Below are 144,179 nucleotides of genomic sequence, written 5' to 3' on the forward strand. Positions count from 1 at the left end.
AGTCAGGAGCTCTCCTCAGCGTGTGCAGGTAGGCGTCCTGTCACAGTGTGACACGCTCACTCCTCCTTCGGACGATGTCATTATCCCTGTCTCACTTTCTTCTACCCGTTCCCTCCTGCCACCTATACCCCACTCACACCACCTCCTTCTAACCCTGTCACACCCATCTCTTTCTTGCCCCCTCACACCCTCCGCTTGCTGTCAGTCATGCCTCCCTCTCTCTACTTCCTCACATGCCCTCCTCTTATTCTGGGATCTCCTGTCTGGGCTCCTTAGGTCTTCTGTTATGGGGGTCTCTCCCTAGGGCTCACATTATTCAAATGTTTGCATCCTGTCTATCCTACCTGGACTTGGAGCACTCATTTTCACCTATCTTATTAGGGGCTGCGTCCCATCACATGGTAATCGCACGTGGTCATCACGCATGGCGGGGAAATACTTCCCACATAGGATAAAGAACAAAGACAAAACCCTTCCAACCACATCCCATACATGGCTTAGGGCCAGATGTAGGTAGCCCTTTACCGATCGGAATCGGCCGAAAATACCGATTTTCGGCCGTTTCCGATCGGTAAAGGGCTAGGGAGATGTTGGTGCACATATTCGGTAATTTTACCAAATCGTTATTATTACCAAATCGGTAATAAGTACCGAATCGGTAATAATTACAGAATCGGTAATATTTACCGATTCGGTAATATTTACCGATTCGGTAAAATTACCGAATATGCTATGTGGGTAGCCAATTTTCTATTGGCACATGGCTTACAGAATCGGTATTTTACCATGGAATACAAATCCATGGTAAAATACCGATTCCTGTGTACATGCACATCTGTGCATGTACACATGTGCCATGTGACAGACAGACGTGCCCTTAGGGCATGTCTGTGTGCAACATTGCACACATGCCCGTTTTGGGGGTGCTAGAGGGTGTCAAAGTGAGACCCCCTGCACCCTTGTGAATTCTTTAATTACCGATTCGGTAAATACCGAATCGGTAATGCCTAACCATTCCTATGGGCTTCAAAGCCCATAGGAATGAATGGGCATTACCGATTCGGTATTTACCGAATCGGTAATTAAAGAATTGTTAAGGATTCGGTAACGAATCCAGATGTTGGGACCTACATCCCATTTACCGATTTTGAAATACCGAATCGGTAAAATTCGGTATTTCAAAATCGGTAAATGGGATTTACCTACATTGGGCCCTAGTTTCTGCCCTTGTAAATGAGTGCTTCAGTGCCCCACATAAGGGTATTAGGCACTATATATGTGGGAGAGGATGTAGCCTTACAGCTAGAACGGTCAACCTCGAAGCTGACGAACCTGGTTCGAGTCTCAGCAACGACGCTCAACATCCTGTGATTCTAGGCAAATCATTTAATTTCCCTGTGCCTAACAAAAACACAAAGAAATGTGTCCATTTGTAACAAAACTGGTGCTCAGGTAAAGCGCTCTGATATCTGATATCCTCGGGGCTAGTTTGCGCTATATTAAACTAAAAAAAAATATATATATATATATATATATATATATATATATATATATAACTGTTAATATACAGGAACACTGGGGCTCTTCATCTGCGTTCCCTGAGGTTGTGTTTGTCGGGTCCATGGGGCTCCTCAGGTCGCTGAGTCCTGGCCTCCTTTTCTACGGTTCCTATAGGCTTCTGTTTTGGAGCCCCAGGGGCACTTCTTCTGGGTCCCTTTGGCTCCTACTGCGGGGTCTTTGAATCTCATGTTCTGTGGTGCCCTCTGTACTTCCACTCTGGGGTCCTCCGGTATGTTCCTTTTTCGAGATCCCACTGCACACCTCTTCAACAGCCTGTGTGTTCTTATTGTAGGTCCCCTGTCTGCTACACATCTTCGGTTCCCAACATATTCTCTTGTGTAATGGTTATCTGTTAAATACCCTTAGGTAGAACACTGGTTGAACCTTCATAATTCCAACATGTTTTTGGGGGGCGGTCCTTCTAGCCTGGATGACAGGGGTAGAGAGAGATGGTAGTAAAAGAGAGTGGGCAGCATTTTTCAATTCTCGCCTAGGGCGGCAAAACACATAGAAACGGCCCTGAATGCATGCAGCCTTGCACCATGGTGCAAGGGTGCCTACATTGGCAATAGGCAGACAAAAGTGTCCCAATGCAGTGAATTACTGAGTATGATGTTAAATACAGAGAATTTCTGCCCTGTCCCTTTCCTGCAGCGCAGCTCAGCAAGGTTGCTTGCTGCATAGCCTTGCATGAAAGTATGCTAACTATGCCCTAAATGTATAAATTGAGGTCCATGTTTGGTGTCGGGTTGCATTATTTTTGAGACAAAATCCAATTTGTTCAATCTCATAATTCGCTCAAATATACTCATGATAGACATGCTAAATATATGTGTGAGGTGATAAGAGCTGATGTCACTTTCAGTGATGTCACTTCCGGTGAGGTCTTGGATTGTTACAAAAAGGGGGTGGGGTCGCACACTACTCACACACCGGCGGAAGTTGCCCCTAAGGACTCTGGTCATTGTAGTAGAGTGTTCGCGATGCATCATCTTTCGATCTTGCTATCTTCGCTGTCTTCGCCATCCCTGGACACGTGTTTCGGGTTTTCAACCCTCGTCAGCAGGGATAGGCAGTGTTCTGGGGTCGCCGATGGCTGCCAATATCTGCCAGGTATAGTACCACTCCGGCGCGTAGGTGCGAGATCCCAGGCTCGTCAGCCCGCTGCTCAAGGGAGCTTTAAGTTACAAAAAAGGGGTGGGGTCGCACACTACTCACACACCGGCGGAAGTTGCCCCTAAGGACTCTGGTCATTGTAGTAGAGTGTTCGCGATGCATCATCTTTCGATCTTACTATCTTCGCTGTCTTCGCCATCCCTGGACATGTGTTTTGGGTTTTCAACCCTCGTCAGCAGGGATAGGCAGTGTTCTGGGGTCGCCGATGGCTGCCAATATCTGCCAGGTATAGTACCACTCCGGCGTGTAGGTGCGGGATCCCAGGCTCGTCAGCCCGCTGCTCAAGGGAGCTTTAAGTTACAAAAAGGAGGTGGGGTCGCACACTACTCACACACCGGCGGAAGTTGCCCCTAAGGACTCTGGTCATTGTAGTAGAGTGTTCGCGATGCATCATCTTTCGATCTTGCTATCTTCGCTGTCTTCGCCATCTATCATGATGCTTAGGGGCGACCCTGCTGGGAGGTGAAGCAGAGTGCTCCCACACCAACTTTCTACTTGAAGGCTCCCTCAAGCCGCTGTGGGCTGACAAGCTTGTGGAGAGGCGCCTGCGCGCCTGGAGAGATACTACGTTCCAAGGATACGGCAGCCTGCTCAGCAACCCCAAATAATGCCTAATCTCTGCTAATGACAGATAATAATCTAGAAACACGTGTCCAGAGAGGGCCAGCACTAATCTGCACCCACCTGGTGAAACACTCTAAAGACTTTGCAAGTGTACTCGCTTGTCGGACTACATCTATCATGATGCTTAGGGGCGACCCTGCTGGGAGGTGAAGCAGTGTGCTCCCACACCAACTTTCTAGGTCTTGGATTGTGATGCCTATTCCTGTGATGCCACGTGCGATGTCATTCGCCCTGATGTAATGCGCCCTGATGTCATGCACCATGATGCCACTTGCATACTGCCTAACTTAGTCACTCCCCCACTTCAGTTATTTAGGATCTGCGCCCTGGGAGAGAGGTTTTAATTCCACGGCTGGCAAGAATTTCTCACATCCCAGTCGTGGGGACATTTTATCGGTCTTCTCTCCTCCACTGAATTAATGGGCTTTGTCTTGCTCAATCAACAACCTGATGCGAAGCCGCTGGTGTTTGTGAGGGTTACAGTGTCATTATGACGTAGTTGTAAAACACACTCAGAAGACCCCAAAGGAATTTTCCATGATGACAGAGAAGCAGACCTGCAACGCAACTCATGTATCAGCCTCCTTATTTTGGATTCAAGAATTTTTTTTTTCTTGCTAGCTTTTAGAACTCGTATGTATGTGACTTTAAATGCATCCATCCATCGCTTACTTTTCTTGAAAGTCCTCCCTATTTAATTTTACCTTAAATAGTCTGGGTCCAAATGATTAAATGCGTTTTTGAAAAAAAAAAAGATTTTAACATGAGCATAGCCATGTGGAATGAAATTCCTGTCAGGTTTTTCGCCACTGCCAGAGCTGAGACGGAAGCGCTCCCCGCTGATTGGCTACTCGGGACAAAGGTGTCGCTTTTAATGGCAGGGCGCTCTTGTTGTGATGGCCTGTTTTGATGTTGCAGTTATTACTGTGCAAACTCTGACATCTAAATTATTCCCTTCCGGCTCCTTCGCCCCCTACCGCCAATTTCCATACTTTGCTTTGTTATCGGTTTTCTGCAGCAAAGTGACAGCGGAATCATTTTAAAAGCAGAGCGTTTCATCTTACCTGGTTTTGCATGCATGTATGTGTTTATACATTTTTTAAATTTAGAACCATGATGTGTAAAAAAAAAAAAAGGTTAGAACGACGGCCCGCAGCCCGATAAAAGGGGAAACTCGTCTGAAAATGATGCTTTCTGCTTTAGCAGTCTCCCTGCGAGGTGTAAGATTAAGAATTAATTTGCTTTGGCTGGGATGTATGTTACACGTGTATTTTTTTTAAATCTATATGTCCTGACATCAAGAAAGTACCTGTTAGGTGCAACAGATCTGCAACAATATTAGAATACCAATTTGCGGAACGAAAATAAATCAAAGCTTGTCTAAACTGTAATCTTGGATTCCATGCTTAAAGGCCATTTTCGAGTGTAGGACTGTGCGGTGTCATTTCGCTCCACACCTTCAGAAATTTCTCTAAATGTTGGTCTTCTGCATCTAACAAAGCTTGTCTCAAACGATGCTGACCCAACCTGCAGTACCTCGGAGTGAGTGACCCTTCCTATCTTCCTTTTCCTGGTGGCCTCAGGAAGTGGTGTCTAGTGTCTGAGACATCCCTCTGCTCCAGTGCCCCACTGGGAACCCAAAGCAGCCCTGGCAATTTTTTTTGGACCAGACCTTTGGGAAGCACTACCTGGCCCCGGGTGGCTGGAAACGCTTGCTTGCTACTTTTGTTACTGTGGCTGATATTGCAGCATCGCTGCAAAACTGGCCCCCAGTAACAAAACCAGCCCCCACCTCTGTAAAACCAGCCGCCTCCCTCCCAGCCTCCTGGGAAAATTCCCAATGCCCGCTACTGCCAGTTCCGCCCTGGTCTGCTCAGGGTCATAGGGGCAGATTTATGAGTTCTGGCACATCTCTGCAAATCAGCAGGGATGCGCCAGAACTGATGCGTCACGCAATTCCCTCCTTGCGGCACCACAGATGCGCCGCATTTACAATGCGGCGCACCATGGTGCAAGGAAGGGCAGATGCGTGACGCATCTTGTGGTGTACGGGCGGCGCATTGCTGGAGTAGCGTCGCAAGTGCGATGCAACTCCTGCAATGTACAGAGGCCACCCATACATAACGTGGTGCGTCACTCCTTACGCCTGCTTCAAGCAGGCGTAAGGATTTGACGCAGCAGCCTCGTAAAACTGACTCAGTGAAATCTTGTAGATTTCACTGCGTCAGTTTTACGGGGCTTTCCTACGAGGGAACGCCCACCTTGCGACAGAACGCCCACATGAAACCTGACGCAGGTTTCATGAGGCGCAGGGCTTTATAACGTGACGCATCTGCCTAGATGTGTCACGTTGTAAATAGGTCGCAGGGATGTGCCACGTTACCGCGCCGTTGCGTCACGCACCGGCGGCGTAAACGTGGGTCAAGTCCGTCATAAATCTGCCCCTAAGGGGCAGATTTATGAGTTCTGGCGCATCTCTGCAAATCAGCAGGGATGCGCCAGAATTGATGCGTCACGCAATTCCCTCCATGCGGCACCACAGATGCGCCGCATTTACAATGCGGCGCACCATGGTGCAAGGAAGGGCAGATGCGTGACGCATCTTGTGGTGTACGGGCGGCGCATTGCTGGAGTAGCGTCGCAAGTGCGACGCAACTCCTGCAATGTACAGAGGCCACCCATACATAACGTGGTGCGTCACTCCTTACGCCTGCTTTAAGCAGGCGTAAGGATTTGACGCAGCAGCCTTGTAAAACTGACTCAGTGAAATCTTGTAGATTTCACTGTGTCAGTTTTATGGGGCTTTCCTACGAGGGAACGCCCACCCTGCGACAGAACGCCCACATGAAACCTCACGCAGGTTTCATGAGGCGCAGGGCTTTACAACGTGACGCATCTGCCTAGATGTGTCACGTTGTAAATAGGTTGCAGGGATGCGCCACGTTACCGCGCCGTTGCGTCACGCAACGGCGGCGTAAACGAGGCGCAAGTCTGTCATAAATCTGCCCCTAAGTGTTTGCAGATTACAGAAGGGACCGACGAAGGCCCCTTGCTACCTGTTTACCGTTCATCAGCTACCTGGGGCGAGATGTTGCTTACCAAATTGACTATTGACACGCAAGTGTGCAAAAGGTTGCTTTATTGAGACAGGTGAGCATCACATATCTGATTACCACAAAATCCATACACAGCAATGTCAACATCACAAATACGTGCTATTCTGCCCCTCCCACATGATATCCCTGCACAAAGCCACCCACCCCACCCTACCGCCTCCCCAAAGTTTTCCCCTGTCTGTTTTGCCACAAACTGTCCCCTAGAATTACTCCATTTTAAACTTTATTTCCTCAAAACTTGTGTCCGGAGTGACCTATTCCTTGTAAAGGTCTGTATACTAAATAACCCCCCTCCCCTCAGCCTGATCCACCTGTCCTGTAGCAAAAACATCCCTCTTTTTACCTTTACCTACTGTGTTACACCTGCCAACACCTGCTCAATCACCTAACATACAACTCGCGTCAATCAATGCCATTTTTAACAATTTACAATCATAGATGGTCACAGAAACACACCTGTACTCCCAAAGCTGCACCTCTTTCACCTCAGTCTTGTAGTAACAAATGTTTCTGTGCACCCAACCGTTCTCAAAGAATGGGTGGGTGGGCTGTGCTAACTCGCCCACCCTACCTGCCGCTTGTGGCCAGTTGATCTACTCAGGAAAAGAGGACCCTACCCTACATAATAATGTTTATTTTACTTTTTGAGCCTGCCCCTTTACTCCTCAGCCTGCTCTCAAGCTCAAGCTCCTTGGGCCTGCCTCACTCGACCCTCCCCTAAGCTGTAGCAAACATAACTCCATTGGTACCTAAGACAGGTGCACTCCATCATCCCTGAAATAGGACGCAATGCTGAACCTATTCGCTCAATCCTTTCAGCCTGCAAAAATGCCACAGTCTTCCTGTTGATCTTTCTCTGGGCCTTGCCAATAGCACTCTGTTTCTGTTCCCCATGCCAGTTGCGCCTAGGGATCAATTCCAAATTCACTACTGTCGTCCCAGCCCAACAACAACAAATCCTCCGTAGGTTCCTCTTCTTGCCCTTCAGCAAGCCAAGCCCTTTTATTCTTACAAAGTCGTTTTCACCCAAGTGCAGCACAAGAACATCAGGGCAACCACCCAACTTTTGCTGGCTTGCTAATGTGGACAAAAATTCACATCATCTCATTCCCCCTGTACTAAACCATTCTATCTGGAAACTGAGGTAATCCAGCCTCAATTGGTAGCTGTATTGTCATCTCCCAGCTTGCCATGCCGCCCATTTTACAAAGGAGTGTCCAGATATCCAAATTGCAATGTCACTTCTCAGCAGACCAGCTATGTAAACTGTAAGCAACCAAAATGAAACATTACAACCTTATAATCAACACTTTTTTTAAATGCCCGAACACAATTTGGGCGGTCATACCTCATTAAGCACTCAGATTTCCACCACCAATCTTTTTTATCTGGTCCTCCCCACAACCCCTGCCTCTGCTTCTGTAGCAATGCCTGCACAAAAAGAATGCATACCAAATTCATATGCCGGCAGCCCCAACTTCGTCAACAACTTCCACAATATGGCCAAGACTTGTCCACTTGTCCTATTCTGGTGGCTGAATAGAAACTGCCCAGCACCTTCCCTACCCTTAAACTCGCACCGAGCACCCACTGGCCATATTTCAGCAATTAGGTACCTTCTCAATTTCAACATGTCTACCCAGCCCCCTCTGATCAGTTTTTCCACTTATTATAAAAACTTAAAGCCACTGTCCATGTTCCCACACATCTCCCCTCTGTAAACCTCCTCCCATACGTCCCCCTAGTAATTCAGAGATTTGAAAGGCTTTAAAAAACAACCATACCATGAAAATCCTGAATAGTAGTATCTCGTCAACTGACCACCACACTGACCCTAACAAAGGAATCATCTAAGCATGGGCGGAAAATCCGTTTCGCTCGCGGATTTTGCGGATTTTCGGTAAATTCGCAATCCGCGAGATTTGCGAATCTCCCGCAAAATCCGCAAATCCGCGAGCAGCGGATTTTGCTCGCACTGTTCGCACTGTTCGCGTGAGTTCGCGCCCCGCGAATAAGTGCAAAATTGCAGAAATACGATCTTAGCAAAACTGAAACTACTTACCAGGTTCAAAAGTTCAGGCTCATCATTAGTAGCCATTTCCTGTAGTGCTTCCTGAGGGGCCCCTCCAGAGTTCAGTTGCCAGTTGCAACTATTATGTGACCCTGCTCTGAACCTCAGAATAGTTACACATATGCCACAAAGGTCCTGAATTACAGCTAAGGGAGACAAGCAGGAGCCAGGCTGGAAGTTCAAATCCATTAATCAGCCCCTAATTCATTATTGTCAGTTGGGGCAGGGCAGGTGTTGTAACTAATTTTGCAACAATGAAAGCACTTAGCAAGTGCAAAAGATCACTAATCAGGAAGCACTAAGGAAGCAGGTGCCAGCTAAAAAAATATTCTGTGACACATTAATCAGCCCCAAATTAATTCAGGTCACTTGAGGCAGGGAAGGTGTGCTTGCATTGCCATAATAATGTACACTGACTGGACAACCAGAGGGTGCTGTGATGAAACAGAGGGTGGCATTGGTGGGCCAGAGGGTGGCATGAGTAGTCAGAGAGTGGCAGTGGTGACAGAGAGTGGCAGTGATGAAGAAGAGTGTCCCAAACAGGCTGGACACGTAGAAACAACAAGTTCGCGAAACTTGCGACCCGACAGGTAAGTTCGCAATTTGCGACATTGTACAAAACCCTCGCGAACTGGCAGAAACCCGCGCAAACACAAAAAAAAATCCGCAAATTCGCGAGAATTCGCGGATTTTGCGGATTGCGAGTTCGCAAATCCGCAAAATTCGCGAACGCGAGATTCGCAAAATTCGACCATGCTTAGAATCATCCTCTTCAGTAGATCCTACATCTTTGGTCTTCTTATTCTGTGCTCAGTCCTGTGTTCCCTAGCCCAACCTTCTAGCATCCTTTTTCCCATCTCTGCCATTGAGGGCTCATAACCCCAGAACATTTTACCGTAAAGTGCGAAGTCTGATAATTTTCCTGCAATAGAGACCGCAGAAAAGCCTCTGTCCATAAGTCCCAACATGAAGTTCACTACATCCTCTCTGCTTTCCCCTGTGTCCCTACCCCAAGAATCCCTTCTTATTGCCCCTGGCTTAATAAGCATTATTTGCAGTTGATATGCATTATTTGTAGATGAAGACAGTGATCCCTCCAACAGATTTATCAGTCTGCGTCTCCTAATGACCGGACCTCCATCGGCAGAAGTGTTTTCTGCCTATCTCCATCTAGTGTGATTCCACAGAATCTCCTTGACTGTGAACAAGATAGTGCATCCTCAATGTCATTGCTGATTTCGGGAATGTGCCTTTCCCGAAATGACACATTATGCATAATGTAGATCAAAACAAACACCCTCAACAGTAAAAAGACTCCAGTATCCCTGCTGATTGTATGTTCACTATGTCAACTATGGTTTTGTTGTCCACATTAAAGGGCACCTTCCTGTTTTTGAAAATATCTACCCCAAAGTGTTAAAGCCACCACCAATGGAAAAAGTTCCAAGAAGGCAATTTGTCACCTCCTTTGTTTCCAACTTTCGGGTAATTCTTCTACGCACCACCTTCCTTGTCAATACCAATCAAAGCCACCATTACAAGCGGCATTGAAAAATATCTGAGTGGACTGTTCCCTCTGTTTTCTGATTCCAGCTAGAGGCATGTCATTATTAACCCCTTCCGTGCTCGTGACAGAACCACTCCGTCACGAGCCACGGATGCGCTGTGCTAATGACGGAGTGGTTCCGTCACGGCGCGCGCGCCCCGCCTATGCGGCATTAATTCCCTGCCTGCGCTGTGGTTTTATTGAGTGGGCGGGGCCTTGACAGAACCACTCCGTCATTAGCACAGAGCGCCCGTGGCTCGTGACGAAGTGGTTCCGTCACGAGCATGGCGGCGCCAGGAGGTCCCCCCTTCCCCCCTAGCGCCGCAGCGAAATTACCGCCGCGGCCAAGGGGTTAAAGCTCTCTGAAAATACATGCCAAATCCGTAGGTCTGCTTTCACTACCTCTGTCACTCTTACTCTATGGTGAGGCAAATTGTGGTGTGTTCTTATCACTAGATCTCAATAAAGTTTATTAATTTCTTTAGTCTGTCACATTTTACCATGGTTCCTTCTTGTTCCATGGAATGTTTCATGTCATTGAGAATGTTATTATGTCATGGGTTGGAATGGGAGGGAGAAGGAGTTGGAGTTGGTGGTAGCTGGACGTTTATTTCTGATGCACCAGTGGGTCATTTGTTAGTTTATTAATTAAACCTTTTTCTTTACAAACTTACCGACTAATGGCAACAAGTGGTTTTTGACCCGCTGTATGTCTTTTATTAAATCAGTATGGAAAAAGAGCTGGATACTTTTGAGAAGTATTTATTGGGAATTGATGGAGTCAAGTTTTCACCTGAAAGAAAGAAGGCAATTATACTTAGTTTTTTGGGCACAGCGGCCATTGACATTTAAAAAATGTAACTCCTATAACTGGTCAAGGTGAAAGAAGGAACGTCTACAAAGAGACAGTAGCAGAGTTGCAAAAACAATTTGTAGATGAACCTAATGTTATGATAGAACGACATGTTTTTAATAAGAGGAAACAACATGTTGATGAGTCTATTGAAGACTATGTAGCCATTCTTAGAGTGTTGGCAGCTAACTGTGAATTTGGGGCCAATGTTGATTGTTGTATAAGGGATTAATTTGTTTTTAATTGCGAGTCAAAGAAAGTGCAAGAAAGATTATTAGCTTTTCGTAACCATACTTTACCTGCAGTGCTAGACCTGGCTAAAGATATCGAAAGATGTATTCAATCTGCTAGAGCTATTTCTTCTGAAGAAGTCAAAACTTTTTCTCATTTGTGTGCTATACAACCTATTCAAAAACAAGTTAGGACTGGAATTATTAATGGTAGCAAATTGGGTTGCTTTAGATGTCGTTCAAAGATGCATCTTGCTAATTTTCCTGATTGTCCTACTTTAAAAAAAAAATGTTTAAAGTGTAACAAGGTTGGACATTTTCAAACTTTATGAAAATCAACAAGAATGTCTCCTAATGTTTCTGTTAATTCACTTTCAAGTGTCCAAGAAGATTTGGACAATTTACGTTTAATGTTATATGACCCTAGTGCAAAATGGTCTATTAATAATGTTAATCTTCCTTTCAAAGCACCTTTGGGTATTGTGCACATTGGGAAAGTAAGCCTAGATGTTATGGCTGATTCAAGGTCGCCTATTACTGTCTTATCAGATATTCTTCCAAAGAGAATCGGACAGATGTCATACTTAAACACAGGGATATCAATTCCAAACCCTTTGGCAACTTTGATATCAACATTTTGGGATATTTTGAAGATATTTTAGAGTTCAAAGAAAGTACGATTTTGACTAAAGTCCATGTAGCCATTGATCGGATGAACATTGTGGGATGGTATGATCTTGGTAAGTTGGGTGTTATTTTGGGTCCGGGTACAGACTGTCCTATTAGATTGAGGGATATTTCTGTTAATTCACTTAATATTTAGCATTCGAATGTTGAGAGTATTCTTGCTAAACACAATGCTGTTTTTCAAAAAAATGTGGGGCGAGTACAAGGCTTTTCTCACAAGATTAAGCTTAAGGAAGGAGCCATTCCCATTCAACATAAAGTACGTATGGTTCCGTTGAGTGTACAACAAAATCTGAAATCCCACTTAGATTCTTTGGTTGCAGAAGGCATCAACAAACCTACTGATAGTTCAGAATGGGTTTCAGCCATTGTTATTACTCTTAAGAAAAATAATGATCTGAGGTTATGTGTTGATCTCAGGTCTTTGAATAATAATCTAGTTGTTGATACTTATCCTCTGCCAAGAATTCAAGAATTATTAGCTGCTGTCAATGATGCCAAGTACTTTTCAGTTATTGACTTGCAGTCAGCCTATCATCAGGTGCTTCTTGATGATTCATCTGAAGACCTTGCAGCTTTTGTTATGCTATTTGGGGTTTATAGGTTTTTAAGAGTGCCGTTTGGCCTGGCCTCAGCGGCCAATGTTTTTCAAAAACTTATTGAAGCTCTTGTTCAAGGTATGAAAGGTGGCAGGCGTTTCAAGGCGATATTTCAATTTTTACCAAGACATGTGAAGAACATTACAATTTTTTGGAAGCTGTTTTGAGTATTCGAGAAACTAAGGGCATGACAGTGAGTAAGGACAAATGTACATTTTTGGTTGAAGAAATAGATTATTTAGCCATAAAATTCAGGTAGAGGTATTTTTCATAAAGCTGATCTAGTAAGTGCTTTGGACAAGGCAATCAAACCATATGATAAGGATTGTCTTCGTTCATTTTTAGGGTTAGGAGAGTACTATGCTGGATTTGTCAAAGGGTATACTCTAGTGGTGGAACCATTGAGGCAACTTCTTAAAAAGGGAACAAGTTTTATTTGGACACAAATGCATGATGAAGCTTTCAGGCAGGTCAAAAAACGTATTGTGCAGCCACCAGGTCTTAATAATGGCAAGTCACCAGGTCATAATGGCAAGTCATTCATTATTTTTTATGCTAGTGCTATTGGCTTGGGAGCAGTTTTTACTCGGCTAGTTGATGGTAAGGAAAGAGTCATCTCATTCATTTCCAGATGTACCAGAGGTGCTGAAATTCACTATAGTACCATCGAGAAAGAGGCTCTTGCATGTGTGTGGGCTGTGGAAAAATTAAACTAATTTCTGTGAGGACGTCCTTTTGTGTTGGTGACAGATCACAAGCCTCTCGTATATATGATGGATGGAGTTAAGTCTGGAACTGCATCTTCCAGGTTGGTAAGACTTATAGCACGGTTACCGGAATTTAATTTTGAGATAAGGCATGTTTAGGAGGAAAGAATGTTACAGCTGACTGTTTGTCTAGCCTCCCTCCTGTGGAAGGATCTGAGGATGAAATTATTGATCATCATGAGTGTGTAGTAGCTGTTGTGGACACCCTTGGTGTTTGTGAGAAAGAAAATTCTGAGAATGAATGGTGTGAACTGCTTGATCAAGATCACATTTTAATCAAGGTTATACAGTTTGTAGCTAATGGTTGGCCGCCAAGCAAAAGTTTGGATTCTTGTTTTCAGAGCTTTGCTCAAGTGGCAAATAAACTCACCATTGAGAACAATATGTTGTTGAGGCATGAATTGTTTGTTCCTCTTGCTGGTATTAGGAACAAACTGATCAAGTTGGCTCATTCTGGGCCTCCTGGTGATTAAGGCACTAAAAAGTTACTCAAAATGCAATATTAGTGGCGAGGAATGGAGCATTTTGTGGATGATTGCAAAGTTTGTATTCATTCTGACAAACATTGGAAAGTGTCTACTGAACCTTTAAGTATTCAAGAGGTACCTCAGCAACCCTGGGAGAAAATTTCTAGAGATTTTGCTGGTCCCTATGATTGTTTGGGGAGAGAGAATAGGTTTTCAATTGTAGTCATCGACAATTTTTCAAAATGGTTGTATTATACATTTGTTGAACATCCTAATACTGATGAGGTTTTTTTTTAGACAACATTTTTCAACAGGAACGAGCACCCAAGATTATCATGTCTGATAACAGAGTGCAATTTGTTTCTGCTAAGATCCAAAGTTTTCTGTAAAAATGTAGGGTGTGTTCGGAGAAAGCACCTTTGTATTGGCCGAAGGCTAATGGTCAAGTGGAAAGGGCTAATATATTTTTCAAAGAAGGAATCCAGTCAACTTAGGAAAGTAATTTGGATGTTTTTGAATTTTTAAAGGAAAAAATATGGAGTTATCATATTACTTCACATTCGAGTACAGGTGTGCCTCCTTATGTTCTTATGAGGGGAAGACAAAGCAAACATTTTCTCACACCGGATTTTCTCAAGAGTGGTGTTTGTCAATCCTTTGAGAGTTGTATTGACAAAGCAAGAAACAATTTACGTCTGTCTCATGTATCTGGCCAAATTTATCATGATGCCTATCAGAAAGTCAAAGGTAAAATTGTTGATGTTGGTGATTGGGTACGTGTTGTCAATCCTCCTTCGCAACATGTCAAGGGTTCATCTAAATTTTCGTTACCCTTTTTAGTGGAAAGAGTTACTGATTCTGCTGTTTTATTGAAAAACAAAGGGTGGTGGAACAAAAGTACTATAATTGTTCTTAAGCCTGGTCAAGAAAGTTTTTTGAAAAGGACAAACCAGAGTGTGATGCTACTTTGTTTTTTGAGAGTGGTGCTAGGAGTGATACTTTGATGAGTTCTCCTGGGGAGCATGTTTCTGAATGTTCTGATGGGATGTTAACGAACTCCATGAATAGTACGCAGTCCAGTGATCGTTTGGTGGTGAGTGATAAAGAAGGGAACACTTTTGAAAAGGATTTGTCTTTGCAAAGAAGGGTTTCTAAAATTCCTAAGAAGTTTGAGGATTATGTGTTGGAGTAGTTTTTTTATTTTTTTATTTTTGTTTTTTAAAAAAAGGGCCATGTGGTGTGTTCTTATCACTAGATCGCAGTAAAACTTTATTCATTTCTTTAGTCTGTCACATGTTACCATGGTTCCTTCTTGTTCCATGGAAATTTTAATGTCATTGAGAATGTCATTATGTCATGGGTTGGAATGGGAGGGAGAAGTGTTTGGAGTTGGTGGTAGCTGGATGTTTATTTCTGATGCACTAGTGGGTCATTTGTTGGTTTATTAATTAAACCTTTTTCTTTACAAACTTACCGACTCGTTCACCTCTTTACACAATGCTTACCTGCCAAGGCCAAACCCAGTCTCTTGTAGAATGTGCATATAGCTTTCACCACTTTACAAGCAAAATTAAGGCGGTCCAACAATTACTGAATCTCTCTCACTGTCAGTTTTTTCTCATCTAAGATTTCATTGGTGAGGCCTTCATTTTTTGCATACATTTTTCAATTCCTAGATAGGCCAAAACTTATTGTGGAGCAACCATTTTTTCTGGTCCTAAGGGAATGCCTAAATCTGACATTACCACTTGCAAATCCTTTAACATCCTGTCACAAACTTCCAGGTCTTGAGTCCCCACCAGAAAGTAATCATTTAGGTAGTGTGTCACTGATGTTTTCCCCGAATAGTGCTCAAAAGCCCTCTGCAAGAAACTACGGAAGTTTTCCTAAAAACCGCACATGAAATGGAACAGCCCATATGCAAAGCTTAATCTCCCAAAAATAAATCTTGGTATTGGAGACCCGGCAACAGATAATCGTCCTGATGCAATGGCAGTAGTCGAAAGGCAGACTTATGTCCGGTTTTGCCATAAAAGCCCCTGCTCTGGTTTGTGCTGCTAAGACAAATGATATCTCTACAAAGGCATAGTGGACTTTTTTTTTACAATTCTTCTATATGATAATTGATGGAATATCCTCTGGCCACAACACGTGCTATCAAATGAAACTCACCTTTCTCCTTCTTAGGAACTACCCGGATGGGGGATATTATAGGACCCCGTATAGGCCAATCAGTAAACAGGCCTGCCATCCTTCCTTCACTCATGTCTTTCATCAACTTTGACGACACAACTTCTGGTAAATCCTTTGCTGACCGTAAATTGTCTGCCCTTCTACACTTCCACAGACCACTGTAACCCAGACGAAAACCCTCCCGGAAACCCCACCACAACGTCTGCACTTCTTTACCTCCCCAATACTGCGGCAACTATATCAATAATCGATCCAGTTTAATTGGTGTATGGGTCTTTTCTCTCAGTAGAGGGAGGCCTACCAGTCCTTCTCTGTGTGAAGGTACCTGATTATCTACCTTGACTCGTTGTTGGTGCGGTGGCTGGTACACCACAATGTGTGATTGGGAATCTACCTTTGCGATGGGAGCAGTCATGCAGGAATTTGCAATACTCTCTAATACAGAAGCCTTTATTAAAGCTCTAACAGAACCCTTGGGTCCCTTGTGATCTGCCAGCAAGATCCACCCCTGTCTGGGTGGGATGTTCTGGAGAGAAGCAATTTATCAATGGTAAACCACTCGCCATATAGACTATGGGTGCTTGCTTATTTGGTGCCATAGTGTGTAGCCATAAACCAATGTCCAGTTCAACCGATTATACTCTGCATCTGCTGATAACTGAGCTCTGAACTCCTCGTCATAGTGGACACCAGTCAAACCCATGAAAGTTATTTGAGCTTTTCTGATAACATACATGTATGTATAAAGTGCAATGGGGTACTCCTGGTACTTTCACTGTAAACACTGGCATATATTCAAAAAGCTGCAGTCCAATTTTCAAATCTTATCAGCACCCCAGGTCTCTTGGCCAGCCTATATTCCTCTTCTTTTGGCCCTTTCTTCGCACTCACCTCTATGCAATAATTTTAAAACCTCCATATACTTCTCTCTCTACATTTTTTCCTTAGTGAATAACATCAGATGTGCCCCTAATGGTTTGCTTATACTCATATATGGAAGTTTTTTCTGTCTCAACCCACGGGTACTCTCCAACTTATCCCGACCATCCCCCTTCCTTAACCTCACCCCCCTGCTTATTTTCCTACCAGCTCCCTAACTTGTTTGCCATCTTACCTTCACTTGTCTCATCGTTGCTTGCATTATTCTCCATAATAGTTCCTTGAACCATTATGCACCTCCCCTTCCGCAAATATGCAGACACATGTTCTGTGCTACAATGAAATCCAACCCCCACTGACCACATTTTTGTCCCTACTCTTTTCTCTCCTGGCCGCAACTTTGGGGCCCGCGCTTAAGCCCTCCCTATTCTTGCTGTTTGGTTCGCTGCATCCACAGAGAACTTCGTAGTCTGTGTGTTGTCCTGTAAAATTCCAATCTTTTACCTGTTGACCTCCTACTCCTTAAGTACCACCCAATCACCTGACCACCACTGCCATTCTGTTTCATCTGTGGCTTGACCTTTTGTATGCTCTACAATTTCGCATTTCTCCAACTCCTACAATTCTTCGCCATAATCCAACAAAGTGTCATCCTGCATGGGCCGTTAAGACTCCGTCACCTCCAGACTGAAGCTTGTGCCCGGCTGCTCTTCATAGTCCACTCCACCATCATCCCAGACTTCAAGCTCATGCACATCCATCAAAGAAGACATGTGAAGGGGACCATAGTGATTCAAACTGGCCGTCCAGTGTACCTGTCCATCTCTGTTTTCCAGCCGACCCCAGCAGACCGACCCTTCACTTCGGGCTAGTGTAGTGATGCCACTCTAGACCTCACCGGCTGATCCCTTGTCATCAAGAAACTGTGTCCTACTAATGCGGTCAAAGATTCCCCAGAAACCTGAGGACAAGTTTCCACTCCACTGCCCCCGGACTGTTTCTATTCAACTCACACCCACCTCCCCCTTCTGTGCTTCTGTGCTATGCTTCAAACCCTCTAAAAGCTCTATGTCATGGCTTTCCATACCTGTGCAAATGGTAGGCAGCCGGCCCATGTCCTTGTCTGCATGCTGACAATCGGCCAGCAGCTGCTGAGGACCCAAACTGGGTGGCAACATATGCTGTGATGGAAACAGGTCCACATTTGCATGTTCCACTAGCCCCAACTATATATATTTGTGCCAGTGCTAACTCCCATGCCCTCCCTGCTTCTTTTGGCCAGTTGGTCTACTTATAGAAGGATTACCCTCGCCTGCATACTCCTGCTTTTTTCTCTTTAAACACCACCCCTTTACTCCTCAGCCAGCCCCGAGCTGCAAGCCCCTTTACCCTGCTCCACTCGCCCAAAAACCACTGGGGGGCAAGGCTCCCAGCTTCATGCACGCCCCCCACCGCCCCATTCTGCAGGAGACAGGAGGTGTTATGTAGAATCCTCCATTGCAATGCATATTTCTAGAAGCAATCCACCGATTTTCAGACTGATGCAATGGCAATACCAGAAAGAGAAGTAATCATGGCATATTTTCGCAGCAGAAAAGAGAAACCCGTTTTGAAGCTTGGGCATACATATATGAATGCCCACTGTAATGCCACTAAATGTAAATGTAAATTGATACTTGTATAGTGCACTACTCACCCGGAAGGGTCTCAAGGCACTTGTACGAATACCGCTGTGGAACCATCCTGGCTTTCCCTGTGAGGCGTCAACTCCTGGGTACCCCCAAGGTGGAGGCCAGGCATCCTTAGCGTTGTGGAGATTAAGCAAGCTATTGCCCAGAGTTACAGAGTGGGACCCCATGATTGGAATAGGCACAGAGGTGAGAATTATCAGGTCTGTGAAATTTTGAGCCCAAGACCCACCGAGGCTGGGAATTGAACCCTGGTCCCAGCCAGACCTCTGCATCAGGGGCTGAACCCTGGTCCCAGCCAGACCTCTGCATCAGGGGCTGCCGCTCTAACCATTGAGACACTGGCGTTCTCAGACCCTAGTTCCATTTCTTCAGTCAAGGAGGTCAGCACTACAGTGCAGATTTGTATTTATTCAGGCATTGCCGCACAGCAACCACATTTATTGTGTTGTTTTATGAAAGGGATTGAAAACAGTGCAGAGCTGTATCTGCTGTAATTAGCCTGCTGGAGCCCTGCACCATTGAGCAGATCTGAGTGTATGTTGTCTGGCCTAGGATTTTCACTGGGACTATACACTTCCCGTACAAATTCCTATGTCTAGCAAATTCACAAAGAACCCACAAATTGGATGTGTGTTGTGCACTTCAGCGTGTATGCAGTGCATGCCTTTTTTAGAAAAATGAATACATTTCCCCTGGTTATTGCCTTCTTATCTTTTGATGTAATGATGTAAAGGTTGGTCTAGGTATCTTAGTAGAGACAGCTTTGCATCAACACTTTGGGTGTTTGTGCTGAAATGCCCAAGAAATTCCCCATTAACGCCCCCTCAATGCGGAGCAACACAAATAAGTGTAAACTGCTTTTTGCACTCATAAAAGGCCGGCTTACCAGTGCAAAATACCCTTTGTGCTGAAAAGTAAATATCAATTATTTGCATCACTTTTTGCAACAGTGCAAAGAATAGTAAATTGTGGTCCCTTTGTACGCAGACATCTATGACTGTGTCACATGCTTTTGTTCTTCACTGTGATTTCCTGGCTTTTGTTCATGCACTCACTTGCTACAAGTTACCAGTTTCAAAATATGCCTTTGATTTGGTTCACGTTCCTCAAACCTGAGTCCCACCATTTGTGGTTGCAGACCTGAGTCAGAAGTGATTAGCTTTCGTTGGAATTGAAGAATCAGTAACATTTGTGGACGGGCATATTTGACACTAGTGCACCTAGGGAGTTCATGAACCTTGCCGCTAAGAAACAAATGGGTAAGCGAGCCTCTATATACACAGGCCTTTACTAACAGTGACCTGTATGTTCTGAACAGGCTGTTAGAGACAGATAATGACTTGAGCAGTAGTTGTCTATAGGTTAAAGTCCACAGTTCTACAATACCATCTTATCTAAGCACTGAGACTTTAACAGAAGTGAGTCTGCAGTCGTGTACTGGGCAGGGTCAGATTGGTAAGGCGGGCACTCGGGCAATGAGCTGGAATCTGAGTTGCATCTGTGGGCCGATTTTTTGGGCAGCGTGAAGGCCAATTTGGGTAGGGTCTGTGCTGTTACTGGTGCCGCCATTAGCCCAGTGGGGGTCTGAGCAGCCTTTCTGGAGGCAGATGGGCCTTTAGTACCTCTCTTTGACCACCAAGGCGGAGGAGTCATTCCGAGGCTCTTGCTGGGCCGGCCCATTAAGGTATACAGACTGAGCAGGGGTAGAGGACATGAGTAGAAGTGGCTTCACATATATTCAGGTGTGGTTCACCATGGTGAGCTAATCTGTGCACAAAGAGTCCTGGGAACATATGCATTTTTTTTATCACAGTGAAGTTAAGAAAATATGACTTTTTTAGAGAACCCCCCCCTCCCCCCTCCCCCTTTTCATAATACTTAAAACACTGAAGCGGCATTTTGAGAAAAGTAGCATTCCGCAAACATGGGCCACGTTTTCTAGGGTGCGCAGCCCTATTTTCCATCCCAATCCAACCCTAGTACTGGGGCACCCACTGATATTGTGCCATGACATAAAACTAGGCATCATTTTGAGGGTTTTTTTCTGAAGCCCAAATAGAACAAGGCTGACAACACTTTAATGGATACTGAGCTATTTGTGCTCCACTGATAGCAAGTTTATCCACAGCATACAGTCCTCCTACTTGATCTTTCCTGGTGACTGTCTCAAGTCCTCATTACCGAAAATACAGAGCAACACCACTAGAGGAGCAAACCCTATAATGTTATCTTGTACTATTAACATGCTGGCTCATTAAAGGATGTTGAGCATAAGAATAGAAGATAAATATACACCAAACGGTGCAGAGATCCTGGAAGGTATCCCTTTAGAGAACAGGATATTAGCTGAACTGCTGGTGACAAGCTGGTCTGGTCAACATAGAAATATGCTTCAGCGGCTGCTACCAAAATAAAATGGTGGAACAGCGCGGGGTGGTTCAAAAGGGGGTGGTGATGGACGGAGCATCTGAATCAATCAAACACTCACACCCAGTCAAAAGATCTGGGTTTAATCCATCACCGTTCTTTAGCCCACTCTGTCACCCCAGTTCAGACATGGCTATATGCAAATCAGTCTGACCCTGTGCCTCATGGGAACAGTCCAGCCCGAACTACCAAGCCATGTCTTCCTTGGACCGGAAACAAGCTTCCGAGGACCGGTTTCTGGCATTCCAGCCGTCTACAGCCCGGCTTGCTTGAATCCAGTGGCAAAGTGAGCAAGGGACTCACGTCTGAGCATACCCTGCCACACTTACGGCGGCCAAAAGCGGTGCAGCGATCCTGGAAGGTATCCCTTTAGAGAACAGGATATTAGCTGAACTGCTGGTGACAAGCTGGTCTGGTCAACATAGAAATATGCTTCAGCGGCTGCTGCCAAAATAAAATAGTGGAACAGCGCGGGGTCAAATAATTAAAAAATACCACTTACCTGCTTCCCCCGCTGCTGGCCAACTCAGTGCTCCTCTCTTCCAGAAGTCCCTGGGCCAGCATAGGCTCTCAGACTCCCGAACCAATCCAGACCCTGCTCTCTTGCTGTGAGAGCAGTGCCTGGATTGGTCTGTACGGCCTGGTTAGGTGCATTTCTCCACCCAGCTGTATAAGACACCATGCCAAACTGACATGTGCACTTACAAGTGTCCTCCACTCCTCTCAGTTCCTGGCTAGTGTCAAGAGAGGATTACCTGGCCCGCCCTAGACTAAGCAGCATCGGCTGTCAGTTAAAAAATAAAACAATAATAAAATAGTTTTATTATCGGTTTATTTTTCATTCGGCAGTGGGGTGACATTCCTCCGCCATTGCGGAGGAGTCGCCGCTTCAAAAATGCTTCATAATATCACACCAAATGATCCTGATCTTTTAAAATGTAGGTAGGTTATTTGCCAGAAATTTAACTTTTTTATATTAAGCTACAGAAATATTGTATGCGGAATATTGACCACCAATGCAGAGTGAAGATACTCGTAAGTGATGACAAAGAGGGTCTAGTAAATATACAGAACGTTTATTAACATTACACCAAATCATATTGATCTTTTATAATGTAGGCAGCTCATTTGCCAGAACATTGGGAGGTATATTCACAAGGAAAGTGTGCAGCGTGGCGCTGCGGCAAATTTTGCTGCGCCGTGCTGTGTCATTTAAAAATCACAGGGATGCGCCGATTCACAAGAATATGGCGCACCCCTGTGTTTGGGATGATTTCCTGCAACACAGGCACCCTTGCACCACAGAGCAAGGGTGCCTGCGTTTCAGTGAATCATCCCTGCAACACAGGCACCCTTGCACCATGGTGAAAGCGTGTCTGTGTTGCAGGGAATGATTGTTTATGTGCAGAATGCAGCACACATAGAAAGAGCAAATCCAAGGAGAAATAAGAGTATTTCTCATTGTAGAGCCAATACAACGCCTGCTTTTGTATGGCGTTCGTTTTTGGCGCTGACTCAGATTTACACATCCTTGCAAATCTGGGGCAGTGTCAAAAAGCAATGGGTGTTGCAGTGAAACGCCCACAGCAACACCCATTGCACGTCCCTTTCACGCAGATACCTATGTGAAAGGGTACTATATTTACAAAGCAGCGTTAAGCCATGCAAAATGGCTTAGCACCTCTTTGGAATTATGGTTCAGGGCAATGCTCCAACGGAAAATCGAAAAAAGTGACTTCCTGGTGGCACAATCTCCTTGCAAATATGCCCCTGAGTTTTTTTTACATTGAGCTTCAGAAATATTGCAACTAGAATATTGACTAACACTGCAGTGTTAAAATAAGTGTAAATAAGCAAGTGCAAATTTACAATTACTGAGTCTGCGTTTACACAACTTGAAGATATATGTATTGTTAAAGTGAGTAGATGAGAAGTTAAGAATAAAGAGACCATACTTAGCTAAATATACCTTCATGTTACAGTTGTACATGATATTCTGAATTCACTATTTTTACCTCAATATAAAAACTCAATAATGCAGTAGGAACCAAATTGACGTTAAAGGAATGAGAATTGGTGGGAAGAGGCTCTGTGAAAAGAAGTACAACTTCAGGTTTGATGAGTAATTGGTTTATTCATGTCCCGTCTTGTCAGATCCCAGGCAGCAACTGCCAGACAAACACATTCTATGTTCCACGCAGGGAACAGAAGCACAAGAGGATTCTATAAGGAGGGATGTGAAGGAGATCCCAACACACCTCCCTTCCTACGCAATAAAAGAAAGAGAAGAAAGTGAAGAGAAATATACAACAGAACAATAAGATAAATAATAGACCGAGAATCAAACAACTGTAAAAACAAAGTATCAACAATGCAGGACATGCCTTGGCGTTTAACCAGAGAGATCTCACCCTGGAAGACAAAACATAGTATCATCAATACATAACATATTCTTGAAACTTAACAGGAGTAGATCTCATCCTTGAAGAAAACCTTTTGAAAGAAGAATAGTTCGAACGAGCATTCCTATTGAAAGGAGCTGCATTAGAAGAAGAGCAACTTGAACGAACATTCCTATTAGAAGGAACTGCATTCGTAGAGGAACAACTTGGAAGAACAGTAGTTACACTAGTGGGATCAAAATGAACACCCATCTTCCCGCCAACATACACAATTTTGGATTGAGGAACAACAGAAATGGTACATTTAATCCAAATCTTGCCATTCTCCAACACCACTACCTGGTCTCTTACTTCTCTCACCTTAGCAGGAGCTGAAAACCGAGAAGTCCCCTTGCGAATTAAGCCAGGCTTCTTGTTTCTTACCCAATCTCCAACACACACAGGAAAAACTCTTTCAGAGACAGTGGTGTACTTTGATTGAACTGCAGTTCTCACATCCGCTACCTTGCCAAGTCTAGCATGATCAACTTCTTTCCTAGACATCCAATCTTTGTTCAACTTAGAACCAGCAACTCTTCCCGTAAGCAGAGTGAAAGGAGACATCCCAGTATTAATATGAGGAGTAGTTCTGATTGCCCACAACATGTCTTCAACGGCCACTCGCCAGGGTAAACCATTCACCAAAGCCAATTGCCCTTGATCTTTGATAACGCGAATAAAGCGTTCAACTAATCCATTGCTGCGAGGATGATAAAGTGAGGTTAAAACATGTCTGATGCCATGTTCTTTGAGTTAATGTTGCATTTCTAGGCACACCAATTGAGTCCCATTATCTGTCACTAGTTCTTCAGGAAACCTCCCCTGGAGAAACACTTATTTGAAATTGATGACATACAAAGGATTCACACACTCCACAAACGTCATTTCCGGCCACTTGGACAAATAATCCACTAAGACCAGAGCAAACAAAGGAGAACCACCAGAAATCCAAAAAGGACCAGCAACATCGAAAGCTAATTTGCACCAGGGTAGATTCTTGACAACCAGAGGATCAATGGGAGAGGGATGAGTCACCTGAGTCTTATCACTGAGAACACATACACAACAGTCCCTGGCGTAATGCTCAATGGACCTATCCACACCGGGCCTCTAAAAGTCCTCACAGATTCTGGGTTTCATAGCATGAATACCCAGGTGACCTTCGTGAGCAAGATCTAAAACTTTCTTTTGCATGCATGTTGGAACGACCAAAGGACCACCTCTGCGTAAAATTCCATCCACCAAGGATAACTCATCAAATACACTTTTGAAAGAAATAAACTCAGGAGACAAATCCATGTTGATAGGCCAACCATGAGCCAAGAAGTCAACAACCATCTTGATTTCACAGTCCTCTGATAGAGCTTGCAACCATTCACGCTCAGATAGTGCTTCTTTCACAATGTTAACAACAGCACCAACGGTACACACAATATCAAGATCCTTCTCAGAAGATTCGCTAATGTCTTTGACAAGGGCTAAACGGGATAGGCAATCAGCAATGTTGTTCAACCAAAGGTTTTTGATCTGTCCTGAGGATAAATTCATTTCCCCACAGGAAATTCCAAAAGTACTGGACACCCCACCATAAGGCTAACACCTCTTTTTCAGTAGTGGAGTAAGAACTCTCAGCACCACAAAGAGACCTGGTGGCAAACAAAATGATCTCCTCACAACCATCACTTCTGTTTTGCATTAAAACAGCACCCAATCCTATGTTGCTGGCATCAGTAGAGACGATGCATTTGTCATTGATATTAAACAAATTCAAAGGGTGTGCTTGCACAATTTCCTTTTTGAGAAGATCAAATTGGTCCACACATTTGTCGCACCACACAAACATAACATTCTTCTTAAGTAATTCACGTAAACAGGAGGTTTTATCAGCAAAATTCCCCACAAATATGGCATAATACTCCACAAGACCAAGGAAGGAGCGAAGTTGGTCTTTATTAGTGGGTGGATGTGAATTTTGAATGGCATATAAAAGTTTAATTTTGGGTTCAATTCCATTACCAGAAATGTGGTGACCTAAATAACCCACACCTTCCAGAAAAAATGTACATTTGTCCTTCCTTAAGGTTAACCCATGAAGTTTCACAGTATCCAATACATGTTTAACTCTGCTGTCATGCTCTACCTCTGTTTGTGCATACACAAGAATATAATCTTGGAAAAACATGACTCCCGCTGTGTTTTTGAACAAATTCCCCATGTGGCACTGAAACACAGCGGAAGCCAATGCCAGACCAAAAGGCATTTGTTTGTAACGTAAAGTTCCTTCCGGTGTTACGAAAGAGGTGAGATGTCTGGAGTCCTTGTTTAACTCAACCTGATGGTAAGCTGAGGAAATATCAAATGATGAAAAATACTTGGCTCCACCTAATGTCACTAGCATTTCATTTATATTTGGCATAGGCTGGTGGTTGATCCAAATATTAGCATTTAGATAGTGCAAATCTACACACATCCTAAGAGACTTATCAGCCTTGCGTGCAAGAACTATGGGGGCTAACCACTCTGATCCTTCAATGACTTCAATCACATCCATGGTACATAAACTTTCAAGTTTATGCTTCAATTCCACATGCAAGCTCAGGGGTAGCTTACATACCTTATGTGCAACAGCCTTTGCACCACCTTTTCGGATGATACAGTGCTGGAAACCCTTTAGCTTCCCAAGTTTGTCACAAAAAACTTCGGGATACTTCTGAATCCACTCATCCTCTGACAAATGTCCCACAACCCACGAATTAGGTAGATTGGAAGATGACGAAGGTGTGTAAAATGTGCGTGCTTCACGCCTAGACAAAACCATGTCAGGATGATTAGGATCGAGAATGATACTGAGTTCTCCTTGATCCTATCATCCCAACAAATTTACACCATCCTCTACAATGTATACAGTTCAAGTGGCAAGATCTCCACAGAATTCTAAATTTGCTTCAAATTTCCCAAGAACTTCCACTCTTTTACCACCATTGGCAAAAATGTTTGACTGGTACAACTGAATGTCTTCTAACCCTCCAAAATCCTTAGAATTGATAAGGGTTAATGGGGAACCAGAATCAGCCAAGAAATTCAAATTTTTTCCATTCACACAAATAACGCATGGGGGGATTTTCTATTACGCAAACCACCCCTGGACGCAATTTCAACAACACCCTCAGATTGTAACGATAAAGAAGACAGCATAAATAGCATATTATCATTTTCTTCACTAGAGTCAATAAAGTCTTCTTCAATGGACTTGACGATTTGCGTGTTTCCTTTATTGGACCCCATGGCTTTATAAAGATGTGCCAGATACCTTTTTTTCCGCATTTGAAACAAGTCTGGTTCAAAGCAAAACAGAACCCCGCATTACCTAAATGATTTTAACGAAAACAAAAGAGTTTTACTTTTTCAGATTTGATCTTAGGCACAGGTAGAGAATTCCGCTACGTATTTTCAATGGGAACTTTGGAAGACCTAACACTAAGCTTTGATGACAATAGTTTAACTTCAGTGGGTTGAGAAGGATTACACATTTCCTTCATGCACAATTGAGAATGTTCAATGCTTTTCGCAAGAGTGATAGCTGTTTAGAGGTCAGGGTCGTCAGATGACAGAAGCTTCTCTTTAATCTTCTTGTTACATGTGCACTCAATTAATTGATCACGTATGATTTCATCCCTACATTCTCTGTAGTTACAGGTGATAGTTAGGGTTCTGAGTGCAGAGACAAAATCGTTAATGGATTCACCAGGAACTTGGGAACGTTGTAGAAACTTGTGACGCTCAAGTACGACATTCTTTTTGGGATTGAACCTTTTATCCAAAGTTTTAATCAGTGATGCATAGTCACCAATGAGCAAAGAATCACTGTCCTTACCCTCACTCACACGAGTGCTGACGACTTCAAGAGTCAAAGTGTTCAAAAGGGTTCCACAATCCGCACCAAGATTATACATAAGAAGTGCTTTCTTCTTTTTTGTGGTAAATGTATCACCATCGATGGCTTCCAGATAACTCTCAAATGTATCCTTCCATTGTTGCCATATAATTGGAGGAGAACAGGAGATTGTAAGAAGGGTGGCAGAGCTGGTATGTGATCCATACTTAGACTGAGCGTGGGTGTGTAGCTGCCCACATAATCATAAAATTTGCAAGGATAAAATGAATTCCCGTTAACACAGTAAAGTCTTTCTGATGCAAACTGTGAGTGCATCACAGAAGTAGCTGAGTGCAACTCAAGGAAAGAATCCAAAGAACAATGAAGAAATTAGCTGAGCGAGAAGCAACAGGAGAATGCTATGTCACGCGCACACAATGAACATTAAAAAGTACCTGAAATGGCCAAAACAGCCAAGATTGATGTCGGAGTCTCAGGATGGCAGCAGAACTACAACAGGGGTCCCCAGAGATGGCGAGACAACGAGGAAAGACCGTGGAGTTGAAGAACGCCACACAAGAAGGATGGAGCTCCAGGGATCGGCAGGAAAGAAGCAGATCCACACAGGTCCACTCAGGAATGGGAGGCCGAAGACAGGTCAACTCGTCGCCAATGAACAGAAGTACAACTTCAGGTTTGGTGAGTACTTTGTTTATTTATGTCCCGTCTTGGCAGCTCCCAGGCAGCAACTGCCAGACCAACACATTCTATATTCCACGCAGGGAACAGAAGCACAAGAGGACACTATAAGGAAGAATGTGAAGGAGATCTCAACATTCTGCTGTAGCCTAGCACAGCAGCTGCCGGTGCAGGTAACGACAGTGGGGCGGGTCGCTGAAGGGAGAATGTCGACAGATGATAGAATAAGAGTTATTTTTTAATTTAATTTGCTCTATTCTGTTGTCTGTCGACACCCCCCTCGCAGCGCCTGACCCTGCCTTGCCGCGCTTACCTGCCCCGGCCGGTGCTGGCCTAGTGAGATGACGATGCGACTGCGTTATCGGATGGCCCAGCTGAACATTCCTCATAGGATATGTTAAACATGACCACAGTTCCAGAAGTTTGGGATGGTGAGAAATTATCTACATTTAAGGGGCTGTTACCCACGGGGCACTTTTTTATTATTTAGGATGAGAGTTCCCCAAGATACACAGGTTTTTGAAGACAATGAGAGATGAAATGGTAATACGTTTGGCAATTTCTGCAAGTTTCATCCTTGGGATCATGCTATTGGTTCATTTGGGACGAACAGGCCCTAACACAAGTTAACAAACTGTTTTGTGATGTGAGCCTGATGGTAGCACTGTGGTCGATTACCTGGTACTTTTGAGCTTGAATGTCAGATAGGGGGTGGTGCATACCGGCTGAAGGCGAGTGAACCTGAGTTGGTAATGCTCTCCTAAATTTAGCAAGATATTGAATCCTTGGAGACTTTATCATGACCAGAATATGTTTATTACATTTAGATGATTAATGCTGATAGCGAGATCTACCCTATTTCCATGATGAAAGTGAATATTGTGACAAGAACCTCTAAGTTGTACATCAGGTGTACCTAAAAATGTGTTGAACTATCAAGTAGAGCCAATCCCTACTTTTCTAGTAATCTGTTGGAATAAGTGTTTGTCTTGTGAAACTTGTAAAATAACATAGTTTTAAAAAAGCACGAGAAACCTTGGCAGCTTACAGCTCTCTAGTATCCTTAACAATGCAAACACTGTAGGGTCCTGGAATCAGGTGCAAAACGTCTCTGAAAATTATGTTTTCCAACTGTGGGGGCACCCAGACCAGCAAGAGCATCACTGCTTTCAAAGACTGACAAATACCCTATCACAAGCACCCCGGATGCCCCCACCCCGCCCAAATCCTACTGGCAGGCAATATATTTGAAAAATATTCAACCTGGCATTTTCCTAAAAAAAAGGAGGTATTAGGTGGGTAGGTAGAATTCTACAAAGAGAGTATGGAATTAAATATGTGCAGTGGCAATGTTCCAGATGCCGCAGAAGATCTGGGTGTTCATCCACCTTTGCTGCTGCTCCTGGTTCTGCATTTGCTGTGGAGGAGAATGCAGGATGTTGCGCAGTAGGAGAGGGCCTTTGTTGACCTTGTGATGCTGGAGGGCTAGATCAGTAAATCTCTAAGTATATATTTTTAACCCGTTTTGCGGACTCTCAAGTAATACCTTCATTTCCCTATAGGGCTACATGTGTCTGATACTATCCCAGCTCTGCCAGCCTTCAAGAAAACCCACCATTGTCCTCAAGTTTTTCCATTCACCTCCAAGATTACATCCTTACCATAAACTGGTATGTTTTGCCTAGACTGTCTCATTATTGCTTTGAGTGCTTTCTCTAGATTGATTGACCCATAGTACTGTGTGTTCCTTCAGCCTGTCTGCAATCTTCACGGTCGAGTGCGACCTCCATAGATCTATGCAGGTACACCTATCACACCCTTCCCTGCAAAAGCCATTCACCATGACAGTGAACCACTAGTGTCAAAGGAAACAAGCAAGCACTCCATCCCAAGACCATAACCTGCTCAATGTCTCTGGAAATATAAGCTACTGCTTCCTAACTTCAGATCAAGGGCCTCAATTATGAGACTCTTTGCGCCTCTGGGACGTCACTTTTTTGATGTTCCGTGGTGCAGAAGCCTACGTGATATTCATCAGGCAGCACTAAACCGCTTTTTTGGGCTAAATGCTGCCTGATAAATATCAGTGCCTTTAACGCCCTGTTCTGTGTTAAAGGGGCGTGCAATGGGTATTGCTGGGGGTGTTCCCTGCAACATCCATGGCCTTTCGGCACTGCCCCAGAATTTGCAAGAAATTGTAAATCTGGGGCAGTGCAAAAAACATACGCCTCCTCAGGGAAAGTGTAAGGGAGGCACAACGAGGAGAAATATCTTTATTTTACCTTATTTTTCCATTTTCTATGTGTGATCCTGTAGCACACTTAGAAAGAGGAAAAGCCTCTTGTGATTATTTTTGTACAGAAAGGTTTCCCTTCCTGTACAAAAATAATCATCACCGCAACGTAGGCCCCCATGCACCATGGTGCAAAGGGGCCTGCGTTGGCGCACGACAGGCCATTGTGCACCGGCGCAGGGAAAAAGGACAGGACTGCACCGTATCTTATAGATACAGTGCATTCCTGCCCTTTTCTTTTGCCATAGGGAGGCACAAGAGGAAGACCTGCTGCGCTGCCCTACGGCAAAACCTCATAAATGAGGCCCCAAGTCTCAGAATGTTTGCCTTCCTCTTAGCTCAGGAACTCACTCATTAAGGCACAGACAACTCAAGACAGGCCTTGGATGACATTGGTGGCTTATGAGAACAGTGCAAGAGAGATGAAGGGGTACCCGGATACCAGATTATTGGGGTTCTGTGCGATTGAGAGGTTGCACTGAGAGGTCAGCTGAATAGGGCTGTGTTTGCACATGCATTGGACAGTGGGGGAGTTACGAGTGGCATTGGCCACTTATACCTCTTGTGGCACGCCAGCATCTTTATGTTTCTGACACATAACAAGAGCAGACCTTGTTCATAGAAAGAGCAGCATTCTCATAAAACTGTTTGAAGGCCACAAAAAAAATCATTTTGTACCAAACTGAAAAAAATCTATCTGCCTTATGCCAATAATGGATTTTGTGTTGTGTTGCATTGCAACAACTCCTTCTCTATTAACATCGAGACACTGAGATCCTTAGCCTAGGTCCTAAAAATCTGACACATACCCTGCACTGAATTAGTAGCTTCAGCTGTGGTTCAAAATCACAGATGCTTTACGAGGGACATAGGGCGTCACAAGAGCACAGAGACCGCGCGTAAGCAGTCACATAAGCCACCTGCTTCTAGATGTTGTGTGCTGAAAGTTTAGTTATGATTTCACAAGGCTAGAGGTGTTAGGTTGGTGTCTTGCTGGTGCTCCATAGCCTCTTCTACCCATTCTCCCTCTCTCTTCAATGTGGACAGTGGGTAAACGTATGCATTAGAGTTTGTATGAGAGATCTGACTGTAGTCCCCGTGGAGGGCTGGCTAACTCTAAAATTGTGAGGGCCTTGAGACCCTTGCAATACAGGAGACTATGTTACACATTTGAGCAAAAAAAACCAATACATTCACACACACACACACCCACACACCACACACACACCATTGATCATGTATCTATGTGACTTATTCGGACAAACTAGAAGAGGTATTCATGGATGCTCCCTTGCTTTCTATTACACGCTGAAAGGACTTCCTTGTCCCAGTCCTTACATTAGTGAGGGGTCCCGCCTCTGGACAGGCCTCTGAAATGCTTTCAATTTTATTTTAGTATATAAACCTCTCCCAACCTCCCCCATGCCTCTTTTTAGGTCTCGCCTAGCGTTGCAGTGCATGCGCTGCTCGCTCAGCGAGACATTTAGTGAGAGGGAAGATTTCAGAAGGGGACTTGAAGCCCTGCCCCTCTTTTTCATTGGCTGGCATTACCGTTTATGCTAAACGGTGCCTGCCATTGGAAATGAGTTTTTTTTGTTGCCCCCCCTTTCATGTGGCCCATCCAGACAGGATTACCTGCTTCACGGCTATCATGTTTCCGACAGCTTGTTTTTCATTTTCTTACGGGAGAGTTGCTGGTTGTGTAATGAACACGTCATCCTGTGCACAAGGTTATTTTTGACTGGATTCGGTGCAATGAGCACACCCCTCTGCCCAGGCGTGCCCTGGAATATTCTACCACATAGAGAGCACCATTTACAGCAAAACAGTCCATCAGTATCAGACCCTACTCAAGGAATGCTACAAATACTTTACACAGCACCGCAGCATTCTACATGTAAATGAATGACACGATGCTCGAGCCCCCACCCAATCTTCCCCCGATACTAATACCAGCAGATTTTATTGTAAGAACGGTTACAGATAAAACCAAATAAATGTATGTCCCCTCCCCCTTTGTGAGGTGATGCTTCGGTGTCCTTGAGACCTGGAAGCACACATTAAAGGTACAGTTTTCACTGACGTGTGAACTAGAGCTAGATCGCCGCAGAGTAGGGGCTGACCCTCATCTGAACTTAAATCGCACCGACCGAAGGCAGCTCTCGTGCCTTGATGCCACCCTAGAAGGGAGATTTAAAAATCATCAAATAATTCCAAGACAGGTCCCAGGTCGGGACTGAGCCACTGGCACTATTAGCAGGATCCTCGGGACAGAGGTTCAGAAACAGTGAGTAGGTTTAGGGAGTGCAGTCCAGAGTCTAGGAGCTATGCAAACTGAATAGCTGCACTCAAAGAACGAAAAGGATATATACTACCAGCGCTGAGAAACAACAACATCTTCAAGGGCGTCTGGGAGGAAAGCTCACTGATACATATGTTCACCTTGAACGTAAAACAACATTAGAGTAAAACAAATTCATAGGAAGGCCAGATGCAAAAAAGGAGACTGTCAGACCCAAAACCAGCACTTTGGATAAGGGTACAATATTAACAATTATGACAATAAAAATGAAGAAACATAACTAATATATAACCATAGAGATATAACATAAAATAACTAAATAATGAAAAAATTAAACTAACAAAGTGAAAAAAACATATGGGCAAATTATGTTTGCCCTTGTTACATTTTAGAATAATGGAAACATATAAATTCCAGAGTAATAACATTTTTTGCAGTTGGTATATTTCTGTAATTTATTGTAACGTCAGAATACTGTACCATGTACAAAACAAAACCAACAGAGGTTTGGTTTTATATGGCGACTGCGCTTAAGCTCGGTGTGGTAAAATACTCATCGGTACTCCTTTTATCAACCCCAGAAAGACGAGAGGCCGAGTCTGCTGTACAGTGAGGTAAATAGTGCCTTAATCATCTGAGCTATGGTCGATGGGAGCCTTTCAGACCCGGATAGCACATGAGTTGTCCTGGCACCCCATCCAGAGTGGCTTTGTTATGCCGCACCACAATAGCCCCCGCCTCCCGAGTAGCACCACAACTTCTAGCCGCACAGCCCGTCTGCGCACCTGGCGCATGCGCTACGAACAAGGCACCAGTTCATCGGTAACTCGATCAGGTGGATGCACTCTGCTCCCCGCCCACTGCCGCCCCCCATGAGGTTCTGTGACAATTATAGTGGTGTTTCCGACTCGTTCGAATATGGCTGAGTTTGGTATCTATGAACCGCAAATGACGAGTTTAGTGGGTGTACGCGTTTTCGCTACACTGGCCTGAACCGTTCGTCCTTTTCGTGGGTTTCTTCATCTGAACCCACGGGTTCCATTTTAGATACGGCATCCATTTTGTCTCTTGCCCTCAAGTAGCCAGCGAACAGACACTGTCCGCTTCGTGACCCTGGGATTCCCAAGCTCTTGCAGAAGACACGTGTTTCTTTGAGGGTGCCTTTATGATGAGGGGAATGACACTGCAAAGGCAGATGACCCGCTCGAGGCTCATCATGCCGTGCCGGTCTATTGTTTCAGCCGTGCATTCATTAGGCACGACTCCTTTGATCCTGCAATCGTGTTTCCGATATCGCCCCTACACTCTTTTCAATCTGCTGTCTATCTTTGTCTTCCCTTACACCTGTTTCTGACTCTTTCCTTAACTCGTTTACAGCCGGAATGGAATGTACTTAATGGTGGGATAACGTACTTTTACAGCTGGGAACTGGCGATGCTACTGTAATTATGTTCCGGGACTCTGGATACATGAAAGCAACCCTTTTGAAGTTTACAGTGGGAACCGAGTTGTAACCTTTTTGTTCATTATGTTGTGCTATGACCAAAAACTGTATAAAAGGAGCGATCCACTGTTGCAATTTGAAGCAGTCTCCTAGAACCTACACGCGTTGTACTTCTCGTGACTTCTGTGTTCCCTGCAGTAAATAAACTTCGATCTTTGACGCTGAAGGAAGTGTCCCGTGTCTCTGTAATTTGTACGCCGGAACAGGTAACCCGCGAAGGTTTCAGGTGTTGTCCCCTGGCACCGCTGGGCCTTAGAATAGCCCAGTCCTTCAGTTGGTGCCCAACGTAGGGCGACATCAGCGGTACCGGTCCAAAGCCCGACGATCGTGAGGAACTTCGTGTGAAATCTCCGAGGGAAGGTGCACCCCGCTTCATGGATCCTGTTGTTGAAATAAGTGGTCCGAAGACTTTTCCCGCGAAGATCCCCGCCTCCTGACGGCTGCGACGAACTGATGCCCTGACTGTCGACCTGTTTTGGCGCCTGGCGTAGTCCTTTGTACAGCGAGACGATAGACGGGCCTTCCTGGTGACGCCATTGCTCTTTCAGTTAAGTATTTGTGGGTTGCTCCCAGAGTCCTTGGTTGTTGTTGAAACTTGGTTGTTTGCATGGTTCCATTGCATTTGTGGTTCTTAGTTCTTGGTTCTTAGTTGTTGGGTTTTATTTGACGATTGCAATTGCCAAAAACCGAGGGTCTTACATTTTTGCGAGGACATCGTAATTCGATAACCCTTGAAGTTTGTAAACTCGGTTAGTGTGCACGATGCCTGGCCGTAGTACTTTGTTTAGTTGCTTTAAATGTTGCGGTGCGGATTCCCGATTGGAGGACTCATGTCCGATACCTCCAGTTGGAACTCCGGTCTATGAGCTCCATAGTCGCCATGGAGTGGGTCCTATCGCATATAATGATTATTGGATCCGCTATACTAAAGATGATGGTGTCCTTAGCTGGCCACCTCATGGTAGTTTCGAAACAGCAATTTTGGATAATCTCGAAGCAAAATTGTTCAAAAAGAAGTCTAGGCCGGCCATGTTTTGATTCCTTTCGGTTATGGCGTAAGGAGGCCAAGCAGAAAGAAATCAAACAGCTTAAGAAAAATAAGAGGGAAGGTATTGTTACGGTGATGAAAAATGCAGAGCAGTTCCAGCGAGACAAAGAAGAGAAGGAAAAGGAAGTTTTTGCTAGACTGCAACGTATGGCGGTGGATATGTGTTATCCTGTTTTACCGTCGAGTACTGATAAGAAGGGAGAGGAAGGGGTAGAGGATCCTTTGTTGTCCTATCTACTGAATTCACCACCTCCATACGCACAGGATACTACAGCCCCTGTGGTTCCTCCTGTTCCTCAACCTGTCGTTCCGGCAGCTGCTGGTCAGCCTGCCGTTGGTCCTGTTCTTCCGAATCCTCTTGTTCCCCAAGTCGTCCCTGTTCCCTTACCTGCCCCTCTTCCTACTGCTCCACTGCCTATACCTTCTCAGCCTACTGTTCCCGCTACTTCTGCTCTCTTGGCTACTCCTACTGCTCCTACTGCTCCTGTGTTTAGTCCCCATGTTTTTGCTCCTGTACTTCTCTCCTCTTCTCCGTCTGTTCGTAGTCGCATACCTAATGCTGTTGCTAATCTTTACTCTCCGGTTGGACCGATCCTTGGGTCCGAAGTCTCCGATGCCCCTCAACGTCGAAGTCAAATCCCTGGTGGTAGGGAGAGTGATACCTTAATAAAAATGGCGCGCAATTGGATTAGGTATCCTATCAAAAACACCCCGCGCACAATTTTTGAGACGTTTTCTCAATTCAATGAGCCCACACAGAGATTCGTGTTTGAGGAAATGTGTAAATGCTTACGAGAAGTATGGGATAATGATGAGGTAGACAATGTGCCGCCCGAAGTGACTGAACTCCAGCATCAGTTTTCGAGTGGTATGATTGTGGGTAGTAATGTTCGACGTGCTGTAGAACGCCTCTTATCTTTTCGATCTACCGTACTACCTCGAGCACTGTTTAAGGACGAAACTGAGGAGTGGATGGCAACACCTGGTCAGTATCCCATGCGAGAAGTTCCCCCAGTGTGAATGCCAGGTGATGCTACTGTCAATCCTGCAATTTTGCCACACTTCCAGAGAGTTTGGATACATCTCCCATGGAAGCGATCGGAAGTTTTGCAGGTGAAACAAACTTTGCCTGACCCCCGCAAAAATCCGGCTGGTTATTATAAAGAGTTGTCCCAATTAGTGAATGCTACTATTATGAACCTTGCCGATATTGACATGTTGTTCGGTAATGTAGTACCTCAACCAATTTGGGCAAAAATCCGTCAAGAGAATCACATAGCCGAGTTGGGCGGTGATTGGGCTGCTCTTGCGGCGGCCGACGGGCGACAAGTTGGTGGGGCTAAGCCTGAACAGCTTATTGAGAATTTGCCCCAGAGGATTATTACACTTATGAAAACACTTATGCCAGCAATGAGAGTTAATTGGGATAAACTGTCTGCGTGCAAGCAAAAGAACGACGAGAGTGTCTCCGATTTCTTTACGAGATTTGAGGAGGCATTCATCGATCACAGTGGTCAGGATATGAGCACTGAGGGAGGTCAGCGACTGTTCGTCGATAAATTTGTATCGAATTTGTTGCCTGAACTTAGCAACAAATTGAAAAATTCCGAAAGTTCGTGGGCCGTTTCTACCTCTGCTCAGATATTAGCCACTTTGTAAAGAAGAGGAGTTTGGTCCTGGGGTGCAGGGGAAGCTGGACCAATGAAATGTGAACAATAAAGAATTTGCTAACCCCCACGTGAATACTTATGTGAAATTTTAGAAAAACACAAACAAAGAAATTATCTTCTGCTTGTGCAGGTATTTTATTTAAACCTTTTCGAATTTTATCAAGTTTCTTTATATGTTTTCATGGATGAGAAAGATACTTATGAACCACATTTATACATATATACAACTATTATACAACAAACATATATACAAATATAGACAGTTTTTTTTACAATCTTCTTTTTCAAAAGCTGCGATTTCACAAATAATGACTCTTTGCGAAATATTTCTCACTTATAATTACCACAAAATGAAAATAGAAGCAAGAAAAGGCAACCAAATTATTATAGGAAAGGTCAATATCAACTTTGGAGAAAAAATCAAAGCGATTAACAATAAATTCCTGTTCAATTTCTTTTAGTGCCTGCCGATGCGTTTCGAATCTGGAGTTAAATTACAGATTCTCATCAGGGCTCTTTCATTGGGGGTAATCTTAAGCTGTGGGCAACGCGGTCCCGCGGGTCCAATACATGTAACGAAGCTAATGACTTCCTGGGTCCTTTTAGTGTGACTGTGGACCTATAATGATTTAGTAAGCGTGGGGGGTTTCTTTAGTTTTGTTATCGTCCTCCGCACACACACGGGGATTCCGAAATTCTGTACTGTTTTCTTTTACTGCAGGGTACGTGTTCTGATCCTCTCCGATCTGGCACGCCTCTGTTGTTTCAATTCCGCCGCGCGGGACCGTGATTCAGCGTCCTCCGCGGTGTTGGAGACAGCGTTTCAAATCGCGCTGTACACCTTCCTCTCACTATGGCTACCTCTCGCTGCAAACCTTCCACCATTCCATGGTGAAAGGTTTGCAGCGAGAGGTAGCCATAGTGAGAAGAAGGTGTACAGCGCGATTTGAAACGCTGTCTCCAACACCGCGGAGGACGCTGAATCACGGTCCCGCGCGGCGGAATTGAAACAACAGAGGCGAATGGTGGAAGGTTTGCAGCGAGAGGTAGCCATAGTGAGAGGAAGGTGTACAGCGCGATTTGAAACGCTGTCTCCAACACCGCGGAGGACGCTGAATCACGGTCCCGCGTGGCGGAATTGAAACAACAGAGGCGTGCCAGATCGGAGAGGATCAGAACACGTACCCTGCAGTAAAAGAAAACAGTACAGAATTTTGGAATCCCCGTGTGTGTGCGGAGGACGATAACAAAACTAAAGAAACCCCCACGCTTACTTAACCATTATAGGTCCACAGTCACACTAAAAGGACCCAGGAAATCATTAGCTTCGTTACATGTATTGGACCCGCGGGACCGCGTTGCCCACAGCTTAAGATTACCCCCAATGAAAGAGCCCTAATGAGAATCTGTAATTTAACTCCAGATTCGAAACGCGTCGGCAGGCACTAAAAGAAAGTGAACAGGAATTTATTGTTAATCGCTTTGATTTTTTCTCCAAAGTTGATATTGACCTTTCTTATAATAATTTGGTTGCCTTTTCTTGCTTCTATTTTCATTTTGTGGTAATTATAAGTGAGAAATATTTCGCAAAGAGTCATTATTTGTGAAATCGCAGCTTTTGAAAAAGAAGATTGTAAAAAAACTGTCTATATTTGTATATATGTTTGTTGTATAATAGTTGTATATATATGTATAAATGTGGTTCATAAGTATCTTTCTCATCCATGAAAACATATAAAGAAACTTGATAAAATTCGAAAAGGTTTAAATAAAATACCTGCACAAGCAGAAGATAATTTCTTTGTTTGTGTTTTTCTAAAATTTCACATAAGTATTCACGTGGGGGTTAGCAAATTCTTTATTGTTCACAGATATTAGCCACGGCTCAATATTACGAAAATAGGGAGAAGGAGGAAAATGATCGTGCGGATAAGAAAACTAAGGATCTCAAAACAAAAGTTTTGTTACAGCAAGCGTATCCTCCGCGCTCAAATCAGAATGACTCTCAGCAGCAAAATAGATCGCAGTCACAGTTTTCTAGGTCGCAGTCGCGTAATGACTCTTCCACGCCGAGATCTATGCTCGGATATAATCAATGTGCATACTGTAGAGGTGAGGGCCATTTGAAGTTTGATTGTCCGGTTTTGCGCGACCGAAATAATGGTGGCTTGGCTCGAGGAGGTCGTAGTGGTCCTCAACAGGCTTCACGTGGTAGAGGTCATGGTGTTACTCAAAATCAGAATGAGCGTTCTAATGCTTCATCAGATTCCAACAACTGCTTTGACCAGCGTGGTTCCTCGTCAGGTAGATCTGCAAAGTATCATGTGGATGATTGTTACATCGAGCATGATATTGATGACGGTAATTACTAGGACAGCCACAGACAAAGAGAGGGAGTAGTATCAGTTCCGGTTGATCAGAGAGGGCCTTACGTCGCAGTTGCCACATCGGGCGTAGTTGAGCCTTTTCTGTTGGACACTGGTGCAGCGAAAAGTTCCATCATGCATTCGAAACTCCCTGGCGCACCTTTGTCTGGCTTAACAAATGTTTCCGTTGGATTCTCGAGCGCCCCCGTTAGCAATCCGGTTTCTAGCCCTTTGCCCCTCACAATTGGGCCTCGTGAGCTGGAAGCTCCTTTGATTTTGACTACTGGTTGTGGTGAGAATCTTTTGGGCCTGGATTTGCTGAAGCAGTTATATGCGACCCTGTACTGTTCTCCTGCGGGAGTGGAGCTTTCATTGGGTCAGAGAGTGATCTCTCCTATGTATTTGTCAACTGATAAGCTCCCACCGGAATTGAGTTCTCTTCCTAAGTCTTTGTGGGAAACAGGTCCCAATGATGTGGGCCTGCTGGACATATCACCTTATGTTGTCCAATTGAAATCAAATGTGCGATTACCACGTATTCCCCAGTATCGTATCTCTCTCGATGGTGAACGAGCGCTGTTAGCAATTATCTATGACTTGATCAAGAAAGATGTTATCGAGGAAACTCGGGGAAATGTGTGTAATAGCCCTGTGTTGCCTATTTTGAAACGAACTGATCCATCTAAGCCTCCTGTGTATCGTTTTGTCATTGATTTACGGGAGGTGAATAAAATTGTGATTCCACAATTTCCTGTGGTGCCTGACATTACGGCTTTACTGACTCTGATTCCAGCCTCTGCTTCTTGGTTCTCAGTGATCGATCCGAAGAATGCTTTCTTTAGCATTCCGATTGCTGAGGAAAGCAGAGATCTATTCGGCTTCTCATTAGGTAGTCGCAGCTTCAGGTTTAAACGCGCTCCTCAGGGCTATTGTGAGAGTCCATCGATCTACAGCCAAGCCCTGAAGAGTCAACTTGATGCGTTTGTGTTACCGGCTGGTGCGGCCTTGATCCAATATGTTGATGACTTGTTAGTGGCTGCTGACACCAAAGAGATTTGCAAAACTGCTACAGTATCGCTGTTACAGCATCTCTGTGACTTACATCATAAGGTGTCACCTTCTAAGCTGCAATATTGTTGTCAAGAAGTAACCTATCTAGGTCACTTATTGTCAAAGGAGGGAAGAAGGTTGACCCCAGAGAGAATTGCAGCGATCGCTCGAATGACTGTGCCAACAACTCAGAGAGATGTACGTGCCTTTCTAGGTATCACGTCATACTGCAGGCAATGGATTCCAAATTGTTCATTGCTAGCGAAGCCATTGGTAGCCCTCACGTGCAAGGATGTTCCGACTCCTTTGCCATGGACTGAAGAGTGTCAGAAAAGTTTTTCAGAATTGCGTGATGCGTTGTGTTCGGCCCCTGTGTTAGGTACTCCTGACTACAGTAAGCCGTTTACACTATACGTTCACGAGAGAGAGGGTTGTGCGTTGAGTGTCCTGACGCAGCAATTTGGCGGTAAGCAGCGTCCATGTGCATATTTTTCCTCGACCTTGGACCCAGTAGCTAGAGCGTTGCCGAGTTGTCTAAGAGCGACAGCGGCAGCTGCTGTGTCCATTCGACAATCTGCAGGATTGGTCATGGATAATATGCTTACGGTAATGGTTCCGCATGCAGTTGACACTCTCTTAAATCGTACAAAAACTCAACACTTGACGAGCGCAAGGTTGTCCGGTTATGAGTTGACGCTTCTGGCAAGTCATATACAAATAAAGCGTTGTAATGTACTGAACCCGGCGACGTTGTTGCCAACTCATATGGAATCAGATGATGTACCACCACATGATTGTTATTTGCGAACTGAGGAAGAAATGAAGGGTCGTGTTGACCTAAAAAACACTCCATTGGCAGATCCCGATGGTACTTTGTATGTTGATGGTTCGTGTTTTAAGTTGCCGAATGGTGATGTGACGACTGCGTATGCTGTGGTGACATTGAGTACGGTTGTGGAAACTGCAAGATTGAGTCAGAATTCCGCGCAGGCGGCAGAGTTGATTGCGTTGACGAGAGCGTGTGTTTTGTCTAAGGGAAAACGAGTGAATGTGTTTACTGACAGTCAGTATGCATTTGGTGTTGCACATAGCTTTGGTCATCTGTGGAGAGAAAGAGGTTTTATGACATCGCATGGTACGAAGATCCAACACGGGCAGCTCGTGAACTATCTTTTGGATGCACTTACATTGCCTAAGCAGGTGGCGATTTTTAAATGCAGCGCGCATCGAAAGGTTACGGATGACGTTGGTCGTGGTAACGCGTTTGCGGATGAGATTGCTAAGGAGACAGCTAAGAACCTCGCAACCCGAATGTACGTTACGAGTTCAGTAATGTGGCCGGCAGAGACTGGTATGTGTGAGGACACTGTTGAGAGCGTGAAAGCGATTCAGAATGAGGCTACCGAAACTGAAAAGACTAAGTGGAAAGCAAGCACGGGAAAGTTAGATGCGCACGGATGTTGGGTTGATTTGTCAGAATGTCAGAGGTGGATGTTACCGGATGCATATGTGCTAGCCGTTGTGACTATGGCTCAAGGCTTGTCACATATTAGCGCGAAAGGTATCTGCAAGTTGCTGTCCCCTGTATGGAAGAATGATGGTATCGCTAAGTGTGCTGAGAGAGTGATTAAGAATTGTATGGTATGCATGATGTACAACCCCGGCAAGGGCACCCCCACTCCACCTGGCCATTTTGCTCCTCCTACATGTCCCTTTGAGGTTATCCAACTGGACTTCATCCATATGGAGAGATGTAATAACCTGAAGTACGTTTTAGTTGTGGTTTGCGCATTCTCCAGATGGATCGAGGCCTATCCTCTCAAAGATAATACTGCCTTGTCCACAGCGAAAGTCCTACTGAAGGAATATTTTCCCCGGTATGGAATGCCACGGATTGTATGGTCGGATAACAGAAGTGAGTTTGTGGGGAGTGTGATGCAGAGTGTGTGTAAGGGCCTTGGAACTCGACAAAAATTCCATAGCGCCAATCAACCCCAGTCAGCAGGTTTAGTTGAAGGGTACAATGGTACTCTGAAACTAAAGCTTGCTAAGATCCAAGCTACGACTGGTCTGTCTTGGCCTGATGCTTTGCCTCTGGCTCTCTTGTCGACCAGGGCGACTGTACACTCTTGAGTAGGGCTTAGCCCATATGAGATTGTTTTCGGCTGTCCTGCGAACATTTGGGGGGTCCCGAGGCCTAGGGCCTTCGATAGTCTTGAGTACCCAATGTTAATTGATTATCTCCATGATCTGACTACTAAACTGAGGTTAATTCATCAACAGGTCTTTGAAGCACTACCAGACTGAGGGTCCTGGACTTCGGCTCAAACCGGGTGACTGGGTAGTCACCCGCAACTTCGGCAGGAAGCGCAATTTGGAGCCGAGATTTGTGGGGCCATTCCAAGTCCTCTTAGCCACAAGGACTGCAGTTCGTCTGGAAGGCCGGAAGAACTGGGTGCATGCCACCCACACCAAAAAAGTGCCTATCCCTTTACCAGCAGATTCCTGGGTGAGGACCGGAATTGCCGCAACGGAGACAGAAACCCCAACTAAATTTGTGCCGTTTAGTGATGCTCAACCTGTAGGAGACACTTCATTGCAGTCAGATACATTTGTTGAACCTTTGTCATTGGAGAAATCGAGACTTGAACTGTCATCTGATCGACAGGACTCTGTTCAGCAAACCTGAACAATTATTTGAAGAGCAGACTTGTCCTGGAAGAAGCAGATATTTTCTTCGTTCTCACAACAAAGACTAATAAAAACATTTTTTTTTGTTTTTTTCCCCTTTTTGAATTCATATTACCCCCTTACTGCCGTTTTGAACATTGTGAACAATTGCATCCTCTATTAATTCTTGAGTTCTTTTCCACGTATGTTTTTCCACAGCTAGGAGATTTGCATTAAAATTGAATGTTTGATTAAAGAAAACCTTACATCCGGGTTGACCGTAGGGCCGTGCGGGTACTTCCTTCTGTTTAGCAGGTTCCTGACACTAGGTCGGTACTTTTGTCGATTCCTGGGAACTCCTGGGAATTGATAATCGCTACTCAGAACGAAGTGCGTCAAGAACGTTGCGGACGGTTTTTAGAGGATGGAATTCTTAAAGTTGTCGGAAGTGGAGAAGATGCTAACTCAAAGATCGACATTATATAGGGTTGTACGAACAAAATGCTTTCTGTTTCAGGTGATCCTGTTGTTTCTGACTGTTTCTATGCTTTTGGTGGGTGGAGTTTATTTTGGACTACAGTCGTTATTGCCTTCTGCTTTACCTACTTCTTCTTCTGAACCAAAATCTACTCCCACTGTTTCCCCACATTCCTTTCATCCTCTACCCCAACACGAACAGGTTAGACGTGCGGAATTCATGAACAACTCCTTTGTCCAGCTTCTTTATCAGCATCAGTTGGTGATGAATACTACTAACTGTTGGGTGTGTGGTTTAATGCCACATACCATGGATAGGGGAATTCCGTATTTGGTTCTTACTTACAGCTCCCAGGGGTCAGCTCGAGCATTCCAAACTATGTTTCGTAGCGCACTAGATTCCTACCCCCATCGAGAGCCACGCACTGCAGATCACGGTCCTGGCCCGTACCACAAGCCTTTGGCAAGAGCGATTGCGGACTTAGATAGAGATATTTTTGACGCATTGCTTATCCCAGAAGAAGAGGTGCGAGCATAGAGGGATCTAAGTGAGGCTGAGTATAGCATGTCAGTGGGTGATAGACAGCTTAAGAGCTCGTCTCCGATCTGGATCGTACCCCATCTCGGTAATTTCTGCTTGAAAGGTCTTGGCCGAAGCCCGCGAGCTCAGCTTGGGAGGAGTGCTTGCACTGAAACGCATGTTTTACCAACGCTCTCTTCCCCTGTTCTTTTGACTGCCAAGGGTACATACTTTGTATGTTACGACCGCGCATATACATGGTTGCCCCGTGACTTCTCGGGCACCTGTTATATTGCGAACCTGCTGCCACCGACCTTTACAGTTGGCTCGGACTATCACAAGACTAGAGTTGTGAGAGGCGTTATTAGCGAAGAAGACACTGCCGGTCAAGAAGCAGGAGACTTCTTTAAGGGTTTCCTGCCGTTTTGGGGACCTATGATCAATAGTAGGAACCTGAGAAAGTTGACTCGTGTGGTGGAATCGACTGCTAATATAACTGCAAGTGCTCTCGGTAATCTGACAGCAGAGCTTCAGGCGGACAGGCTTATGACGTTGCAGAACTGTATGGTTTTAGACGTTGTTCTTGCAGATAGAGGTGGTGTATGTAAGGTGATCCATTCGAGTTGCTGCATTTTCATCCCTGATAACGCTCCAACCGTCTATCAAGCCATCTCGAAGTTGCATAAGATCTCCGAGTCCAAACATGTGGACGTTGGTTGATTGGACGCTACTAGGATGGTTTTGGGGCCTGACGTCGACGTGGGGTTGGAAGATTCTGATGATCATTGGGGTTGTTGTAGCATTTCTGTTCACGTATTGTCTTTGCGTACAGTGTGGTCCTGCCTTATGTGGCCTCTGTGCTACGACGTGTATAAGACGACCATCTGTTACCAAGGAAGCATTGATGGATAGAATGATGTTGCAGCAACATCTGAATGATTTGATGAATATCGAGATCGATTCTGATATCGACTAGTGCTTGCCTACATGAGGGCAAAAGGAGCGTCTGAGGTTCTGTGACAATTATAGTGGTGTTTCCGACTCGTTCGAATATGGCTGAGTTTGGTATCTATGAACCGCAAATGACGAGTTTAGTGGGTGTACGCGTTTTCGCTACACTGGCCTGAACCGTTCGTCCTATTCGTGGGTTTCTTCATCTGAACCCACGGGTTCCATTTTAGATACGGCATCCATTTTGTCTCTTGCCCTCAAGTAGCCAGCGAACGGACACTGTCCGCTTCGTGACCCTGGGATTCCCAAGCTCTTGCAGAAGACACGTGTTTCTTTGAGGGTGTCTTTATGATGAGGGGAATGACACTGCAAAGGCAGATGACCCGCTCGAGGCTCATCATGCCGTGCCGGTCTATTGTTTCAGCCGTGCATTCATTAGGCACGACTCCTTTGATCCTGCAATCGTGTTTCCGATATCGCCCCTACACTCTTTTCAATCTGCTGTCTATCTCTGTCTTCCCTTACACCTGTTTCTGACTCTTTCCTTAACTCGTTTACAGCCGGAATGGAATGTACTTAATGGTGGGATAACGTACTTTTACAGTTGGGAACTGGCGATGCTACTGTAATTATGTTCCGGGACTCTGGATACATGAAAGCAACCCTTTTGAAGTTTACAGTGGGAACCGAGTTGTAACCTTTTTGTTCATCATGTTGTGCTATGACCAAAAACTGTATAAAAGGAGCGATCCACTATTGCAATTTGAAGCAGTCTCCTAGAACCTACACGCGTTGTACTTCTCGTGACTTCTGTGTTCCCTGCAGTAAATAAACTTCGATCTTTGACGCCGAAGGAAGTGTTCCGTGTCTCTGTAATTTGTACGCCGGAACAGGTAACCCACGAAGGTTTCAGGTGTTGTCCCCTGGCACCGCTGGGCCTTAGAATAGCCCAGTCCTTCACCCACCTAATCCCCAATCAGTAAGGCAAGAGGCTCGTCCTCAATACCAGGCCAACAGCTCGGATCCGAGTGAAAGGCCTCATGTTGGCACCCTTTTTTATTTCGCGGGGCACGAGGCAGGGATGCTCCCTGCTCTTCGCGATGGCAATGGAGCTGGTTGCGGTGCATATGCGGCAGCATCACACGGCCATGGCTATTGATTCTACACAAGAAGCCTCCATATATCGTTATATGCCAATGACGTTACACTTCACGTGACTGACCCCGCCAGCAACCTAAACGCCGTCTCCGGGATTTCATAAAAGTTGGCTTACTTTCTGGCATATCCATCAACTAGGCTAAATCCGTCATCTTTGCCTTGACGACTCTACTGCCCCAGTTATCTCTAAGTTGCCCCTAAAATGGGCGGATGAGCCTGTAAAATACCTGGGCATATGGATTGGCAGAAATCTTCAAGATATTTGGATCATGAACTATCGTCGAGGTATTGCCTGGCTGATGGAGAAGGTCACAGCGTGAGCAAAGCTTCCGCTTTCTCTAGCCGGGAAAATTGCACTAGCTAAAATGGTGGTACTGCCAAAATGTCTTTATTCATTCGTAAATATTCTGATCCCCTAACAAATGCCGTTTTTAAGTCCCTCAGGTCCCTTTTGGTATCGTTGGTGTGGGTGGGCGGGCAGACCCGGGTGTCTTGGGATTTGATGATGCTTCCACTCTGTCAATGTGGGTTTGGTGCCCCGGATATGCGACTATATGCTTGGTGAGCTCAGGCTCAGTTTCTTCATCACTGGGTCAACCTGACCCCTTTCCAATCCCATGTAACTGTGGAAACTGATGCGGCAGCTCCTGTCTCCCTCCGGGTAGCTCTTTATCAGCCTTACCTACATCCCAGGGATGGTATTGATACTGTGGAGACACTGAGATGGGTGTGGAATGAACTGCGGAAGAGATTCAGTGTTCCTATACTTTATGCCCCATCTATTCCGCTGGCGCACAACCCTATGCTACCTAACATAGGTGAAGGGATAAGTAAACTTGCGGCTCAGAGGATGAACCTTCATACCTTCGCATGCCTCTACCCCGGGGACACATTTCGTCCACCTCCGGTTGCAGAGGAAGGTCAAACAGTACATTTTGCTGACTTGTTTCTCTATTGCAAGCTGAGGGCCGCCTGCCGTTCATTGCATGAGACTTTCCCGAGTCCCCCGCCCAACATGCCCGCACTGGAGAACCTGTTGAAGGTTGTCACGCCTCATAGACTAATTACACGGCTTTGCACACACATACAAACCTCGGCTCCTCCGATACAGCCGCGGGCACTCCAAGCATGGAATGACGAACTCCCTACCCAGCTGACCGAGGAACAGTGGCTGTATTGCTGTCACCAACTCACGGAATTGTCCCCCAACTATAAACTCCAACTAATACACTTTAAGTTCCTACATCATTTTTACAGGATAGCTTTTATCATATGGGCCTGCTTGAAAAAGACAGCTGTTGGAGGTGTAGTTTCACCCCAGCAACCTTTTTACACATGGCATGGAATTGTCCACTCCTAGCGTCGTATTGGTCCACAATCTTTATCACAATTCACCAGATAATTGGCACACCTGTAGATCCCACTCCACTATTGGGACTGTTAAGCTATGTAAAAGACACAGCGTTCAAGGTTCGCCAATTGCATGCACTGCTACTCCTTTTTGCCAAACGCCAAATTACAATCCACTGGGAGAGGAAGAGGGCATCTTCAATTAAGGACTGAATCAGGGACGTCACGTATGGGCATTCTCAACTGACCACTTTCTGGGAGTTAATGCCTCCTACCTCCAGACCCAGGGACATCTGGGAACCTTTCATCATGTGGGCCGGGGAAGGACAGAGGGCAGACTAGAACACACCCTCTGACGTGGGGGCTATGGGGTAGAGTGGCAGGGATGGGGCTACTGTGTTTCTCAAAGGTAAATTCATTAGTTATGCATAATATGATGGGTGTCATCCTTGATCCCGCACATGCCATCATAGGTTCTCTCAGGATAGGTTTGGCTGTGTGGTGATTCTTCTTCATCTACTGAGGCTGTAGGTGAGCCGGGTATGCATGTAACATTATTTGAAATGTAATTGAGTGGCAGTTTGGAGTATGATTCTGTAACAATTGTATACTGGCTGGTAGTATGATATGTTTCTTTTTGAAATGCAAATAAAAATAAATTTTTTAAAAAAAAGGGCGAGAGGCCTGGAGCTCCTCAACAGGGCTCGGCTGTTGTTCCCTTCTGATATTCTAATTGGGCCAATTCAAAGAACCAGGAGAGAGCCTTTCTGTCCAACACAAGTTTGAACTGTGTCCGAACCATGAGAGTAAACAGCATCCCTCGGCTGAGGGGGGAGTGCGACCCCACGTTTATTCCGAAATTCGAAACACTCCACCACCTTTATAGAGCTGCAAAGGGATCCCTGCACGTGTCTGAATGGGGGGAGGGGTAATGATCTCAACACACACCGATTTTAGTGAATGTTGAAATTTACATGGGGCAAAATCTGCAAATGTAAAAATCTTTCACATTTTATCTGGGAGCGAAAATGAGTGGGCATTATCGGTTTTAATAAATGAGATGAATGTGATAAAAAAAATCACATTAATAAAAGCCAATACCATTTACAATACAAAACTCACACGTACAAATGCAATGCAATAGATTTCGCAACTACAACAAAGTGAGCTATTGCCATTTTGTATTACACTATTTGATTAATACTTCACGAAGGTAACAAAAACCAATGACATTTACAATGCCAATAGCTCAAAATAATGCAATTGCAAGACCTATTGCATTTTAAATGCTTGTTTTTCCTGTCTGTAGGCGGGCAATCAGAACGCGATGTGCGGTTGTAAAAGATTCAAGTGCATCTTTTGGCTATCTCCTTTAATGAATGTCATTCCGCTTTTGCATTGTGAAATTTATGTGTCTTTACCCTACTCTGTTTGTGTCCTGTGGGGGTGTTTCTAAAGGGAAGAAGGTGTCTACTTCCACCATCAGTAATTGGGTGCTCTTTGTCAGTTTGCCAATCTTATATTTCTGTTGGGCTGTCTCCTCCAACTCATGTTCAGGGACGCTCCACTCGGTCTATGTCCGCTTCCTGGGCTGAGGCAGCAGGTGTTTCTATGCCGGAGATTTGTAGGGCAGCTACCCGGCAGTGTCATAACACTTTGATCAAGCGTTATCGTCTTGGTTTCTTACCTGCTTCTGTGGACAATTTTGCTGTTGGTGTTATGAACGCAGCTCTGTCTTAAACTTATTTTGATTAAACTTTGTGTTCAGCATGTATCTTTTGTGTCATTCTTTGACTTTGAGTTTTGGCTTGTGGGATCCCCACTAATGTAAGGACTGGGACAAGGATGTCCTATGTGGGGGTAATGTGCTGTTACTTACCGATATTGTTCATTACCCCAATTAACGTCCTCCTCGTCCCAGGCCTGTTCCCTCCCTCCCGCTATTGTTGCATCTGGTCTTGTTACTAGCAGGAATGGTGGAGGGTGGGAGAAGTTTAATACTCAAATTTAAAAAAAGACGGGTGTTTCAGAGGCCTGTCGGAGGCGGGGACACCTCACTAATGTAAGGACTAGGACGAGTAGGACCTTATTCGGGTAATGAAGGTTACCAGTAAGTAAGGACACATTCTTTTCCTCCTGTAATTTCTGCAGTTTAATAAACTTATCGGGCAGATTTACACGCCCCTTGCGACATCTTTACGAGACCGTTGCATTACTTCTGTGATGCAGCGGCGTCGTAAACAATGCCTCTCTTCGCAACACATTTACAACGTGACGCATCTAGTGAGATGCGTCATATTGTAGTCTAGTAGTTTAGTTTATTAGTCAATTAAAACCTTAAACAAAATCACACGGTTAAAAAATACATAACGAATGAAAAGTAAAATAGATATAAAACAGGTGTGTCATACAGCTAATACAACCTCGGCTCTTCACGCTACATACCATTGCTTTCTTCAACTTTTCTTCCTAGAAATTTTAGTTAGGATACCAACACTAACCTATGTTAGAAAAAAAGTGACTAAACAGAAATCATTTGTTACCTTAATGCAGTGGTTCCCAAACTTTTTTGACCCGTGGCTCCCTTGATCTAATTGGCAGTTGGCTGTGGCTCCCCCCATTTTTTTACTGGTGGACGGGTGGGTGGGGATGTAAGCCCGACCTCGGGAGTACTTCCTGTTGTTTTCCTCAAATTAATTGGGATGCAATGAAGGTATTTATTCATATTTGTAACAAAATTAAAAGATAACAGTTGTAAAAGGGGAAAAACAAACTTTTGTTTTATGTGCTGATACGTTTTCTCTCATCAAGAATGTAAATGCGTTGTGAACTCAGGCGTGGGAGGCTGTATTGAAGCCAGTGACCCTACTGATGTTTCAGTAATATTTGAATTCCTTCCCCTTTCAAGGACCATCCGAGAGTTCTACTGGGTTTGGTCTAGAATAGTTTAGAAAAATGACGATGGCCCTGTCTGTAAACGCACATTTGAAGATGTTTTTTAAACAAAATACACTTTTTTTTAATGTAATTGTACATGCATATTCCCTATTGAATATAGGGAATATGCATTTACAATGACATTTTAAAAAAGTGTATTTTGTTTAAAAAACATCTTCAAATGTGCGTTTACAGACAGGGCCATCGTCAATTTTCTAATCTATTCTAAACCAAACCCAGTAGAACTCTTGGTTAATCTGGAGTTAAATTCCACCAAGTTAAGACAGAGCCACTCTGTGTTATCATTGGATACTGGAGGAAAAATGCACCCAACAGGCAAACACGCATGGCGAAATTCATTTAATGCCCCTTCTGTCCATGCCTGCCCCCGCGCCCTCAGACTGCCCCTTCTGTGCATGCCTCCTTTCTTCGTGCACTCGGTCTGCTCCTTTTGTCCATGACTACTCCATTTGTGCCCCCTGATTGACCCATCTGGCAATGCCTGCTCCCACTGTGCTATCAGAATTCCCCTTCTATCCATCCCAGCCCCCTTCGTGCTCTCAGACTACCTTGTCTGTCCATGCCTTTCCTCCATGCCTTCTCCCTTCTTGCCCTGAGACTGCCCCTTTCCTCCATGCCTGCTCCCTTCGTGCCCTGAGACTGCCCCTTTCCTCCATGCCTGCTCCCTTCATGCGCTGAGACTGCCCATTTCCTCCATGTCTGCTCCCTACGTACCCTAAGACTGCCCCTTCCCTCCGTGTCTGCTCCCTTTGTGCCCTGAGACTGCCCCTTTACTCCATGCCTGCTCCCTTCGTGCCCTGAGACTGCCCCTTTCCTCCATGCCGGCTCCCTTCGTACTCTAAGACTTCCCCTTTCCTCCATGCCTGCTCCCTTCGTGCCCTGAGACTGCCCCTTTCCTCCATTCTCCCTCTTGCCCTGAGACTGCCCCTTTCCTCTATGCCTGCTCCCTTTGTGCCCTGAGACTGCCCCTTTCCTCCATTCTCCCTCTTGCCCTGAGACTGCCCCTTTCCTCTATGCCTGCTCCCTTCGTGCCCTGAGACTGCCCCTTTCCTCCATGCCTGCTCCCTTCGTACTCTAAGACTTCCCCTTTCCTCCATGCCTGCTCCCTTCATGCCCTGAGACTGCCCCTTTACTCCATGCCTGCTCCCTTCGTGCCCTGAGACTGCCCCTTTCCTCCAAGCCTGCTCCCTTCATGCCCTGAGACTGCCCCTTTCCTCCATGTCTGCTCCCTTCATGCCCTGAGACTGCCCTTTCCCTCCGTGTCTGCTCCCTTCATGCCCTCTGTCCATTATTCCTTGCCTGTTCTCTTTGTGCCCTCAGACTCAGTCGCGCAACACCCATTGGACTCAAAGGGCTTCAGCCCCCAACCCAGCCCCCAGCCCCTGACTCCCCGTTGTGTGTTGCAGCCCAGGATGAGACAGCATCTTGGGTGCACACACAGCAGCACCCCAGCACTTCACAGGTCTTTAAAAGACCATCTGCATGTTAATGAGGCCTTGCAGTTGTTTCACCCCTTCTAAGAGCCCCTGCAGCTCCACTCTGCATTTATTTATTTATATATTTATAAAGTTTTATATAGCACGAACAAGATCCCGTAGGATATCAGAGCGCTTTACAAAAATGATGGAAGGAAGGACATAAGAGCAATGAATATGCCTTACCTACATTTCACCAAAGGTAGACACCGACTCTGTCTGCTTCAGGTTGCTGCTTAAACCGATTAATTAATTTGTAATGTAGAAACTAATGTCAGATGATCCATTGTAATCACAAAAAACAAATTCCTTTCTGTGTTGTTTGAATGCTTAGTGACCAACTGGTCCTCTATTTGGTATGTTAACCTGCTAGCTAAACAAACCAATTGTCAAGGTACTTATTATTACACCACACTAGAAATAGTCTTCATTCTCTCCACATTTTATTTTCCATTGTTAAAAACATTCATATAAAATTCATAACCGGATATTTCATATCCTTAATATACATTTGAGCATTCCCTAATCTAATACAAAAATAAATCCTATTCTTGTTCTTGCTCAAAACATAAACACAGAATTAAAAACCAAAGATATTTGGCATATATTATTAAAACATCATAGAATATGTTACAACAATTAGTCCTTATGTCGACGCGTTTCGGTGCGTTGAGATCTTTACAGCACCTTCCTCAGGACAGACTTAGGTTTGAAGTGTTGTGTTTCTTTCTAAAATTAAATAAAAACAATTAATTTCTAATGTATTGAGGTTTATTTACTATCTCTAAAGTGTGGCTCACTCATTGTACCATATGGCTGGCTATATTAATATTAGACAGGCATCTTACTTTTATTGCTTGTATTATGAATATTCCCTCTTGTCTTTGGGGGTTATCCAACTTCTACGTCACACTTTTGTTAATATCTGTAACATAGGAAAACCAATGTTCTATCATCTTTTGCACATTTTCTATCATTACGGAAATGGCTAAGTTACATCTGTAACTTACTTAAAAACAGGAGAATAACTGTTTTCGTGTCTAGCTTCTTGGATGCGTTTTTCAGTTTACGCACGGTCATATGATCTCATAGGTATCATCTGTTGGAAAAGGGGTGTAAGGGTTTTACTATGATTGTATTTAAGTGAGATTATAACGCCTGGGAGAAGGATAAGGGGAAACTATAGCCTATCCTAAAGTTATGAGGTTCAAAAACCGGTAAGGGACCAGCAGCCCCAAATAAACTTATGTTTAATCCTCAAAACAAAGGGGGAATACAGTTAAGTACCTGCCAAACGAATACATAACGAGAATCTGTGAGGGATATGTAAATAGACAAAAGAGCTAAGAGTGACCATACGGGCGCAGCTATTACCAAATATATGAGAAATATGTATATTTCCTCATTAGGTACTGGGATAAAAACAAGTGCCAGAAGACAGAGGGCGCCCAGTAACCAAAAACCTTAAATGATGACCTGCTAAAACAACATACACAGGGATCTAAGGAATCTACCCACCAGGTATGTAACCCAAATGACCAGGTGTAATCGATAGAAAGACTTTAAACCCTCACTTAAATACAATCATAGTAAAACCCTTACACCCCTTTTCCAACATAATATATGCCAAATATCTTTGGTTTTTAATTCTGTGTTTATGTTTTGAGCAAGAACAAGAATAGGATTTATTTTTGTATTAGATTAGGGAATGCTCAAATGTATATTAAGGATATGAAATATCCGGTTATGAATTTTATATGAATGTTTTTAACAATGGAAAATAAACTGTGGAGAGAATGAAGACTATTTCTAGTGTGGTGTAATAATAAGTACCTTGACAATTGGTTTGTTTAGCTAGCAGGTTAACATACCAAATAGAGGACCAGTTGGTCACTAAGCATTCAAACAACACAGAAAGGAATTTGTTTTTTGTGATTATCTAGATACCCAGTCCTTTCTGGTTTCTTGGGAAACTCTCTTCTTTGAAGATGATCCATTGTTACATTCTATGTATTCTGACGGCCTGTGCCGATTTCAATATTCCAGTTAGAATGCTAATATTTTGTTAACACCTTGGCTGCTAGGTGTTTTCCCCCCCTGTGCTGGAAATTGCTCTTAGTATGTATTCATGACGAGCTCAGCTCGTCATCAGCACAGCTCAACTGTGCATCATGACGAGCTGAGCTCGTCATCAGCATCGAAAGGGTTAATGGCGCTTCCTATTTCCACAACATCGCCCACACCCCGCTGCTCGTCCGGCCTCTAGGTGTCCTTCAGGGAGAGCCAAGGAGAAGTCCACAGTGAACTCAGCAGGCAGGCAGATAAAAGGAGGAGTATTTGGCACTTACAAAGAGTGATGAGCACAACAGAACTCGACCTTTTAACACCCGCCTACAAGCCGAAATAAGGGTGAAAAGGGCGGGATAACGAATTCAGCCATCAAACATCCCATGTTGCCCACATCGTGACGCGGCGCCCCTGGCAACTCATAACGGCGCACCAGGGTGCCGCGGCGCACAGTTTGGGAACCACGCCCTTAATGTATAAAAAGGCAAGTTTTTTGCACAGATAACTAAAATGTCTCTCAGGTACCATAATATATATAATTAAAATGCCTATAAGCAGTACTAAGAAAGGTATGAATACGGTGCCAGATGGACTATGAAACCCACTATAAAAAACAATTATACAAACATTCATATCTTTAAAAATATAGAAATAGATAAAGCATTGTAAAGCCCTGCGCTACATTATACCTGCGTCAGGTATAATGTATGCAGGGTGGGCGTTTCCGTCGCAAGGAAGCCTCCTAAAAGTGACACATCACTTAAACGACCCGCTGCGTCAAAACTTTGCTTGAAGCAGGCGTAAGGAGGCGTATGGAGTTGCGTCACGCTTGGACACGACTCTCACAATGGGCTGCCCTTACGACAGAAGATGCAACATGCATCCGAGCATCCTTGTGCCACGGTGGGCCGCATTGTAAATGCAACGCATCCATGGTGGTGCAAAGGTATTCCTGCGTGTTGCATCTTTAGTGGTGTATCTCTGCTAACATGCATGGATGCACCAGTCCTTGTAAATCTGCCCCATCATTTCCAGACTTATTTGTGAAGCACTTTGCAGTGATCTTTCTTCTGCGCTATTCTCAACCGGGGGTAAAATTGAAACAAATCTCTAATTTTCTATCGTTTCACAATCTCAAAACAAGACCCTGCACAGTGACTGAAATATTTATTTTCTCATTTCGCCGGTGTGTTTTTTTCAGCCATCTCTCTGCAACTGCTGGAAGAGTTAGATTAATCTGCGCCCAGGCGGATCTGTCAGGTAGATAAATGGAGAAAGTTGTCATACACAAAACTGCGAGAGTCCTCCCTGTTTCGAGTCCATGATCAGGTGTGCAGAGGGCCCGCTGCTTTCCGGATTGCAGGCATCGGAACAAAAGAGGACCGCAAACAGATTTCCTCAGGGGCTTGGGGCTGAGGATGAAATATGGGCCTAGAATGTGGGGCAGTGCAAGTAACCCGGGGCTGCTCGAAATAACAAACACTCTTACGTCTTTGTGATAAAAATAAATAGCGCTGTTTGTATTTCCCCAGCGCTGTGAAGAGGTAACATAAGACGAGCGGGGGATGGTGCGACCAGGAGGGCAGATTTTACTACCTGTTAGTGCGTCCTCGAGGTGTGCTGCCCATCTGCTCTTGTTGCAAGGACCCACCCGCTTGTCCTAAAAGTATCTTTTCTGTAGGTTGCACCTGAGTAAGTTTAGGACTATTACGTTGCATTTCAAAATAATAATATATGGGTTTATTTATCAGCGCCATACTTGCGCCGCAGGTGCGTCACATTTAACATGGGAAAAAGTGACACCCAACGGCGCAAGGGACTTGTAAATACGCCCCATCATTTTTTGCTGGGGCAGTTTGACAACTCGGCCATACATTTCTTCTACTTCCTTGGGTCGTCAACGTGGTGGACCACAGGTGAGGTGGCTCCAAATACTAATGGAGTGACTGGTCCCAAGGTGTAAACAGTTGACTAAGGCAGAGGTCAAAGGTCAAACTCACCTGCTGAAATCCTCCCTGTAGGCAGGAGACAGGAAGGTTATATCAAACTGGACGGAGGGCAGCGAATGTGACATTTTTGGTACATCCGATAGTTATGGAGCAAATAACTTTCATAACAAACCAAATGGAAGCGACTGGTGAGTGTACGTGCATTTCAAGGTTCAATCTCCTGCTTTGTATTTTTTAGTCTTTTGAATAAAATCTAATTCGCAGCCGCCACCAGCATTTGTACGAGTAAGTGCAGTGCACAGGAAGTGGAGGACAAAACTGCCAATCAGCCAGTTTACCGCCACGCTGAAAGTAATTTACTTCCGAACATTGCGGCACACTTTTAGTAAACTTGCCTTTTCCAAGTTACCCAGCTGTGAAAATGTAATTCAAAAGTGATTAACTGAAGTATTAATTAATTCTTGATTTCAAAATTGATTTATTGAGCTGTATTATGACATTATTCAGTGGTCAGTTTCTAGATATTAAGCTTTGCATTCTTTGTCAGGAGCAGCAGTTATCTGAAAGAGAAAGCAACGAAGATTTTTGTACTTTCATAATTTACAAAGAGTTTGAGCACACAATCAGCCAGGGGCTTATTTATGAAAACTGTCGCATTGTTGCGTGAAAACAGCAATGCAACAGTTTTCACTGCGCCCTCCTTGCGACATGATGCATGCATCATATTTACTGTATGACGCATAATGTCACGGAATGACAGATACGTCAGTCTTACTGACATACCTGTCTGCGCAAATGTGACACATTGCTGGGGTGTGTCTGAAAACAGACGCAACTCCAGCAATGTGTCCTTTCACAAGAGGCAAGCCCAATGTTAAAGGGCCTGCGTCATTCTTACGCCTGCTGTGATGCAGGCTTAAGATATTGACGCAGGAGTGTCCTAGAAGTGGCGCAGTGAAATCTCATAGATTCCACTGTGTCACTTCTACGAGGCTTTTTGCGGGGGAACGCCCACTCTGCATACATTATACCTGATGCGGGTATTAGGTCGCAACGTGGTGCATTTTTTACACTGCTACTTGGTCACAAAAAGTGATGCAACGGCGGTGCAAAAGTGACACAGGGACTCATAAATAAACCCCTCAGTTTGTAATTTTTTGTAGACTCTACAGCCTTAAATGAAATTTTGAACACATTGTAATCTATGCAAGACTTTTTTTTTTAACAATTTGTTTATTGATTTTTCAATAATCTGTATTCCAGCTCAGCCATGGATATCGGCAGAATGCATCAAACAATAAACAACTATTGGCCTTCTCTTACAGATCTAACAGGTTGCAGCGGGCACAGCACAGTGAAATAAGTTCCAGTCGTGGTCCTTGTGAGGGTCGGCACACTGTTCACCCCTTCCCTTCCAAATCTTCAACATCCAGAATGTGGACTCAGTTTGGCCGCCTGCAGTTTTACTGGGGTCCAGCGCCATCAGTGTAGAATACTGAAGTAACTTTACTTAAATCTCGCAACCCTCAAATCTCAGCCATGATCCTCGAGCAGCCCCCCCCAAACTTCATCTTCAAATTTGGTTATAAGGTAGTTTTATCAACTTCTTAACCCACGCGATGTGTTTATGGAAAAGGCATGGTTTATAAGGAGCAAGTAGAGCCCCTAGTTGGTACCCCCACCAAGTCTTTCCATGTGTAGATATAGTGTTAAATGGAGGATAGTGTTAAAGTTTATGGAGCCCCCCAAGTTTCGCTCATAAGGACTTCCTTGATTGGATGTACCTCCATAGTTGTTTGGACAGGAAATTATAGGGACTTTGCAAGTCCCGAAAGGTTATAAACCCCCCATCTTTGAGAAAGTTGGCCAAGTAATGTATGTTACAGTCTTTCTGGATAGACCAGCTGACCACTGCCTGCCCAATTGTAAGTGCAGTTTTACTTCGTATTGGTGCTGTCGCATGCAAGAGTATGAGCACTCTATTAGAACATGTGCACATTGCCAAGCCTTACTGGAGGATTGTATAATGGATTTAGCATTCCTTGGTCCCCTTTGAGGTTGAGTGTAGTATGTCACATGATTCCGTATGCCCCTGTTATGTGGTGTTCTAAAAAGGTCCACTTAGGGGTCTCTAAAAGTCTAAATCATGTAGATGGCGTGGGCCACCTAGTGGGCAAGCCAGTAGTACTCCATATTCGGTAGTCGCAAACCTCCCATTTTCATGGTAACATAGAGCTTGTAGGCTTCCAGTCATAGTTTCTCCCCACACCACATGAATGAGCATAAACTCTTGTCAATTTGTTGCAGAGTGTCTTTAGTGATCGATAGAAGTAGCTTCCTGGATAAATAGTTATATCTGGCCGCTATGTTCATTTTCACTACTTGCACCCTTCCCCATAGAGACAGGTTCAAGTGTATCCACTGCTCAAAATCAGTCCATCTCTTCTCTATCAGAGGAAGGAAGTTATGCTGTATCTTGTCCTCCAGGCCCCTATTGACGTTAGGTTCCCAGGTATTTAACAGAGTTGCGTTTCTCCGTAAAATACTAATCACCTAGGGAAGTTTGAATCGTGGTCTAGATGAGGGGCAAGGCTTCAAGTTTGGCCCAATTAATGAGATAGCCCAAAATTCCCCAAAAGTGCTCGATCATGGCCACCAACTGTTCAGCTGATTGGCAGAATTGATACAATATTTGAAGGATATCATTCGCGTAAGGAAACATTTTATGGTCTTCTGCCTCTGATCGTACTCCTTTGATATCTCCTTCCTGGCATATCGTAATCAACAGCAGTTCTAGTGCTGGTAGAAACGACAGCGGGAAAAAATGGCATCCCTGCTATGTTTCCAGCACTACGAGGAATTGGAGAGATGTAAAATTCCAAGAGCTAACCACATCTACTTGATCATGATACATACTCCGCACCCAGGTGAGGAACTTGTGAGTTAAGCCCTTCTGCACCATTATACAAAGTATAATACAAAGTAGTTACCTCCACTCCACTCTATCAAAAGCCTTTTTAGCATCTACAGAGAAAAGTATCTACTCATCATTGTCATCCTTAACCTGCTAAATAATACAAAATCGTAGTCGAAGGTCATTAGTGGAAGTAAGTGCCAGGACATATCCTTCCCGATCAGGGTGGACTAGCATAGTAATACATTTCTTCAGGCGGGCTGCCAGGAGTTTAGCTAATATCTTAGCATCCACATTGATCAGGGAGATCGCCCTGTGATTGGCCCACTACAGGTAATCCCTATCTGGTTTGGGGATTAAGACAATCCCAGCCTTGGTAAAATCTGGGGTAACTATTCCAGTGGCAAGAATTTCTTGGAATACTTTAGATAAAAAAGGTGCGACCAGGGCTTAGTTTTTTAAAATAAATTCTGCTGGGCAGTTTCCTCTCCTCTGGCTTTTCCAGTCTGTAGATAATCTATCACCTGCAGCACCTCCTCCCTGTAATGTCTGCATCTAGCAGATCTGACTGCTCCGCCGAGAGTCATGGGATAGGGAGCAGCTCAAACATCTGTCCTCCTCCATGGATCAGAGAGGGATTCAGACTGATACAGCTGGGAGTACAAGTCATGAAACTCTCAAATCATATTGCATGGGTGCATCAAGAGTTCCACCCGCTTATTGTGGATTGCCAGAATAGTTCAATCCTCCCCCTGTTGTAGAGCTGCTGTCTTAAGAGAAATAGGGCTTTCTCTGCTTGCTTGATGTAAAGCACTTTCAGGTCGTATTTGGCCATGGTTACTTCTTTTGGCTAATCTGAGGAGAGGAGACAGAGGAGAGATGTGAGGCAACCAATTTTCGATTCTAGGGAATTCCATCGCACCATCTGTAACAACGCTCCATAACCTTTCCATAACCTCAGCCAAACTCCTAACTGAGTGAAAGTGCGCCCTAGTATCTTCGATTTTTAAGAAGCTCTCTGCCAACCCGGAAATCCTTTCCAGCTATCGACCGATCTCTTTGCTCCCTCTGCTAGAAAAAAGTTTAGAGATCTACATCAATAAACAGCTGACAACCTCCTTAGAACATTCGTTCTTGGACCCCTTCCAGTAGAGTTTCAGAGCATTACACAGCACATAGATCACACTAATACCATCGGACTATCACTAGATGCAGGTACCCCAGTCATGTTGGTAATACTGGACCTATTCGGGGCTTTTGATACGGTCTCAATATCAATCCTCATACTCAGACTACGTGAGGCAGGAATATATACGAAAATGCGCTTCATTGACTCATGAACTTTCTCGATAGTTGAACCCAAACTATCTGCTTGGACTCCTTTGAATCAAGAACAATGCCAAAAAGTAAAGGAGTCCATCAGGGTTCCTGTCTGAGCCCAAGACTTTAACAATTATGTAGTGCCTCTAGCACATATAGTGAGATCATGAGGATTAGAGGTCATATCTTATGCTAACAATACGCAACTCCTCATCTCTTTTGGGTCAGATCAAGAAAGATTGAGATCTCTGTTTGCAAGCCACAAGAGGTAAATCATCGCCTGGATGACTAGCAACATTCGCCAACCAGTGAGCGAACAGCCTGACCTTCGTATTCACCTCACTTGTCAAAGAGAAATGTAACAAGCAGCATGACACAAGAGCTTGCCTATGGCAAAGAGGAGGCGCTGTGATTCTCCAAGCAGGCAGGGGCCCTGCACTGTGCATAGCACTAACACGCACATCCCGCAAGCCATCACTATTTATGCACGGCTAAACCCAAACAAACAAAAGTGGGCTCAAGTGCTTGCTAATATTGCATTACCATTTTAGGTACCTCTGAAGACTGGAAGTCTGAGCTGCTGAGCAGCACCAGCTGGAAATCCAACAATCTCGGACTTGGATTACCCTGGCCAGGCGCACAGCCCACTGAGCTATCTTACGATCACTGTCAGAGCACAGCGGAGGGACAGGGAAGTGGGGGATTCTTTTCAAAGGCATGCGCTTCTGGCGACGTGTTCAACAAGGAAAAGTAGTAGCAAGTAGTTCCTGCACCTGAAACACAACATGCCGGTCGCCGGTCGGGCTAACAAGACGAAGCAGTCAGTTGCCCTTCTCACCTTAAAGTTGTTACCGCTCACATCAAGGCCTCTGATGAAGAGGAGCACCCCGGTGAAGCCATGTCTGCGTCCCGGCACCCAGCGCTGACCGCCGCTGCTGAATGGCATGTACAGGTCCCCTCCAATGCTCCGCTACTGTCCGCCCTCGCTCACCTGCCCGAGCACATTTAAGCCGTAACCCAAGTCGAGTTTAGGGTGCGGACTACGCGAGGGTCCCCGCCACCCATTTCCTCCATGAGCATCAGCGGGCCCTCCCCGTTCCTATGCGGACTCTCCACTCCACCTCCTTGTCCGCCATCTTCACTTCATTGGCGGCAGCTTGCATCTTCACTTCGGCGACAGCTTGTTTCAGGGGCAGATCGGAAACGAGGCAGCCAGACCTACAACCGACTGAAACGCCGTAAAGAAAGTCTAAGCGCACCAAAGCGCTGTGCCCGCACAGAAAACGCGTGCGTGCACATCTTGTGCTGAAAGACCGCAGGGAGGGAAAGTGAAAGGGAGCGAGGAACAAGGAACGGGAAAGCAAGTGAAAGTGTGGGGGAGCGCGAGAAGAGACACGCACGTTCACACCCCATGTCTCCAAAAGCGCGCAGTCACAGTCATTGTCTACAATATGTTTGGCAAGCTCGTGCACCTCTCCTGTCCCACTTTGCTAGCTACCCGCCAACAATGAGTCTCGCTTACGCCAGCAGCGCATGGCGCTGCATCGCTAGGCGAGACCTAAAAACCGGTGACTCTAGGGTACTAGCAAAAGCCACACCAGCACTGAGAATACAAAAGTTAACAGCATATCATATAGAGACCAATTCATAATAGCACATCAGTGGTTCCATACCCCCCTAAGCCCACGCACATCCCAAACCCCTGAGAAGAAATCAGTTCAAAGTCGAGAGTATCCTCCCATAAAGCCCTTCATATGGACACCTATACAATACACTGCCCATGAGAGACAAAGTATTGAAGCTAACAAGGAGAGTGTGAATCCTATCAGACTCTCAGGCACTCAGTTAAAAGCTCTGTGCAAACCACTCCAGCACCACAGGAGCGTAAAAAGCAGTGGGGCCTGACAAGAGGAACCCTACCAACACAAGGAGAAATAAATAGACTAGAGTCCCTTCGCCCAGGAATAGAAAGCGTAATGAATCTCTTGAAGACAGGATTCTGCCACCCCCTACAACTCCCAAGAACAATACCTCATACAAGGAGAAGACAGTCCAGGATTCCGCTACCCCCACCCCACAAAGAGGTACATGACTACAGGTAGGGGATTTTCAGCTTCAGGGCTTCGGAGGAGAGCGTGATTTGTCTTTACCAGTGCGGCATTCCCTTTGCCCTTATTTGGGGTTCTTTGCCATCTCCTTCTCACCTTCTCCAAGCGTCATTGTTCTTCTGAATCCTCCATATTCAGAGTTGCAAATGTTCCCTATTTTGGCCCCTGGAGCTCTCCTGAGAAGTGGTGTCCATTCGGGTGTTTTCCCTCCTCCAATTTTTTTTTGAGTCTTTCCAAGGCGTCTTGTTTGTCAAGCTTACGTGTCTGGCCATTCATGGTGATCAGCATTTTCGCTGGTTCTAACAGACAATACTTCATGTCTTTCTTCCTCAGCTGGGGTCTAAGCACCAGAAAGCGTTTTTGTTTCATGTTAGTTCCAAACAAAAAAATCGGCAGGCTGAGTATCTGGTTATTTTCGTACATGTAAGGCCCATGTCATGTTTCTGCAGTCTAAATTTGCTATGCCTGCTGACGAAAGCCAGAATTTGCTTTGGGCTTGAAGGAAAGGGTTTTAGACGCAATCTCACCTGGTGAGCTCTCTGGAATTCCAGGAGAGGGTTGAAGGCCAATTTCAGGAGGCAAAGGAATAGTGGGCCAATAAAGTCTAGCATATTATCCTTTTCTACATTCTCTGGGTTCCCTGATAACCGCATGTTATTACTTCAGCTCCTGTCTTGCAGATCAGTGGTTCTCCAATGGAGCCCCTAGATCTCTGGCCCCCATTCAGGAGTGTTGTCCCATCTGGATTTCAAGTCTGCCACTTTCTGTTCCAAGATGCAGAGCTTGGAGTGGAAATTGTTAATGCCCCCCCATATTGATTGAACTTCTGCAGAGGTGGTGGATACTGTGTCATCAACAGTGCTGGTAGGTAGTTTTATATTTACAGGTTCCTTCAGCAACGTGGTCAACACATCCGTTGAAGCTTTGATGGAGTCCCTCAATATTGTGCTCTTGCCTTCAGAAAAATGGTGCTGCCTGGCGTATTTCTGTTTCAATCCCTGCAAAATGGAGAAATCTCTGAATTTGCGGGGACGTTTGTCGCTACCAAGGCGTTCTTTCCGTATGGGAAATGGGAAAACCTCCCAGATGGTCCCATGCCCTGGCCTGCTCCTCCCACTGAGGCAACCAGCAAACCCGCCTGCTCAAAATTTTCTCTGGGAGTCATAACATACATAAAACTGCATGCTAAGGTTTTCAGTGCGCATACGAGGAATGATAATGTTTGACTCACAACAAGAATTGCAGCATATACTAGAAAAGGCCACTGTATGACACTTCAAATAGCTTGCCAAACTGGGACTTAACCATTCCAATATGGCAGGCAGATTAAGCAGCGGGTAAATCAATGTCAATTTCCCGACAGCAATCTTTTCGTTTGGACTGAATCAGTATCATTGGAGTATGATGAGAGCTACTCAATAGTAAGTAAACACGGGAGGGAAGATATGTTGCTTTTAGATAAATGTGGTTAAGAGTTGCAATAAGATTATTGGGAAATGTTTTTCACCTCAATTTATAGCATGCATGTCTTTAACCCCTTGGACGCTGATGACGGAACCGCTCCCTCATCAGCTGCGGGTGCGCTGTGCTGATGACGGAGCGGTTCCGTCATTGCCCGCTCGGAACGCCTGCGCGGCGCAAATTCCACGCCTGCGCTGAGCGTTCTATTGAGCGGGGCGGGCCATGACGGAACCGCTCCATCATGAGCACAGCTCAACTGAGGCTGGTGCCCGCCCCCTTAGCACTGCGGTGGAATGGCCGCCGCAGTGAAGGGGTTAAATCAAATATTTGGTTGTTGCAACTAGTAAGACAACAAGGGGCTAATTATATCGACATGCTATCCCTTTTGAATGAAGATTGTTTTAACTAGATGAGCCATGGTAATTCAGCTGCCTTAAATATATTAATAACAATGTTGTCCTCTTTTTTTCACCAAGATGGACCCTTTTCATCATAAGTGCTGAGGGTTATTGTCGGTAATCAAAGTATTAAGGGAAATCAATTTAGGCTGAGTGGGTTTGCATAGATTTGATCAGACAAAAATGTCTGTTTCACGGCTCCACTGCAATGAGAACATATTTGTGTATATGAATGAACTTTTCCACATTTCTATGATAACTATATGGGAATGTGCAGTGTTTTTTAAACAACACACACAAATGATTAGGCAAGGGAAATTCCCCATGGGGGATGTTTTTTTCTACTTTTATTGAATTAGGATTTGAAAAGGAACTCACACATAAAATAGTAAGTCTGAAATAATGGATATGATAAAATATTTGATGCTGATTACAAGCCCTTATAGACTATTTCATGATTAATTCTCCATTTCCGTATAAAAAATCATGTAAAATGATAATTTGCGTTACAAGAGACTGTAATGTATTGATTACTTTACAGAATCTGAAGAATCTTGCCCGATACAGTACAAATATCCGAGGGAATACACATACCCTTTAATAACACTAAGGAGGTTTCGTTGACATGGTTGTCCCAACGATGGTTCACCATTGAGGATATGAATTACAATGGTCTCTAATGCAGGTATTGATGATTTTATTGTTACTAGTGGTAAGTGAATAAACATAAAATAATAGTTATACATGGAACAGTAAAATAATGGTGATTGTATGCCCTTGTAGGATAAAAAGAATTAGAGACCGGCTCTGCCATAATACAGATTTGGCTCAAACACTGAAGCGTGTGAGGTGGGTGATTGCATAAGAATCTTCGTCCCCTTTTTGGCCACATCATAAAGCAGGTATGTAATGCTACTAGACCAGCATTAATGGCCCAATATAAGACAAAATGAAAATCGATAAGAGATGTGTATGAGCTTTTGCACAGTGAAATGATGTGGTAGTTTTGAGTGGGTATTGGTGGTTACACCAAAATATATATGATTTGGTATGTGTAGGGATTGTAATGGGCAATATCTTTCTGCCTCTCACAATGCAAATGTTTGATGGGCCTTGACCGGGAAATTAATTACTGCACAATTACATTTTATAGTTGTTTTGAAAATGGAGTGGGTGTAAATGCTTTTAATGGGAATGTTTTTTTTTGCTTTTCACAGTGTAAAATGTATGACTAATTTTGAATACCTTGTATGAATATTTTAAAATGTATATATTTGACGTGTATCTTTGTAGCCCTGAAGACGTTTGTAAGGATGAAACACGTTGGTTACAGGTGGCAAGATGTTTTTAAAGAAATGTCAATAAAGGAATCAATGATGAAGAAGGAGTCTGTGCATTTATGCTACATTTTATTGATAGCTGCATAAGGAATTTCTTGTCTTACTACTGTGGAGGAATTTATAAGGTTGTGCTGAAATATCAATGTATATAGCATGACTGGCTGTAAATGTGAGTTAGTGGTTGTGTTAGTGTCTGTATGGGTGAGTTGAGGTGTGAGTGCCTCTATGGATCAGTGAGTAGGTTTGCATGTGTTTGTTTGGGTTTATGAATGGGTATGTCAGTGGATGTGTGGGAGTGGGTGTATGAGATGTTGCATGAGGGTGTTAGTTGGTGTGCGAGTGGTTCTGTGGATGATGTCATCAGTAGTGATGTAATTTAAGATGTCATCAGTGATGTCATCAGTGGTGCCACTGTCCATGTCATGAATAATGTAATATATGAGACCATGAGCAGTGCATTGCTGGGGTGTGAGTTATAGTTAGCTCAGCTAACTATAAGTGCTGAATTACTCTGGTTTTGTATGAGTGAAATGTGAGCCTAACTATACCATCCAGCTAACCTTTGTTTTTGTCAGTGAATTTCTAAGTTTTGTTTTATTGTAATCCTTACTATAACATCCCTGTAACCTGTGGTTTTGTCAGTGAATTTCTTATGTTTTTAAAAATCTATTTTCTAACTATAACATCCCTGTAACCTTTGGTCTTTTAAGTGAATTTCAAAGTTTTTTCTTTTTTTATAAATTTTTTTTATTGTAAATAAAGGAGAACATTAGGCATTTTCAGGGTGTACATTGTTCGCATCAATCGTGCACAAATATTATAACGATACATAGTGGACATCTCATTCGATCTTGGGGATGCATCTTTTTCACATTGAAGGTATCTGTACATCACCCGTCCATTCCTTCCTGAGTGTCCCTCCCCCCTCCCCTTTATTCTGAGTCTCCATCACTTTCCATCCGAGGTAGTTCAGAAATAAACCCTCTGTATTCATTCCATGCTCCCCAAATTTTCCCCCATTTTCGTGGACACTTCCGATTTAGATATACTGCCTTTTCAGCAACCATCGCCGAGTCCATATCTGCACTCCATTCCCTGAGCGCCGGTGACACGGGGGATCCCCAGGCCTTGGCCACATTCCGCTTAGCATACATAAAACCCGTCGTTGCCCAGTCCTGTATCGAGTTATTTAAATCATTAGGCTCCCAAACGTTCAGTAGACACCGACGCGGCACTGGGAGCAGGGAAGCATCAACCACTTGTGATATGGTTTGCATAACCTTGGACCAGTACTCGGCAATGAATTGCCAATCCCAGATAGTGTGGTAGAACGTCCCCGCCTCCCCGCAGCCCCTCAAACAGTACTGGTGTGTGGCTCTTCCTATTTTATGTAGTGTAATCCTCGTGTAATAAACTCGGTGCAAGACTTTTAATTGTATCAGTCTGAGCCTTGATGATATAGCGACCTCCCGGGGCGAGGAGAGCGCGGTCTGCCAGTCCATTTCGTTAAAGTCACCTAATTCCCCAGTCCAGGCTGTTTTAAGTTTGTCCGTAGGGTCAGGCATGTTGTTGACCAGCTTACGGTAGACCAGTGAGGTCGCTTTGTGAAGCATGTGCTCCGTAAGCAGTCTATCCTCTAAAGGAGTGGACTCTGGTAGTTTTCCTTCAGTCGGCAACACCGACCGAAGAGCATGACTGATTTGCAAATAGCGGAAACGTTTTGCCTCCGCCAAATTAAATTGGGCCGCTAGTTGGGCAAAAGTGAGAATTTTACCCTGTCTATAAAGGTCTCCAATCGTTGAAATATCAATATGGTCCCAGGCCTCAAATCCCTTACTATTACAGAGACGGCGGAGGCGGCGCGACACCCAAAGTGGTGTCATCTGCGTGATCGTATTTTGACATTTGAGTCGAGCCAACGCCATATGCCAGAGGTTCACTTTGTGAGCCATGGGGCCCAACAGGGCTGCCACACCCCGAGGATCATAAAGCGCAGCCATCACTCCTCCGGTCCCTAGGTCATATTTATCTGACTTGAACGCGGGCTCCGTCTGTGGGGCGTGGAGTCAGTGATTGACGATCTTTTGTTGTAAGGCCCAGTAATACAACTGGGCATCTGGGAGTGCAATGCCTCCGTCAAACCACACCCGTACCAACTTTTGTTCGGAAATGCGTGCCGGTTTATCTCCCCATAGTAAGCCAGAGACTAGTGCGTTTATGGACTGAAAATACTTGTTAGGCACGAGAAACGGAGTGTTTTCCAGGATATAGAGCAGTCGCGGTGAGGAAATATAAATTTTTGGTCAAGTTATGTTCCCTATCGTGTACCCCACCATCTCCATGTACGAGTTAAAGTGCATGTAACTTCCCTCCTGTGCCAGCTATGAAGACGCAAATACATTTGCGTCCAACGTTAACATGTCCTCTTTCAGACCCACCCTGAATGGGTTGGATAGTCCGTTCCTAAGTATGCCATGCCAACGTCTTTTTGTAGTGCACTCTACATGTTTTTCAGCTCTGGCAAAGTAGGCCCAGAATTTCTGCCATCGAGCCTTTTTCTGCTTCTGACTCTGACAGCCTCAGCCCAGGCTGCCCAGGCTGCCCCCGTACCCGTGAACTCTGCCTTACTTTCAGCGCGGCCCACCACGCTCAGCTCAGCCTGCTGCCTGCCAAGACTGACTACAACCTTCGGGTTATCTGTTCCGCTCCTCGAAGATACATTCCTGCCTACTAGCTTCAGTAAACATTCCCCAGCTGCAGAGCCAAAGGGCCGGCCTGTCTCCGTGCAAGTAATTCATAGCCTCTGTTACCATGCCCCATGGAAGGCCCATGCCCCCACGCTTCTCATCCAGACACTCAGGCGCTTATACACGCACTCACAGTCAGTATAGAATAGCTTCTCCCCCAGAGACCTTTCCGCCCCGATAGCTCAGTTCCTAAACACCAGATATCAGATATGATAGAAGCACAAGTTGATCTGACATGCCAGACTTCTGTCTCTTTCCGTCAGTGAAAATGTCAAGCCCCCTGCACCCTCCAGTTTCACGCCAATCACACGTCATGCAGCTGCGCGCGCATCCAAGCTTCTGATTTCTGCTGACATTGCAACATTTCTGTTTAGTGCCACCCACATGTGACACCTACCTGTGACGTTTCTAAGACACACCTACAGTTACGCCTAGTCCACGCCTTCTGATTACGTACTAGTAACACGTGGATGCTGTTATCTTGTCTACTCTCAGCTGTTACGCCTACTACATTACTTCCTATGATGTAAATTAAGTATATAAGCTATGTATTGTTAATAAAGCATTGCTCTATCCCTTCCTGAACCCTGCGTGGTTGCGGGAACATGATATCCTATTCCGGAATAATTCCTTTTTAAGGAATAAAACCCCTAAGAACTCTAACACCACGGACTCTGTCTTCTTTCTTTCCGATTGAGTTATTATTGATTAAGTACTTACCTGCATAGAAATTAAGAGAGTAAATTAAATATTTACGACATTTTGGCGCCCGAATAGGGACCCCTCCCCCACCTCACGCGCCGGTTGGTGCGTTGTAAGCTCTGTCCCCTGCCATCAGTTAGAAGGAAACTACGCGTACCGGCAGGATTTCCTGTATCTCCCTCTGGCCCACGGAGGTGACGAAGATTACGATCAGTACCCAGACGAGGCGGTGAGGAGTGCGGAGGATCCCGACCAGAGCCTAGCCGAAAGAAGCAAGGTCCGAGGTGTCAAGAGGCCCACCAGTTTTCCGAAGTGTCCACGTGTCGAGTCGAGTCGAGTCCGGTCCAGTCCAGTCCAGTCGAGTTTTCCGAGGCCTTCTGCTTTCCGTGCTTCCCGGTGAGTACCATTGCTGGGACGTATCTAGACGGGTTTGGGTACACAAGTCCGGTCTGCACTGTTTTAGGCAGTGTATCTGTGCTGTTTAGCAGTACATCCGATGATTCAAGTTCTTGCACTGTTTTCAGCAGTGTATCTGTGCTGTTTAGCAGTACATCTGATATAGGGGGTAGTCGTATATGTCGCAAATGTCTTTTTTTGTGTGATTAATGTCGTGGTATGAGTGTGACTGTCTTTACGTGCATTATTGTGTTCTTGTATAACTAGCTGTATCTAGTATTAAGTAGCAAGGATTGAGCGTTCAGTACTGAATAAACAAGATGCCGTTTTTCAACAAGTTAAAGCAGATAGGAACTAGGAAAGGGATACTAGAGGAAGAAATTCCTATCCCCCCCAGGGACACTCCTGGGAACTTTATGTACCACAAGCATGGCATAGATGCCATAGTGTATCTAGATTTATGGTCCGAGTATACTAAACATCTAGACGAGAGACACAGATGGCCAGTTACTGGAACATGGGATGCCGAGTGCATCATGAAGGTAGAAGAAGCATTATGGAAAAAGAAAGCCAGACAATCTCAGAAAGACGCCATAGAACTTTGGCGTAAGGAATCACGTAAGCGTGCTGAAAAAGAACTACGTAGAGAGGACAGACTTAAAGAATCAGAGAAAGCCCAAGAAAATGAATTAATTACTGAAGGGATCCGAGTAAAATCAGAACAGATAGACCGTGCACGAAATAACCTCGTAAACGGTATGTATCTCGCGGCCGAGGGTCCACCTGAGGCCATGTCAGAAATACCGAAAAATCTACCGTCACCATTGGTTCCAACTAAAGTAACTCACAAGACTACTAAAGACATATTCTTGAATTCCTATCTAGAGGATGTAGCACCCGCTTACACCAATCTGCCTGTCCGCGCCCTGCCTAACGACAGGGATGGGGGTGGCAACCCGCCCCAAGATCATATTCCGCCAGTACCACAACAGATCTCTCATGTTCCATCCCCTCCACCGCTTCCCATACCTAAAGTTAATCTACCAAAGCCACGTTTACCTGACCCTACTAAAGGACAAATTCAAGTACAAATACAGACTTCACAGAGAGATAATGCCCAAGCTTCCGCCTCAGGAGGTGCGACAGGAGGTTTTCGGACACCGCCATCAACACGTAGGTTACAGCTCGGGGACTTGCAGAGTCCCTACACGTACAAATCACCCCGTCTCGATGCATTTAGAGGACAACTTACAGTTTGCAGATATGATCCAGTACCCGGCAAGAACGATAAAATGATAATGGCATCACTACGGTTACGATCTGCTACTGATTTCCTGCTGATGTTTCCAGGAATGAACGAGCACCTAGATAGAATATATAGGTTTATTCAGACTGGGAAAGACCCCGACGGTATTAAGGATGCCATGGAGCATCAGAAAGTTGACGTTCAAGGACAGATATTACGTTTTTTCATAAATTGCCTAATAAGAGAACGAGACAGGCCTGAGACAGATCAGGGTGAATTAGATGCACTCAACAGGTGGGGTCAAAATATATCTGAAGGAAAACACGATAAGGGGACTTGCATAGCCAGTATGTACAAGAAAATAAGAAAAGCAGTGATAGACGTACACAAAGAAGAGAAAGAAAAGGCTTCCTCCGAGGGGGAAGAAGAACACGAAGAACCAGAAAAGACTATAGACACCATAGCATATGTAGGTAAGGGAACTTACCTTAGGAAGGGCATCCGTCCAGAAAGCAAGAGAGTTCTTTTCTCTGCCTTAACAAACCCGAATTCTGCTGAACATCAGTTCCAGGAAACTGATAAAAGGCTTCGAGATCGAGTAGGGTACCATGTACTCAATTCTATGGATGAACAAGAACTAGCCCGGTCAGCCATATTATGGACTGAAAATCCGGATATATACAATGATGACACCGTAGCACAGACATTCCTGAACCTTTTCCCAGACGAGCAGAAATTAGCAGGTGTATATATGATTCAACACCTTCTCACGAAATACAGAAATAAACATTCTGATCCAGGTCCCTTACACGAGATATTAGAAGAACTACTCATGGACAGATGGAGAGGTTTAAGTACCAAATTAATTCAAATAATTCTAGAACAACGCCATAGATATGACACTTTTATAAACTCCGAATATGTTCCCGCCCCGCCCCCAGAAAGGAAAATGTATCATATGGAACGTCGGCATGGCATTGAAAGTCAGAACCCCTTACGAGAAGTACATCCAGTTATGGGTGACGATCATCACTTGAAACGAGTGTATGTACACACGCCTCTGACTAAGTTAGAACTGTTAGAAATGAAGAAACTAGTCCCGTGCCATGATAAAGACCCTGCAGGTTTTCATAGAGAGCTTAAAGACATGTTATTGATGGGGGATTATACGTGCGAAGATATAACGAAAATGTTAAAGGTATTGCTGCCCACGGGCATTTACGAAAAACTAAAAGAAAAAGGATGGGAGGTGGGAGAGAAAAAGATTGTATGGACAGAAATAGAAGACGAAGAGAACAAACGGGTCCCAGGGGTAGGCCTTGGGGAGAAAACTAAAGCATTACCAGGTCTGATAGTACAGGTTCTGCCAAGATTATTGACAACTAGAAAGGAAGACTGGGATGCAATCTCAGCTTGTAAACAGAAACCCGACGAAGATACTAGTGACTTTTATTCAAGATTCGAGAAATGTTTCATTATTAATAGTGGTCTTAAACCAAGTAGCGAGTCGTACCCGCATCTTTTTGTATCAAAGTTAGTCGAAAATTCCCTGTTAGCAGTTAAAAACCGTGTATACAAGGTCGAGAGTACATGGCAAGCCAATACGCCATCCCAGATGTTACAAATGTTACAATATCATCAGAACAGAATTAGAGAAGAGCAGGATCAAGAGCAGAAGCGTATGAAAGACACGAAAATGAAAATGCTAGTAGCCCAGTCGGTTCCAACAGACGGCCACAGAAAGGGTACGACCCAGACAGGTCACACCGCAGCTCCCGTTAAAGGGGCATGCAACTATTGCAAGCAGCCAGGTCACTACGTACATGAATGCCCAGTTCTGAAACATAACATAGCAACAGGTAAAACTAAAGAAAGACCGCATCCGCCTAGACAAGACCATAATCAGCATCAGTCTTCACAGAATATGCAGCCCATGCAGAATGCACAGCCTACGCATGCTTCATCATCTGCAGCACAGACTGTAGCGGTATCACAGCCACAGCCCATTGCCGCAACACAGCAAGTTTCACAACAGATGTACCAGTATGCCCAGTCCGCTTACCCCGATTATCCACGATATACATGAAGTAGCCTAGAGAGGGAGGGTGGCTTGCCTCTTATTGAGATTCCTGTAGATCAAGAGGGTCCTTATGTACACAGTCAAGTATTGGGAAAAGACAGAAAGTTTTTAATTGACACAGGGGCAAGTCGCACCACGATCAGTCATGAGGAAGTCCCAGGGGCACCCCTCTCAGGCTCACAGAATGTTTCCCTTGGTTTTTCAGGAAAGCCCATTGTAAATGAGGTATCAGAACCAGTTCCCCTGGCTGTGGGTCCATTATCACGTGTTACTGACTTGTTACTTACGAAATCATGCCCAGAAAATCTGTTAGGAATTAAAATATTGAAGGCTCTAGGAGCCGTGATCTGCTGTTCCCCGGAGGGAGTCAGACTCTTTCTGCGGGATTTCAAGGGTCATTATATGTTGCGTGAGTTTGACGTCAGATTGAAAAATGTACCAGACCACCTGTGGGCAAAAGGCCCAACTGATGTAGGTTGTATGCACATTACCCCATACCGTGTTACACTCAAACAAGGTGTAGTTTTACCCAGAATCAGACAATACAAGTTACCACCCGATGCTGTAGTGGCTTTACTGGAAATCATTGAAGAGCTCATTACCCAGGGAGTGGTCGTAGAGACCGACTCCAATATCTGTAATTCACCCATCATTCCGATCCTTAAACGTACTGATCCCAATGCACCGCCAGTATATCGGCTGGTGATTGATCTAAGAGAACTGAACAAATGCATTATTCCACAGTACCCTGTGGTTCCCGATATCTCATCCTTATTGACTGCCATTGATTCAGAGGCGACGTTCTTTACTGTAATTGACCTCAAGAACGCCTTCTTCAGCGTACCTATTGATCCAGAGAGCCAATATCTCTTCGGATTCAGTTTAAATGGACGCAGTTTCAAATTTTCACGCGCACCTCAAGGATTCACAGAAAGCCCCAGCATCTATAGCCAAGCACTGAAAAGACAACTTGATTGTATCACAATGCCAGTTAACACCGCTTTACTGCAATACGTCGATGATCTGCTGATCACCGCACGAAGTGAGCCCGAATGTGAACAAGCATCACTGACAGTTTTACATTTTCTGGCCGACAAGGGACACAAGGTGTCTCCTTCGAAGCTACAATTCTGTGTTCAGCAAGTTGTGTACCTGGGTCACTTGCTGTCCAAAGTGGGGAGACAGCTCACTCCCGATCGCATTCAGTTAATTGCAAATATGCCACAACCCCAGACACAAAAGGAAGTGCGGGCCTTCATAGGCCTCACCTCGTACTGCAGACAATGGATTCCTCAGTATGCATTTCTAGCCAAACCACTCATTCAGTTAACAACACAGGAGGCAGCGACTTCGACTGTCCTTCCATGGACTCAGGAACATACACAGGCTTTTGAAGAATTAAAGAAAGCATTATGCCAAGCACCAGTTCTAGCGACACCATGTTACAGCAAACCTTTTACACTTTTTGTTACAGAACGTGAGGGTACAGCACTGTCTGTCCTCACTCAAGACCAAGCAGGTTCATATAAGCCTTGCGCTTATTTTTCAAGTACATTGGATTCAGTAGCCCAGGCACTCCCTGCATGCTTAAAGTCAGTAGCAGCAACAGCATTAGCAATCAGACAGAGCGATTCAATTGTTTTAGGACATCCATTAACAGTTCAAGTTCCACATTCTGTAGAGGTTCTTTTAAACAGAACCCAGACTCAACACTTAACCATAGCACGATTGACAGGTTATGAATTGACACTATTCCAGCCACACATAGAAATCAGACGCTGTAGCATCTTGAAACCCGCAACATTGTTGCCTGCAATTATGACAGATCCAACACCACACGATTGTATAGAGATCATTAATACAGTAACAAAACCTCGACGAGATCTAACAGACGTTCCCCTGACAAATCCAGACCTGACACTTTATGTGGACGGTTCATGCATGAGAACAAGTACAGGAGAGTTAGTGGCCGCGTATGCAGTGACCACTGAAACTGAAGTTAAAGAAACACACCGTATTGACACATTGTCTGCTCAAGCAGCGGAGCTCATCGCTCTGACCCGAGCTTGTATTCTAGCCAAGAACAGAAATGTTAACATATACACTGATTCCCGCTATGCGTTCGGAGTCGTACACGACTTCGGCATGTTATGGCAAGAAAGAGGTTTTCTGACCTCTCATGGTGCCAAGATCCAGCACGGTCTCCTCATTCAAGCACTATTAGAGGCAATACATTTGCCCTCAGGCATATCAGTCATGAAGTGTAAAGCACATACTAAAGTTACAGACTCTGTTTCCCAGGGTAACGACCTGGCAGACCAGACAGCGAAACATACAGCATTGACTCACACCCAGACTACTGATGTGACAAAGACAATAGTACCAACTCCGTGTATGTCAGTCAGGGATCCCACCCTAGATGTAATCGATATCCCGACACATGCCACCTCAGAGGAAATAAAGAAATGGACTGAACTAGGAGGGATCCAGACAGATCAAGGATGGGTCACAAAGGGAAAACCTACATGGTTCCTCCCCGACTCCATGGTACAAATCATGATAAATACAGCACATAGTCCTGCACATCTAGGAGAAAAAGCTATGTTAGACAGTTTACAGAATCTCTGGTACAACAAACACTTACGAGCAGCAGCAAAACAGAAAGTGCGTACTTGCATGATCTGTTGTCAGTTCAATCCAGGTAAAAGCGTCCCTGTAGAGCAAGGTGGATTTCATCCTCCCGATCACCCTTTTGAAGTCCTCCAGATGGATTATATCCAGATGGACCGTTGTCGAGGATTCAAATATGTCCTCGTAGTTGTTTGTGCACTTTCTCGCTGGACCGAAGCCTACCCAGTCTCAGATTACACTGCCCCGACCACTGCCAAGCAGCTGGTTCGAGAATTCTTCCCACGATACGGCCTGCCTCGTGTCGTGTACTCAGATAACGGACAGCCGTTCTCATCCGAACTTATGAAGCATGTTTCCCTTTTGCTAGGATATCAGTGGAAATTCCACTGTGTCCGACATCCCGAAGCCGCAGGCCTTGTAGAGAGGCATAACCAGACACTCAAGATACGCCTTGCCAAAATATGCCAGGAGAAAGGGGTCGACTGGATAGTCGCCCTGCCAGTTGCACTGTTCTATATGAGAATGGTTGCACATTCGAGATCAGGACTATCCCCGTACGAAGTGGTCTTTGGCAGACCACCGAACATGTGGGGGACGCCCATTCCTAAGAAAATTACCGATGTTGATTGTAATATGTTGACAGATTACCTTGCCTCCTTGATGTCTGCACTCCAATCATGTCGTTCACAGGTTGCCGCAGCCTTTCCTGACAACACTGATGTAAAGCCACATGATGTCCGTCCTGGCGACACAGTCCTTGTGAGGAATTTTGACCGGAAAAGCCCGCTGGAGCCCCGCTGGAAAGCACCGAAGACCGTCCTTCTTACTACGAGGACCGCAGTGAAGTTGGAGGGCAGAAAGGGGTGGGTCCACACGAGTCATATTAAATTGTGTAATGAACTGAAACCAGACCTTGACTCGCCCACCCCCACTAAAGACTGTATTAAACCTAGTGACTCTAAATTATCTGAACGAGAGAAAACTCCCCAAGAGGAGTACCGACTCAAGCTTCGATCTAGCAAGTCAGACAGTTTAATTGTTTAAGTCCTCCCCTAGGTGAATCGGTTAAATAGTCTCTGACATGTATCCCCTAGATCGAGATAGAGAGAGAGAGAGACAATTCAAGAAACGTACATACTGTAAATCACTGCGTAGTCACTGTATAGTGACACTACTAATCATGTTTTTTCTAAGTATTCTGATAATTGTTGCAAGTGTACTTCTTCCAATCTATTGCCCTATCTTCAAGCGTGAACAATCTGCCTACAATGTTTCTGCTGAACATTCTTTTAGCAAGTTACCTCCACATGAACTTTCTTACAGACTTGCGCTGCGCAACAACACATTCATTAGTATGCTACATCACTCCCATCAGACTAATAACGCTACAAACTGCTGGATATGTGTCCGACTCCCTCCCTACCAGAATTACAAGGGAGCTCTGCCCCTCTTTCCGTACCCGTTCACTCATAACGGCTCTTGTGGTGCATGGTTCAAAATAATTAATTCCTTAGATCCTGATATTGCTGTTTCCGACGGGAGCTGGGTTTGGGGAAACCTGAACTTAGTCCTGCTCAACGTCTGTTACCCTGATAAGGAGGGACTCCCCATTAGAATAGGAACTGATCTAGAAAATGAAGTATATGGATTGAGTAATTACACAATTAACCTTATGATTCTTACTGTTGAATCCGAAGCTGCGCCAGCTCTGCCCGCTATGTCAGTATTACCAGTCACTGGTGAACTATGTGTCAGAAAGAAAGGTTCGGTACACTTAGGTCATAGTAAATGTACTACTGTGGTCGAATTCAGTGATCATGGTAAATCATCCTTTAAAGCTACCCGTCATTCTTATTTTGTTTGTGGTCATACCGCATACATACGTCTGCCTCCAGATTGGGATGGTACCTGTTATATTGCATTCCTTCTGCCACCTGTTTTTCTAGCCCCTCCTGATTATCACAGAAATACAAATCTAGTAAAGAATAGACTCCGAAGAGATCTCCCGCTTGTCGACTATACAGAAACGGCATGGGAACAATACACCGATTTTAATAAGGGATTCTTTTTCTTTTTAGGTCCCGTCCAAAACAGTAAATTAATACGTAGATTAACTAGAACCCTTGAAGCTGTAGTACTTGAAACTGCCTCCGCCTTAGGTAACCTAACAGAGGAGCAATCTGCCATGCGGGTTGTTGTCCTTCAGAATCGTCTTGTTATTGACGTCATCTTGGCAGATAGAGGTGGAGCCTGTAAGGTCATCGGGTCGAGTTGCTGTGTTTTCATTCCAGAAAACGCGCCATCTGTATACAAAGCTATTACACGTCTTCACAAAATTGCAAGTTTAATACATCAGACTCCAGGCACCTGGACTTGGTCCGGTTGGTTCTGGACAACGTTGTCCGCTTGGGGATGGAAGATCCTATCCTTCCTAGGTTTTGGCCTTGTCATAGTATTCAGCTGCTGCCTGTGCCTACAGTGTGGACCGGCGATATGTGGACTGTGTGCCACATCGTGCATTGAACATTCTAGTTTTCTCTCAAACAGACAACGGAAGAGAGACGAACAAATTATGTTACAAGAACAAACTGATCAATTTATGATGATCGATATATCATGAAGGGTCCGTAGGGAACAAGGAGGGAATGAGGAAATATTAATTTTTGGTCAAGTTATGTTCCCTATCGTGTACCCCACCGTCTCCATGTACGAGTTAAAGTGCATGTAACTTCCCTCCTGTGCCAGCTATGAAGACGCAAATACATTTGCGTCCAACGTTAACATGTCCTCTTTCAGACCCACCCTGAATGGGTTGGATAGTCCGTTCCTAAGTATGCCATGCCAACGTCTTTTTGTAGTGCACTCTACATGTTTTTCAGCTCTGGCAAAGTAGGCCCAGAATTTCTGCCATCGAGCCTTTTTCTGCTTCTGACTCTGACAGCCTCAGCCCAGGCTGCCCAGGCTGCCCCCGTACCCGTGAACTCTGCCTTACTTTCAGCGCGGCCCACCACGCTAAGCTCAGCCTGCTGCCTGCCAAGACTGACTACAACCTTCGGGTTATCTGTTCCGCTCCTCGAAGATACATTCCTGCCTACTAGCTTCAGTAAACATTCCCCAGCTGCAGAGCCAAAGGGCCGGCCTGTCTCCGTGCAAGTAATTCATAGCCTCTGTTACCATGCCCCATGGAAGGCCCATGCCCCCACGCTTCTCATCCAGACACTCAGGCGCTTATACACGCACTCACAGTCAGTATAGAATAGCTTCTCCCCCAGAGACCTTTCCGCCCCGATAGCTCAGTTCCTAAACACCAGATATCAGATATGATAGAAGCACAAGTTGATCTGACATGCCAGACTTCTGTCTCTTTCCGTCAGTGAAAATGTCAAGCCCCCTGCACCCTCCAGTTTCACGCCAATCACACGTCATGCAGCTGCGCGCGCATCCAAGCTTCTGATTTCTGCTGACATTGCAACATTTCTGTTTAGTGCCACCCACATGTGACACCTACCTGTGACGTTTCTAAGACACACCTACAGTTACGCCTAGTCCACGCCTTCTGATTACGTACTAGTAACACGTGGATGCTGTTATCTTGTCTACTCTCAGCTGTTACGCCTACTACATTACTTCCTATGATGTAAATTAAGTATATAAGCTATGTATTGTTAATAAAGCATTGCTCTATCCCTTCCTGAACCCTGCGTGGTTGCGGGAACATGATATCCTATTCCGGAATAATTCCTTTTTAAGGAATAAAACCCCTAAGAACTCTAACACCACGGACTCTGTCTTCTTTCTTTCCGATTGAGTTATTATTGATTAAGTACTTACCTGCATAGAAATTAAGAGAGTAAATTAAATATTTACGACAGCGGTAGTGTCATCATTTTAAATAATGCAGCCTTTCCTAACAGAGTTAGCGGCAGGGTATGCCAGTGCCTCACATCTGCACGAAACCGTTCAAGCGGCTGCTGTAAGTTACGCTTATAAAATCTCTCCCAATTCGGTGCCACCCATACCCCCAGATATTCAAAGGGTCCGTCAGTAATCGTCAGAGGACAGTCGTTCGGGAGGATCGGCGGGGGGCCTTTAAGGACAAATAGTACCAACTTGGACCAATTGATGGTATAGCCTGAGGCCCGCCCAAAAATTTTACAGATGTCAAGAAGCACCATGAGAGAACGCCTGGGGAGGGTCAAGTAGAGGAGGATATCATCAGCATACAGCGATATGCAGTCCTCCCAGGATTCAGTCCAGTTGAGACCTTTTATCATGGGGTCCCACCGTATCCATGCTGCTAGCGGTTCTAAAACCAGTGCAAAAAGTAGAGGCGACAGGGGGCACCCCTGGCGCGTGCCGCGGCTTAATTTGAAATCCCTGGAAATATGGACATTGGCCACTACATGCGCAAGCAGATTTTTATACAGGAGTTTGACCCAAGCACAAAATTTGGGCCAAAGCCTAGATGTCTTAACACCGCAAACAAGTACGGCCATTCGACCATGTCAAAGGCCATTTGCGCATCCAGGGACAGAATCACAGCCGGTTCTGACAAAACTGGTATCTGTGCCATCACCGCATGGACTCTTCTTAAATTCGGAGCGGTGCTCCTGTTAGGCATAAATCCGGATTGATCTGGATGCACCAGGGTCTCCAAGTGCGGGGTTGGGCGCGTGGCGATCATTTTGGCCAGTATTTTTGCCTCCGCATTCAACAGCGAGATGGGACGGTATGATGTACATACGTCCGGGGGTTTACCAGGTTTCGGTATAGCTATAATCGTAGCCATGCGTTGATCTCAAGGCAATGCCCCCTTGGCCAAGCTGTCTTCAAACATTTGCAATAGATGCGGGCCCCTTGGTCTGAGACGCTCTTGTAAAATTCTATGGGAATCCCATTAGGACCTGCAGCCTTGCCCGACTGTAAGGAATGAATAGCAGCCACGACTTCATCCGTGGTGAAGTCTGAGTCTAGAAGTTCAGCGTCTGTGTCCGTGACGGAGGGCGTTTGGATATCTTTAATGTAGGTTTGCGCCTCTTCAGAGGACATACCCGAGGAAGAAGTATAACCTGTCTCAAAGTGATTGGCCAAAGTGTCAACGATATCTGCAGGGTAAGTGTACATCACGCATTCAGTGGAACAAAGTTGTGCTATTGTTTTCTGGGCCCTGTCCTTCATTTCCAGCCACGCCAGAAGTCTTCCTGCCTTATCCCCAACCTTGTATATGATATGTTGAGTACGCAGAAGCCATTGTCTGACCTGCACCTTCTGATACTCAGCCAATTCCGCCTCTTTAAGACGTAACCGACGCTTAGCATCCTCAGTGGGATCGCAATCATGCTCATACTGTAAAGCTTCCAGGTCGAGTTCTAGCGTTGCCAATTCGTCCTGCATAGTCCGCCTATGACCCGTTATGGAGGCTATCGCCTGGCCCCTCAACACCGTCTTAAATGCTTCCCATAGGACCCCGGGCGAGTCCACTGTGGCAGTGTTTTCCTGAAAGTAACACTTCGTAGCTGTGACTAGGTCCTTTCTGATTTTAGGAACTTGTAAGTAGTGGTGCTAGATTGGGAAGATTCGCCTCCGAGCCTGTACATGGGAGGAGTATACCATAGTAATTGGGGAATGATCCGAGATACCCCTAGGGCCTATTTTTACATCTAGTATGTGGGGCAAACTGTCTGCAGTGAGGAAAAAATGATCAATACGCGATAGACTGTTGTGTACCCCAGAGTAGAAAGTGTAGCCTTGATCCCCGGGGTGTTTGAACCTCCATCCATCCGTAAGACCCAAAGCCTCAATATAGCCTGCCAGCCTCGTCCTATGTGTCCCCGTCAACCTGCTGGGGTGGAGGTCAAGACCCTCATCAAGAAACGCATTGAAATCTCCGTCCAATAAGAGCTCTCCCTCTGGTAGCATCAGTAAAAATGCACTGAGGGCGGGGAGAGCAAAATGTCAACGTTTTTGAAAAAAAATCCTAGCGGCAATCTGTTGAGGTTTCATTTCTGTGAATTAAGCATTGTGCCAGAATGAATCCTGGCCTGCGTATTTATCCAACAAGAGGCCACCATTTTGTGCAACACCTCTACCCTACTGGAGTACTTTCTATGGGCTACCCTGTTGTGTAAATGTATAGTGCATCTCTACACTACAGCTGTATAAAGGATGCCGAGGAAGTGTCTCCAGTGACCATGTGTCTCTGTAACTTTGCCAATGTGATTGTTGCTTGAGCATCTTCAACAGATATTTTTAAAGGTAAAACTGCAGAGAAAACACACGGATATTTGTACTTTAAAGAAGTAAGTGCTTCTTTGTTTGGTGGTAATGAGATTGTACTCCTAGACACCAAGATCCTGTCTCCAAAATCGGTGGGAAACACGCTCAGGGGCCTTTTAGTAAGCTGCCAATCATCGTGGGAAAAGGGCAGGAAGACGTTGCATTCTGCTAATAAATATGGGGCAGGACCATACGGGTGGGACTTCTAGCCATTTTACATACTTGTAGTTTTTAAAAGTTTAGAACACGATCTCTGGTCTCAGCAGCAGATGACAAGAAAGAACCCCCATCTTCATAGAGACTATGTGGGATATTGCGCTTGAGAAAAGCGAGGATGCAAACACCTCCATCACGGATTACAGATAACTTTTGGTTGTAAAAAATGCGGATGAAACATACTAGCTTTGCCTTGTCCATGCGTGCAAAACTAGGATGATTAGTACTTTACAGAAGTGGAGCTTCAACATGGGCACCTGTTTTGTTTGTATCTGTAAGTGCTTCCCATTGAGGTTTCATTTCTGTTAAATGAGCATCGTGCCAGAATGAATCCTGCCCTGCGTATTTATCCGAAGGGCATTTAGGAGTAGTAAAGTTAGGAATCCAAACTTTACTACTCATAAATGTCTTTTGTGAATACTGAAATTCGTAAAGTTAGGATTTTGTCTCAGATTAGGAATAGTAAAGTTAGGAATCCTAACTTTACTACTCCTTAATGCTTTTATAAATACCCAAAGTCGTAAAGTTAGGATTTTGTGTCAGATCACTTTTGTGAATCGTGCCCAACATTTTAAAAATTTTGTCAGAACAATAAAACAAGTACTAACAAAATTGCAAACTCCTAAAATTAACATATTAATGATCTAAAACACACAAAATCATAAAATATTACAAAAGAATTCAAAATCTATATTACATACTACCATATTTAGAAGTTTATATTAAACGTATGAAACAAAATACCTACATGGAATATTCTTTATCAAGATAGTCCTGGCATGGCATTGATTCTTCCTTTTGGAATGATTTCTCCTCCCTTCTCTCTTCTAATGCTAATGAAGATTTGATTGTTGGGGGAGATTGTAATCAATTGATGGACCCTTTTTTGGACCGCAAATCACAAGCTCGCTACATTCCCAACAAAATGCAAACGTCCTTCCACAGAGCCATCTCCTCCAGAGGCCTTATAGATTCATGGAGGTTGTCCCATCCTGACTCTCTGGAATTTTCCTTTTTTTCTCCTGTGCATAATTCCCTCTCCCGTATTGATTATATTTTTCTCTCCCACCACGCTTTCCAATTTATGACCAACTCAGAAATAGGCTCTATCCTCATCTCAGATCATGCCCCAGTTATTTTAGATATGGATTACCCCTCTCCCACGCCTCAGGCCCCAGATGGCGCTTTAACAACTCCCTTTTACTTGATCCCACTTTCATTGAACACTTCACTCATTTCATGGATGACTTTTTCACTATTAACTTACACTCCACCTCTGACTTTCACTTTCTTTGGGATGCTTTCAAGGCCACTGCTCGGGGTTGTATTATTGACTTTGTTTCACGTAAAAAAAAGAAAGCGCTATCCCAGGCTTCCTCCTATCTAAAACGCATTAAAGAACTAGAGCATTTTTATTACACTTCCAACTCTCCTGATTCTCTGTCCTCTCTCATTTCCGCTAAACTGCAATTTAATAAACATTCCTGGGAATCGGCCTCCAATCAGCTTCTTCAATTTAATGCGAAGATATATGGTGGTCGCAATAAAGCTGGTAGGGCTCTGGCAAATTATCTCAAAATTAAAAAACAGAAATCGAAAATAGTCTCGATTAAAAATTCACAAGGCTCGCTCCAGTCTTCTGATGTCAAAATTCTGGATTGCTTTGTTCAATTTTATTCTTCTCTTTATACTCCTGAGTCCTCCCCCTCTGCAGAGCAATTAGACTATTTCTTTAATTCTGTCCCTAAATCTCCCAATCCTTCGTTGGATTTCTCTTCTCTTGATGCCCCGATTTCAGAAAAGGAAATTCTTGCTGCTCTCTCTCTTCTCCCCAAAGATAAGACACCTGGCCCTGATGGCTTTACTGTTCGTTTCTTTCTCCAATTTAAATCTATCTTGATTCCTCATTTTCTTCAGTTAATTAACCATTTTCTCTCCTCTGGTGAATCTAAAGGTTCTTTTTCGCAGACTATGCTTGTTCTTCTCCCCAAGAAAGATAAGGACCCTTCCCTATGTGAAAATTACCGACCCATCTCCCTCATTAATACTGATTGTAAATTGTATGCGAAAATTCTGGCTTTACGGATTAATTCCATTGTCCCTGATTTGGTTAACATTCATCAATCCGGCATTGTTAAGGGAAAATCCATTACAGACAATTCTAGAACCCTTCTTAATATCATTCATCTTTTTGCTAAAATGGACAGTCCCTTGGCTGCCATTACTCTAGACGCCGAGAAGGCATTTGACCGTGTCAACTGGGATTTTATGTTTGGCGCCCTTCGCTGGCACGGTTTCAGTCCCACTTTTCTTAAATTTGTTCAGTTGCTTTATTCTGCTCCTTCCACTTCTATATGGATTAATGGTATGCAATCTGATTATTTTCCCCTTCATAGAGGAACCAGACAAGGCTGTCCACTTTCCACCCTTCTCTTTATTCTGGCACTCAAACCTTTCCTTGAGAAAATTCGACAATCCCCTTTCTATTCTGGCTTTCTTTATAAAGATGTGGAGATTAAGTTTACTGCTTATGCAGATGATATTTTGCTTTACATTTCTAACCCTGTTGTTGCCCTTCCCGCTTTCTTTTCTGCATTACATGATTATTCCTCTGTTTCTGGATATAAATTAAATATTGATAAAACTGAAGTCCTTCCCCTCAATAAATGTTGTCTTCCTCACATGTTTCAGGCTTCTGGTTTCCAATGGAACTCTGGTTCTATCAAATGTCTTGGCGTTTTATATGCTAACACTATTAGAGAAACTATCAAAATTAATCACTCCGATATCCTTAAAAAGCTCTCTTCTCTTATAGAATGTTGGTCCCCTCTTTTTCTTTCCTGGTGGGGTCGTCTCTCCACTATTAAAATGATGTTCCTTCCTATTGTGAACTTCTGTCTCTCCATGCTTCCTATCTCTCTCCCTCATTACTTTTTTAAGTCTATCAATAGTCTCTTTTCCAAATTCCTGTGGAATAAGCGTAAGGCTAGAGTCTCTCTCCTCCGTCTTCAACAACCTAAACATCTTGGTGGTGTTAACTTCCCCAATATCTCACGCTTTCATTCTGCTTTTACTCTCAAGCAAATTTGGCCTTTTCTTCTTGAAACCTCGTCTCCTCCTACTACGGCTTGGAGCTCTCTGGAATTGGCTCAACTTCACCCCTTCTCCTTCCTTATTGCCTCCAATCTCACTCAACCACCTCCTAAGCTACTTTCTCCCATTTTTAAGCACTCCAAAGCTTTAACACTTGCCCTTTTTCGATCATTCTCTGTACCATCTACTCTTCATATGAATACCCCACTTTGGTATAATAAATCTCTTAAATTACACAATCATGCGCTCTTTTGGAAGGAATGGATTGACAGAGGAATTCTCACTTACCAACATCTTATTTCTGACAATTCCTTATTAACCTTTCCAGCACTTCGTGATTCCTTCGGCATCTCTAACAAATACTGCGCACACTTTCATGAACTTCTGCCCAAACTATCCACTATTATCCTTCACAATACCCCTTCATCCTCTTCACCTCCCCTCCTTGTCTCTCCACCTAACTTTCAGGTTCCCCTTAAGGCCTCTGCTATTTATAAATTACTTTCTCCCTCACTTACTGACAGGCCTAAAACTAATCTTGAACTTATCTGGGAATCGGACCTCAATCAAACTTTCCCCTCACTTACCTGGGACTCTCTTTGGTCCAAACTTCATTCCACCTCTCGTTCCGCTAGTACCACACAAACCCTTTATTTTTTTTATAATAGATTATTTTATACTCCCTGTGATTTGTTTAAATTTAAATTGTTAGACACTAAGAAGTGTTGGTCCTGTTCATGCACTCCTGGTGACTTTGTTCACATGTTCTTTCTTTGTCCTAAGGTCCAACTTATGTGGTCCCACATTTAGTCTACACTTAATAAGATGTTATCTACTAATGTTCTCTTTGTTGTTTCTTCTGTATTCCTGGGTGGTTTGGCCCCAGTTTGGGATGTCCCACTCCATACTCGTAAATGTATTGATGTTTGCATTGCTATCGCTTTTCAAATTATAACAACTAATTGGAAAGACACTACAAACGTGGTTTATAATGCTTGGTGGAATTTGCTCTGCCATCATCATAGACTAGATCGTCCATGTGCTTCTTCTATTCCATTGTTGATAAAACATGATTTACTTTGGTCCCCTTTAACAGACTTTTTATCTAAAAGTGCCTCTTGATATATTTAGTATTACTGTTATTATTATTACTGTGAACTTCTCTGTATTTCATACCTCTTTAATTCTCTTACCATAAATTTTTCTATTGCTGTTCCCCTTCCATCCCCCTTTTTTCCCTTTCTTCTCTCTTTCTTTCTCTCTTCCTTCCCCACAAAATGAAAAGTTATAAAAGCATTTTTCTTTTTATAGCGTTTTCCCCTTTTGGGGCCTTTCTTGTTTATTGGCACATTATTCTCCACAATTATTTTAATTCCTATTGCTCTTTATTTGTACTATTGTACTGATGTTTTACATTGTTTTCTTCAACTCAATAAAGCTTTTCAAACTTAAAAAAAAAAAAAAAAAAAAAAAAAAATATATATATATATATATATATATATATATATATATATATATATATATATATATATATATATATATATATATATATATATATATATATATATATATATATTCCTGGCATTCCAATATATGGTATTTGTGTCAGACGACATTTTTGAGACAATATTAATGTTGTGCTCTGTGTTATCATAGATACAAGATGAGCTGTCACTGTACTTGATATTGGCATGGCACCAGTGGTCAGATTATGGAAGTGTTTCTGCCACGTTTTGTGCTTCTGGTGCAGTTCTGTACTGCAGACGGGGTAGCATGTGCAACCCTGCACAAGGGAAGGGGTTACAGCCGTATGCAAATTAAAAAACATCTTTGCCCATGTTGCTAAGCCATGTTACATGTGCCTGGTCTATTATGATCTTAAAAGGTGAACAGTTTGTGTGCCTCCGCCATGAAAAACACCATTTGGAAGGGTGCACAGATGGTCCTAGGGATAGTGCAGACATCCAGCGCGGGAGGTTAGTGTCACGGGCTGCACTCCCTACAGGATGGGTTCTGCTTCGCTGACAGTGGCAGGTCAGGCTCGCCTGCAGTGACTGACAACAGTGGTTTGAACCATTGCTTCATGTTTAACTCTTGAGGTCTCTCTGCATGGAGAGAAGTAGTGCTTTCTTTTCAGAGGATGTCTTTGTTGTGTAATTGGAGCAGACTAGGACTATGTATCCAAACAGATGCCTAGTTTCCAGTCCTGGGCATTCATTTGACAGCTAAATGCTTTCTGGGAGTTCTAGTCTTGGTTTACTTTCATTGAACCAGTTGGACTGATACATCAGAGAGCTGATTTCCACAGGCTCAGAGGTTTCAGTCTGTGTACGATGTCATTGAGGAATGGTAGCGATGGGACACAATATGAACCGAAGCGCAAAAAAAACAAGCTGAACCCACAAGACTCTGCAAATTATTTCTTGGTTTAAAGACATGAAAAAGACAATTCTCATATGTTCTGCATCAAAAGAAGGACGCACTTAATTCTAAAGCCGTCTGTGCGGACTCAATGTACACTATGAGAAATATCAGAAGGAAGCTAGGATCTACAGTATCAAAGACAGATGCAAGGAAGAATCCGGGCCAAAAGCTGGTGTTTATCCAGGGTTCTTAAAATACCCTTCTTTGAATCTTAAAGGTTCCCTTTACTTCTAGGGGCATATTTATTAAATAGTCATGCATCGTAGCAAGTCAGATTGCGGCACTGCGTTACAGGAAAAGGGTAGGAATGCGCCATATTTATAACAATACTGCACATTCCACCCTTATTCCAGAGCTGGCGCAATATGTGCTGCCTATCTCCAATAGAAGCAGCCTTGCACCATAGTGCAAGGGTGTATGCGTTGCATGCAGAATTTGTTTTGTGCAGGAAGGCGCACCTTCCTGCACAAGAACAATCCTCTGAGGCATTTTCCTCTAGTGCAGAAAACCCATGAATAAAATACAACAGTCTCTGGTTATGAGAGAGTGCTAAGAGAGCTGAACATGGAACGATTGGTGGAGACATCTCATGATGATTAGCCAAGGAGCAATGTGCTGCACTGCTTTAAGAGGGACCAGTTGAATCTGTGGTGATCCTATGTGCTTGGCAGCGACAGTGATGTTTATATATATAGACCGCGGTGAAGCTTGCTGTTGAAGATAAGCTTCAATATTTACTAGGCATGGGCGGATTTTGCGGATTCGCAATCCGCGAATTTGCGGATTTGCGGATTTGCGGATTGCGAAAATCCGCAAAATCCGCGAATCCTCGCGGATTTTGCGGATTTTTTTTTTGGGGTGTTCGCACGGGTTTCTGCAAGTTCGCGAGGGTTTTGTGCAATTTCGCAAATTGCGAACTTACTTGTCAGGTCGACAGTTTTGCGAACTTGTTGTTTCTACGTGCCCAGCCTGTTTGCAAGCCTTTCTTCATCACTGCCACCCTCTGTCACCACTGGCACTCTCTTTGTTCACCCATGCCACCCTCGGGCTCACCCATGTCACCCTCTGTATCATCACAGCTCCCTCTGGTTCACCAGTGTACATTATTGGGGCAAACAAAGCACTGCCATCCTCTGTCAACACTGGCACTCTGGTTTACCCATGCCACCCTCTGGCTGTCACACCCATGCCACCCTCGGTGTCATCACAGCACCCTCTGGTTGACCAGTGAGTGTACATTATTGTGGCAAAGCAAAGCACACCTGCTAAGTGCCTTAAGTTTTGCATAATTAAATTACAACAACACCTGCCCTGCCCCAACTGACATTAATGAAGGCTGGCACCTGCTTGTCTGCTCCCTTTCCTTTCCTTTTCCTGTTTGTTGCAATGTAATTTTTTTTAACAGGAACCTAACCGAATTCTGGAGGGCCCCTTCAGGAAGCACTACAGGGAATGGTTACAAATGATGAGGTTGAACTTTTGCACCTGCTCATAGCTTTTCCTTTTGCAAAACTCGTTTTTCGGTAATTTCGCACTATTCGCGAGGCGCGGCGTCGTGCGAAATCGATCGTGTAAGCCGCGAACTCGTGCGAGTTACCCCAAGGTTTACGGGCGCCGCCATTTTGTTTGCGTGACGTTTTTCCGTTTCCGCCCGCTATGTGTAGTCTCGCGCGATGAGCGCCTTGCGAATACAAGTTCGCACGAGTTCGCGAGAGAAATCGCGTGAGAACCTACTTACGCTCACGTGATCGGCCGCCATCTTGTTTTTCATTCATTCCTATGTGTCTGGGCATGGTGTTTCTATCCTCTGTATATCTCTGCCATCCTTTGCTTATTTTATTTTGTTTTTGATCTATTAAACTTTTTTTCTATCCCTCTTGTTTTTTAGGTCTATATTTTTGTGTTTTAGGCTACTTTTGTTTACTTTTCAAGTACTTTTTAAACTTTTATTTCCTTCTTCTCTACTCCTATTCTTTTTCATTTTATCTCCTTACCTGCCCAGAACATGGTGAAGACAGCTGTCAAGCTGCCCAAGCCGGGCACCGCAGCCCGTGCCCGGCTCCCGTGTGGCCGCTTGAGGGCGGAAATGGTGGTGCCCAGGGAGATCTTCAGCCCTGAGGAGGTGGGCACACTCGTTTATTTTGTGCAGCGCCGTCTCCCGAGGACCATCGCAGCAGGCGGCAGGATTGCTGCCGGTTATACCAACAGCCAGGAGCGTCGGAAGCGGTGGGGGCAGGTGTGCCGGGCCCTTTTTAAGATCACGGGGGTCCAGCGCACCTATAATCAGGTGACCCACCGCTGGACCGATATTCTGGAGCGGGAGCACGACCTGCTCGATCTGCTGGGAGTGGAGGTCCCCGGGCTTGGTGAGTAGTAGTAGCAATTTTTTCATCACTCACTACTCTGTTTTTTCTCCTGCTCTGTGTGTTAATATTGCAAATGTTTGCTTTAACTTTTTTACAAAGAGCAATAATGCTGCTGATTACATTGATAGGAGAGCTAAATTAATATTTCAAAATCTTCTGTGCATTTCAGGTGCACTGCTCTCTTTCTCTGTGGCGGTGCCACTGCTTATTTGTTTTCTATTTTGTGTTCATTTAATTGGGCTGAGTAATGTATGAGTGTACTTTACAGAACTGCGTAATGCTAGACACAAAGGGGCAGATTTACAAGCCCCTTGCGCCACGTTTACGCTGCCTTACCTGACGCACAGTGACGTAAACGTGGCGCATCCCTGCGAGTCATGTACAACGTGATGCTTCTAAGGAGATGCGCCACGTTAAGACCTGGGCCTGCGCCACAATGGGTGCGTTGCCACGCAGGGGGAGGGGGGTGGGTGGCGGTCAGGCAGATGTGCGCCTCGCAAAAGTGCCTGCGTGAAATCTACAAGATTTAACGCAGGCACTTCCGCGACGCTGCTACGTCAATTCTTTATGCCTGCTTGCTTGAAGCAGGCGTAAGGACTGATGCGGTATGTTGAGTATTGGGCATCCCTGAGCATTGCTATAGTTGCATCGCGCCTGCGACGCGACTCTAGAGATGCGCCCCTCTTTCGTCACGAGATGCATCACGCATCTGCCTACCCTTGCGCCAGGGTTTGCCGCATTGTAATTGCGGCGCATCTGCCGTGACGCAAGGTTAGTTTTGAGTTACGCATTTTGTTCTGGTGCACCTCTGGAGGTGTGCAGCCCAGAACTCGTAAGTATGCCCCTAAGTGTCAGATTAGCAATTACCTGTGCATCCCTGCAAAGTGTGAGGCACGCCAGCACCACCCATGGTGCGCCGTATTTTCAATGCGGCACGCCATGGTGCCAAAACGTCACCGAAGCGTTACGCATCGGTGCCGTAAAGGCGGCTCATTGATGGAGTTGCGTTGCAACGATGGCGCAGCTCCAGCAATGCTGCGTCAAGCCGTAAGCCTGCTTCATGCAGGCGCAGGGTTTCAGTGACGCATCATTGTCCTAAATGACTGAGTAGAGGCTCAGGTGCAGTCCTTCCTTTGTAGCCCTCTTTTTGGCTAAAATAGTTGGTTCTTGTTCTTTCTAAATGTTTGATTTGGTTGACAAGGACATCGACAAGCAGCAATCATCATTTTTTTCTGTTCTTTCTTTCATGTTGTACGTCAGGTCCGCCCAGGGGCAAGCGGACAGAAACAGCGGATGCAGTGGCTCCAAAGGAGGAGGATGATGCAGGCCAGGGCGGCGAGTGCTCCTTTGCTGGCCCCAGTAAGTTTTCATTTAAATATAGAGGACCTATTGTTGTCCAAGCGTTCCTAATTTAAATTTTCGAAACAGTGTTTAGATAGGAGCTAAATCAATAATACTACTGTTGCAGGGACAATTCTCCACAAACCTTACTATGGACACCAAAGACCAGAGTAATAATATTTCAGAGTGGCGTGTTTGGCACACTGTATACTATAGTATAAACTCGGTAGTGTCAGCGGCACGGACTCCTCCTTGCAAAAATTACAAAACCTTTCTCTCAGTCACTCTAGCTTGGAGGACCAAAAACCACAGAGTCTATTCAAGTTTAAAAGCTTTATTAAAAAAAGTAAAAGTAAACACATATATTAAAATAAAGTTAGCTGGAAAAGGAAAAGTGCTTGGTGCTGAGTTGATGAGTAATGGAACACATGTCTTGTGGTCGAGCCGAGCTTTCACCTGGTTTAGTTGGTTGCTCTTGTCCGTAGAAGTCCAGCGTCTGTCTGTTCAGAGAAAAAAGATGTGTGTTAAAATTAAGCAAGCATTCATCAATTGTGACAAAAAAGTGCAGCAAGACAACAGCCTTCCCTGGAAGGAGGGACATTTTTACTTTAGACTAGAGTAGACAGTCAATTATTTTTTCTGTTTTCAAACTTCTTCATTCCTAGACCAAATACTAGTGAGTGGTGTAATCTAACAGTCTTAAATATATTTTTTAGGTGGAACAGCTGGTGGCGGGGCCAGCTCGGACGTGATCGTCATCGACTCGGAGTCTGAGGGCGACTCTGGGGAGGATGCGGCGCAAGTGGACAATCAGACTGTGAGGAAGCAGGCAGCGGTGGTGTGGAGTACAGGTAAGCTGGATCATGGTACTATCTGACTCTTAGATAGCATATGATGTGTATCCAGTGCTGGACCAGTGACAAATTACAATATGGTAATTACAGCAGGCTGGGACCGACAGACAGATAGAGGCAGAGAGAGAGGAAGACAGAAGGAGAGAGAGAGGGAGGGAGCCAGAGGGAGGGTGAGGGAGGGAGACAGAGAGAGAGACAGCGAGGTAGAGGGAGACAGAGGGAGACAGAGAGAGAGATAGAGACATATCGCCTGGGCCTGGTGCAGATGATACGGTTGCTGGTGTGGTTAACGGCTCAGAGGAAAAGTCACTCACTTCTGCCAGATCTCTTTCATATGAAAGAGCACCAAACCAAGGATACAAGTGAGTTGTGGGAAGGGAAATGGTGATTCAAGCGCCCCCCCTTGCCCCTCCATGCGGACGCCCATGATACTGGCCTCAATAGTTTTGTACTGCGCTGGCTAGTTGCTAGTTGTACTGTGACACAACTTCCTGCTGAATCATTTTGTGTTAATCATATTCTTAAAGAGCATTCGTTACAGATTATGTTTTTCTTTCTTCTTATAGTTGGTAATACCAAAACATCGAAACCGAGCAGGAGTATGCGGGCTGTACTTGCCCGGCAACGGAGGCTGGATGCCACTGTTGCGCAATATCGCCGGCTGGTGGAAATGGAGGGGGACGACACGCACTCCAGTGTAACATCTTCTGCATCCTCCTCCGTGACCCCACGTTCTGCCGGTAAGCGCAGTGCTCCAGCCAACCGGAGCCGTGCTGGAAGACGCCACCGCCGAGCAGCAAAGGCTGCACCTCCTCACAGTACTGTAAAGGCTCGCTTGCGCCTTGCACTCCGCAGAGTGTCCAACCTAGAGGCGGAGGTCCAGAGATGGAAGGAGTATCACAATCTGGTGGAGGGCCTCCGTTTAGATCAAGCCATCATCCAGGAGAAGTTTGATGCCCTGGAGGCCAAATTCAACAACCTGCATCCGTAGAGTGTCCCTTGCCCCTTTTTTAGAGACTTTTGGGGGGTGGGAATTGGGAGTTGGGGTTTTTGGGGACTTTTGATGGACTATTTATTTGTTGGGGTTAGGGAGGGTCTTGCGGGAGTTTATTTTGTTAGGGATATAAAAATATACTTTTTCAAACTTTATCTGAGCATAGCTGTTTTTTACTACTTTTGAGCCTCCCATCCAAATGCTTATCTTACCTGTAATTTGTGTTTGTTGAGGGTTGTCTCCACCTGGAATTCACAGTGTCCTAAAGCGTTCTGCAGCAGGGCCCCAACTGGAGTTTCCCGGCGTGGATTTTCTGAAAAGCAAAAGCAACCTGTAGTTGGCCAAATGTTTTCCAAAGTTAAATGCCTGTCACAGAGTTTCCTAAATCAAGAGTCCTAGGAGTTTACTAGTAGTACCACTGTCACTCTCTCGCCTCTCCTCCTAATACTCCATTATACTACCTCCCATCCAAACGCTTATCTTACCTGTAATTTGTGTTTGTTGAGGGTTGTCTCCACCTGGAATTCACAGTGTCCTAAAGCGTTCTGCAGCAGGGCCCCAACTGGAGTTTCCCGGCGTGGATTTTCTGCAAAGCAAAAGCAACCTGTAGTTGGCCAAATGTTTTCCAAAGTTAAATGCCTGTCACAGAGTTTCCTAAATCAAGAGTCCTAGGAGTTTACTAGTAGTACCACTGTCACTCTCTCGCCTCTCCTCCTAATACTCCATTATACTACCTCCCATCCAAACGCTTATCTTACCTGTAATTTGTGTTTGTTGAGGGTTGTCTCCACCTGGAATTCACAGTGTCCTAAAGCGTTCTGCAGCAGGGCCCCAACTGGAGTTTCCCGGCGTGGATTTTCTGCAAAGCAAAAGCAACCTGTAGTTGGCCAAATGTTTTCCAAAGTTAAATGCCTGTCACAGAGTTTCCTAAATCAAGAGTCCTAGGAGTTTACTAGTAGTACCACTGTCACTCTCTCGCCTCTCCTCCTAATACTCCATTATACTACCTCCCATCCAAACGCTTATCTTACCTGTAATTTGTGTTTGTTGAGGGTTGTCTCCACCTGGAATTCACAGTGTCCTAAAGCGTTCTGCAGCAGGGCCCCAACTGGAGTTTCCCGGCGTGGATTTTCTGCAAAGCAAAAGCAACCTGTAGTTGGCCAAATGTTTTCCAAAGTTAAATGCCTGTCACAGAGTTTCCTAAATCAAGAGTCCTAGGAGTTTACTAGTAGTACCACTGTCACTCTCTCGCCTCTCCTCCTAATACTCCATTATACTACCTCCCATCCAAACGCTTATCTTACCTGTAATTTGTGTTTGTTGAGGGTTGTCTCCACCTGGAATTCACAGTGTCCTAAAGCGTTCTGCAGCTGGGCCCCAACTGGAGTTTCCCGGCGTGGATTTTCTGCAAAGCAAAAGCAACCTGTAGTTGGCCAAATGTTTTCCAAAGTTAAATGCCTGTCACAGAGTTTCCTAAATCAAGAGTCCTAGGAGTTTACTAGTAGTACCACTGTCACTCTCTCGCCTCTCCTCCTAATACTCCATTATACTACCTCCCATCCAAACGCTTATCTTACCTGTAATTTGTGTTTGTTGAGGGTTGTCTCCACCTGGAATTCACAGTGTCCTAAAGCGTTCTGCAGCAGGGCCCCAACTGGAGTTTCCCGGCGTGGATTTTCTGCAAAGCAAAAGCAACCTGTAGTTGGCCAAATGTTTTCCAAAGTTAAATGCCTGTCACAGAGTTTCCTAAATCAAGAGTCCTAGGAGATTACTAGTAGTACCACTGTCACTCTCTCGCCTCTCCTCCTAATACTCCATTATACTACCTCCCATCCAAACGCTTATCTTACCTGTAATTTGTGTTTGTTGAGGGTTGTCTCCACCTGGAATTCACAGTGTCCTAAAGCGTTCTGCAGCAGGACTCACTACTTCCAGTACCTCTTTAGGGGACTCGTCAACGTAAGTTTCTTCATTGTGCGGAATCCAGGCATCAGCATTACGGGAAATGGATAGAATGAGTCTGGAGGAGGAGGATAGACGACCAGGACTGAGTTCTTGGCAACTAACTTGTGAACCTGATGAATGCTGCGGCAAGACAGTTCTGCTGATGGGCTTGTTCTTTGATTGGGTGATTACAGTTTTGTTGTGAATGGGATCAAGCACTTGGTAAACAAAGAAAGACAGACACACAGCAATAAAAGTGAATAAGGAGTCGAACTAAAAATAAAGTTAATGAATCATTGACTCATTTTCAGAACTCGGTGTCAGGGAAAATGAACTCGTCCTCATACTCTGCAAATTCAGTCGGTAGTACTTGTGGTAACTGAGGAGAACTTTCCTCAGGTAGGTCGGTGTCCTCTTCTTCCTGCGTGCATTCTCGTACTTTGTAATCTGGTGGTATGAAGTGCTGGTTCATCTTTATCATGGTGAGCCGCTCCACATTTGCGGGCAAGAGGCGGGACCTTTTGGAAGTCACAATGCCACCAGCAGAACTAAAAACACGTTCTGAAGACACGCTTGCGAGTGGGCAAGACAAGTAATTGATAGCCAGGTTGGTGAGCTCTCGCCATATGTTTCTTTTCCCATGCCAATACGCCAATGGGTCCTCAGTAATATTGACCGCTGTTGAGTCATCCAGGTAGGCCTGCACCATTGAAACAATGTTCTCCCGCATTCCTGTACTTTGCACTTCTGTGTCCTTTCTGGGACAAGCAAACCCTAGCTGACTTAGCCAATCCTCTTCAGACATATCGCCTGTGCCTGGTGCAGATGATACGGTTGCTGGTGTGGTTAACGGCTCAGAGGAAAAGACACTCACTTCTGCCACAGGCACAGAAGTGCTTTTATCCGACGCCTGTTGGCCTGCTGATTCACTAGTACTGTCTTCTCCTACAGTTACCTTCCTCTCTCTTTCAAAACGAATGGCTGACCGAGCTAGCCAACCTTTGTACTCTGTAACATCTGAAGTTTCAAAAGGAATTAATACTTTTCCTAACAATGGCTTTCTGTAACGTGGATCCAGAATAGTAGCACAAATGTAGTGCTGTTGTTTCTTGATATTTACAAGCCGTTTATTGCTAACTAGGCGTTGTAATAATCTCTGCGCCAACTCATATGCTTCATTCTTTCCCGCATCCTTTAATTCTGAAGACACCACCTTGACTTGGTGCTCGAGCTTCAGCAACAATGGGATAGCTTTGCTCAAAGAACAGTCCTCCCTGCTGACTTCACGCGTGAAGACCTCAAAAGGACGAAGCATGTCTGTCAGGCTTTTAACTAGCTGCCATTGCTCCACCGCTAGCATCATTTCTGTCGGATCACCACCCAGGTTGTAGAAATACTCATTGACTACTGGAAACAGCTCATGCAGACGCTCAAGCATGTAGAAGGTTGAGTTCCAACGTGTTGCCACCTCCTGGATAAGTGCTTTCACTGGCATTCTACGTACATTTTGCTGGCGCCTCAGCTCCTTCCGGGCCTTAAAAGAATGGTTGAAATGTGTGCATATTCTTCTGCAGATGGTCAGTATTTTGTCGACTGCAGGTTCTTTTTTCAAGAACTTTTGCACGACAAGGTTCATACAGTGCGCCAAACACGGCACTCTGAAATAGTCACCGTCCACCATGGCCTTAACTACATTGCTGCCATTATCAGTAGAAACATAACCATCCTTGCAATTTCTTTTGGGCAGCCATTGCAAGACCTTTTTGTTAAAGTCATGCAAAATGTTGTCTGCAGTATGAGTTTTCTCCATGCCAAACATGGCTAATGTTGCATGTTTACGAGCACCCTTAAAAATGTCGACCAAGTCACCACCTGCATTTATCCGTTTTGCAACCCCTGAAAAAGAGACCCAGTGTGCAGTGATGCACATGTAATCAAGGGCTTGGCAACTGGTCCACATGTCTGTTGTCAGGTGTATAGTGTGAACAGCACTCTTCTGCAAAGCTGCCCCAACCAACTCAAGCACCTCTTTATGTAGTGCTGGAACAGCAACCCTGGCAAAATAGAACCGGCTAGGAACCTTCCATTTAGGGGCCAGTGTTGCCACGAGTTCAAGAAAACCCACACCTTCGACAAACGAAAAAGGGAGAAGGTCCACCGCTAGCATTTTAGCCAGCTTAGTGTTATACAGGCGCACAATTGGGTGGTTGCGTTGAAATGGCGCATCTGAGGAGAACATGTCTGTAATGCTGCGCTGGACAAGTTTAATGGATGATGCTGATGCCTTCTTCGACCCACTTCTGCTCAGTGTTGACATTTTCCGCATTGGTGTGTCTCCCAGACTCTCAGTGTGCCTCCTATGTGTTCCGGAGGGTGTGGTGCTGCCAGGGGTACTGGGTGCGCCCGGATAAATGTCTGACGCTTCTTCTACCTCCCCGTCATCTTCAGATGAAACACCTAGTACGGGTTTATTTTGGCCACTTGCCCTTTGGGATTCCTTTGCCTTGATGTTTGCTAGGTGCGCAAACCATTCTACAGAGTGCCTTCTTTCAAGATGACCTAGCTGGCCTCCGGTACCATAGTTGGTACCAATCTTACCGCGGCTAACTGCAGTCGTACAAATGGAACAAACGGCTAGGTTATCATGCTTTGCATGGACACTAAAATAGTTCCAAACTGGGGACTGGAAACTTCTGGTTTTGCCGCACGAGGTGATGATACTGCCAATGCCAGATGAAGCAGTGGTGGATGAGCCTTGCAGACCTCTACTGGGTTGTGCAATTATTGCAGCAACCCTACTTGAGGGAGTCGAGCTGGATGGAGTTCCCCTCTGGGGAGAAAATATGGGAGCTGTAGGTTTTGGTGAACTTGTACTACATGACTGCGTTGATGGTGCTACCAGTGCCACATCGCCAGGGTCACGCTCAGCATGACGTCGGGATAGGGTATAAATGTCTGTCTGCTGCATGGCCGGTGTGGCTGGAATGACGTGTGTGATGACTAGGTCATTGCTGTCATCCTGTTCATCAACATCAGAATGCACCACTTCATCAAGTCCGACGTTCGGATCCATAAGTATGAGCTTTCCGGGGCCCTTCCTTTTAACATTTGATACCTTTCTCAGCTCATGGTGTGCCTCCCTCTCAGACGTCGGAGATGGTTGCCAATCTTGATGCAGATCATCTGAGGGAGCGGGGCTTGAAGAGGAACTTCTACACACCCTCCTTGATCTTTTCCTTGCTGGGGAGCTGGGAGAAAATGAATCATCAGGAGGAGTGGCTTCGTCTTCCTGACTTGATACCCCGGGTCCAAAGTCAATTTCCTCCTGTGCCCCGACTTCGGGAAGAACAACCATTGTGGCCACTTGCACCGCTCCATGCGCCGCTACATGGCCCTCTTCACTGACCTCTACTTGCAACTCTCCATGGACCTCGCCTTCTCGGCCTTCTCCTTCTCGGCCTTCTCCTTCTCGGCCTTCTCCTTCTCGGCCTTCTCCTTCTCGGCCTTCTCCTTCTCGGCCTTCCCCTTCTCGGCCTTCCCCTTCTCGGCCTTCCCCTTCTCGGCCTTCCCCTTCTCGGCCAGCTCCTTCTCGGCCAGCTCCTTCTCGGACAGCTCCTTGCGCATGTACTTGTGCTTGTACTGTTAGCTCATGCAGTTGTTGTTGCGGCTTTGGTTGTTGAATAGTACTTGAGCCAACATCACTGGTCGTTGGTGATTGAACCAATAAACAGGCTACCTGTGCAGCACTCATGGTGGACTTTGGTTCTTTTTTCCACATAAATTTAGTGGTCGAGGCACCAGACTCCTTGGTAAGTGGTGCCACTTGCTTCTTCTTCTCCTTAGTAGAGACATCTTTCTTGCAAGAGGAGCTACGGGCACCTCTTTTCGGACCCATCTTCTGATTCTTCTTCAGATGTCGGAACAGCAGGCCGCAGCAGGACTTCTTCCTGGCACTGATGCTCAACGATGATGCGGAGTTCTTGACTTTGTGCACCTAAAAGCAAACGAAGACAGAGGAACATCAGTTAAATATATGTTGCATATGTGGCGCTTCAATTAATAGTTTGCAACTAGGCATTTATGAATACACACGTGCACACCACAATATGGAAATATCCAAAATAAGAATTGCTACATTTTTGGGAAACAGGAATTCACAAAATGGGTGCAGGCCTATGGCACAAAGCTCACTGCCTGCCTTCAAAATGGCCGCTTGACCCCCATCCACATGGCCAGGAGGACCATGCCTCAAAATGGCCCCACCCAACATAGCCAGCCCCCAACCCCAACACCAAAAAGTCAAAAAAGACAACACAAATCACCACATTCCAATGCCATCCATCAAGTTTCAGAAGGTTTATGCTGCCTGCTGGTGGTTTTCTGGTGCAGAATTGCACTTTTTGCAATTTAGCGAGTGCGAGATTGTTGCTTCACGACGCGAACGCGGCAAAACACCCGCTAAATCACCAAAACAACCGCAAAAGTCGGAAAACACACACAAAAATCACCACAAAGAAAATCAACTTATCAACTTACTTGTGAAATCAAATTTCGAATACACACGTGCACACCACAATATGGAAATATCCAAAATAAGAATTGCTACATTTTTGGGAAACAGGAATTCAACATTGATCCAAGAGAGCCCACAGAGAGGCATGTAGTTTCATGTACCACTGACTCAACCTGGGCACAAGGGGTGAAAGCAAGGAAAAATGGGTGCAGGCCTATGGCACAAAGCTCACTGCCTGCCTTCAAAATGGCCGCTTGACCCCCATCCACATGGCCAGGAGGACCATGCCTCAAAATGGCCCCACCCAACATAGCCAGCCCCCAACCCCAACACCAAAAAGTCAAAAAAGACAACACAAATCACCACATTCCAATGCCATCCATCAAGTTTCAGAAGGTTTATGCTGCCTGCTGGTGGTTTTCTGGTGCAGAATTGCACTTTTTGCAATTTAGCGAGTGCGAGATTGTTGCTTCACGACGCGAACGCGGCAAAACACCCGCTAAATCACCAAAACAACCGCAAAAGTCGGAAAACACACACAAAAATCACCACAAAGAAAATCAACTTATCAACTTACTTGTGAAATCAAATTTCGAATACACACGTGCACACCACAATATGGAAATATCCAAAATAAGAATTGCTACATTTTTGAGAAACAGGAATTCAACATTGATCCAAGAGAGCCCACAGAGAGGCATGTAGTTTCATGTACCACTGACTCAACCTGGGCACAAGGGGTGAAAGCAAGGAAAAATGGGTGCAGGCCTATGGCACAAAGCTCACTGCCTGCCTTCAGAATGGCCGCTTGACCCCCATCCACATGGCCAGGAGGACCATGCCTCAAAATGGCCCCACCCAACATAGCCAGCCCCCAACCCCAACACCAAAAAGTCAAAAAAGACAACACAAATCACCACATTCCAATGCCATCCATCAAGTTTCAGAAGGTTTATGCTGCCTGCTGGTGGTTTTCTGGTGCAGAATTGCACTTTTTGCAATTTAGCGAGTGCGAGATTGTTGCTTCACGACGCGAACGCGGCAAAACACCCGCTAAATCACCAAAACAACCGCAAAAGTCGGAAAACACACACAAAAATCACCACAAAGAAAATCAACTTATCAACTTACTTGTGAAATCAAATTTCGAATACACACGTGCACACCACAATATGGAAATATCAAAAATAAGAATTGCTACATTTTTGGGAAACAGGAATTCAACATTGATCCAAGAGTGCCCACAGAGAGGCATGTAGTTTCATGTACCACTGACTCAACCTGGGCACAAGGGGTGAAAGCAAGGAAAAATGGGTGCAGGCCTATGGCACAAAGCTCACTGCCTGCCTTCAAAATGGCCGCTTGACCCCCATCCACATGGCCAGGAGGACCATGCCTCAAAATGGCCCCACCCAACATAGCCAGCCCCCAACCCCAACACCAAAAAGTCAAAAAAGACAACACAAATCACCACAATCCAATGCCATCCATCAAGTTTCAGAAGGTTTATGCTGCCTGCTGGTGGTTTTCTGGTGTAGAATTGCACTTTTTGCAATTTAGCGAGTGCGAGATTGTTGCTTCACGACGCGAACGCGGCAAAATACCCGCTAAATCACCAAAACCACCCCAAAAGTCGGAAAACACACACAAAAATCACCACAAAGAAAATCAACTTATCAACTTATTTGTGAATTCAAATTTCGAATCCAAAAGTTATTACAAATGGCCCACCACCAACATAGCCAGCCCCCAACACCACCCCAAAAGTCGATTAACACACACAAAAATCACCACAAACAACATCAACTTATCAACTTACTTGTGAAATCAAATTTTGAATCCAAAAGGCCTCAAATCCAAATATCCAGCAGCATCCACAAAAAGTAATCCTTCCCAGTCAAGATCGAATCCAAAATGGCCAGGAAAGGAAACAGGAACAGGAAGTTGGAGACTGGGGCACTTCCTTCACCCCTTCCCAATGGGAGGAACTTGCTGGACAGGAACAGGAAGTTGGAGACTGGGCCACTTCCTTCCTTCACTCCTCCGCCATTTTTATTTTTTTTGTAATTTCGCGAGTGCGAGATTGTTGCTGCCCGCGCCGCGGGCCGCGAGCAGTGCGAACACAAGCAAAAAATCCGCAGCGCGCGGATTTGCGGATTTTGCGGGAAATCCGCGAATCTCGCGGATTGCGGATTTACCGAAAATCCACAAAATCCGCGAGCGGAACGGATTTTACGCCCATGCCTAATATTTACAATTCATGATCAGAATGTGCTGTAGCAGTTGAATTAAATTGAGGATGTTGTCTGTGTGCATGCAAGGTGACGGATGAGATGTTAAGCAGTTGTGGTCTTTGTTATCAACAACTGCACATCATCTCCTGATGTGTTGTCGAGAATGGTAGTCCGTAGTGGGCAGTGTATAGACACAGTGGCGGGCGGGGGTCGCAGGGAGCATGGATGCGCAAGACAAACAAAAACCTTAGTTGCATCGCCACATCACCTCATCGCACCCCTCTCTTAGGCAGGCACAGGCTCCCAGAGTGCACTATGGCCAAACCTGACTATGCTTTCATGCTGCTGAAAGCAGCGTCAGGATTGGCCTGAGTGCCAAGGATTTGTGCTTCCAGTTAAACTGGGAACCTGTGCATGCTTCTCTCCAACCCCGCAATGCAGCTCGGGTTGGAGAGAGCTTCAGTGCGCATGACGGTTTGGCCGGTCTGAGAGAGCTGGCCCAAAACTCCCCCTCCAGCGTGTCATCACCCTGGCCCCACCCTCAAGACTCTATGTTAGGAGAAAAATAAAACGATAATAAATAAAATGATAATAAACATGGTTTATTATTGTTTTATTTTTCATATTTTACAGCTGCTGTTGGCGGGGGCGATGCTCCTCCGCCATAGCAGAATAGCTGTTGCTGAAATTTGGTGGTGTCAAACATTGTATGGACCCGGACCAGTAGCGGCTGGCATGGATCAGGAGTGGTGGGCGGGTGGGGGTCAGCGGCTGGCATAGATCAGGAGTGGCGGGCAGGTGGGGGTCATGGGGTGGAGGAGATTGTGATGTAAAAATAAAAAGTAAAAAAACATACCTTCTCACCATCTCCTGCACCACGCATCGTCTCAGTCTCTCCTCTCCAGGGGCTGGAACAGAAAGCAGCAAGGCTCCCTTCCCTAAGCCAATCACAATTCTGCATTATGATTGGTCTGAGTGCCGTTGGTCGGAACTCAGCCAGGGAATGGGGGCCTGGGCATGTTGTCCACGCAGGCTGTAATGCAGCCAGCATGGAGAACATGCGAAGTGTGCGTGACTGTTTTGGATGGCCCCACAGGTCATTGCGCATTGCACACTTGGAGTGGGCAAACCATTTCTCCCCTGATCTGGAAACCGCAATTTTGTTCGCTTGTTCGCTTTCTTCTTCTGAGCAGTGTAGGCCCGCCTGTCCCGCAAAGCTGCACAGCAAGAACAAGTACTATGATAATAACCTTGAGTTATTATCATTGGATTTGTTCTTTCTTTCAATGCTTTGCAGCAGTGGAGCGACGCTGAGGAGTCACCACTAAATTCAGAGCAGCCGCAGTCCGTGCAGGTAACAGCAGTAGGGTGGTGGGGCCGTGTAAGTGGGGATTTCGAGGGTCAAAGCAGAGGGAACATTTAAAAAATAATGAATTTTGCCTCTAAATTCTTTCTCGAAATCCCCCTTACGCGGCTCCAACGCCCCACCGCTGTTACCTGCATGGACCGCGGCCGATTCTGGACGATCCCTATTCCAAGCAATTCCCAGAATAAAGTCAGGGCACAGAGCACAGAACATCCACGGCCGGCAGTGGGAGTACCTGCAGGGCGGTGACGTGGGAAGGGGGAGGTGCAGGGTGGGGGGGGTAGTAATGTATGGATTACAGAGTTTCCCAGGTAATTAAACATTTAAATAAAGAAAACGAATTTGGTTGAGCGCACTGCATCCCCAAATACGATGCATTGCGCGCAATGAAATTCGTGTTATTTTAATGTTTGCTTACCTGTAAAACTCCGCAATCCATACATTACTACCCCCCACCCTGCCCCTCCACCTCCCCGCATCACCGCCCTGCAGGTACTCCCGCTGCCGGCCGTGGCTGACACAGAATTGTCAAAGGTTCAGTCTGCAAGCCCGATACTTGAAGACCCCTACAGTATTATGCTTTCAGACACATGAAAATGAATTTTAAACTTGAGAACAGGCCCACGTACGGTTTTTGAAGCGGTCCATCTTAACGCCTCTCGGACTTTCTTACCGAGTGGGTTGACTTACTGCCAGTCTCCAGTGGCATTTTCTTTCAGGGCCTTTTCATCGAAAAAGCAGGAGGGCAGGTGCACCCTTGGCAGGACCTAGCACGCATATGCTTGTAAGTAAAACAGTTTTATTTGTTAAGGAACTCTTACGGAGGTCCACAAAATGCAACAATACAGTAAAAGAGACAATTTTAAATACAATACAAAAAATATTTACGCTTGTATATATGTTAGAGGAGACAGCTGAGAGCTGAAAGCAGGGCCCTGTGGACAAGCAACGCAACAGCCAAACCTCCCCCTGACAGAGGTGAAAGACACAACCACGACATAACAAATAAAAAAAAAGTAGAAAAACGTAGTGATTGGCAGTTTTTAACTGCAAACCGTGCATCTCTTTCCAACTCTTGCATAAGAAGGAATACAACGGAATCCCTTCAGCCTCCCAGATATGACATTATTAACTCAAGAGCAGCGAGAGGCATTTGTTTATAGAGCGTGCCTTTCTTGTTTATTGCCATCGAGGCTTTCTTCCTGGTAGAAATTACCAAATTCCGTCGATGGCTCCCTCCACCGCAGCCTAAATTAGGTCACACAAAGGAATACGAGCACGCGGGGAGCACCGCGGGTCGCGCAGTTATTTGTGGAATGAATATGAGCGCATTCTTCGCGAACCGCATGATGCATGAACTGTATACATTCCGTTGATAAATTGTTTTTAAATATTTCCTCCTTTTCATTAATTGACTAAGCAGTCCATGTATCAATGCCACGGGCAGCCGCTTCGCCCATAAATTACTTCTCTGGCTTGTTCGTTTTTATTATTATTGCCGATATTAAGCCAAATACATATCTTTTTTTTTTTTGCTTGCAAACAAGATTTTGCTTACAGCTAAATGAAAGGGAGTAAAGTTAATCACATCGAAATAATAGGTTTAAGAAGGTAATTCGGCTCTCGTAGGGCGCTGTTTAATCTTCACCAATAGAAACCACGCTGAGAGCTGTGACAGAAAACTCTTGTTCTGTAATTAAAGGGGATTCATCACTGGAGAGGACAAAGCGAAGGGACGAAAAGAAACAGCCTGGCCTGGCGCTTCTCGCCGGCCGTGTCTCATCCTGTTAACGGCCTGCTGTGATTGGGAGAAACGGAGTCCTTTGCTTCTCTGTGCCAGCTCACCACCCCCTAATGTGCTCAAGGGAGCCCCCTGCTGTCCATGGCAAATGATTGTTAGATCTGTGCGTGTTAGGACTTGAGGGACGACTGCTGGGGGCAGCAGGTGCGCAAGGCCGCCCCCTGCAGGCCTGTAGTGCAGGGGAGGCCCATCAACTCTTCAGTGGAGAAGTGTGGCTCAATGGTTAGAGCGGCAGACCCTGATGCAGAGATCTAGCCCGGGACCAGCGTTCAATTCCCCGCCTTGGCGGCTCTTGGGCTCAAAATTCCACGGACCTGATAATTCTCGCCTCGGTGCCTATTCCAATCATGGAGTCCCACTCTGCAACTCTGGGCAATAGCTTGCTTAATCTCCACAACGGCCCCCACAATGCTAAGAATGCCTGGCCTCCACCTTGGGGGTGCCCAGGAGTGGACGCCTCACAGGGAATGCCAGGATGGGTTCCACAGCGGTATTCATACAAGCGCCTTGAGACCCTTGCGGGTGAGTAGTGCGCTATAGAAGTATCAATTTTTTTTTACAATAAGGCCCCTGCAGCCAATCTAGGAGGGGCTATGCTTCACATTCTGCAGGGTCACCATCAATTTGCGTTACACCATAGGGTGGCAGGAGGAGATGCAGAGGTGCTAAATCACATGGTGCCAGAATGTATCCCAATAAATCACAATGTATCACAATATGGGCTCACTTCACACAGTCGCCCGGCAAATAGCCGATCTGACACATGGTGAGGTGGAAACCCTTTCTTGGAGTTGGCTTCCAGGCCATGTGGGGAGGCTCTGAAGTACTAAAATCCATTATGGATTTCACAACCGCCCACGCCAGGGGACGCACATGGAGGACGCTCCAGTTCAGAGCCGTTCAAGTTCTTGGCCTAGTTGGCAGTGGCCACCCTCTTTCTAGTCCCACCCGCTCCCATGTTTCTCCAATGTCGCTCAAACTGAAACCGCTTTAAGCCCTGCCCATATTTCAAGGCCATGCTCCCATTTATGTCACTCCAGCCTACACCAGGGTGTGATGGCCAACAGTCCTGAGCTCTCTTATACTCCGCCTCCACCCAAACAGAGTGACACAAAATTCCCAACCTGAAGGCTGGGTACAGACAAGAAATTGCATGGTAACAAGTTGTAAGTAGATATCTCAGTAGATGACTCAAGTAATAGGTTACCATTAGATCTGTGCAATTACAATATTGTTTTGTCCTAATGAGACCCTATTATCCAGCAGCAGTACTCCAGGTCTTCCAGGTTTTTCCCATTATCCCTCCACACAGGAATTCATCACTGCATTTTCCACCATAAATATACACAGGAAGTGACATCACTGGGTTCCCACCAAACTGTCTTTAAAAGAAGAAGCCAAGAAGAGAACTTAATTTGTGACTGGTTGTATGAGTAGTTTTATGGGGGAGTGAGTGGTTGTGTGAGTGCCTGTATGAGTGAGTAAGTGGGTGTCTGAGTGGCTCCATGGATTATGAGGGATTGTGTGAGTACTTCTATGGGTTAACAAATGAGTATGTGAGTGGTTGTGTGGGTGTGTGAGTGGGTGTATAAGAGGTTGTATAGGGGTGTGAGTGGGTATGTTAGTGCTTCAGAGGATGATGTCATTGGTGATGTCACTGACCTTGTCATGAGTGATGTAGTATGTGAGATCATAAGCAGTGCATTATAGTTAGCTCAAGTAGCTATAACTGCTGAATTTCACTGGTTTTGTATGAGTGAAATGTAAGCCTATCTACAAAGTCTCTGTAGCCTTTGTTTTTTTCAGTGAATTTCTATGGCTTTTTAAAATAAAATTTCCTAACTATAAAGTCCCTGTAACCTTTTCTGTTTTTCTAGTCCTGGGTGTAAAATTCCTCTCTGCTCTCTAGTTTGCAGAATTTAATAACTCTCCATTCCACAGAGGACAGGGCGTTAACGATAAACTTGGTACTCCACAATAGAGTAGAATTTTTTTTCTGTAATAGTTACATAATTTTGCGCACGCAGGGAGCGCGATGGGACAACTAGCATTTGTCAGCAGCCGGGCAACCCCCAGCAGCCAAGGGTAGTTCAACCTCCAACCAGTAGTGTGCCAGGAGGCCCCTTTGCAGAGTGTTTGAGAAAGGCAGTGGAGCCTCTGAGGAGGTCTCAGCAATTTGGCTGTTGGGGACTTACTTGTCCCAACAGTGAGGGTTCTTGGCCGCCCAACTACCCTCAACAGCCAAGGGGAGTTCATCCCCCACAGCCAGAGGGCACCTTTGAGGAGTGGTTGAGAAAGGGGATGGGGCCTCCGATGATGACTCAACAGTCCTGCTGTGGAGGACTTACTTGTCTCAACAATAGGGGTTCTTAGCTCCCAATGATACTCAGCAGCCAAGGGTAGTTTATTCTCAACCCAGTGGTACGCAAGGAGGCCCCTTTGCAGAGTGGTTTAGAAAGGGGTTAGGGCCTCCGATGAGGTCTCAGCAATTCGGCTGTGGGGGACTTACTTGTCCCAACAGTAGGGGTTCTTGGCCTCCAACGACCCTCAACAGCCAAGGGGAGTTCATACCCCAACCAGTAGTGTGCCAGGAGGTCCCTGTGCAGAGTGGTTGAGAAAGGGGGCAGGCCTCCTGTAAATTCTCAGCAATCTGACTGTGGGGGACTTACTTGTTACAACAATAGTGATTCTTGGCCTCCAGCGACCCTGAGCAGCCAAGGGGAGTTCATCCCATAACCAGTAGTGCACCAGGAAGCCCCTTTGCAGTGGGTTGAGAAAGGGGGCGGGGCCTCCAATGACGTCTCAGCAGTCTGTTCCCTGGGAGCCAATCTTGTAGCTTTTTTATTTTTTAATGAAGGAGGGGGGTGAGCATGCTCACTTCCCTGGCTGATTTTGGACCAGGGGGTCTGGCCCTTTCCAAACGGGGGAGGGGGGGCTGCTCGGAGTCTTTCCCTGAGACAATTTTGGCCTTGGGGACCCCTCCCCCGGGCCTGTCTATGGTTCTCTGGGTAGCCTGCATTGAGACCACTGGGGGAGCCTGAAGACCCTGCGTTCCCTGCCGGCTCCCCACCTCCTGCAGGGGCCGGCATGTCTTTCACACACAGGGAGCTGCTAAATATGCAACCCCCTGTGTATGAAAGCAATTTGTCTGTTACTGTGCTCTTTGACAGCGGACACGGAAACAGCAGAAACACTTTGCTTCCAGCAAGCGAGAGCATTTTCACTGTTCTCGCTTGCTAGAATCAAAGTGTTTACTGTGACTTGGCAGGAGCGGTTAAAGCTCCTGCCAAGCCACAGCAAATAGTTATGTCCTGGGGAGGGGTGTTCCTGGGCACAGCTAGAGCTGGCCCTAGGTGGTGGTGATCCCCAAGGCCAATATTGGCTCCAGGAGAGGAGCAACAGCTAACTGGGTGGGCTCCAGGGCCCCTAGTATTTGAAGGTTGTGTTCTGGGGATGGGGCTTCTGGGGCCAAATTCGGCCCAGGGGAGGAGGTTCAAGCAGACCCCCTCTCCATATCTGCCAAGGTTTCAGATTTGTATTTGTGGCATTTTCATAACTTCAGTGTAATTATGAGATACATTTCAAGTACTACGAGTGACAGTTTTTTGAGAAAAATCAATCAATGAAGATGAGAGAAACATTTAAATATCAGAAATTATAACCACTTGACCAAAGAGAAACCCTAAGAAGATGTTAAAACTGCTGCATAGCACCAGAAATGGAAGAGCACTAATCAGAGACAGACTGCATGACTGCAGTTCTCAGTTAACAGAGGGCAGGCTTGGGAATGATAAACTTGTCAAGATACACAATGTAGGCGTTTTTCAGGATATGGGAGACTACATGCATTTGTACTTGCTGGAACACAAGGTTTGTAGTAATATAATGGAAATAAACAGCAAAACACACAAAACCAGACTCAACGGTCCAATTAACGGGCATAGAAATCCACCCACACTGTGACTTGTCACATGGTCACATCTAATCTTCGAGGAGAGTACTGGCGGTGCACAAGGCAAGGAAAGAGAAAGCTCTTAGCTGCTGCATACCACTTCAGATGATGTAGGTGTTTATCAAGGTATGGGAGACTTTGTGTATTTAATGATGCTGCAAGCAAAGTTTGTTGAAATAACCAGAAATCACCAGTAAAATACAGAACGCCAGACCAAACAGGCCAACAAACAGGCAAAATAAATCTGCCCATACACTGACCTGCGGAACCACTCCTCTGGACTGTACTGCACCCACTCACAGTCTCACTCAGTCAGTTATGCACCCACCCACAGACCTATTCAGACACTCACACACCCACTCACAGATATACTCGGACACTCACTAAGGCTCTCATGCACCCACACACAAACCCATACAGCCAATCATAGACCTACTCCAACACATGCACCCTCTCACAAACCCACTCAGACACTCATGCACCCACACACAGACAAATACATCCACTCACACTGCCACACACAGACCCACTCAGAGACTGACACAACCACTCACAGACCCCCTCAGAGACTAACACACCCACTCAAAGACTGACTTAGAGTCTCATGGGATGTCTCATGGGAGTCTCGGGGATGCCTGGTCTCACCCTGGAGATACCCATTAAGGGACCATCTCTCAGGGAAGCCAGGAAGGGTTTCGCAGCGGTCGAAGCGCCTTGGGACCCTACGGGTAAGTAGTGCGCTATATAAATGCCAATACATTTACATACATTTACATTTACATGCACTCATTCACAGACTGACACACACTCATGGAGGCACCCGCAACCCACTCAGATACTCTCACACCTACTCACAGACCCATTCACTCAGACATGCATACACCAAGTCAGACACTCATGAACCCACTCACAGCCCCACCCAGACACTCACAGACCCACTCATGCACCCTGTGAGACATTTATGCTGCCACTCCCAGACCCATACAGACACTCACACACCCATTGAGACACTCATGCCTTTCCTCAAACACCCAATGAGATACTCATGCACTCACTCACACACTCACTCTCAAAGGTTCCAGGTTACAGTTAGGAAACAAAATTTTAAAAACCTTAGAAATTCACTTAAAAAACGGAAGGTTACATGGATGTTATAGCTAGCAATCAACATTAAAAAGTCCTTAGAAATTCACTGAAAAAAACATAGGTTACAGGGACATTATAGTTAGAAAATAGAGTAAACATTTTTTACAATTCACTGAATTTACATCACTCATGACATGGTCAGTGACATCTTAAATGACATCACTTATGATACCACTGATGACATCATTAATAGAACAAATCACACACCCATTCACACTGCCCACTCATGCACCCACACAACTACACACATACCCTTTAAATACCTTTACACATATTCACACCCACTCATTGATCCATCGAGCCACTCACACACCTACTCACTCACTTATACAGCCACTCATTTAACAACCCACTCACCCATACCACTGCTCACACAACCACTCACTCATCGATAGACACTCACACACCCACTTACTCAGCCACACAGCCTCTCACTTACCCAAAAAGCCACTTACATACTCACTCACATACTTACACAATCACTTACATACTCATTCATTCATCCATACACCAACTTACATACCCGCTCACTAACCCATACAGCCACTCACACAGACGCTTGGTCTCCAATACAGCCACTAACACACCAACTCAATTAACTAAGCACACATTCAAACATACACTCACTGACTCATACAGGCACTTAAAAATCCAGTCACTGACTCATACAGACACTCAGTCATTGATACAGCCACTAACTCCCACTCACTCACATATGCCGCCACTAACATACCCATTCACTCACCCATACAGGCACTCACACACTCACTCACCCATATAGTCATTGACAGACCCACTCACTCACCAAATACAGCCACTCACTCACCCAAACAGCCACTCACACACCCATTTATACACCCATAGAGCCACTCATACACCTACTTACACACGGATACACACAGTCACACAGCCACTCACATAATAAATGTTACAATAGTATCACTCATTAGTAGTCCACACACTATACTAATTTAGGGCCATATGTATCAAGCAAATTCGCATTCGCAAAGGCTGAAATTCGCAGAATTTCGGCCTTTGCACATGCGAATTTGCTAAATGGTATGTATAAAGCAAAATCTGGTGCAAACAAGGAATCGCAAAATTTGCGATTCCTTATTTTGCAATTGCATTTAAGGAATCGCACATTTTGCAACTTCTTAAATGCAATGTATGAAGCAAAAAAACTGCAAAATATCCTTAAGGAATCGCAAATTACCTTCAACTTCTAGTTGGGGGTAAGTTGCGAATTCCTTAAAAAATGCACATTTTTGCATTTTTCAAAGTGCCATGTGACGCACATACATGCCCTTAGGGCATGTATGTGCGCCACATGTGCACCCATGCATATTTCAGGCGTGCAACAGGGTGTCCTTTGGACACCCCTGCACCCTTGAAATTATTCTCAATTTGCGATTAGCAAATTGCAAATCGCAAATTGAGAATAACTTCCCATTCATTCCTATGGGCCTCCTGGCCCATAGAAATGAATGGGAAAGTATTCCTTAATTGCGATTCGCAATTTGCTAATTGCAATTAAGGAATTTTAAGAAATTGCAAAAAAAAGATTCTCAAATAGCGATTTCTTAAAAATCGCTATTTGAGAATCGCAAATCAGGTTGATGATACATATGGCCCTAACTGTTTGTGGCATATATGTTTAAAACTCATAAGCTTTTAGAAAACACTCTCTACAATAACATATGTGTATGTGTATGTGGTGGGAGGAGCAGGGCACCTGGAGCGAGCAACATTCTGAATGGGACAGTAAAATTATAAGGTGGTACCGTTATATAGACGACCTGTTTATCATCTTGGACTGTCCTGTCGATATTGCCAATAACTTTGTAGAGGCTCTTAATGATAATGACATCAACCTCAAGTTCTCAGGTACTATCAGTCAAACCTCTGTGAACTATTTGGACCTTACGGTCTACATTGATAGCTATGGTTCTATACAAACTAAACTATTTAGGAAAGAAACGGCGGGCAATTCCACGTTATTTGCCACCAGCAGTCATCCCCGCCAACTAGTGGATAGCATCCCCTATGGGGAGCTGTTAAGATTACGTAGAAATAACTCTAATGATGGTGATTTTGAGAAAGCAGCACATGCCAGCATGTTGAGATTTCGAGTAAGGGGCTATAGTGACAAGGTGCTTCATAAAGCTTATGAGAAAGTGAAGATAATGAAACGTAAAGAACTTCTTAAGACCAAAAAGAAAAATAGATCCAGTAATGGTAGCTTTCGTCTCATCACCACTTTCTCTAATAATGCTGGCCAGATTAAGCAAATCTTAAGAAAAAACTGGAACATCTTATTGTCAGACAGCATTATTAAATCAGACTTACCCACGAATCCCCTCATAACATTCAGAAAAGCTAGATCGCTAAGGGATCACCTGGTTTCTAGTCATTATTCTGCACCTGAAATAACACCCAAGTTACCTGTTCTCAATGGCTTCTACCCTTGCGGCCGTTGCAAGGCCTGCAAATTTAGTAAGCGGACGCTTACTTACAAGATACCGGGTGTCACCATTCCGAAAAGAATTAGCAAATTTCTAACTTGTTCCACGCCTTATGCTATTTACTGCTTAATGTGCCCTTGCGGCCTAAAGTATATTGGCAGCACTACTAATGCGGTAAAATTGCGTATATTAGAACATATGCGTGCTATTGCTAAGAAGGATGACGCCTACCCGGTGGCTAGGCATTTTGCCAAAATGCATAAAAGCAACAGGGATCTGTTAGCTTATATATGCATTGATAGTGTGCCATTGAATATTAGAGGTGGGGATCGTCTGCTGAAACTTAGACGACTCGAATCCAGGTACATTATAGATCTACAGAGCAAACATCCGTATGGTCTCAACATGCATGAGGAATTATCAGTCCATTTAGGTTAACTGGATGGACATGATCTCCTGTGATCTTCAGCATATACTGTAGCTCTTCCTCATTTTTCCTTGACTGTGCCTTTCTTTATTCGAATATGTGTTTTGATGAATTCACATATTGTTTTAATGGTTTTATGTTGATACACTATGACTTATTTTGACTCCATGTTTCAAACTCGATATATTTAATTGCCCATCCAGGGCGTCATAGAACTGAGACATCTTTCCATACCAACATTCACACTGTATATTCAGCTTAATTACTTACATTAATGAGTGTTGAGGCACACGTATTCCGGTGGATATTTGCCACGTGTGCCACCTTGTATATCTTGTTCATTTTGTACATATTTTGCTTACAAGTTATACAGGCTTGTGGAGGTGTCCCGCATGCCCATCACGGGCGAGATTCATGTTGAAAGGCGGTGACTGCGCATTTCGATTAACGAAATTATTGGGTCCTGCATAGGCATCCCTTACTTGTACATTTCTTTGGTCTTTAGGATTAACTGTATTTACGATGAAATAATTTTGAATTGCATGTACAGCATTGTGTAGAATTGTATATACTAATTTTACCATTCCAATATGGCGACCATGTTTGTACCGCTAAGTCCTACCTTTGTTTTAATGAGTTTGCATGGTGTCCTTTTAAATCTGACGCACGCCTCGGCTCTCTGCACAACTTGACGAAGCCCCAAGGCGAAACGCGTCGTTGCTGTTGGTTTCTTCATTAAATACCTGTGGAAACCTCCCCTGCGTGTGCTACTTTCCTTTGGAGTCAATTTCCTGGGATTTTTGGAGCGTATATATATATATATATATATATATATATATATATATATATATATATATATATATATATATATATATATATATATATATATATATATGAAAGTACTGGATCCCACCAATTAGAAGCTTCCTTCTAATTGGTGGGATCCAGTACTTTCAGACATTAAGGTAGCGGCTGCTGCTACCGACGGCATCAACGTTGTTTGGTTGAGGATCGTTCAAGCAGCGGTGTGGACGTGATATATATATATATATATATATGCAGCAAGAGTCGTCAAACACAGAATCTAAAGGACGACAGTGGACCCAGAAGTTTTGAAGGTGCTGTATTTTTAGTGTGCTTTCCCCCGCACCTCTGCCAGGACGCGTTTCAAGCCTAACGGCCCTTGATCACATGACACGCTATGGACGGTTGTCCGGCTATTTAAAGTGGCAGTGCAAAAGTATTTACAACAACGTCATCATAGATATAGTAAAAATATCTTTTGGAGTTCGTTTGACATTCTAACACATCGTTCTAAAATCACATAAATCAGTTTACAAACTTCAATTCATTATAGTTGTAAATTTGATTTAAACGATGAATGCGTTTAAAATTAATTCTAAAATAGAATTAGCTGCAATACCTGGTCGGGTCTTTTAAACCACAAAACCACAATTACAGAGTTTGGTGCATAACAAAGTGTCTTAACCACACATTAGTCTTTACAATGCATTTCCTTACTACAACATTTTTAATAAAGTATATAACCTTTACCATGCGTGCCTTTACAACACACATGGAAGTATTTCGTAGGTACGTATAAAGCCAATAAACATATCCCATCGACTGACATCTTCCCAGGAAGTGGCTAGGAAGTTTTGAACAAGTCAAACCGGACACGTAGCTCGGGAGAGCTTTTCCGCTTCCAGCCCCCTGCTTGGTGTGAGGAAAGCGTGGAGAACAGTCCAAGGATTTGGTCGACTATCACAGCCCGGCGAGTCGGAGGATGGGACGAGGAGGTGCTGGCTGCACTAAACAGTGAATTGTTAGATCCACAAATCCATTAAAGACACTATTTTAAGCAGGAGGGAAGGTATTGAGCAGACGACGGTATCCCGCGCAGCCATTGCGACGGGAGTTGCAAACAATTAAAGTGCTAAATGCATTGCTGTGTGAAAATGGAATTTTCCGATGGAGAAAGGCAGAAAGCGGCAGACAACTTATTTGGCAACCTACCGGCAATAGAGGTCAACCAAGGGGCAGTACCGGAAAAGGTACATCAACATCCGAACCTTAGAAGGGTGCTGAAACAGCTTGAAAAACATCACAGAAGCGAAGTCACCAAATGGTGGGAGGCCAAGTCCTTAGAAAAATATCACGAAGCAGGCCGTACACCCCGAGGACTCCGCATCATGCTCGCACCGAGCTTCGAGAAGCCCAACCCGATGCTTTTAAAAGAATGGGCAGAATCAAATTTAGATGCGTTGATGCGCTTAGTATGCTTATTAATTAAATACGCACGGGTTGATAGAGAAGCTGATCTCAAGGAGATTAAACGATAAACAAACTTATAAAGGAAATGCACAGAAGAAAAATGAAATTGGAAGACACCATTAAAAAGAGAAAAGTCTGGAAATTTGCCAGAGACAAGAACGATTATGACAGGGGTCAGGTGTTCACATTTGCGAGAAAATACGATCAGGTAAAAGGCAAAAAATGAATAAAACGGCCCCTGCTGCACAAGGCGGTGGCGAGAAAATAAACCAGGCAACATTATCAACAGCCTCACCAGAGAGCTCCAATTCGGAAGGGAGTTTGATTTCCAGCGATGAAGATTCTGACAGAGGAAGCACAGGGCAAGCAATGGAATCGCTGGGCCCTTTATCCTACTCGGAGGAACTGGAATATATCAGGGAGCAAAGAATCCAGTCCCTAGGACCGCGTTACCAGCAAAAACAAAACCCCCAAACACCGTAAGGAACAGGAGCCGCCGCCAACGCAGGAAATGTAACAATAGGACGCGGAAATTGGCAGCAGAAAAAACGCAACTGGAAGAAGTAGAAAAGAACACCAATGTAAACCGGACAATTGTCAACCTTACTAAGATAGAACTCAATGAAGCAGAGAAACAATTACTGGGATTGGGTTTAAGTTACTGCCCCGAAAGCAACTTTAACTTTATAAAAACTAGGGTAGACGTCTACAAATTCATAGGAAATTTTAAATTGAGTAAATACTTCGCTATCAAAAACCCTGGAGTGGCAGAATCGCGAGTAGCAGTGCAAAAATCACAAGTGACAACAGGCATTGCAGTTAAAGATATCCCTTTATTACGGACATTGCACAATCTGAGAACAGAGGAATCTGAAGAGGCTGCCCCCAGCACACAAGAATTATTGGATGGGGAAAATATCTCAATGAGGAGGGAGAGTCAAAGCCCGTTCAAAGCCCCCTCTACCTTTGTCCCAATAATGCCAAGGGACGCAATAGACATTTTCCACGAAAGGGTCATTGATGAATTGAAGACACTCTACAAAAAAACGTGCATCCCCAAATCAAAAATCAAGGAAAAAGATAAACGATACTTTCAACTCATGGACAAATTGAAAAAACAATGACTCTGTAGTCATCAACAGGGCAGATAAAGGGGGCAATATCATCCTTTGGAACAAAAAGGTGTAGAGGGATGAAGCATTTAGGCACCTAAACGAAGAAGAGTGCTATGAAATCTAAAATGGAGCGGCCGTCCATAAAGTGAATGAGGACTACAAAAAGGAATTAAGTAAATGGACAAGAGAGGGGGTTGATTACTAAGGATGAAAATAAGTTTTTACTGAATGCTCACCCCACCCTACCCACGTTTTACCTTATCCCGAAAGTGCATAAGGGAACTGATCCGCTACAGGGACGACCAATAATCTCCGCTATCAACAGTACCTTTGAAAAAACGTCAAAATACGTGGACTTTTTCTTACAAGAATTTGTCATAGGATTACTCTCGTATATACAGGACTTCCGTGACTTTCTAGCTAAACTAAGTGAAGTGCACAGGGAAAATGATTATCTGCTGTTTACATTGGATATTAAATCCCTGTATACATGCATCAAACACAGTGATGACCTAGCGGCAGTAGAATATTATCTGAAACTGGGCAATGTTGAATTATATAGCCACAACAAAATGTTGTTAAAAATTATTTATTGGTGCCTACACAACAACAGGTTTCTTTTTGATGGAAAAGTATACAGACAAAAACAGCGTGTGGCTATGGGGACATGCTTCTCCCCCAGCTTTGCATGTTTACATGTAGGCTGGTGGGAGGAGCATGTCCTCAGGGGGGAACACAGAGCACTGTATGACGAACATATTATACAGCTATGGAAGTACATAGACAGTATTTTTATCGTTTGGAAGGATACAGAGGCAGAAGCAGTGAGATTTGTTGATACCATCAACGTGAATACACTTAACCTGGAATTCACACATCACATAAACTCCACTTCCATCAGCTTCCTAGACATTCTGGTTACCATCAGGGCAAATGTTATTGAAACTAGCCTATTCCAGAAACCTACAGCAGGCAATACCCTGCTTCACGCTAGTAGCTTTCACCCCTACCATACCATAGCGAGCCTACCCTATGGTGAATTTCTTAGAATTAAGAGAGCCTGCAGCACAGAAACTGCTTGTGAGGAGGCGTTATTAATAGCAAAACACAGGCTATTGGAGCGAGGCTACAGCGAGAAAAATTTAAAAGCAGCTTTACGCAAGGCCAATAGACTGGAAAGAGGAACACTCCTACAGAAAAAGCAGACTGTTATCACCCGAGCAGATACTTTTCCGCTCAATAAAACTGGTGATAAAGAGAGTTCTAGTAAAACATGTAGATTTATATCCACTTACAGCAGGCAATCACAGACCATCAGAAAAATAGTGAATAAAGAGTGGCCAATAGTGACGACAGACAGCGTTCTTAATGAAATCTATGTTCATAAACCCAACTTTACTTTTCGCAAAGCTCACTCCATGAAATCAGACCTAGTTAAAACTAGCCCAGAAGTATTCAATAAAGGAAACTGGTTTCCCTCCCGAAACAGCTTTTTTAAATGCAGCTTGTGCCGAGCCTGCAAATTTGGCACTAATACCGCAGCTTACACCAACGCATTTTCAGATTGTGCAAAACTGAATATGCGGTGTACGTCTTAACTTGTATATGCAGATTGAAATATGTCGGGAGTACGAAGCTTCCAGTGCAGGCAAGAATACTACAACATTTAAGGGCCGCAGTAAATTCTGACCCTACGTACCCTGTGGCTAGACATGTTAAAGCAGAACACAGGAACAACTTTAACGTGCTCAGCTACTTTGTCATTGATAGCGTTCCGAGTAACAAAATGGGAGGCGACAGAGAAAAAAAACTTTGTCGCCTAGAAACCAGTTATATAGTGGACCTGGATACCATGTGCCCACGGGGCCTTAATACCTGTGAAGACCTGTACCATTTCCTTTAATTAGTCAACACAACACATATATTCAAAATAAGTCAATATACTACAATAATCACATTGTGATAGGATATTGATTAGAAGAAAGTATAGCCTGATGCACTAATTTTTAGCATTGTGGAACATTAGGCAAATTGTATAATCTGGATTTTATATGTAGTATATGTTTTTATGTCTATTTATTTTTGTATGCGGTGTACCGGGCTGACTGGTGACTGTGTTGAAAATGGATGGGTTGAACACAACACAATAATATATCTGTTAAGCATGTCCAGTTAAATGAAAGTTCCTATGTAACCGATGTTTTGGCTAGGTTATTTATTCCAGGAATTGTGGAAAACTGATCCTAATTGTACCATGTCACCATGTCACAAGATCAATCATAAGTGGGGTTCAACATAATAGACAGAGTTTTGTGAACGTTAAGTCCTAGTCCCATGAGTTGTAAAAAGTATTTGTACAGGTATTAATTTTGCAATAATGAAATAAGTCGTCTGCCCGAAATGCCTGATCCCCTCTCTTTTGTGTAAATATATTAACTTTGACTCAGTGTAAGGCTGTTTTAAAACTCCCGGCTGGGAGGTCAACCTTTTGCACTACGTGAGGAAATGTTTACTGTTAGCACTTTAGAAACTGCACTTTGCACTGTTTATGGTGAGCGCCATTTGTTTAGTTTTAACATACTGATGAAATGCTGAAACGATAGCACTGCATCTTTGATTTAAAGGATGAAGTTACACACACGCGTATTTGCACAGGAAACGAAATGGCTTAATTTATTATAGCTTGATGTATATATAATTTAATACATACAAATCTATTTAATGTGTGGATTGTTTACAGAATATTTCAGAAACTGTAAGGCAGAGACAGCATCCTTATATCGGAGTCTGTCTTCTTCAAAGATACCCTTACATGGTCGATGCTAATTTTCAAGTATGTCATCTATGTTTACTATGTGGTCGCGACCAATCACTGGGTTGTATGTAATTTAAATAAGAGGAGGGTTTTGAACACAAACTGCCAGCGAGCAAGGCGACTGGGATCGCCAAAACGCGTTTGGTTATGGACACAGCAATGCACGAATAAAAATTAAATAAAATTACCAGCGGCTGCTGATAGAAACTAAAAAAAAATGGTTATGAACACAGCAATGCACGAATAAAAATTCAATAAAATGACCAGCGGCTGCTGATAGAAACAAAGAGTCAGTTTCTCTCATCTTTTACGAGCGCTAGGAAATATGGCGTGGAGAGTGGAATCCTGACTCATATATCTATATCTATATCTATATATATATATATATATATAGATATATATATATATATATATATATATATATATATATATATATATATATTGGCTTTATACTTACCTACGAAATACTTCCATGTGTGTTGTAAAGGCATGCATGGTAAAGGTTATACACTTTATTAAAAATGTTGTAGTAAAGAAATGCGTTGTAAAGACTAATGTGTGGTTAAGACACTTTGTTAAGGCATGCGTGGTAAAGGCATCCAATCTATTGTGCATTGTTGTTTACTCTAAGCAAAAGTTTAGATTGCAGAAATATCAGATGTAAAAGGACCATTCAATCACAGCAAACCCAAAGTATCTAAAACATTTGCATTTCGCAAGCTGCCTTAGATGTAATGCATTCTAAAGATATGAATGTAGGAAAATTGTGAACTGACATTAGATCATCCTTGAATTATTCTTCCTGCTTGGGAATCAAACATAAATTAAAATCACCCATTATAAAAATAAAATTATTTAGAAATTAAGGATATTTATAGCTTAAATCATGATTAAAATGATTTTGTTAATTCAAATTATATGATTTATCACCCAGTATTATATTTGCATTTACTTTTATTATCAATAGATACAGAATTAACATATAAATTGATCTTACATGCCTGAATCCAAAATAATTTAGAATATACTTAATTTATATTTCTTGATATCTTTGTTTATATTAGGGCATTATGGTTGCCCAGTACCTTTGCTTCTCGCTTGGATTTATATTTGGGAAAATCCCTTAAACATTGTTTTTTTCCAGACAGCCATGTGTCCCAGAAACAGATAATATCATTCCATGCAAATATCCTCTGAATACTTTCTAAAGTCATCATTCTGACTGTTCCCAAGTCAAAGCAGAAAATAAACTGTTCCATTTCGTCTTAAATCTGAGTCAACTATACTTTAGGAAAGTGACCCTTTTGTATGGTCAACCCCAACTTTTTGCTCCAAATGCTGATGGTTATAACTCTGCACTGGAGTCTGCTGTCCAGACTCCAGTGCCTGGGCTTTCTCCTAAGACTGTTATGTTTGACTTGGTAATCCTAAATTGGCAAAATGTAACTCCCTTTATCTGTGCCATGTATATGATGCCAGGGGTACCCAGGGTATTGGTGGTAAAGGGGTCCCCAGGGGTGCATCACAGTTTTGTGCCTCCCTGGGCAACCCATGCAAATTAATGACAGCCGCCCTGCAAAACTGCTCAAACTCGACTGTGCCCTCACCATGTTAAACACAGTTACCTACACTGCCTTTAATATATGTAAGGCACCTAAAGAAGGACTCCTCAGCCAAGGAGACAGGGTGTATCATATCAAAGGTGTGGATATATGAGTGCAAGCCTACATGTCCTAAGTAGCTTTCCCCATTGGAAACCACCATATGTGTTAGCGGTCCATAGGAAAACATGGGCTGACAACTGGGCACTCTTGAGATTGGCAGTTCCATTACGATACCCCTAAAATAAGGCATGTTTTATGTTAAACAATGTTCCTTTTTCACCCCTGGCATGATTATCTTGCCCTGGGTGATGTGACATGCAACCAGAGGGCACCATAGAGTTTGTACCTTGCTTGCCACCAGCCTTACTGAGCTCTGACTGGCCAGCCTGTGCTTTCCCGCTCCTGCTGCAGTCAAGACAGGATTCTATTCTCCTGCCAGGCAGTGTGATTGCTCCTGGGAGTCAGGAAACTTGGCCTGGCGGAAAGGAGATCACCTCTCCCACCTCTCCACCTAGCCAGTGAATTGCCACATCAGAGCAGTAAATTTCAAAGGCTACACTGCCTCTGCTATGCATCTAGGCTGTCCCATTGAGAAGGAACTTGCCCTTCCTTTGTCCCCAGACGTGCTTGCACCTGGGCAAGGAGGTAAATTAGCTATGCAGTAGGTGTGGTCTGTACACCTAAAATTGAATTCTGCAATCTTGAGGAGGGGAGAAATAGTGGGTTACAGGTAGAAAAGGTGACCTACACCACCGGATGTGTTCACCTGGGCAGCGGACTAGCTACAGGGACTAGCTGCCCATTTGCCACTAGCTCCCACACCCCTTACTCCCCGTTATCTGACTTATTACCATAACTAAGTAGCCACTATACACTGGCCTAGTATGGGGAATCAGATAAATGTCTGGTTTAAATCCTCCAGGGTAAATACTACTTGTTAATAGAAATTGCATGGTTGCCACCAATTCCGTAGGGTATGTGTCAACTGCCTGTGTGTGGTTCCGCAATAAGAGGTCCTGACATCTGGCCGTGCGTCTGTTCAAACCAAATACAAAAATCCAAAAGCGATGCGTGATGCTCTATCTCAGGTCACCACCGGTGAAGAGCTGTCAGGCCTGAACAGACGCGCAGTCAGAAGTCAGGACCTCTGATTGCGGAACCACACACAGACAGATTGACACATTTATCTGATTCCCCATACTGGATCATACAATGGCCAGTGGTTAGTGGCTACTTAGTTATGCTAATAAGTCGGACAACGATTGGCCTGAGGAGAGCCCGAGACTAAATAGGGGTCTAAACGTCGACAATTATTTTGCTTGGTTGTTTTGATCAACAATTGTTTCACATGTTGTGATGTGATATACACGTGCCTTTTCTCTGCAAATGCTTGCAATCAGTGAACTTTTTGCATCTTGTGTCTTATGTGTTTAATTTGTATTTGTTTTTCCACACTGGAGCACTGTGTCACCTGCACTTATATTATTAACTGTATTCTTATCTGCGTGTATCATTTTTGAAAAATAATTAAAAAAAAATAACCACAAAAACCAGTGTCAGTAATTTGTGGCCAATTTATTATACTTGTTTTTGTATGAAAGCCTACCAAACTGTGTAGTTACCACTTGGCACTTATGAGTAACACATTGAATGGGAGCTTCCCCAAACAGATGGAAGAGGGTAGCACGCAGTAATCATGCAGATTCGGCAATGTGGGGAATGTGGATCTTCAGCTTCAAAGGATTGCGCTGTCTCTCTCTCTCCTGTTGTGCTGTTGAACAAGCCAGCACAAGGACAGACACAGATACAGTTCTCACACCAGTGACAACTGAAGCCAACAGATGACTGGAAGCTAGAAGGAGGCACAAGTGAGGGTGACTACAGGAGAGGGAGGATGAATTATCAGGTTGATTAGAAAATGGAAACTTCAGCCTTACCTACATAGTGAAACAGCTTTTTGGACATTTTTCGTTGTGAGGGAATTCTTTTCTCAATATCTAGTATGCCTCAGTTTATATACGGAACTATAACACACACTTTTCTACATGGTAAAAGTACTTTTCTTTGAGGTGTCAGTGCTCTGATTTTAAACTGCAACCCAGCCAGAGTACAGTGGTGTTCCATGAAGCCTTACATTTTAGTCATATGCTTGTGTGATGTAAATACACACTGCAGTCCACATATGCCATTTAACTTTCCTACCACTGGTTTCATTCCTGCACTGATTTACAGTAGTCTTAGTGCAGAGTTAAATACATGAAATGAGTGAGCCCTATGTTACATTACAGATTTAGGGACATAACGTACACACACAAACACACATGCACACACACACACTGGCTTTGTATGGCAGGGTCACTTTGCACAGAGTCAAAATACTAGGAAAAAGAGGGTCCATAAAAAGAAACAAATCTGTGGTTACAATGCAGTCAAGGCAGATTTCGTATACTAACCATGTCCTAAAGTGCAAGCAACTCAGTTTCAAATTGTCATGCATTTTTCTAATGTAAACACTGCACCCCTATCAGTCTACATTAAACATTTATTTATTTAATCGTTTCCACAAATCTTTTGAGTGAGTTTTTATAATTTATTGAGGCCCACCTTCATCTTTGAAATCACTGGGAAGAGGTCCCTCTGTATGAAGCCCAATGGAGTCTCTCATTTCTGGGGAAGCCATTTCTGTTCACTCCCTCCTCCTACATCAGTGGTTCCCAAACTTTTTTGACCCGTGGCTCCCTTGACCTAATTGGCAGTTGGCCGTGGCTCCCCCCATTTTTTTACCGATTGATGTAAGCCTGACCTCGGGAGTACTTCCTGTTGTCTTCCTTAAATTAATTGGGATGCAATGAAGGTATTTAATCATATTTGTAACAAAATAAAAAGATAACATTTGTAAAAGGGGAAAAACAAACTTTTGTTTTATGTGCTGATACGTTTTCTCTCATCGAGAATGTAAATGCGTCGTGAACTCAGGCGTGGGAGGATGTATTGAAGCCAGTGGCCATACTGATGTTTCAGTAATATTTGAATGTATTCCCCTTTCAGGAACCATCCAAGAGTTCTACTGGGTTTGGTCTAGAATAGATTAGAAAAATGATGATGGCCCTGTCTGTAAACGCACATTTGAAGATGTTTTTTAAACAAAATACACTTTTTTATTTCATTGTAAAAGCATATTCCCTATTGAATATATGGAATATGTATTTACAATTAAACAAAAAAAAGTGTATTTTGCCAAGAGCAGAGTATCGCGAGGAGCGCCCTTAGGACCCTGCACCTCCGGGCCCCGCCCAGCAGTCATTGTGGTTGGGCGGCCGGACAGCCAATCGGCGGCCGGGCGCCCCTTGTACAGCCAGGTCACGGGCAATGACGCACATCCGGAGTGGTGGGGGGCGGAGACCTTTGACCTATTTAGGGTCAACTCCCGTTGACCAGGGTCTTTGTTTCCTCCACCACTCCAGGACTGCGTAGTGCCCCGTTGCTGCCGTCTCCGCGAGCAGGACCAGCCTTGTTTGCTAACTCCCGCGTCTCCCGTTGGATTGTCGAGGGACAGCGGGCTACGAGTGTGGAGAGCCTTCTCGCGGCGGGCGTTCGTCGGAGCAACTTCACCGCACCTCCCGTTGGATTGTCGAGGGAGTGCGGCTAGGCGGCTGGAGTCGGTGGCGGTCTCCAGAGAGCGCGAAGCGAGTGCTGACCACATGGCCAGGTAAGGAGTCGGGTGCCTTGGGGGGCCTAGCTGGCAGCCGTTGACCTCGGGGGGGAGTGTACGGTGTTTTTTGGCCTGTGTGCTGCCTTGCGGGTGTTGCGGCTGCACGTGGGGCTTCCTTTGTGTACGGGCTCCTGCCGGTCAGTAGGTCCCGTCCCCCCTCCCCCGATCGAGCCCGAGGTAATTTTGGTTCCCATACCCAGTCCGGCACCGGCGAAAGTGGCGCCGCAGGTTAGTGATCTCCCTGCAGGCTCGCGGGTGCCGGCGGACCCAGTGGGGCCGTTATTAACAGAGATTAGAGAAGCATTAAAGGCGCTAGCTCCGGGGGCGGTAACCAATGTACCGGCCCGCACCCACCACAGCCGTTGGCCGCAGTGGCGGTCGTACAAGATCCATTGGATGGCTTGCTGGCATCAGTGTCTACATTAGTAGGACAACTATCAACTCCAGGTAGGGTGGGGGAGCGAACAAGCGCAGGGGCAGCAGCGCCTTGGGTCCCACAGCAAGCAACAGATCAGGGGGCATTGCAGGACATCCAGAGGCAGATTGCGCAGGTTGTAGAAGCGCGTAGAGCCAACCCCAATGGGGCGAATGGAGCCCAGCCCCCTGCAGCCGCATTAGCGGCGGCACCCACAGGAGGTAAGCCAGATGACACGGTAGCCAAGAGCAGCGAGGCTGGGGGAATATTGGGGGGGATTCAGGGGAATGTGTTGTCTCAGTCAGGGATGCTGGCAACGCATGTGAGTCAGGAGGTGCGCGAAAAGATCTGGAAAGGCGCATACGTTGACATTTTTTCACTGATCAGGCCCAAGAGGAGCGATGTAGATTACAAGGAGCGAGAGGGCAAGGAGGTATCCTTCAAGGAGAGAAGGCCAAGGGTAGAGGAAACTTTGACGAATTGGCTCTTTAGTTTCCATGTTTTTGTCACGGTCCTCTTAGAGAAGAGACCGGAGTTGGCTATTCCGTTAGTGTTTTACATCAACAAGATTGTGAAGGCACATGCGACCCATGGGGGCCTGGTGTGGTTGAATTATGATAGGGAGTTTCGGTGGGCTAAGGAAGAAAACCCAGGCATTGGTTGGGACCAGGTGGAGGTGAACGCCTGGTTGAAGAGTGTTAGCAGTAGAGAGCATCCCGCTAGGCAGCCCTTTCGGGCGTCCCAGGGTGGTTCGGGGGAGAAGAGGGGGGCTTACTGGGCGTTCAATGGCAAGGGGTGCACTTGGCCCCCCGGGCAATGCAAGTTTAAACACGCATGTGCCTATTGCGGACACCCCTCACATCCCGAGTTTAAATGCAACAAAAAAGCTAAAGAACGTGGGGGGGGGGGGGGGATCAGCTCCAAGGGACAACAAAAGCCCGCAGGCCTAGCCTGCCTACCCCGGTGGATATTGGTAGACTGATTTATTGGCTGGATTTGTACCCGGATAGGGTTGCAGCCAAGGTCTTGTTTGATGGTTTTTCTGAAGGTTTTCGCATCCCAGCGGTGCATGTCCCCCCATTAGCCAATGCAATAATCAGTTGTCTGCCAGAACTCATTCTTCAGTGGTGGTCGCTAAAGTGGAAAAGGAGAGGGCCCTGGGTCGAGTTGCCGGGCCTTTTGCGGCCCGCCTTGGGGAAATTTTGTTTGCTCCCCGCTGGGGGTGGTGCCCAAAAAGGAGCCCGGTCAGTTCAGAATGATTCATAACCTCTCCGCCCCTAAAGGTTCATCTGTAAATGACGCCATTGACCCTGCCCTTTGTACTGTGACATACTCGTCTTTTGATGCTGCTGTCCAGAAGGTTAGGGACTTGGGGCGGGGTGCCCTGTTAGCAAAAACAGACATAGAATCGGCATTTCGCCTGTTGCCCGTCCACCCGGAGGACTATCATTTGTTAGGCTTCCAGGTTCACCAGCAGTTCTACTACGATAAATGTATGCCTATGGGGTGCGCTGTGTCTTGTAAATACTTTGAGACTTTTAGTTCCATGTTGCAGTGGGTCTTTTCCTACAGGTCCGGGTGCACAGATGTCATACATTACTTAGATGATTTCATGGTGATGGGCCCTGCCGCATCTGAGGTATGCGCTCAGGCGATGGGTGAACTGGTAGCAATGTTCCAGGAATTGGGGGTCCCTCTGGCACCCAACAAGACAGTAGGCCCTGACACATGTATGTCCTTTTTGGGTATTGAAATCGACACGGTTGCAGGCGAGTGCAGGTTGCCAATGGACAAGGTGGTAGCATTTTCTCAGGCTATTGAGGCTACCTTGGCAGTTCCAAAAGTTACTTTGCATCAGTTACAGATCTTGGTGGGACAGCTGAATTTTGCGCTGCGTATTATCCCTATGGGGCGCCCTTTCTCCAGGTCGATTGCCAGGGCTATGGTGGGACTCACCCAGAAGCATCACCGGGTTCGGTTAAGGGCGGGAGTGAAAGAGGATCTTAAGGTCTGGCGCAGTTTTCTGAAGGATTTTAATGGGCGGGTGGTGTGGCCTGCCCCTCCGGTGTCCAGCACGGAGTTGGGCCTCTTTACTGATTCAGCAGGCAGCATTGGCTTTGGCGCTATCCTGGGCTCGGCCTGGTGCGTGGCAGTATGGCCGGCAGCTTGGCATGAGGCCAGGTTGACTAAGAACATAGCCTTTTTAGAACTCTTCCCAATTTGGTGGTGGTCACTATCTGGGCGGAACGCTTCAGGGACAGGGCAGTAACTTTCTGGTCCGACAACATGGCTGTGGTTCAGGTCATCAATAGGCAGGGGGCCACATGCCCGCATGTACTAAGGTTACTGAAATTATTGGTGCTGGCTTGCTTGAGATTGAATTTAACTTTCAAAGCTGCGCATATACCAGGTATTGATAATCACGCTGCTGATGCTTTGTCTCGTTCCAAGTTGCAGGAATTCCGGAAGTTTCACCCGCAGGCGGAAGAACGCATGACTATGTTCCCTACATCACTGTGGACAATTGGAGCCCCGCTTTAGCGGGGCTGGTAGGTGCCTCCCTGAGCAACCGCACGAAGCGTGCCTATCAACAGCATTTCAATGTTTACAAATCTTTCTTGCAGCAGGCAGGGATTACTAAGACTTTTTCCCCAGAGTCAATCTACGTTTTTCTACAGGTATTAAGGGATCAGGGCAGAGCCGTGGCTTATGCCAGGGCGAACTTATCGGCAATCAGTTTCTTTGCCAAGATAGCGGGGGAGCGGGACCCGGGGGCCTCCTTCCTGGTGAGGAAGGCCTTGGTAGGATGGGCTAAACTGGAAGGGCCTAGGCGGGACTGTCGCAAGCCACTGAATCTCCCTACCTTGATTGATGTTCTGGGGGTCTTACCGTCAATATGCGAGTCACGGTTTGAGGGAGTCTTGATGGGGGCTGCCTACTGCTTAGCTTTCTATGGGGCGTTCTGCCTAGGGGAGATAGTCGGGCCTCCCGATCTGACCAGGGGGGGGGCCTGCAATTCCGGGATAAGGTCCTTTCTCAAGGGGGACTGGTGGTACTGTTAAGACGCTCCAAAACTGACCAGTTGGGTAAGGGGGCCACCATTCTCCTGCGGCCCGCTCCGGGCGTGGCGGCCTGCCCCGTAACCCGGATGCAGGCGTACCTGGCCTTACGTCCTGTGGGGGGGGGGGGGGGGGGGGGGGGGCGGCCCTGTTCATACACGAGAATGGACATTGCCTGTCTCAATATCAATTTAAAGCAGTGTTCAAGTTGGCCCTTGGTAAATTGGGTCTGGGTACAGCAGGTTTCTCCTCGCATTCATTTAGGATTGGCGCTGCCACCTTGGCGGCCGGGGCTGGCCTCTCCCCCGACACAGTAAGGGGTGTGGGATGCTGGGCGTCAGGGTGCTACAAAAGATATGTCAGGCCGGAATTGTTATGACCAGATGTGGCTTTCCCGTATCGGACGGTTTTTAACAGTGTCATTTCTCTCCTTCTGACTAGCATGCCCGCGTCGGTGGTGTGGGTACTTGGGCACTCGTTTGTGCGTCGCGCGACGTTGCGCTTGCAGCAACGACAGGTGTTGAAACTGGCGGCCTTGAGCGAGACCGAATTCCTTTGGCGTGGCGTCGGGGGGATGCGAATCCGACACTTGAGGCGGCTCGTCGAGGGGCTCAGGGCGCAGGAAGCTAACAGGCCCCCTGACTGGATTATCTTGCATCTGGGAGGCAATGACATGGTCGACAGAGGACGCTTGGCAGTCAAGGAGGCTTTACTTGCAGAGTTCGCCTGGCTGGGGCACATTTTTCCAGCAGCAAAAATTGTTTGGTCAGGCATGCTCTCACGCAGGACATGGGGCCCGGGAGTCCGCGTGAGATCTTTGAATGTTTCAGTAGGAAGATTGAACGGTGAACTGGCAAGGTTGTGCTTAGTGAAGGGCCGCTTGCGCTACATACAACACCGGATGATTTCTGGAGAAGCAATGTTCCACCAAGATGGGGTGCACCTGTCGGACTTAGGGACAGACACTTTCATAAGAGAACTTTGGTCATTTATCTTAAACGCAGGTGGGGAGGGCGTCAGACCTGAGGGCCTTGGCCACCCTTGTGGCGGAAATGTGACCTGCGATCAATAAACAGTGGTTGATGGGAGGCCGCTTGGCGGACTCCATAGGCCAGCTCTGAGGGGGGATATGGTAAGCTCTCCGCTGGGAGGAAGTCACCACCGGCTGGGGAGGCTAGGGCGACAGATTTTGTGCCTCCCGGGCGTCCCAGGGCAGCCTGGTGGTAGGGGGGTGGGCCCTGGTAATGCCAGACAAGGACCAGGGGTGCGGGCCCACCACTCTAAGGGGCAGGTGCACGGCACCTGGCATAGGATACCCAGTACGAGATGCGAGCCAGATGGGGCTCCTCCCTTAGGGCTGGGAATGTGAAAGGTACATGAAATGTATTGGAAATGTGATTATGAATACCAATTATGCATGTTAAGTGCTTGTCATGTTTATTCAATGTTGTGATTAAACATGGCCTTTTTACCCCCACCAGAATCTTTTGGTTATTACAATGTAGGGGATATTGCATTGGGTATTCATGTAGATGGGGAGGCGGGGGCAGAACTGGAGGGTACGGGTCCAATGCCAAGAGCAGAGTATCGCGAGGCGTGCCCTTAGGACCCGGCACCTCCGGGCCCCGCCCAGCAGTCATTGTGGTCGGGCGGCCGGACAGCCAATCGGCGGCCGGCCGCCCCTTGTACAGCCAGGTCACGGGCAATGCCGCACATCCGGAGTGGTGGGGGGCGGAGACCTTTGACCTATTTAGGGTCAACTCCCGGTGACCAGGGTTTCCTCCACCACTCCAGGACTGCGTAGTGCCCCGTTGCTGCCGTCTCCGCGAGCAGGACCAGCCTTGTTTGCTAACTCCCACCCACCCGTCCCTTTGAATAGTGGTTGTAGGGGTGTTGTTGCGGAAATGTGACCTGCGATCAATAAACAGTGGTTGATGGGAGGCCGCTTGGCGGACTCCATAGGCCCGCTCTGAGGGGGGATATGGTAAGCTCTCCGCTGGGAGGAAGTCACCACCGGCTGGGGAGGCTAGGGCGACAGATTTCGTGCCTCCCGGGCGTCCCAGGGCAGCCTGGTGGTAGGGGGGTGGGCCCTGGTAATGCCGGACAAGGACCAGGGGTGCGGGCCCACCACTCTAAGGGGCAGGTGCACGGCACCTGGCATAGGATACCCAGTGCGAGATGCGAGCCAGATGGGGCTCCTCCCTTAGGGCTGGGAATGTGAAAGGTACATGAAATGTATTGGAAATGTGATTATGAATACCAATTATGCATGTTAAGTGCTTGTCATGTTTATTCACTGTTGTGATTAAACATGGCCTTTTTACCCCCACCAGAATCTTTTGGTTATTACAATGTGGGGGATATTGCATTGGGTATTCATGTAGATGGGGAGGCGGGGGCAGAACTGGAGGGTACGGGTCCTATGTTTAAAAAACATCTTCAAATGTGCCCCTTTCCTCCATGCCTGCTCCCTTCATTCTCCAAGACTGCCCCTTTCCTCCATGTCTGCTCCTTTAGTACCCTAAGATGGCCCCTTTCCTCCATACCTTCTCCCTTCGTGCCCTAAGACTGCCCCTTTCCTCCATGCGTTCTACCTTCGTGCCCTAAGACTGCCCCTTCCTCCATGTCTGCTCCATTTGTGCCCTAAGACTGCCCCTTTCCTCCATACCTGCTCCCTTTGTGCTCCAAGACTGCCCCTTTCCTCCATGTCTGCTCCCTTTGTGCCGTAAGACTGCCCCTTTCCTCCATACCTTCTCCCTTTGTGCCCTAAGACTGCCCCTTTCCTCCATGCCTTCTCCCTTCATGCCCTAAGACTGCCCCCTTTCTCCATGTCTGCTCCCTACATGCCGTAAGACTGCCCCATTCCTCCATGTCTGCTCCCTTCGTGCCCTAAGACTGCACCCTCCCTCCATGTCTGCTCCCTTCGTGCCCTAAGACTGCCCCATTCCTCCATGCTTTCTCCGTTTGTGCCCTAAGACTGCCCCTTCCTCCATGTCTGCTCCCTTCGTGCCCTCCATCCATTATCTCCATGCCTGTTCTCTTAGTGCCCTCAGACTACCCCTTCTTTCCATGCCTGTTTCCTTAAAGCGGCGGATTTTCCACGATTAGGCAGGTGGCATTTCTACATTTCTAGCGCTCCGGCTGCAATTTCCCACATCGTGCCGCAGAGCCCCTGGCAACTCATACCGGCGCACCGGGGTGCTGCGGCGCACAGTTTGGGAACCACAGTCCTAGATGGTAAAAAGGTACCTGGGACACACTCTTTAGTCTTATAGCATCTAGCAGGGCCTAATTGAAAATATGCTCCAGTCACCACATTGCTTAACTGCTGTGCCACCCATAGGGTGGTTAACAGGGGTGTGAGGGACAGCCCCATCTGTTTGACCCAGGCATTACACTTACAAGTGACCTTGCAGCAGGTGCGGAAATCCCAAGCAAAGCAGGTGAGCTATTAATCTTCTCTGCTTTTGACTGAGGAGGAAACATGCATTTAGCCCTTTTAGACCCAGGTGTAGTGCCTGTGCTCAGACCTGAAGGCACTTCTTTGCCCAACTTCCATGTATTTGGCATGAGAAAGAGCGCACTGTAAGCTACGTGCAGGAGGAGCTAGCCTGTCCGTGTTTGGCTTCTCTAAACACCCCAAGAACTCTGCATGACTTCAATGGTGATCCTTGTAACTTGGCAGCATGAGGTCACACTATACTAGCTGCAACTGTTGTTAGAAACATCAGCACCTTATAAACTTCTTTGAGCGGAGGCAGCTCCTTAGGTACCATTCAGCACTGAAAATTTCTTTTTCTTACCCGAATGTCACGTAAACAGTGCAGTCATTTCACTAGCGTGCTCCCACACCATAATTTGGAGGAGTAAATGCTTATTAAGGTATTGATCCATGAACTACGCTATCTCAACCACTATACTTCGAGATACAGTGACACAATTTGTCATGAGTTACCTTTGAGCATGACTTGGATGGATTTGTAGTAATTTACTACTCATGATAACAGATGTACTACATGTTATTGCATTAAGCCCTGACGACGTTCTATTAGAGTTGTTGGAACGAAACGCGTTGGCTGGATTTTGTTGAAGTTGATGGATGAAGAAAAAAGCATGTTTGTAAATAACATATTGGATATGCGTTGGACTTCTTGTGGGTGCACCCATCAACTTTGCTACAGCCATTTTACTAGTGTTAGGACTTTGCAAAGGTATTGGTGATCGTTCACACATGATAACACTGCTTATGGGAAACCCAGCGTACTGTGGAGAGATGGCACTGATATAAATCGGTTGTCATTGATGCTTTTCGAAAATGTGCTCTTAAAATGCACATTTCAGCATTGGTTATCACAACGATTAATTGAGACGATGAACTGTTGAACTCACTTTAAAATTGCCTTTAGATCTTAGCAAGTGTTGAATTTTATGGCTTTTTGTTCTTTAAAACGAACCATGAAACCCTTGGGAGAGAACCCCAGCCCTGTAAATTAGACTTCGTATCCTAACATATTTTGCACAATATGATGAGCACAATGCTCTTTAAAATGGAACATTTGATTCTACTTATTCTAAGACCAAAGCTCATATGTGGCCCAAAGTCACATAAGGATGGGAGAAGTGAAATAAAGAGCCTCAAAATGCTGTGGGCTAAATGATAAGGGCTTACTGAAGGTTCTGTGCTGGATGTGCAACCTCATGGCAGCAATATAAAAGGGTTGTTTGATGGAGTACTAGGGTGGGACCTCACTGGTAGATTTTGACTAGGGCCCCAGATAAGCTTCTGACAGGTCTGGCAAACCTGTATTTATTCAGTAATCCAGTCCCTTTCTTATGCTTTGAGTGCGATCTTCCCTTGTCAGTGTTTGTAATGGCTTATTGTTCCTGACAGACACCCTCCCTTATTGGGGCCCATATTTATCATTGTTTCATGCAGCACAACGCAGCAAACCACCTTGCTGCACTGCGTGGAAGGGAAGGAATGCGCAGTATTTAAAATTATATGGTGCATTCCTGTCGTTTCCTAAGGCTGGCTAATTTATTCTTGCACCCTTGCGTCATAGTCAAGGAAGAGGCGTGGCACCGCGGCCAAGGAGACTGACTTTGGAATCTGGGGATTACGGTTCGATCCCCGGTACCGGCAGCAGATTAGCCCAGCACCATGTGACTTTGAGCAATAGCTTGCTTAATCTTCCAGACGGCCCCCAGCGCCTAGAGTCCCTTAAGGGTGATTGTTTGCGCTTTACAAATCTGGATTATAGTGAAAGAATTGCTTTTTTGCAGGAAGGGATACTTGAACAAAAACAATCCTGAGAGGCATTTCCTCTTACTATGTGTGCTGCAGAATGGCTTGATAAATAGATTTATCAAGCCATGCAGGGCCATGCAAAGGGGACTTTCATGGCTTGATAAATCTCACTTAGGTTTTGAGTCACCCTTGCGCCCCCTTGCATGGCCTAAGGTCGATGCAAAACCTGGATAAATCTCACCCTAGGTCACCTCAGATTGCTCCATACTTTTTAGGTCTTAGCTGCTGCTCCATTTTTTTATGTTTAGAATTTCTTTATTACATTTTCCACAAAGAACAAATGAAGATTAGCATATTAAGATACATATTCTGATGTCCCATGATCGGAAAAGGCATAGAAGCTTGCTGAACAACCCTTCAACCAAGCCCCCCCCAAGACCCTCCCCTCATTCACTCAACCTTTCCCTGCCACCTATCCTAGGGTGCTATCACCCCAGCTACTTCGTGTTCTGAGAGTCATCCTACACCGGTTCGGCAAGACGTAAAAGTAATCTCATTAAATTCAGAGGACAGTAGCGCTAGAAAGGGCCCCTCACATGTCAGCCAATGTCGCTCCTTTGCCGGCCAATGAAAGGGATATCCTTTTCATGCCCAGGATGTACCACATGCGATGCAACCAACCCGTGTATGAAGGCAGTTCGAGCCCCAGTGTGTGAGAATGTTTTGTAGAGACGCCCCCAGTGCAAATGCAATTTGATGACCCCTTTGCGACTTAAGGGGAAATGTAAAAGCGTTCGGTAAACCCAATAAGATATAAGCTGGAAACCGGGACAGCTCTCTGTCGAAGTGTGAGTTAATATCTTGTAGGATCGGATTCCTATAGGATTGCAACCTAGGGCAATCCCACAGAACGTGAGTGAGAATGCCTAGCATACCACATCAGGGCCAGCAGTGAGGACTCTTAAGTGGGCTGTATTTGTGGAGATGCACAGGCGTGCAGTGCCAATGTGTAGCAACTTTAGTAGCTGTCTCAATACTAGCCACATTGCGCGCCAAAGGTTTGGCCCTATAGTATATGTCCTGCCATTCCCGTTGGGTGAGAGTGCGTTCCAGCTCCCCTTCCAATCTCTTCTGGCTAGGGGACTTGTGGGGTGGGATGGGTTGCCTGATTAGGCCATATAGCTGTGATATCAGGTGGACGTCGTCTGACTTCGATAAAAGCCATCTTTCATAGGTGGTAAGGCAGCGCTGGGGTTGCCGGCAAACCTCAGGGTGCATGATCCAGTGTTGTACCTGGTGGTAGTGAAAGCATTCCAACTCTGGGAGCCCGGTCTTGCGGCGAAGGTCCGCGAAAGAAAGCGGACCCTCAACATCGAAGAGATGGCCAATAGATCTGCGACCCTCTTCTGTCCAACGCACATAGCATTTGACGTTGAGCCCCAGGGAGAAGGAGGGATTGGCGACTATTGGAGTCAGAGGGGACGGGAAGGTAGTAAGATTCTTTTTAATAGCTATTTTATCCCATCCCATCCCATAAGGGGGGTCCTCATTACATACGATAGGCATACGTTTCTTGGTCTAGCCTCTTTGAGATGGAAGGGTATCTGCCATAGCGATCTACCGGCTAGCACCCTATCTATGAAGAGCCAACACCAGTCGCACAGAAAAAATCCGGAAGATTGGGGACTCCGACGCCCCCCTCCTCTGAGAGTCTGTAGCTCAGGTCTCGCCACATTCTAGGCTTTCTGCCCGCCCATATAAAGGATTCTAGCTCTTGCTGAATAGTGCTTAGCATACCTTGAGGAGGCTCAAGTGGTAGAGTCTGAAAGAAGAAAAGGATATTGTGCAATATAGACATCCGAACAGACGGAATCCGGCCTAGCCAAGACAGCGCATGTGGTCTTCAACGGTGTATGTCATCCCTGACTTGTCTGAGTAGAGTTGCATAGTTAAGCTTCATCGTGTCCGACACTGACGCTGCCAGCTGTATCCCCAGGTAGGGAATTGCCTCTGAAGCCCATTGTACAGGGAGTGAGTTCTGCAAGGAGGAAAGTGTCTGTGGTTGTAGAGTAAGATTTAAAGTCTGTGATTTAGGGATATTGATTTTGAAGCGGACAGCCAGATAAAAGCGTTCCAGCTCCGACAGAACCGCCGGGACAGAGGTCAGAGGGTTCTCCAACGACACAATGACATCGTCTGTGTACATGCTGAGTGTAAAAACAACAGTTGATGGACAGAATGCAGAACAATGTCATACATTCACCCCAGTACAGAGATCTGGGCCTAAATCCATAATTATTTTGCTCACCACACCACCCCAGTTCAGACATGGCCATATGCAAATCAGCCTTGACCCTGTGCCTCATGGGAACAGTCCAGCCCAAACTGCCAAGCCATGTCTTCCCTGGACCGGAATCAAACATCCTAGGACCGGTTTCTGTCTATCCGCCGTCTTCAGCCAGGATAGCTTGACTCCAATGGCGTGGAGAGCAAGGGACTCACGTCTGAGCATACCCGTCCCACTCGAGGTTGACAAATGCAAAAACAACAGTTGATGGACAGAATGCAGTACAATGTCATATATTCACCCCAGTACAGAGATTTGGGCCTAAATCCATCGTTTTTTTGCTCACCACACCATCCCATTTCACACATGGCAATATGCAAATCAGCCTTGACCCTGTGCCTCATGGGAACAGTCCAGCCCGAACTGCCAAATGATGTCTTCCCTGGACCGGAATCAAGCATCCTAGGACCGGTTTCTGGCTATCAGCCTTCTTCAGCCAGGACAGCTTGACTCCAGTGGCATGGAGAGCACGGGACTCATGTCTGAGCATACCCGTCCCACTCGGAGTAACAAATGCAAAAACAACAGTTGATGGACAGAATGCAGAACAATGTCATACATTCACCCCAGTGCAGAGATCGGGGCCTAAATCCATCGTTTTTTTGCTCACCACCCCAGTTCAGGCATGGCCATATGCAAATCAGCCTTGACCCTGTGCCTCATGGGAACAGTCCAGCCCTAACTGCCAAGCCATGTCTTCCCTGGACCAGAATCAAGCATCCTAGGACCGGTTTCTGGCTATCAGCCGTCTTCAGCCAGGATAGCTTGACTCCAGTGGCGTGGAGAGCTCGGGACTCACGCTGAGTGTATGCAGATCCCCACAAAGCGAATGCCCGAGATCAACTGATTGTCGCGAATGCATTGGGCCATTGGCTCCATTTAAAGAGCAAAGAGCATGGGGGAGAGGGGGCACCCCTGCCGGGTGCCCCTCTGTATGGGAAATGGGGTGGAGGTGTAACCATTGACCAGTACTGAGGTCTAAAGGGTCTTTGTAACTGCTAAAGACCCAGGATATGAACCGCTGTGGGAACCCAAATTGTTGTAGCGTTGCTTTCACATACGACAAGTTAACTCTGTCGAATTCTTTCTTAGCATCTAAGGACAGGAGCAAGCACTCGGTATCAAAGCGTTGCGATTTGTCAATGATATGAATTGTACACTTTGTATTGTCCACACATTGACGGCCCGGCACAAAGCCTGACTGATCAGGGTCGATCAGACCAGGTGATAGCAGCAACAAGCGGGACGCAAGAACACCTGTAAAAAGCTTGAAGTCGAAGTTGAGCAGAGAAATTGGCTGATACGAGGTGCTTATCTTTTCCAGCCTTTGGAATAACGATCACCGACGCTTCTAGCATTGTCCTTGGAAGAGCAGATGCAAGTCCAATGGAGTTATACACTCTAGTGAGAATGGGAGCCAATATGGGACAAAAAGCTTTACAAAAAAGGCAGAAAAAACCAGCCGGTCCAGGAGACTTCAGTGGTTTTAGCCTGGCAATGGCCGCCACTACCTCCTCCACCCTAATTGGTGCGGCTAGTTCTTCCACCTGGTTCTTAACATTTGTAGATATTGGAGCCCCCGCAGGTATTGAGACTGGGCCAGAGGAGACAAATTCTGCACAGCATATAGTCCTGCGGAGAATTGATGAAAAGCATCAGCAATTTGCCGATTAGTGATCACCTCCTCCCCGTCGGGAGCCATAACTGCATCCACCGTTGTTGCCTGTCTCTGCAGCCTGAGCCTATGCGCCAACAGCCAACCTGCTCTTTCCCCCGGTATAAAAATTGTGGTGGAGTTGTAGCGCAGCATATTCTGCCCGTTCTAGGTCAAGGGCGGCAAGTTGAGAGCGCCTAACCTCAAGTTGCCTCCAGACCCTCGCGGCTTCCGTCCGTTGGTGGATGCGCTCTAGCTCTTGCGTCTGCTGCAACAGGAGCTCTCTCTTGTCTCTACTTCGCCTGTTATCTAGGTCGAGAATGCAATGAATTCATCCCTCAGTACCGACTTAAGGGTGTCCCAGAGGGTAGATATTTGTATGTCAGGGGTGTCATTCACAGCAAGATAGTCCCTCAGAGCCTTGGAGACCTGTTGGACCACCTCCGGCCTATGCAGCAGCGTGTCCTGAAGCCTCCACGTGCACGAAGCGGCGCACTCAACTGGTAGTAGGAGGGCCAGTGTGACTGCCGAGTGGTCCGATAAGGCTCGGGGTTGTACATCTACGCTAGTGACCAAGGGCAGTAGGCACGATGAACCAAGGAAGTAATCACTCAGGGTGTAATTTTTGTGGGAGTGTGAGCAGAATGAATATTCCCGTTAGGTTGGATGCTGTTCTCGCCATATGTCAGCCCTACGATGAGCAGTTATTTCCCTTCTTTGGAGACTGACCCTGTTTGCACCTGTCTCTGGGCTGACCTGTCCAGGGTGCCGTCAAAGACTATATTCAGAATCATTCGGACGGGGGATGTACCTAGATCCTGCACCACCGACTTCAGGAAGTTCTCCTGGCCCTCGTTCGGTGAGTATGTTGACCCTATGGTGATTGACTGCGGACCTAGTGTGAAGGAGTAAGCAAGGAGTCTGCCTTTCTGTTTAGCGCATTTAGACCCTATCTTCCCCGGGAACTTGTTAGAGATCAAAATGGCCACCCCTGCTTTCTTTGTGGAAAGTGAAAAGAAAAATTGTTGCGGGAATGTGCGAGAGCGCAATCGATGGGTATCACCTGGGAGAAGGTGCATTTCTTGCAACAAACATACATGGGCATCAGAGTGCTCTAAATACGACAGTATAGCTCTGCGCATGACAGCATTATTTAACCCCTTCACATTCAAGGTCAAGATCTTAAGAAGTCAGGTCATGGGACTACTTCCGGTGGGGTGGCTGTAGTGCTAAGGGCCATGTCCCCGCAGAGAGGGTCTCGGACCAGCAGCAAATACCAACCAAGTACAACTCGCATCCAGGTGAGAGGGGTGAGGCAAGCAAGTCTACAGAGGGTCTCAGACCAAGAAAACCACCCCCCAACATACAACTCAAGAACACAACAAAGGGGAAATGTCCTGGGAGTGCATTCCCACGGGATGGGGTGGAAGAAGTCCAGTTTGCCAGGTCACTCTGGCCCTCCAGGCTCCGGATTCATGCATCGCCCAGCACACACCCAGCTATTCACACATGCCCGGGATGAAGACCCACACCAGCTATGTTGTGCAGTGTCCTCAGCCCGTGCCCGAGGTGTGGTCTCCCAGTGAAGCCAGAACTGCCTGTCTCTCTCTGGCAATTGGCAGGCCTCTTTGACGGAACAGACTTGCTGAGTCTTCGCATTGTGGTGGAAGATTAGGTGGAAAGAGTGCCCCCAAGAATACTGACTATTTCTTTCCCGGAGGTGCACCGTGACGTGCCGGAAGGCTCTCCTCTTCTGGAGTGTGGAAGTCGCTAAGTCCTGGAACAGAAAGGGCCGATGTCCCTGGAATTGCAAGGACGCGCAGTCCCTAGCTCTTTGGAGGATTCTTTCCTTCAATTGAAAATCGTGGATACATGTGAGGATATCGGGGGGAGCAGGGGAGGACCTCCCCAGGCCCACTCGGTGCGTGTGGTCCAGCTTCATTTCCATGTCGTTTGGGGCGTCAAGGATCGACCTAAAAAGACCCTCCACATAAGATGCATTGTTCAGGCCTTCTGCTCCACGCGGAATGTTGCGGATACGTATGTTGTTGCGTCTGGAGCGGTTCTCCAGCTCTTCTGCATGGGCCTGGAGATCTAAGTACTGATCTTTCAAGCACATCACCTCCTGTTGTAGGAGCTCTAGCTCTTCATCCCTGCTCGTGCTTAGAGTTTCGAGGGTATCAACCGTGTCACCCAGGGAGTCCACATCTTTCCCACCTCTCTAAAATCCTGCGCAATTTCGGCCTTCATCTGCTTAAAGTCATCCCGAAGGGACGCAAAGAGGGTTTCAATGAAGGCATTTGTAAGCGGAGCGTCAGCTTCCCCAGAGTTTGCCGGGTCGGTGCTTTTCACCACGTTAGGTTCAGAAAAGGGGGTGGTGATGAACAGAGTGTCTGAATTAAGCAGACCACTCTTACCCAGTCCAAAGATCAGGGCTTGATCCATCACCGTTTTTTAGCTCACTGCACCATCCCAGCTCAGAACTTGGCTATATGCAAATTAGTCTGACCCTGGCCCAGTGCATCATGGGAACAGGGCAGACCAAACTACCAAGCCAATTCTTATACTGGGAAGGAAACAAGCTACTGGGGACCGGTTTCTGGCATTTCAGCCGTCTTCGGCCCGGCTTGCTTGAATCCTGATGGTGCAATGAGCTAGGGACTCACATCTGAGTATACCCTTCCACGCTTATGGTGGACAAAAATGATTCAGAAAAGGGGGTGGTGATGAACAGAGTGTCTGAATTAAGCAGACCACTCTTACCCAGTCCAAAGATCAGGGCTTGATCCATCACCGTTTTTTAGCTCACTGCACCATCCCAGCTCAGAACTTGGCTATATGCAAATTAGTCTGACCCTGGCCCAGTGCATCATGGGAACAGGGCAGACCAAACTACCAAGCCAATTCTTGCACTGGGCCAGGGACAGACTGATTTGCATATAGCCAGGTTCTGAGCTGGGATGGTGCGGTGAGATAAATAACGGTGATGGATCAAGCCCTGATCTTTGGACTGGGTAAGAGTGGTCTGCTTAATTCAGACACTCTGTTCATCACCACCCCCTTTTCTGAATCGTTTTTGGCCACTATAGGTGTGGCAGGGTATACTCAGACATGAGTCCCTTTCTCACTGCTCCATCAGGATTCAAGCAAGCCGGGCCGAAGACGGCTGAAATGCCAGAAACCGGTCCCCGGTAGCTTGTCTCCTTTCTGGTGAAGAATTGGCTTGGTAGTTTAGTCTGCCCTGTTCCCATGATGCACTGGGCCAGGGACAGACTGATTTGCATATAGCCAGGTTCTGAGCTGGGATGGTGCAGTGAGATAAATAACGGTGATGGATCAAGCCCTGATCTTTGGACTGGGTAAGAGTGGTCTGCTTAATTCAGACACTCTGTTCATCACCACCCCCTTTTCTGAATCGTTTTTGGCCACTATAGGTGTGGCAGGGTATACTCCGACATGAGTCCCTTTCTCACTGCTCCATCAGGATTCAAGCAAGCCGGGCCGAAGACGGCTGAAATGCCAGAAACCGGTCCCCGGTAGCTTGTCTCCTTTCTGGTGAAGAATTGGCTTGGTAGTTTAGTCTGCCCTGTTCCCATGATGCACTGGGCCAGGGACAGACTGATTTGCATATAGCCAGGTTCTGAGCTGGGATGGTGCAGTGAGATAAATAACGGTGATGGATCAAGCCCTGATCTTTGGACTGGGTAAGAGTGGTCTGCTTAATTCAGACACTCTGTTCATCACCACCCCCTTTTCTGAATCGTTTCACCACGTTAGGTGCCTGTGACTTGAGCAGTATGTCCATAACGGACCTGTCCCTCTTCCCGCTTTTGGTGGTCGCCATGTTCTGCGTCTCCTATGAGGTCACCGGCTGCTGGGGCTAGGGGTTGGGGTGCCGGGAGCGTAGCCCAGTGGATATAGTGGCACTTGACCTGGGTGGGGTAAGGGCTGGTGCCCCACAGGCTCTCAACAAATGCTGCTCAGGCTTGGAGGATGAGCGCCACTCCATCGTCCCCGAGGGAATCACCACCACTCCTTAGCTTCCTCCAGCTGGCTAATGGCAATGGCTAGATATTGCCTGTCGCTGATCCACCCAGACCGCTCCGTCCGGTGACTTGATCTCTCAAAGCACAATGGTCTAGGTTTGGCTCAGACCAGTTCTGGTGTGGGGTGGGTTGACTCAGCCTTCGTCCGCTCTAAGAATGACCCGCGGCTTAGGGACCCTGTAGGTGCCTGTTGGTCCCACGTTGCTGCCTCCCAGGCGGTGCGGACCTCACCCAATCAGCTGGCAAGCAACACTAGGGGGGGCTCCTGGCTGTGCGCACACAGAGCCCCGCTACACGGTGCTAGCTCGCACCTTCTCACCAGGCCGTCTTTCATTGTTCTGGGCTACATGACTGACCAATGCCAACACAGGTGCGGGGTGGGGGACTCACAGTTGGGAGCTCCTGCCAGCGTCCATCTTCACATCTTTGGGGTGCACATACTCTGCCCCCAGCTCCGTGTATTCAGAGGACCGGTCGGCAGCGCACAACTCCGCTCTCAGCTCGCCAGTGGCAGAGCAGCCGCACCGTCCCAAGTCAAGTCACAGCCACTTCCTGTACTCTCCACAGGCCTCCCCGCTCGCTCTTTTTCGGGGCAGGGAGAAGGTCTCGACTCCCCCTGCAGAAGACGATAGGCCCTGCTGAGCCGCACCACGAGGGCATTTTGTGGCTTGTGACCTCGTCCCAGCGGCTCCCGGAACCTCTCTCCACCGCCTGCCGCCCCTGTCCCTGTTCTATCACAGGCTCCTGAGGAGTTCAAGCTGGTAAGCAGATCAGCGGGTAGTCATTGCAGGTCGAAAGTGCATATCTAGAGCCGGGGCCCAGGTACTGAGCCAGAGCGATGAACAGGCACGTCCTACGCAGTCGCCATCTTGGCCACACCACTCCATTTCATTTTACAGTCTGCACTCCCTTCACTCTCTTGTGATCTCTGCCTCAGAGGTAACTTTCCACTGCTCAATTTTCCTGATTCACACACAGCATACTCACATTACAATTTGCTTTGACCAGCTTCCTCTTTTGTTTTCAGGGGTTTCTGCATATGTCATGGTCAACGCAACTAGGGTGTTTCCTGAGGGCTACCGTGAGGGGAAAATGAGTACTGCTAAGCATTTGGAACAATTCCTTCAGGGTGATGGTTGAGTGACTGCAAAGTTGCATGACTTTTATCTTCTAAAAAAATAAATCTCTTGTATAAAGCATGTTGCACTAACATACTCTCTTTTACATGGCAAGAAGGACTCAGCCACTTCTAGACCGGCATAGGTGTAAGCATCAGTGCGGAGAGCCTGTGAGGGAAAACAAGTGACAGATGACGGATTATTGTGATTCTGATGGTCTACTATTCTCCTGCATCGCTCACTGTACGTGCTGTGCTGATGTTTCCTTTCGATATAAAGACAGTTGGTTACATAGTACATCGTTACCATGAAAGCACAGAGCCTCAACTATTGAGAGATTAGTAATGCAAGAGGTCCTTCCACTTATGTGTTCTGTAGAAGACTTGTACATGTATTCTTTGGGGTGTGCTGTGGTGTAGCGATGTAAGGAAGTGGATGCATCTGAAGCTGTTGACAGCTTGGTGGCATTACACACAGTGCTTAATTTGAGCCAATTGTTTCAGGTGCTCAGCACCAGCACCGGCACTTAATTGTCACCAATGACACGTGTCAGTCTGCCACAAGGTCGCGCTGTCTGGCTAATTATAAATGACCACAACAACAGTTAATTATGAATTCAACATACTTTATAAAAGACTTATACCTGACTGTCCAAGCCATTCTTATAGTTATGGAGGCCTGAAATAGTCAGAATTGTCACACTTGTAGCAGTGTGATTGTTAGTAGTTGTGTTGCTAATATCATTGGCAGTATGGCAGGGGCAATGTGTGGTGTAAGCTTCAGTGGCCTCCTGATAAGGGCCCAGGCACTTTTCACAAAATAAGTACTGATCACACAACATGCTTTCCTTAGGGCTGATGTACGTGGTCTCTTTTCAGGATCCTGAAGACAATTTGCAGTTTTCACTGGGAAATGGCATACTGATGTGTTAGGTTTGAAAATCGCATTCTTATTATATACATATTCCGTGCCATAGTAGGTTAGCAGTGTGCGGATAAATGACATCTCATGTGTATTTACGTTATGCAACCACTGAGTTATCCTTGTAATACGCAAGCTTCAGTTAGCTTCACATGGACTCCATTTTGTATAATCCTTATTAGGCTGTGTTCGAACTAGGCCCCCTTATTTATTTTGCTTGCTTCAGCCGGAGACGAATCACTGACAGAATATCGACAACAAAAATATTAGACCTGAAATATCGATGTCCAGAATATCGAAGTCCTATCTACATAATGGTAAGTACAAAAATATTGGAAAAAATATTGTTGTTTAAAATATAATTATGCAAAAAATATAGATATAATAATTAAAATAATATTTTACAATTCCATTTCGCACTACATTAACAACAATAAACCAAAGGTTAGATAGCAGAGATGATAAAATTACTATTCCCACTAAATGAAACTACCAATATTGTCAAATATAACACTATTAACATAATTAATTGTTAATTAATTAATTAATTAAAATTGACACGCATTTTACAAACAATAAAAAATAAATTAACACTATAAAACAATTAAATAATATAATAAACAATACAAAATGTATAGAAATTAAATTACTTCACAGCCTACTCCCCTATCAACCCACAACCCACTCCTAAAAAAATAACACAATTAAGATATTTACCAATTAATTATTAATAATTAACAACCACATAATACATAATATTATCTAATTAATTAAGAAATTAACAATATAATAAAATTAATTACATATATAGAAGTTTAAAAAATATATTAATTAACTAATAATAATTAAATTACTTTCCACCCTATTCCCCTATAAACCTAAAACACATTTTTTTCACTAATGCATTGTTAATAATTATTACTAATTAAAACTAATTATTGATTAATTAATTACCACAATTAACAATATAAAATATTAAATACATAAATATTAATTAATCAACATTATTTATTAATTAATCACAAATAACTTCCCATCCTATTCCCCTATAAACCCACAATCCGCTACAGAACTAAAATTCGCAAAATGTATTTCACATAAAATAAATAACTTCTAAAAATTTCACACATACATTAAAAAACACATATACTTTTAACATACATATTAAAATACAGAACACTAATATTAATATCGATATTATTAACAACTATATTTTAACAAACAATATTACTGACTTTGATATTGAAAAAAACGATATTTCCTACCTTCATGCTGATATTCGATACCTCCGATATTTCCAACTCGATATTTTGGTAGGTCGAAAAAAACAACTCAATATTATGTCTGTTTTCCCCGAAGACTATATTTAGTTATTATTTTCTCTTCCG

This window comes from Lissotriton vulgaris, chromosome 7 (assembly GCF_964263255.1).
Source record: "Lissotriton vulgaris chromosome 7, aLisVul1.2, whole genome shotgun sequence".
Lineage (NCBI taxonomy): Eukaryota > Metazoa > Chordata > Amphibia > Caudata > Salamandridae > Lissotriton > Lissotriton vulgaris.